We start from the raw sequence: 144,179 nt of genomic DNA on the forward strand, positions 1-144,179 counted from the left end.
ACAAATACAATCACCACTGCTATTGATTCTAGAGTGTGCAAAATCTAGTACCATTGCCAAGGATAAAAAGAGGAGATGCAGAAATGCATCTGCGTTGAAGTTGGTTGCTGTTTTCAAAAGGCACATATGGTGATGTTTCATTTAAATTCTTTCAGATACATGCATGTTTTTATACTGTTTGGCCCCATTACTCAAAGAAATAGAAATATTAAATTAGGTTTCAACTGAAGATCATGAATACTTTGGGTTTGTTCTGTTCCTTGATATCTGGATTTTCCAGCTCTATTAAAGTGTTCTTGTCATCCTTAATTGCTGGCGGCTCATTAGAAGTCTGGAACGTTTGTGGCAGACTCTTCAAACTGACATCCATATCTTTGAAAGCATGGAGTAAAAAGACTCCTAAAATAATGGTAAGAAATCCACATACCGTCCCGATAATGTCTTTTACAGACATGGTGACCCACTCTTTAAAGAGGATAACTGAAGTTGTGATGACAACAGTGGTGAAAAGCACATAGTAAATGGGAAACACCATAGAGGTATTGAAGATGTCCAAAGCTTTATTGAGGTAGTTGATCTGAGTAGCAATAGAAGCCACTAATGTGAAGACAAGAATCCAGGTCAATGGGTTTTGTAGAACAGGCAGGTGAGTGAAAAAACTCTTGATGGCAATGCCCAGCCCTTTAACAGAAGAGACGGAGAAAGCCCCAATCACAGAACAAATGGAGAGGTAGATGAGAATATTGGTCTGGCCATAACGTGGTGCTAGGAAACAAATCAGAACTAAGCTGATAACCAAGAGGATGCTGGCATAAACAAGAAAACCTGGAAGAAATAAAAAAACAAAAAGGTGACAAATCATGACATTTTAATACAAGACAGAACGTAATGCTTAGCACAAGCATTGGCCAGTACAATAAATGGATGGATAAAGCAACAGAGCACTGCACTGTTTTTAGGAATTTAAATAAATCAAACCAGTTTATTGTAAGGAATAGGCATCCTACTACACATGCAAGAACAAGATTTAAGTCTACAGAAAAACAAAGTTTTTAAAGACACAAGCCTATGGCCCTAGAAAATGTGAGGAGAGGAGAAACCTAGGAGACACATGTGAATATCTATCCTGTCTTGCTGGCTGCAGACTACTGGAGTTGGGGGATTACTGAAATATTCCAATTATTGAATTTAGGGCTACTTTGCAACTGATCATCCAGCTCTAAGAATAAGATTCAGTGAAAGGCAGGCATAAATGCTCTGTGTACCTATTTTCTCTGAAAGAGAAGCTGTTTCCCTGTATCTCATCTCAAAGACCAATATTTTAAATTGAAATTTACATCAATTCAAAATGAAATGTAAAAACAAATTGACAACAGGACATGGGAGTTTTATGAAAGTTTTTCTCCCTGGGAAAGAGAAGCAAGACAATTGGCACCGCCCATGGGATGCCACCAAATCCAAATGTGTACAAAATCATGGAAGATTCACCCTTGTGCAAGACACTTTTACAACCATCACATTACTGCCCCTGGGAAACTGGTTCAGATATGATAACATTCCAACTAAACACAACACCTTCATTCCTTTGCTACCTTATTTCATAAGCTTACCTGGTTCCTTCAGTTTTGAAAGCAATTCTCCCAAAGTGGTGATTTCCTCTTCTTCTGGAGCATGTATCACAAGAATGGTACTACCCACAATGCTCAGCATGCAGCCAAGTTTGCCTAGCAAGTTCAGCCGTTCTCCAAGCAAATAAGAGGACAAAATGGCACTGGGCACAACAGACAAATACAGAAACACAGCCTTTATTCTACCTTCCTTTACACTTGTAAATTACTGATAACAAACGTAAGTCCTTACAAATCTATATTCTATTAATGGACGTAGATTAGAGTCACTGAAACACAAAAGTAATATGCAAGATCAATTTGGAGAGGGGGAAAAAGAAGCAGGACTTAAGTACATATCTGGCTATTGGTATATTAGCACAAGATTAGAAATCTCTTTTCTACTGGCAAGATCACATTATTAACACCTAGACCTAGAATAAATGTAGGAGAAAAGAGCAAAATAAAAGGAAGTCACCTTATAAGCACACTAAGTGCCCCGAGTGGTGTAACAATTGTTGCAGCTGCAAAGGCATATGCGGCAAAGTTGGCGGCCTCTCCTCCACCCACTGAGCAAATAGCCACCAGGGGAAAAAAAAAAAGAACAGGTGAATTACAATGATTACTACCGGGATTTAGGTTCTCACTGGCCAGCAACTCTACTCAGTTCCATACAATTGTCTTATTAAGAAAACATGAAAGCTTATGAACCCCAAGGAAAACGTTATCTGTCCAGGTAATCCTCGACTAATGGCCATTCGTTCGGAGATTGTTCAAAGTTACAATAGTGCTGAATGAAGGAACTTATGACCTGTGCCTAAAGTTATGGCCGTTGCAGCATCCTTCATTGTCATGTGATCAAAATTCAGGCACTGGCAGCCCACCTGCACTTATGACCACAGGGTACCATAACTCCCTCCCACCTATCTCTTCCCTTCCTCCCATACCATCTATGTCCTTTTGGTCCCCTGCTGCTCTCCCCATCTGTCTTCTTGCTCTCACTGCTGACAAGGAATGCCCGGCCTGGCTGCCTTGTGCTGTGGAAAAGGAAGAAAAGCCTAAAGCAGCCCCTGAGCCGTTGCAGCACACTAAAAAGCAAAGAGCTCCTGGGTGGGGCTGAGGCTGGCTTTGCACTGTGAAAAAAAGGGGGGGGGGAAGAGCCTAAATCAACTTAAAACAACCTGTGATACCTTGTCAATAGTGGAAGCAAGAAGATCAATTGGGGTTGTAAAGATCTTGGAGTGCAGGGTTGCAAGGTCAACTGGTACTGGGCTGGGATAGTCTTTCCAGGGCATGGCAAGCAGAGTTGTGCAGTTCTGGGGCTGTTTGCCAACCCACAAGGCAGGATGCAGGGCAGCCAAAATGGCGGTGTGTGTGTGTGTGTGTGGAGGGGAGGGAAATAGGTGGTTGGAGGAGTTGGAGGCAGTCCTTATTGATGTTTGTGGCTGGATAACCAAGCTTGAAATGGGCTGCTGGGGCTAATGACTGATAAAATTTGCTTAAATACGGCAACTGGGATTGCTAAACAATGTGGTCATGTGACATCTCCATTATATATCATTTAGCAATTGAAATTCCGGTCCCAGTTGTGGTCGTAAATCAAGGATTATCTGCACAACAGTCTTTGTAAGACACTTAGGTTCCAGCAAAATGTCCCCGAAATTTTCCAATAGTTCAGAATCCAAATGCAGTTTGTCAATATCTCTTTGTAAATAAGAAAAGGAATCCAAATTATTGAGCATATGATGTTATATTCAAATTGCAATGCAATAATCAATGACTTAAGACAGTAGCTTCTAGAGAACCAGTGTAGCAAAACTAGAAAAAAATATTGTGTAGTATGTTCAAAATATATTTTGGTATATACGTATTTTGGGGACTGAAGTTGCCTGCAAATATTTCCTGCATTCCAGTCCACCAAAGCTCACACCACTATAAATTTGTCAGTTGCTGAAGGTGCTACAAGGCACACTGCTGGCTCTGGCCAGCAAATGTCTCTTCTGAAAACCGAATCATTTAAATTCCTGAACATTCCTATGTTATGGTGATAAGATCTGAAAAAATGATTTCCACAGGCTTCAGCATAACCTGTCAGTGTAAAAAGGTCTTTAAGCACAAAAAGATCTTTAAGGTATTCAAGCATAAACTTCAAGTACAAAAAGGCCAAAAAAAAAAAAAAAGTAGAAACAACTTCTGTAACTGAAGCAGGCAAAATAATCTTTACGGCCCAGGGAAAAACAGAGTCCTCACAATTAAGTCCTCAGTAATCATCAAGGTTAAATATTTGATCAGATAAAAACCCAAGCCTGGCTAAATATAATCGTACTTACTGGTTAGTAAACCAGCCCACCACAGCCAGTCTCTTAGATAGCCATGACCTCCATCTCCTGGGGAAATAAAAAGGACATATTTAGAGGAGCATTTGTAAAAACCTTCCATATAAAATAAAATCAATTCTAAATATAACACTACAGTACTTAAACATAAAAGAGAGAAAGAAACAACAGCTTGGATTGAAAAAAACAACAACTGGCCTACAAGTCATAACATACATATGTTCAAAGACTTTTAAATACCTTTCAAGAAAGAAAAGTAAATAATACCTGAACTGGCAGGCCCTTAAAATCCCTCCCCACACACACACCTCTTGCGTGCATGGACTGAACTCCCCTGGCTTAACATTTCTGAAATTAGCTGCCATAACCTTATGCTCTGACTTGAACATTTTATCATAAGCCATAGTGTACATTGTTATAGACTTGTTTTTCAACATTTTCTCCAGAAATATATTATGCTAGAAAAAATATTGTTATTCTACGAAGCAGGACTGGATTATTAATCCACTTGGACTTGTGCTGTGAATACTGATTAGTAGCATCTCTCTAAAGTTTCAGGTTGTGTATTTAAAATGGCAAACATAGGATGAATTCAGCGGGACATCTGAAGAGGTCTTCAGAGGCCAGAAGGTATTAATTACTTCTTCAACCTGGAACCTGACTGCTGTGTTTTCTAACAAACATTATTCCCAGTCAACATACCTTTGATTATACTGAATTTTTATGAAAGTTGAAGTCCAATACAACAACGCTTAAGGAAAGATGGCTTAAATGCCACTAGAGTTCTTTTCCAGAAAACATATTTTTCTGTCCCCTCTTGTAAGTCAAAAAATCCATACCAGCCCTGGTGCCTCCTTTCTCCACCAGTCGACGCAGTCCTTTCTTCTTGAGGATGACACTGGTGCCAATGAGAAAGCTTGAAAAGATGGCCAAGCCCAAGCCAATGTAAAAGCCATATTTGTCTTCAACTTGTACCATCCAGTTGGAGCTTAAATTAAGATTTGTATGGGGTGAAACTGGAGAACTGACATTCTTAATGATTTGACAAACAGCATGATGATTCAGGCAAGCCAGAGTGATCAGAGAGCCTAATCAAGACAATGAAATGTGGGGGAGAAGAGAAGATTAGAAATTAAGACATTAATAACTACCAACCCACATGTCTTTAATTTTGCATGCAACCTTACTGCTAAGAATCTTTCTTTCTTCATCTGGATTCTTGCCCCACGAGTGGCATTTAATTACTTCTTAGAAAAACTATGAAATTAAAAATATAAATTCTAAATTTATAGGAGAAGAATTGAGAAACAATGGCCTTAAAACACAACCTTATAATAACCAACAATCTGGAGATACTGTATTCTTCTTGGACTACAAATATTTTCAAGGTATATTTCAGACTTGAAATTCAGCTTAGATGAGATCATGTATTTGGAAACCTACTGCTTCTTTAATTACATATTTCTAAGACTATGACATTATTGCTGTAAACCATTGTCCTTCCAATGCATGTTCTCAAATTTGCTCTGCAATAAATTAGCATTTGTAAATAGCATTTGACAATTTCCACTCTTTAAAAGGATCCCTGATTGTAAGATTATCTACAGGAACCTTCAATTCATACACATCAATTTAGTACATATTCAATTAACTGTTCCAGTGTTTCCCAAGGAAAAGCTTGTCTCCGTTTTATTAGGTGGAAATAATGAGAAGATAATATTTTTTCACAAGTTCTGAGATGTCTCTCTATTGCAGGGGTGTCAAACTAGATTTCATTGAGGGCCGCATCAGTGTTATGTTTGACCTTGAGGGGGCATGGCTAGTATGGAGAGGGCATGGCCCTCTGTCAACAAAAACGGAACTCAGGGTGACTGTTTGTGGCCTTCCGGGGCCCTGTTTTCAGCTGGGATGGCCTCTTGCAGCCCTCTGCCAGTGAAAACAGACCTCGGGGGGCTGTGCATGCCCCCAAGCTCCATTTTTGCTGGCAGAGACATCACAGGCCAGTCCTTTGCTGTTTCCAGGGTGGTATCATGGGCCAGATCGAAGCACCCCGAGGGCTGGATCCGGCCCACGGCCTTGAGTTTGACACCCCTGCTCTATTGTCTATGCTAAGTTGGAGTGGTGTAGTTATCAGAAAATACAGGAGGTGGGGTTTCAGGGTTTTCCACAGATCCTAATCAGCTGCTCTGTATGAAAAATGAAAAAAAAAAAGTTTAAAGTAGAGTATTCAATGTAGATGTGGACTTGTGGAAATTTAATTGGGGAAGCAATGAAGCATTACCTAGCAGCGGTGCAAGTAATGTTTATGCATGTTGAGTATAACTATTTTAAATAATTAATTTTATTACATTTATTCTTATGTTTCAAGAGCTAAATATTTCTTCTCAACTATCCCATCTTCAAAGCAGCCTGAGAAACAGCAACTTCTCTGAAATCAGCTACAGATGAATTTATATAGAGAGAATGAAGGTGGATTTTCTAAACTTTCTCAGAGTACAATATGTTTTGAGTCTTTCCCTTTTCTCTTCAGGTCTGAATGTGAGTCACCTGTAAGTATGAATGTGTATAATCTAGAACAACAAAATATCTAGATTTCCTTCTTCTTTATTATTCATGTTGTAATTCTGGCACTCAATCAAAACTTCAGCTGGAGTTTTAGCCAGAATAAAGAACAATTAATTGAAAAAGATGAAACTGCTAAGGATTGTCAAATAACAAAATGTGTCTGTTATAAGAAAAGGATGAGAATCCCTACAGATGATCATTAAGGGAATATTTCGAAAGAACAAAGTCTTTGCAAAATAAATTTAACAAATTCCATTTTAAGGAAAGTGAATATTTAATAATTAATATATCTCGTTCTATAACATCCTATTTCAACCAGCTTGCTGCTGACATTTTCTAATAATCATACACGTTTACTTTGTAGAAAGTGAGACCTTGTTACATTCACATCTTTCCTATAAAGATTCCTTTAGTGCCAAAGACAACACCACTTTCTGAGAGACTGATCCACCAATGGCTTAATGATCCCAGGCCTAGTTCAACTGTCTAGAACTTTGTATAAAGAGGCATAAATATAACTAGAAAATTAACAAATACAGATAAGGGCTATTGAGAAATAAAGAATTTACTTTTGCTAATACCAAAATACTGTTCAATAGTTGCCAGATTTCAAACAAATCATGTCTACCATAAGCATCAAAGGTTTTTTGTGAATGTTCATGTTTAATAAATTTATTATAACTTCAGATATAGATAACTGGTATTTGTAATTTTGTTAAAAAATTAACCTTTTTTATTTCAAACATGGCACTTAATCCACTAAACTCTAGATTAAGTTGCACAAACTTCCAAATGATTTGGAATAAGCAGTTCAGAAAAATTGGGGGAAAAAAAGAAAAGAAATTAAGCTGATTCATTAAGGAAGACAAAACTTTAATGCTGTTCTTTAAAGCAGCCATTTTCCTACCAAAGCATTTCTTCTACATGAATGTCAAAGCTTGCCCAGCCCTATTCTGTAGTTCCTATCTCACACAGTTGGGGAATAGATACATATTTTAAAGGCAGAAACCTGTCCACAATTTTGAAATGCCTCATTCTTCATACATACCCTAGTAATTGCCTAGGCCATTGATGGCTAACCTTTTTGCCATCGCGTGCCAGGAGAGGGGGGGGGGGGGTGTTATCTATCATTGCCAAAACTATGGATCCATGTCTAACTTAAGACAGCTGCTAATGAACTATCAGAAACAAAGACTGAGGCAGATTGTTTTTTAGAATTGTCACATATTAGGACTGTCTCCCCCCTCTCCAACAATTTGCCTTCATTTGTACAACAAAATTGCATAATGTTAATTAATGTTCTTAATGAGGAAGTGAAATATAGTGGGTGAACAAAATCTGGGAAGGTTAATAGTTTCACCAAAGCTTTCCAAGGGCATCTTCAGGGGCAAATGATTTTTTTTCAATCCAGATATGTAATGAGTGGATTTTTTCCTCAGACAATATAGCTTTTTCTGTCTCCTTGCTCATCACAGCCCTCTTCCCACCATTCAAGGTATTTGAGATCATCTTTAAAGCCCTTTCAGACATGTGTCCAGGTTACCATGGGTCCAGGTTACCCTGTCTTTTCCCAGTTACAGTGGCCCATTCCACCCAATCAGGCAGGGCTGCTAAAGAACTTTGATTGACAGGGTCCAGGAAGCGGTCCTTCTCTGTCATTGCCCCAATCCATTCTGCCCCTTGAGGTGAGGCTGACCCCTACCTTTCTGGTATTCCAGATCGGCATTAAAATCTGGGTCTTCCAATTGGCATGGGGGCCAAAAAGTAATATGCAACTCTGGGGTTAGTTCGTGGCTCAAGGGCATTCCCTCCATCTTTTTAAGTCTGTCATTTAACTGCCTTTTTAACTTTGTTAATTTTATTTTTTGTATGGATTTTATGGATTTTTAAAAAATCTGTAAATCAGCCACAGTCACTTCATTAGTGAGATGGGCGGTGTATAAATTTGGTTAATAAATATATAAATTCCTGAATGTCATGGACATTTTGGAATTGCATATTCAGATATTGTAGTGGAACAGGACATCAAGAGAAATTGACAGGGCTCCTTTGAACAAGTCAGGAAGTGTCTTTTTGTTTGAACCAGACAACCCTGGATCAAAACCACCTTCTTAAAAATAAATAATCTCATTTGTTCTTTCATTTGTTCTTTTGGGTTTTTTTTTTGTTCCTTGTTTGAGTATTAATAATGAAGTAGTATATTGAATGGATATGTTCACAAATCAGAAACTGAAGAATAGAATTGAAAGAATCATTACAGAAAAAAATATATTAGCAGCTCTATATTTATGAATTTGCTAAAACTGCTTAAATACAAAAGGAGAGATAATGACCAAATATACTGAGGGAACAGGAAACTCAAATCTGTCTTTTGTCAAATTAAGCAGAAAAAAAGAAAATTGCTGCTAAATTATATCTACAGCAATGCAAATATAGCATGGTGGTGTTTAGACCCTGGCACTTTGCCTAATACAGGACAGTCTTTGTGAGCCTGAAAACAAAAAGAGAATTCTTATTAGTTCTGAAGCCACAATGCCCTAATGTCAAGCAATAGCTAGCCCTTTCCTTCTTCTGCGATAGTTACCCTCAAAAGCAAATAATCAGAAAGAAAGAGGCTGAAAATGGAGAGTTGTTAACTCATACATTTTATTAAGACAGCTTCTGCTGCACTTTTTGGTAGGAAATTAAGTTCAAAGCCCTCTGAATAGATAGGAATTGAATATTAGGCCTAGTCCATGTACACAGCAGAAAGAAGTGGTGATAAAGCGGAAAGCATATTAAAGAAGCAGAATTTCCTTTCAAACTTTTAAAAAATAATGTCTTATGGAGATTTTCAGTGATCCAGGTCATGATTGTCCCAAAGGAAGAATAAATTGTTTTGAACACTCCTCTGTTAGAATCAGGAAAAGACAACTTTTCAAATCAGGAAACTGAGTCCCTTTGTCTCAGATCTAAGGCTTGTTTTGTAGAGGCAATCAGGTGTCCCAATTTATTATGTGATATTTTAGCAATTCATATACACCTGTTTGTTTACTTAGGCAACTTGCCTTTCTTCTAAATTTCTGCAGACTATGCTCGAGAATCTCATAATTAACCCACACAAACCTGTCAACCATGGGAAATTTTAACGAGACACATGTAATAAGTCATGCTCCCCAATAAAATCAACTATGTATAGTACTGGGAACGACTAGCAATGTCTACTGAGTCTGACAAGTGGATTTAGTTTATGGAAACAAGGCTCAACTTTGCTCCTGCAAGAATAAATTAAATCTACATTGGTAATTTAACAACAGATGGCAAAGATTTATGTGTGAGCAGCAGGATAATGCCTCTTAATATGCAAATTGGAGAACATTATTGCTCTGAAGAAGTGATTACACATCAATCTGTAGAATTAGGAGGTTGCTTTCCTGGATCAGGCTTCTAATAACTCTTTCAGGATCCACTGCCTGAAGAATCTTCTTCCAGAACAAACAGATCCAATCGTTTGCTTAGCAAAATATAGAACAAACTCTATAAAAGAAGCTGAAAAGCTGAGCAGGATTGTGGCAGGATGTTAGGCAATCACACCTCTGCTCCTTTCACCTCCATTTCTAATAAGGTCTGGTTTCACAAACTTTGTAGGCTTAGGACAAACAGGAGTGGCTTGATGGAGCTGATTTGTTCCTTATATACTCAAGAACTTTGCTTCCTCCATTTGGTCTTCCCCCAGTTGTATCACAGGAAGATGACCCACATTCCACTAGTTTTGTCTTAAGAGTTACTCATGAATGCCAAAGAGAATGTTTTCAAAAGCAGTTTGGAGGCAACCCTCCTCCCATGAACCATACCACAATCTTGGGTCTTGTGTGGTTTCACCATGCATTAAATAAAAACACCCGGCTGAATTCTTAGTCCCAAATCAGTAAGTATCCCAGTGCAAACTGTTTTACAGCGGAACGCAAAATTAATTAGGAAATCGGTTAAGTTCATTAAAAAAGTCACTTTGCCCTCAGCTAATCCGCCTCCCTTTTGATCCAGCAATTATATCACTCTTGGCAGATTAATTTTAAGAAGTATAAACCTCAGCTCCCAGAATTATGCTCAGGAAGGTGAAGTTCACACCTCTTAAAAGGCACTAAGGTTGAGAAATACTGAATTATACAGTATGCTTCATTCTTGTTAATTTTTGTAGGAGGAAAGGGAAGAGGAGGAGGAAGAGTTGAGTGGAAACTTCTGAAAGCCAAGAAAAGGGGTAGGTTCCGACCTCTTTCTACAGAAGAGCTGTGCCAAAGAGGAGGCAAAGAGAGCCAAGTTGGAGGTGCGGGGGAGAGCTGGGGTGGAGATCTTATGAATTTTCTGATCAATTTTTAAAGAAATCAGTCTTGTCTTCTTGCATTTCTCCCAGGGTCGACAGGTGAAGTCAGGTTCGTCGCGAAGGAGGGCGGGGGATGACGAAGGTTTCTCCCTTAATCGTTCCTTAGAAGTCAACGAATTTGGAGGGGAGGAAAAAGGTTTTCCGTGAACCTGAGAAATGCAAGTGGGTAGGAAAGGGAGCCTCCTCAAAAGCCAACCTGGGGACAAAAAACGAGCGCGCTCACTCACCGCCGGCACAGCTCCTGTTCACCCACAGCGGCTCCGGGAGCTCCATGCGCGCTTCGGGTGAGAAAAATCAGCACATTCCTAGAAGGCAGCCGCGAAGGAGACGCGGCAGGGGGAAATCTGAAGACTGGGCGAGATGCGCGCCTGGTGCCCCCGCTGGTTCGCTCGGCTTCGCTCTTTCTCTGTGGGCTCCCTTCGGCCGTCAGCTTCGGAAGGAAGAACGGCCTTCCCTTCCCTCCCCTCCCTTCTCCTCGCCCCGCCTCGCCTAACCTGCGCGGAGCTTGAAAATTGCCCCCTGGCGAAAGTGGGATCGCACCTGCTCCAGACGGGGACGCCGCGCCGCGCCACTCCTTCCTCCTCCTTTTTGCGTGGTGCCTCCTCGCGCGTCACAAACCTGGATCTACGAGGTCGACGGACTGTGGAGAGGACCACGGCACGCACGAGCTCTTGCAGGCACTCTGTGTGTGCCTGGCTTTCTGCACGGGGCTAGAGTCCCGTGCGCCTTCGTAGTTAGAAATTTCTTAGGCATAAATTCGGACCCCTAAGTCTATTTTCAAAGGTGGAAAGGCCATCCGTTTTTCCACTCTGATTTAAACTATTTTTCCCTCTCTTTTTTTGTTTTGGCACAGTATGATTGACTGAATGTGAGCGTACCCCACACTTATCACTGATGGGGTTACATAGTCAGGTAATAAAACATCTGCAAGGAAACAGCCAAGCTCAGAGAACACCAAGGACTCCACAGTTCAACCCTGAGATCCATATCTCATTTTCTTTTGAATTCAGTATAATCTTGTTCTAAGTCTTACAGATTCTAACAGATTAAGAGTTGGAAGGGATCTTGTAGGTTATCTAGTCCAGCCCACCCACCCACCCCTGGCCAAGCAGGAGATCCTACACCATTTCTGACAGATGGCAGTCCGTCTCTTGAAAGCTTCCAGTGATGAAGCTCCCACAACTTCTGAAAGCAAGCTGATTCAGTGATTCAGATCCTTATAGTCTCCAGGTACTGGAGAGGGATATCAGCAGTATCATCAGTCTTACCTGCATGCAGTAGCAATGCATAACTAGGGTATCAATTAGCATATTGATAATACCAAACCCCAAACAGCAAGGTGACATCTCCAGTGGCCTTATATGGATTGTTAAATGGGGGAGAGAGAGGACTGTCTTGTGTGGCATTGCACAAGGGAATAGCCAGTGGGCCTACCTGCCATCCTTACCCAATACCGACTGAGACTGACCACTGAGGGAAGAGCAGTAGAACTAGGGGTGAAATGCTTCCGGTTCTGACTGGATCACCCGATCCGGTAGCGATGGAGGCGAGTGGTTCAGAGAAGCGGTAGCAAAAATCCCTGCCCTCCCCATGCCCAGCTGAGCCGCACAATCACCAGAGGCTTTTTTTTATTTTTGAAAGCATATTTTTTACAACCTCTTCGGCCGAAAAAATGCTTTTAAAAGTAAAAAAAAAAAAAAGCCTCTGATGATCGCGCAGCTCAGCTGGGATCGTCAAAGGCTTTTAAAAGAAAAAAAGCCTCTGCTGATCAGAAAAACTCAGCTTGGATCATCAGAGGCATTTAAAAGAAAAAAAACCTTTTCTTTTCTTTTCTTTTAAACCACCAAAGAGGTTGTAGAAAAAATGGTTTTAAAAGTAAAAAAACAAAAACAAAAAATTGGCCATGCCCACCCAGTCACATTACCCTCCCCACTAAGCCATCCCCACAGAATAGGTAGTAACAAAACAAAAGCTGCTAAGATGTCTAAAATGATTGGAATGAGCTTATTTCCTCCAGTTAGTTCCTGCCCAAGGTTATCTATTCATCCAGTCAGAATATCTAACTTGTCAGAATGTCTAAACCTAGACACTCATCTGCTTCTTCAATGCAGTTTTGCAGTTGAGCGTTCACCATTGTCTCTCCCACAAAAGAGAAGGTTGGAAACTGGCGATAATTGTTTAACGCTTCTGGATTCAGGAAAGACTTCCAAGAAATGGAACACCACAATTTCCTTAAAGACCGCTGGCAGGTTCCTCATGAACTGAGGTGTAGCAATCTATCAGCATTTTGTGGTAGGCCAATCAAGAAACAGACACCTCAGAAATTTCAGGAGTGCTGTTTATTGTTGAATGGTAGAGTAAGAAAATCCTGAAAACTCTTCTTCTTTCTCAAGTTTCTTTTAATTCTTTCTCAAAGTCTTCCTTAAATGGCACATTCCTTCCTTTCCCATTTTCAACGACAGCTCTGCGTTTCTTCATACAAGCTACCAAAAATAGGAAACTCCAACTGCCATAAATATGTGTCAGTTGCCAACTGTCTGAATTTTGATCACATGACCATTGGGATGCTGCAACAGTTGTAAGCATGAAAAATGATCATAATTTATTTTTTTCAGTAGCATTGTAACATTGAACACTCACTAAATGAACTATTGTAAATCGAGGAAAGCCTGTACTTGTCCACCATTAGATTGTGAATGGACAAGGTCTTATTGCAGCCAGACCTGGCACTTTAGATGGTTTTGTGATTATGCCAATTTATTTCTGTGGATGAGTGTTTCTTTTAACTATGGATCTTGCTGCTGTTTAGCATTCTTAATAGAAAGCTGGCATATAAAGACAACAGACAAGATATATGAATAAACACAATTTTCAACTAGACATTTTGATAAATGTCAGTATGTCATAATACAGTGAGCACTGTGGTATCACCTGATTGTCAGTATAGGGAAAAAGGTAGAAAATGATGTTTTTCATCCAAGTGCAAACAACCGGGGGGGGGGGGGGAGGGGAAGGTTCTTGTTAAAAAGGCCAATAAGATACATGAGAAAGGTATGCTTATATATATATGATTACAAAATAATTTTATTTAAAAAAATAATTTTATTTATTTAGAATCATAGGGCTGAAAGGCACCTTGGAGGTTTTCTAATCCAACTCCCTGCTGAAGGCAGGAAGGATTTAATTAATTTTTATCCTACCCTTATTATTTTTATAAATCATTCAAGGCAGCAGGTATATTTAATATTCATTTCCCCTCCTATTTTCCGCACAATAATCCTGTGAGGTGGTTTGGGCTGAGAGAGAGTGACTGGCTCAAAATTACCCAGACTGGCTTTCATGATTAAGGCACGACTAGAACTCACACTCTTCTGGTTTTTGGCCTGGTGCCTGAACTATTTAACATTAATTTTAATAATCCAGGCACAGGTCCCTGGTGAGAAGAAAGTTCTAAATCTAAATGTTTATTGCATATCAGGCATCATACACCAGGACAGAGAGTTCCAATAAATTACAGTGTTTTCCTAACATTGCTTGTTAGGCCTGGGCACTGACTGAACTAAGATATTGTGGCAAGGAGCAATAATTTATCATTCTGAGAATGGTGACTAGACTAGTCAAGCTTTTTTGCTTCAGGCTCTCCTCAGTCATTATTATGGCTTGCCAGCAGACATAACAGCAATCTGGCATGTTAGTTGAATGCTGAAATTTGCTAGCTTTAATTCTCCCTCAATGTCTCCAACAAACCTTTTTACAATTCATATTTAAACATTTACATTTCACTGACACCGCCAGAATAGTTTTATGCCAAATATGTAGGGGAAAATGATTTGATTACTCCCAAAAGTTGTCTTTATAAATGTCTTTACGTAGAGTGTTTACATGAAGTCCAATGTATGCCTCCTTTCCAGATTTAAGATTATCTAACAGTCTTATCTGCTGCTTAATTTAGGTAACATCTGTTTCTTTAGGCAGGTCTGTCATGAAGGCATCCCTGGGATTTACAGTCCTATTGGTTGCTTCTAGCACAGGGGTATCAAACTGGATTTCTTTGAGGGTAGGATCAGCATTGTAGTTGTCCTCCGCGGGCCGGCCAGTGGGAAGGTAGGGAAAATGGGATGGCCGCCTCCTGCAGTACCCTGCTGGCCAAAATGGGACACAGGGGGGCCATGGGAGGCCCCCATGCCCCGTTTCGGCTGCCAGAGGCACTGCTGGCCGGCCCTTTGCTATTTCCAGGCCGGCCCCTCTGGCTAGATTTAAGCACCCCATGGGCTGAATCTGGCCCGTGGGCCTTGAGTTTGACATTCCTGTTCTAGCACAATAGACTCAGAGTGGAAAGACATGGGAGGTTACAACAAAAGATAATATCTTTTGAATTCTTCTTATTTTTTTGTGACTCAGGCAAGGCAGTTGTATGATAAAAGCCTTATGGGAAAGCACAAGATGAATCATATGTAAACTCCAGAGTTAATGGTCGGAAGTTCAACCTATGTTCTAATTTAAAAGTACATTTCCAACAAAATATTGTTTGGGAATATGGTGAGTTTATCTCACTGGTGATATTAAAGACTATTATGACTGAAGAATTATTAAAAGTAAAGATGTTATTTTAAAAGTAAAGATAATCTCTACCTTCTACCACAGGCTTTCTACTTGAAGCCTCGTATCCGATTACCATGCCTGAGCCTGCATAGGATTTCTATGACCAGCCAAGGTTGGCTCGATGCTGCTTCCTGCTGTTGTCTTTTGCTGGAAACAGGTGATAAGAATGTAGGGTGGCATTTCTGGCCTCAGCTCATTAAAATATCTGTGGAATTAAACAATTAATTAAAACAAAGCCATGATAAGAGAAGGTTCTTTCTTTCCTTGTGATGAAGTCTTAAATTGAAAGTACAGCTGTACACCATAAATATCACTGAGCCCAAATAAAACAGAGTCTTTAAGAGATGAATCCATTAAAAGGTCCCGTCGTCCCCTTGAAATTGGCCCAGTGAAACTTCTGTAAAGAATATTGTTTTTTTAACAATGTAGCCATGCTTGAAATACTGGTTTGCAGGCTGGATGATGTGAATCTGAGGTAACTAAGAATCTGGAGTGTAGGTTAATGCAATGCTTCCCACTATGTTACTTGGCTGAATAGGAAACATCAGGGATATTATCTGATCTAAAGAATTGCTTTTAATACTTAAAGAAGAGTGTCTCGTTTTTATAATATAAAACAAATTATTATTTGTTATAATAATTTTTATTACAGTTTAAAAATACAAAAATAAAAATAACTAATACAAAGTAAGAAAAATATAAAAATTAAAAAGGGGAGAGAAAAAAAATTAAAGAAAAAAAGATATATTAAAAAATGACTCCCCTTGCATCAAGTACAATTTCAGTACTTCTCTGACATTTCAACAAAAGATCTCTTCTTCCCATATCTCATTTGTAATCTATAAACAAATTATGACTCAGTCACTGTCCTAATCAGCAAAAGTCTGCTGTTAGAAACTACAACAATACCACACACACACAAAACATAATGAAATAAATCAGTTTTATATTCTTTCCCCAAAAATCTCTTCTTCCCATCTCTTATCTCTAGACAAATTTTTGAATTCTTGTCATTTGGACCTACTAAAGAAAAATGGATTAAGAGCTACCAGAAACAACATGTACCATATTTTTTGGTCTATAAGATGTACTCCTCCCTCAAAAGTGGGTGGAAATGTCTGTCCGTCTTATAGAGTGAATGTTGCTGAAGCCCCGTCCACCCATCAGCCCCCACCCTTTGGCCTCTGCCTCTCAGCAATTTGCCTCCTTGCCACTAACAGCAAACAGCCTGGTCAGCTTCAGCACAGCCCGATTTAGCACAACCAGCTGATTGGCGGTTAGATCGGCCGATCACTGTTCCAGGCTGTGGGGATCGCCACCACTCATCGCCACCTCGCATGCCCCATTTTTGGCCTCTACATGCCCTGTATTCAGCCTCCATGCATCCCGTTTTGGGCCCATTCCAGGTGGTGGAGATAGGCAGCGGCAGCGATCCCTGCTACCTGGAACGGGCTGAAAATGGGATGCACGGAGGCTGAAAACAGGGTGCATGGAGGCAGTGATAGGGCGGCGACTGCTGCGATGGGCGGTGGTGATCCCCGCAGCCTGGAACAGCTGATCAGCAGTATTTCGGGAAGCCAATCCAACCGCCAATTAGCTGCTCATGCTAAATACACAAATACACAAACAAGCCTGAAATTTAATTGATGTTAAAGAAATAGATATAATTAATTTGAGTCAGATACTCAAAGTGATATTGTGTAAAATTAAACAATGTGTGTAACTTTCTAAATACATAACCAATTCCAAGAAATAGATTGGCCATTTGCTAAAACCTAAGAATGGAAATGACTTAGTGCATATGTGAAAACAGGAAGAAAATCATTTCAAAAGATTACATTGGACTAAAAAGCAAAAGGTGTAATTCATCAGTCAGGCGTTCAATGTGGTGTTGTGTAATAGCATAGGCACTGTAGGAGAGCTGTGCAACCTGAAAACCACATTATTTATAGGTAGCACCTTTTCCAACTAATTCTGTTAAAAGGCATGAGTTTTCATGATCTGCAGTTCATTTCATCAGACTCACTACCAGACACCTTCCGATTTTTGACATACTAGTTTCATTTTTACTTCATGGAAAACCAATTCCTGACTTTTGTGTTCTGCATCTTGACCCTTTTTATTACATATTAGAACTTCTTGTTTCTGTGTCCAGCACCTCTGCCCAAGTCTGTCCACCTCAGAGTAGATTTCAATTCAGCATTGTTCAATGAGGAGGAAAAGAAAATACACGTAGTCACGCTAACTCATTTAGGATCTTTTGAAATGGACCCGTTTTAAAATTCCCTTTGAAGATATCCAATGGAATTTAAATAAAAAACACTGTCTTTAACTTCTTGAAAGGATGTAAGAGACATTTACATAAAGTAATATAAACACGAGGTCAGATTGCACCACTGTTTTGAAATTAGCATATTAAGGCAGAATAAGTAGCTGCTAAAATTGTAATTCTATGTAATTAGGGTGGCTGGTTCACATGAGCCTAGTAAGGTGTCCCTTTTTAACCAGCTTTTATTTTTCCTAAAAGAACAGGTTCTTAGAATGCTTCAATTAAGCTGGCTTGGTTTCTCTCCCCCTCCTTCCTTCTGGAATTCAAGGCAATTAACAGTGTTTTTTTTAAAAAAAAAACCCTTGTGAAAAGAGATATTAGAGCAATGCCCATTTTTTTTTAAACAAAAAATCAGTTCCATTAAACATGCTGGTTGCACCACTTCTTGGAAAACTGGTCTAGCATGTGTCAAATACACTTTTGTGATTGCATAGACTAATTATGTGCAAGATGCAGTTTCTGCCTCTTAGTTTAAAGACAATGTAGACAGAGCTTGATGCTGGAGCAAAAAGGATACGTGTTTTTAGTATGTACATTTAATATACTAAATGTGCTGCAAATACATATATGTACTGGATACATGTATAGCTTTTATCCTCCCTCAATGTCTCATTACTTTTTACCCCTGACCATTCTAAGCATAATTACCTTTTCCAGTGAGTTTGATCACATGACTTGGCCTAAATAAGATAGAATTTTGTGATTTTGCCTTCCAGCAATGTGTTTGATTTTATACACACCAGTACTTGCTCGCTTGTCACTTTTTGCTGTCCAAGGAATTCACACAAGCCTTCTCTTCTAGCGCACCTTGAATGAATCAATTTTCTTTTTGTGTGGTTTCTTCATGGTCCAAATGGACAAATAAAGAATTAATAAAATGCCACTTTCAGTTTCTTGTTCTACCAGTCATACATCCACAGAACATATCACACAGCAGAAGAATTTTTCTTTGCCATCAGTAGCCCCATTATATGAGTGTTAAAGGAAGAAGTTGTACGCTTACTTCACTTACACTACAAAAGTGTATAATCTGAAGCCTGATGCTGAGAAAGGCCACCAAAAGCTTTCAAGACTGTCCTTAGAAATTTTCCAGCTGTCGTTAGTAAATTGCCTTAATATACACATTAATGCATGCGCTGAGAGTGATGCTAACATGCTAATAATAATCCAATGTAAATTAAATTCAAAAAATACCATTAAATTCTGCCACACTAATGATAAAAAACTGTTATTTCCCAAACAGTAAGCATCCTTCATCAGAGAAACAATTATCCAGGTTTTACTCTTCTGTCATGTAATCACCTAGGAAAAATGTTTGGATCGTGATTTTAAGCTTGCCTAAGAGGCACAGAGGTGTTTCCTATAAGATTAGGGAAAAGTGTTAATGGCCCTTCCCTACCATTGTTCCTATTTGTGTTTCCCTTCTTGCCATTCTGCAAGATCACAGGTTTATGAGTGGCAATTTAACATTGCAACTGGAGAACCCAGATTTATTTGTAACACCAGGTGATTCTGAAATGCCCAGTTCAAGGAAATTCATCTTGTATCCTAAATCACAGAGAAAATCAAGTGCCGGAGTCATTTCTTCATCCTCGTGTTCACACATTTATTATTTCAAATTTTCCCCTTAGATTCATCCCAAGTTTATTGTACACATTGTTTGAAACTGCAATACAGGTCATCATCATGTCATAGCACGCAAGGTATCTTATTATTAGAGAAGCATTGGAACAGCAACAAAACCTCTGTTGACCAATGATGAAAGAACAAAAAATATAAAACAATATATACCATTTTCTGCTGCTTAGCAAATATGATTCAAACACCATAGCTGATCACTGCTGTAAATATACTGCACCATAAATAAAAGTAAAATCATTGTACAAAAAAACTTAGACATTTTTCATACAAACAGGATACATTTGGAAGAATTACACAAAGATTTTCCTTATATTTTCCTTTTAAAAAAAGATTGTGTTTATGTTCTCAAATATCCAAATACTAATGAAATGCAGATTAATACAGAAAGGCAGGGGAATTACTATGGGCTCTGATATATCTGACAAGTGCTGCTGGGGAAAGGAATATAATTCAAGTGTATATTTCAGTTCAAATCATTTGTTTTTCATCTGAAATCATTAAAACCAAAATGAGAGCAATCTAACTGAGCTAGAGGGAATCAAAATGGTTTGAAGAGATCACTGTTTTGTACTTTTCTTAGTTTAAAGGACTCATAATGCATTTTTGTAAATTGCTAATTCCCATGAAGAATGATTACCAACCAAACTTTATATCATATGTGGTTGGATAGTTTAATGCACCAAAACTTGTTGTTATTGAAAATGAACCTTGAAAGTTGCAAATAACTGAAAAAGAGGTAGTTAGGGTTTCTCAATCCCAATTTTTCTATTATTTGCTTATTGAAAATCATATTTTCCTTTTCATTCATAAGAACAGGAAATACATGGTTTTGTACAATATTTAGGATTTCCCCACAAGTAGTATTGATTTCTTTTTCTGGGAGTGATTGAGAATTCTTTTGTAATAGTGATATAAAAGCAGAACCCAACAAACTTCTTTCACATGACTGAAAATGCTTATTAGAATTATTGTTCTCTACACACTTGTTCAGAAAACAAGATATAGAATGTTATACCAATCCTACAGCAGGTACTTTGGGAGGATATTTGTTTTGAAGATAACTGTAAAATTTAGAACTGCGGGATACAGTATCCAGCATCCAGCTCTGATGGGTAACTACATTTTTTTATTTACCATATTTAATGACTGCTGTAAGAAGAAGAAGAAGAAGAAAGAAAAGAACGAGGAGCAGAATACCTGCCTTTCTTGCCAAGTGAATTCAAAATCAATCACAAGAATATGTTCGTGTTTGGTTTAGTTTTTAAAGTTTGCTTTGTTTTTTAAAGTTAATCAAGGTTTACTACGGTAGAAACTGTGATGTTAAGGAGTTCTGGCAATATTGTATTTGCTTTCCATAAAAATCACAAAACACTCAAACTGTTCTGGCAGACATTTGAGATTGGAAAGAGCAGGACATTTCCCTCCTCTGAACTCTTTTGTTCACCATTGCTGTCTGTGTACAGTCTTAATTCTATGAGCTTTTCATATTTCCATCAGTACAAGAGACCCCTATTTAACCACCACAAACCCACTGAATGTTAAGAATGAGCCCAGTCCCAGCATCACCCCTGAGATATTACACTAAATCAGACATTTGCATACGCAATGTACTTTTTGTTCTGAAAATGTTTTCACATAAAGAACTGAACAGATGTTGCCTTCTATTCAACATGGAATCTGGTCTTGCAAGGTTTGAGCTCATGTGAAAAGCAAACAATGTACGATTAGGTGAATATTTCCTTAGTACAGATAAGAAAACTGTATATTTGAATATCTGCTTTGATGCTCTTGGATAGAGGGGTTAGTGTTGCTGATATCATGGTTTTGTTGCATGAAAAAAAGCTGAAATATCTTACCACTTGAATAGCTTCCTCAGTTCTTATACATAGGAAACAAATATGATATGTGAAACAATATTCCATCAACTTCTCTATAAAGAGATGTAAATCTTCAGTGGAAAGAAGGCATTTAAGAAAGGCCACATACTTAATACTAATAATGTTATGCTGCTGCTATTGCTTAGGACATAATGTTCTTACAAGATTGAAAACAGAGAACATTAAGCTAGCCTTTTTTTGTATTTTTATCAGTATTAGTAGATCCTGGTTTAATATCACCTGGCACATTGTGAAGAACAGTAATTAAATATGCATTTATGATAAAGAAGAAAAAGCACAGGTGAAAATTTCTAAGATCTAAACGATGGAAAACAAAATCTTAGCTAGATTGCCCCTCTTTGGCATCTTCCCATCAGAGCTGGGCCCCAAATTCTGGAGGACAGCAAATTTGGCAAAACTAGTCTTGAACAAGATAAGGTCAAAAGCCAGCTATTATGGAAGAATCTGGAACTGTTGGAAAACCTCCAACATTGAAAGAGCCTGACTATATTTTGTAGGCTAAAGAGCAGGGAAACACCTCTACCACCATCTCCACCCTAAGAATTTCACAGATCATTGCCTTAAAATGGCACCAGCAACAAATTACCAAGATGTTCTAATGATTGAGCCTCCATAGATGAATAGAAGACAACTACTGTCTTGCATACTATCATTCATTTACATAAAGGAACTTTTTAATGCACTATACTCTTGCAGTTCTGAACAAACAAGGAAAACTGTCTAAATCTTTAATATTTTGAATTAATTTTGAAACTGTAAGCAACAATAGAGCAATGTATATTTTTTTTATAGGAAATTAATCTGAACTGTTAGAGGATTTCATTCTAAAATTCATCTTTTTACCCTGGAGAATTACAGAGGAACTTGCTTGATGAATTCTATCAAGTCCCTTAGAGCAGGGCTGTCAAACTCACGGCCAGCGGACCGGATGCATCACACACTGGCCACACATACACTCGGTTTAGCGAAGGGGAAAAAAGTCATGATACGTCACGTGATGCCGCCATGATGCCACGAGTTTGACTTGACCCTGCCTTAGAGTATACCAAAAGAACTCAGAAGTGAATTATTCTCTTAAGGTCTTAAAAGATCCTCCCTTTTCCTTTTATTTCCTGTTACATGCTCCAGCTTTGGTAATTAAACTAGTTCTGCTTGGGTAATTAGACTTGCTAAACTGGGTAGCTTTTATCCTCAAAATCTTTTTTACTGTCATATTTGGACTCCCGAAGATCTTCTCATCTGATAAGAGTTGTGACTGACTTAATAGTTCTGTTTCTCTTTCATCATTCTTGCCCGATCTTGTCTCTTTAAGGCGTACCTTCTCCTATAGTACAGATCTGTTATGGAAAGTGTTTGACTTAATTTCTCCTGACTGTGTGTAGTGCCCTCTCATTCAAATTACATGGATTTATTTCCTGGATGAAGAAAGTAAGAGATCTATTATGAAGAATAGCACATATGTGTTCTCAAATTATCTCTCCTCTTCATTCTATAAGCTTTTTCATTTTTAAATCAGCTATGGGAAATCCATATGTATACATATTAAAGGAAGACAAGCTGTTGCTTAGAACAAAGATTTTGTTGCATGTATTCCTAAGAACATTTCCTTTTGATTACTAAATATGGATCTATAGTTTTGAATTATCATAGATTTCCATTTTCAGGAATACAGAAATGTAACAACCTCATTCTTTTACTAAAAGCATTCCAAAGAGAAAAAAATGTTGAGCTCAAAAGATGAACCCCGTTTCCAATCAACCTTCAAAGAAGACGTGGCCTGCTAACTTCACTAAGGGCTGAGGCCATTACAATGTGTATCACATATAGACAATGACTGTCTGTAATTCTAACAGTAAGAAACAAATATTAGCTCAGATGTATTCATGTCAAGAAAGAGATTGAAAAGAAAGCATTACTTTGTTTTCCCTTCTCCATAGCATTGTCAGTCAACGCAAAAACTGAGAAAATTTGTTTGTTAAAATTCCACTGTAAACTAATTCCAAATTTGGCTTAGCAAAGTAATTCTAGAAGGCGAGATAACAATTATAGCAAAAACCTGTTAATTTCAAGTAAACAATTATATGCTATTCTAAAACAATAGGATGCTTTTTCTGTATCACCTACAGGGGGAGAAACCTCATTATTTCAAAATGTTTAAGCACTTATATCACAAAACCAAGTTATCAAGGAAAACTATTCAGTGTGCACCAAGTGGAAGACTTGCAACATTTTGAAATGTGGGCTTCTTTAACTGGAATCTCAAAAACAATGACCATTTAAAGACTGCAGATTTTTGTGCTTGATCAGATGATTATGGGTTGTCATGAAAATAAAGGAAACCCCAGGAGGAAAAAAAAAAAAAAACACTTTCTGCTTCTTCTCACCACAGTTTCAACACTATAGTTAAAGCCAGCCAGAAAGATATAGAAGAACATGCATTCAAATGAGTCTTCTAGGAAATGCATCTTTGTGTACTGGATCCATCCATGTCTGTTTTGTTGCGGGACCTGTGTTTGCAGCTGTTTGGCTTCCAACAGCTGAAGTCCAACCTTTCTTGCCAATATCCAATGGAAAGACACAAATCTTCACACTGTATTTCCAAGGCTGAAAATTTAACATGTTGTGGCCAAGGACTGATGGATGGGGGGCTGGAAGCAGCGCACATGCTCAACTGTTGAACTGTCTGTTTCCACCGATTTCATGTATTTGTTCAGGATGGCAAAAATCTCATTGTTCAGAATTTGGTACTTCCTGATCCTGTCAGCCATTTTCTTAAGTGGCTGGAGATTAAAACAAAAACAGGGAATAAGGAAACATCAACACCATCTCTATTATTTTTATAGCCATCCTGTTGTCAAAAAAGTCAGCAAGACTACTGGATAAACATCTAGAATAGTTCTCTCCTATCTCTAAATGGAAAAAAAAAATGTTTCCAACTCCCCTATTTCTTACGCATCATAAATATAACATTTCTTTACATGCTTCCACAAAGGTGCTGGAAAATAACTCATTTGCCTTACATTTTTATTAAATTTATGGAGAAGTGTCTCTGTATTTGTTAAATTATAGACTTCTTTAAGTCCATCTTTTCCTCTTTTTCTTTCCCTCACTACCAGAGAGCCAAAAGTACACAACTGTTTGCTAATAAAGGTCAGAGGACCCTGAATTTATTATATGTATATACAAAGCACTCACAATAGACCTCACCCTGTTCAGTTGGGAAGAGTTATTTACTGTTCTCCCACATAAAAATGCAAAATCCCCGAAATACAGGTTGTGCTAATCTGATAGATAATTGTCTGCTCTCTTTAGAATAAAAAAGACAATTTCAGAAGAAATTCCATGGCTTTGTGGTAAAGCACATGTTTTGCATGAAGAATGTCAAAGGTTCAGAAATTTGGATCATCATGGCCGGAAAGTCATCTCATTGAAACAGATTCAGTGCAATGCAAAAGGTTTGAAGTTTGACATAAAACCATTTTCAAGTTTCCACCTGGGATATGTAAAAAATCTGTTTAAACTCTGGGGAACCACCAATGTTCAATGTATAGAATGTACAGTCAGCTAGTAGAACAAACCCTACACATGGCCAACAGGTCCGTGTGTTCCCTCTCAAACTTACCACATTCTTTATGATTTCATCCTTCCCATCCTGTCTTTGCACTTTTAACAGATGATAGCAGAAGTCAAAAAGGTCAAAACGACGCTGTTGCCCCAGAAGAACTATGACTGAGCAACCAGCCCAGTTTAAGCCATCTCCAAAGCACTGTCTAGAATAAAAAGGAATGGGGAAGACATTATTTGGAAATGACAGAAATATTTAGATATCTTCTCACTTGATTCTATGAAGAAATAATATATTCTGAGAAGTTCATACAAAAAAAAGACAGCCCTGTGGCCTTTATTCAGGACTAGCCTCAAGGATATGGAATCCAGTCACTAGTAAAGTATCCATACGATTTACATGTCATAAAATCTCAGCTCTTTGCAAAATGGATATAGCTTCAACGCAGGCTACTCACTCAGCAGTGAATTCATTTGTTCCAACTGGAATGCAGTACACAAATTGCATGGCACTCCAGAGCCGGTGAAATTCAACACATTCATCAACATGCATGACGCCGTTTGTTGGGGGAGGCCCACGCCAGATGGGATCTTGGAGGTAGCTACGAATGCGGGTCAGGATAACTTCAAACATGGACAGCCCACAGCACAATCTCTCCTTGGTCAGCAAGTCTCCTTCACGGGCTATGGCTATTTGCTGATGAGGAAAAAAAGCTCTATTATGAGATATTAATTTCTCCAAGAATTTCTAGATTGATCTCCCCACCCGGCCCTCCAGGAAAGTTTGGAACCTGTTAAAATGTTAAAGAAAGGACTTAGCCTGCTTAGATTTAATTAAAATCTAGTAAAGTTTTGCCTGAGAACACTGAGCTGCTTTGTTGTTTAGTTTAAGGAAGTTGCTTTCTAATATACCTTTGTATATTTTATCTAAATATTTATTACTTTACTGGTATTCTTTCAATGAAATGACATTTTGGAAAGAACCAAAATTTGCTTCTGTATTAGGATTTTTTTAAAAAAATTATTTTCTGCACAATGTATTTTTCCTGCAAACTGCATTTCTGACAGTGAAATATATGTCTTCAATAATGTTTTCTTACTGTAGTGAATATTTAACTCTATGAAGTGTAATTTGCATAAAACCATGTATTTTATATGTGCATTTATTAATTATGTTAACAGTACCTGCTTATTCTACATTATTAATTCAGCTCTGCATGCCTTTGTGAATTTGCATTTCCTGTTTTAGATGATCTTACATACCCGATTACATGCTTAAATTTAATATTGATAATCTGTAATGCAAAATTCATGAGAAACTTAAAATGTGACAGATAATAAAGAGAGCCTAGGGGGAAAAAACGTCACTCTTCTGTTAATTTTCCATTGTATATTTTAGTTATGATTGCAAGAAAATAAGAATTTTTGAAGTAAGAAAAACATTTTTCTCTGCTTTGAAAATTGAAAAGTCAATTTTATAGGAAAATATTTCTTCTTCCACCCAATTTTGTAGAACTCAGAAGCAATAGTAAAATATAGTCAAAAAATAATTTTTTACAGTATCAATAATTTAATATTTTTGGAACTCTAAAAAGCATGAATCATTTGCATGCAGAAATGAATGAGGGATATATACATATACTATTGTCTAGAGAACTGCATTTGTCAATTTTCTACACTTTCATTTGAAAGACAGCAACACAATGAAAATACAGATATGCAGCATAGAAATGGGCGGCAGGATGGCAGAATGAAATGGATTAGCACAGTGAATAACTAAAGGTATTTCAGCCATCACATAGCTATGCCATTTCAGTCCTTTAATAATGCAGTAGCAACCACAAGAGAGAACAGCTGGATGGACTTTATCTATTTGCTTCACAAAAATGCTAAGGCACCTTCATTAGTACATGCTGAGTTACCTTAGTACATGTTGAGTTGTTTATCTTTTAGGTTCAATAAACTGCTATTAAGGTAGGAGTTACCCATTACTTCTAGTTGAACTCTAAAGTGGAACATCTAGCATGCATATTGATAATAATGAACCAATCCATTTTTAAACCATTAGGCACTGAAAGCTAAAAGATGATATAGAAAACTATGACTATACTTTACCAAGGAGTAAATATTTGCAAATCAGTCCATATTATATTTAAACATTGGGAATCCCTGAAAATAATTTTCAGTCTATACATCTGCTACTTCTATGCAAGTTGAAGATTCTTATATTGAAAACTTACACTGATTTCCTCTCAGGTAATTTCTCACTAAACTCAGTGGGAATTATAGGATTGGGAATCAAATATGGGTTTGGGAACAGAATGCAACAGTTGCATTCTTACTGATTTATTCAAATCAGATTTTGAGTAAGAGATCATTTCTAGATATGACATTTTTTAACATACAAGTCTTTAAAATTAACAAAAGTGGAATGTCCTTTGAATATTGACACATTAGTGGCTGGAACTTACTTTATTTTTTTTGTAAATAAATGTCAGCGGGGGCAATTGGAAAAAAAAATAACAAGATTTCCTGGAGTAATCTGATGTTTAATGGCTGGACTACTAAAATATACAGAACTCTACCTGGGTATGGTTTTGAAGACAACTCTTCAAAAGACAACCGAGAAGCCACAGTAGGTCCAAAACACAGATCCCTAGTGGCCAACAGGCATAAGCACAGTTAGCAGTGCCACACCAATATTTACGTCACTGCATTGGTTATCAACAGCTTTCCAAGTCCAATTCAAAGTGCTGGAGATTACATATAAAACCCTACAAGGCTCATTTTATAGGATCATCTTTTCTGAATATACTGTTCCTGTCCACTTTTATTCAGGCGGGAACTTTAGAATATCTGCCTTATATAAAGTGAGTGAGATGGTGGCCCAGAGGTGATCTTCTCAGTTGTACCTCCACATGAAGGACCCATTTGTCCCCCTTATATTTATGAGGTCTCCAAACAGAAACCAACCAAAGTATGCTGTTCTGTTGTGCACCTGGCTGCTAATAGTGGACATAAGCCCTGTTCTTGATAGGATTATTGTTGCTGTTGCTATTGTGGTTGCTGTTATATTAACCTTTATGGAATATTTTACTTGTGGCATGATTGCTCATACTGAGGTTGGTTTTATCATATTGCATTAGGTGCTATAAACTGTCTTAGAGTCTTCACAGTGGACACCACAGTATATAAATTGTTGTATACATAAATGAACAAATAAGATAACATAAATGACAAAAAAGACTTAAAAGGGAATACAATATTTCAAGGCAAAGCAAGAGAATGAAGTTCTTATCCTTTTAGGAATCTTATTTAAGAAGAGTTTCTTAAAGTTTCTAAATAGATTTGTCTAATTTTTTATACAGATGTTGATTTTTTTCTTTAACATCTTCTTTGTGCCACACAATGAATATACTTATACATTAAAAAAAGGCTACACTGAAAGTTAAGTATATCCTTAATTGACATAAGTATTTCAGTCTCTTCGGCTCCAAGTCTTCTCTAATAATTTTAATGCGGACTATCATCAATTAATATCAATAGCAACACAATCAAAGAGTGATTAGCAAAATCTAAGTTCCTATTTGTTTCATGTAGCAAATCTGAGATTGGAGTTCTACTGTTATCATCTAAAGTATAGAGTCACTTTCGATGGTGAGATAGATGGTATATAAAACAAACAAACAAACAAGAGTCACAGGGACATCCTGAAGGGAAAAAAAAATTAACTTTAGAGAAAATGCAAAGAGATGCAAATCTATATTTGAGACCTTTCCTGAAATTAACAATACAATTAAGGAAAAATATATCTTTTATTGTTTTCTTGAGACAAATCCTTCAGAACTACATTGTTTCACACCTATTCCTCTGGTGTTTTCCATAATAATTATAAAAAATGCTGAGCTACACATGGGTCTCAATTTTGTATATAGTATGTTTGAATATTAAGGAATGCCTATCTGTGCTTCAGAGAAAGGGTATGATGTGGTACAATTCAAATGGAGATATTAATTCAGGAGCTGGGCTGTGAAAAACTCAGTGGGATCCCACAGAAATATGGATAGCTTCTCCATAGACATTAGTATCTGTGGGGTTAGTATTAGTATTACTCAGAAGCAAACAATCCAAGAGCAAGAAGGCCCAAGCCTTTGCTGTGTTAGGAACAATCATCTGAGATCACTGAGAACACATCTCGCTCTGTACTGGTTTATATTTAACGTCTCAGAATGTTCTTACTATGTATACTAAGATGGAAACAATTCAGGTTAATAATGGTAAATGATTTGGGAGTATCTGATTGTATATTAAAATATTGATTAGTGAATAGGACTGCCTGCATGCACTTTCAAGTCAGTTTCTGACTCCTGTTTACTGCCTGGACAAGTTCCTGAACTTTTAGTAACCTTGATTTATTTGAAAAATTAGAAAGGTGTATTAGGAAATCAGCAAACATTAAATTCCAAGATTCAATCAATAGAATATATAATTTGACTTGACTTTCCAAATAGGACAGCTGATTCAGTTTGAATAATTGTATTAGAAGCATCCAAACAGATTTAACTTCAACTGTGAGCATTTGTGTTTTTATGGCATTAATCAATCTGAACTGATTCAGTTTAATTTAAATCATCAGGAGCAATCTGTACATCCATACGATGTATAAGAAGACTGAACAAATTATATATTTAAGGTGTAGTATAAAATCTAAGATGATAATTGGATGAGGAATATTTCTAATTGGAATCTACTATAAGAACTGCTAACAATTGTTAGCAGTTCATGCCGCTCCAGACTAGCTATGAGGATTTAAAGAAGGTTCAAGGCTGAGCAAGCTAGCTTCCTTCATACAGGACTGCTAGTGAAGTTTTAATTTTTTGAAGAAAAAAAATCTAATTTTGGATTTCCCACCATGTCATATCTAGGTTGGCTCTAAATTAAATGTTTTATTAAATGTTCTCGTGTGCCACAGACCGCAGCTGATACAGGCTTACAAATCTCTCACTGCAATCAACAGGAGCAATGGATGTCATTTTATCTGGAACTGCTGTTATAGGACAACTGATCAACTAAGACTTGGGTATATGGATGTCAGACAAAGAGCAAAGCATTACATACAGAGAAGCCCCCAAGCATAGAAACAGCACCTTCCGGACTGGTCTCCACCATCTGTGTATAGACAGCAACTACCAGCATGATATCTTGGGATTCTGAGAGTTACTGCCTTCACACATTGGAAACGTTGGAAAAGGCAAACACGGGTGAATATTTGTCACAAACTTCCTTGTATTGCTTCATTAGTCCTCCACAAGGATCAGTTCAAAATGGGCCCAAGAAATGAATTTATATTTAAATGTTGTGATCCAGAACAAATGTTAGAATACTTGGAGCCATAAGACAGATATGTAGCCTGTGCTATACAGGCATTCTGTCTTTTTTTAATTAAGTGTGAGCATCTCAGTGGTTTTTGAAGTCATAATAATAAAAAGGAAAAAAGAAACCTAGTATATCTGATAGCTTCAAGGCCCAGCCCTCTATTAAAAAGAACCACAAGCAAAGAGCAGATATGTAGCAAAAAAGGGCTTTGCCAAGCACAAAGATTAAGTAACTCATGCAAGTGAGCCAAGCCACAGAATATAAAAGCATAAAGAAAACCCAACATTTCTGGAATTGCAACCAGTCCAGACTGGCCATTATAAATATGTATTCAAAAATGTAGCATGTCTGTCTATGCCTGTGTAATGTATGCTTGAAAGGGAGACAAGTAATCAAATGTCAAAATATGTGTTATCATCAGAGAGATAGGATTGATTTCAGGTTCTTGTGAAGGGTACACTAAGAAAGTGAATCAAGAAAATGTCTTGATATAGGATCATATCCCCCTCTTTACCTTTTCCTCCTCCTGATAGTTGGGATAAGGGTTTAACTCCAAACAGGATTCAATGGCTATGTTTTGGGGCACATATGGACCAATGACAGTGGTGTAAAAGTTTAATCAAACACCATTCCTAAACAATCTAATAAAAATTGTAGAACGTTTAAAGTCACATTTGTAATGACAGTCTACAAGTGGTAAAATGTGAATCCTCATGCCTCTCTTTGGTGCAAAAAGGAAGAAGAGCAGGGGATGAGAAGGCAAATTGAAGAATCTACTTGGGTTTACGTAATACCAAATCTTCTGAAATGCTATGTTCACCCATCTCAGGGCTGAAGTTTGGAAGGGAGAACCAACTATGCTTGGACAAGGCACAGTCGTGGAACACATGGTTATCTCCATCTCTTTATTACAGAGACTTTCTATTGCCAATAGTGAAGCCTGGGTCAAGAATAGGCAACAGTCTTTGGTTCAAAAGGGTGGGGTAGAAAAATCTAGAATTTATACTCAACGGTAAGATAAATGCATATGAACCCTGTGATCTGCAGTAAGCAAATCGGCTGGTTATACATGATTTCTCTTTGATTGACTGATTATGTGCCATCAAGTCATTTTCGACTCCTAGTGATTCCATGGATTTTTTTTTTCTACATGACAATTTCTCCACCATCTGTAATAAAGCACATTATCACGTTCTGTGAAACTTTTGCTCTATGGGCTGTTACTAAAATAGAGTTGCTCTTAGAAGTCAAATATTTCCAAATAAATAAATAAATAAATCCCCATGTGCTTGGTTGCCATTTTATATTTTGTATTTATAAATTGTATTGCTTATTGTTTTTATTTGATTTATTATTTTTAATGCTGTCACACTGGATGAGTGGGATGGCATTATATATCTAATAAATAAACAAATAAATGTGGCCAAGGCAATGTTAACCACAAACCAAGTCAAAGCATGAAATAGTTCTAGAAACTCAAATGTACTCCATCGGGAGTATTTATTTTTAATTATTTTAAGCACTCAGGGAATTATTTCATAGTCATTAAGATGACAGTGATGTGCTGTTGTTATCTCTTAGACTACTGTAATTCACACGTGGCTGCCCTTAAAGTGAACCAGAATTGCAGCTGGCACAGAATACAGCCACCTTCTTGTGTGATGCTAGCTGGTTCCTTACTTTATGGAGTACTAATAGTTGAAATGTCTTTGAATATTAGTAGCTCGGATTGGTAGTTATGTTGTTGGTTTGAGCACCAAGTTTGGCAATTTGGTTGTAAACATTTCGTCCCCATTCGAATGGGGACGAAACATTTGCAACCAAATTGCCAAGCTCGGAGCTCATACCAACAAGTTCTAATAGTTGCCAGTGGGTTTCTGGTCTTAATTCAGTGTGATGGTCATTACCTATAAAACCCTACACATAACCTGAGCTTTGTTATCTTTGGGACACTCTTCTCCAAGCAGAATCTGCGTGCCTTACATAGTGCAGCCAGGAAAAGATGCTGCGGGTATCCATTCCCAGAGAGACTGAGGCTAGCAATGCTCCAAAAATGCCACTGTCAGTCTCAGGCCTCAGTTTGGACAAGCATGTCCCCAGAACTTAGGTTAGCTCCTGTTCTTTTATCCTTTAAGACAGTAGTTCGCAACCTGTGTCTGCGGACCTATGGTAGGGCCAGGATGTCGTCACAGGGGGCCTGCGAAGCCTTGAAGAAATGTTATGATTTAAACATTGAGTTAAGACTTGGGGGTCCTTGGACACAAAAGGTATCTAAAGGGGGTTTGTGGTAAAGAAAAGGTTGAGAACCACTGTTTTAACAAGCAGTCAAAAAATCTTCGTACAGAGGGCATTCAGTGAAGAAATTTTAAAACAAGGACATCATCAGATACAGTAGCTTTCACTTGTCGACTTCTTGTTCAGTGGTTATGAAAGCACTGAAAAAAAGATTTACGATCAGTTTTTGAACTTGCAGCTGTCACAGCATTCCTATGTAAAGTAAAACACCAAGTGCCAATTTTTGTTTTGGGCATTTGGCAATTGGCACACATTTATGATGACTGCAGTATCCCACTGTGAAGTGATTGCCATTTGCAACTTTCACAGCAGGTTTCTGACAAACTCAATGGGGAAACTGACAGTCAATCGTGATCATATATGATACTGCACATAACCACCACACAGCATTAACTTCAGAGCTGCAGCCAGAACTGATGTTGTAAGGTAGCAAGGTCATGTGGTGTTTTACTTTACAACCATGTCACTTAGTGACGGAGTTGCTAGTCTCAATTGTGACCTGTAACTTACGACTGCCTGTATTGAGTTTATCACTGGACACTTCAATGTGTGAATATTGTTAGATGTCTAGAATGAGTGGGCAGTTTATACAAATTTGCAAACAGGTACATAATTAGATTGCACAATTAATGTGTTATCTGCAAGCTGCATATTATAACAGAGTGTCAGTGAAGATATGGAAAACTTGCCAGAGAAGTACTGTAATGGATAGCCTGGTCTTATTCTTTCCCATGACAGAACCAAGAGAAAAAAATTGGAGCCAGGGATGTAGGATACAGTAGGAGTCCATGGCTATTTTGAAACTTCAGGGTCCACTTAGAAGAGACAAGAGAATGCCTTGCCTGATAATCATGTGAACAACAATAACAACAACAACAAAAAATCAAATAATTCAGATTCAGGACAATAATGACAAACTGATTGTCTCTGAAGCAGAGGGTGATTATGGGGGAGACACAACTTCATAAGAACTATACTGAATTTCACCAATTTTGCTCAGTCACAAGTAATGTTTCTATCAATATTCTGGGATATACAATTGAAATCCAGGCAACAAAAATAGAAAGGCTTCTTGAGATCCAGGATGTTTGAGGGATGAGGGATGGGGGAGGAAGAATCAGGGCTGGGTGACGTGTTGTGTCACCCAGTCAATATGGGTTTCAATGTCATCCTTACCTGAGGAGTTCCCAGCCTCTCTATTAAGGGAACCAGGTGAAGTGGGGCATATTTGGCTTCGAGACGCTTCATGCGTACCTCCAAGCGTTCTCCTTCTGTTAAGCGAGCAGCAAACAGTGAAATGAGAAAGCAAAAAGAAAAAAAAACTAGCATTTCAGAGTCATCTCCCAACCATTATCCAACTCTGGGACAAGTATGACATAAAACCGTGGAAATGAATTGTGAAGAAGGGTCTCTACTTACAACTGTGACACCAAATACACTTGTAAGAGGATTTTGTTTTTAACGCAAACATCTTGCTTTGCTTACAGGGTGCCCTTTCTTGTGGATTGGCCAATAGGGTCCCTAGTCAAATGAAGGCAATGAATAGCTAACTACATCTAAGATTCTTTGAAAGCTGAAATTTCTGTAACTTCGTAGCTACTACATAGCTAGGGAATAATGACTGATTTCTGTGCATCTCTTCACTCCTTACCTTTGATGTAGACCCTGGGCAAAATATTTTGGAAGGGAGCAGCATGCAGCAAATCACACACTTCTTCCTGGGACTGAGGCAGGAGGAAGAAAAATAAAAGGTGTTAAAAACTACCTAAGAACTGACTGTTTAGCTGTCAACCAAACCGGGAAGGGCATAGTGATCCATTTGCTTTCAGAAGGCTATTCAATTCTAGCTCAAAATCCAGGACAACGGACACATAACGTGTGTCAAAAATAAGTTTATAATAAATATAATCTTGTTTTTTTTTTGTAAAATTCAGGACTTCTGCTTTGTTTACGTCTTCTGATTCAGCAGTAGGATTTCTTAACCCCTGCTGCAAAATGGTGTGCTTTCCATAAGACTGTAATAAGGACTGCTGTTAATTAGCCACGCTCCTCCTCCTTTGGGTGATCTGAAGTTGTTAGGCACTGCCAAGGATTGTGAGGGTCTGTGTTGATGTATCTTGAATGGTTACATTATTCCACATAGGTGTATCCACATGTAGGCTGCTAACAGACATACTTAATTGATTTCTCCACTCACAATTGCTTTTTCTAAAATCAGCCTTAAGAATTCTCTGAATGATTTATTTAAATATGAACTATAAAGGCACCCTGAAAATTTCATTCAGTTTCAATGACAAAGCATGTAGTGCATCTTGCACTAACAGGAAAAAAAAAAAAACCACTCCAGAATGTACCAGACTTTCAGGTTTTCTACCAGGCTGTGACTTTAATTGTGATACTGGTACTGAGTATCCCCATTACAAAAACTTACAGTGTGTAAGTTACAGTGCATTATGTGTGACAGACACTACTTGCATTTAAGCCAGTAAATTCAAACAATAAGCCGGAGCCGAGGTTTATGAGAAAATGTGTTTACATTATATTGTAACCTCTTTTGACAAGGCTTTATCTTGAAAAGCACTATGACAATATTATAAATTAAATTAATATAGTGCGGTTGTTAATTTGCCTTTTAAAGAAAAAAAAATGAAAACCTGGTCATTTTTGGCTATGTTAATTATAGGTGTGCATCAACAAAGACTCAACATTTGGTAAACTGAAAAAGAAACCCAAGATGGAAAGTAGCAAGGGCATAGCTAAAGCTAACTTTTTCACAGAGCCTTCCTTGACCACTGATGGCAGTGGAACAATGATCAATCCGATAGACGTACAGTCCAAGTTTGGAGGTTGGAAAGGCTGATCTAACACCTAGACACAGAGTAGTCAACTGCCTTGGAATAGTGTTGCAAGTCACTTTGTAACGTCTAATAGAAATGTTAGCAGCCTATGGGCCCCGTGAAGCTGCAGCTTGAACTCCAGTAGTGTGTTTCTAAAATTCAATAGCAAATCTCCAAATTATATGGGGTGGTGGTGGTCTTCACAAGTAAGTAATAATATAGTATAGTATAATCTATAATATAATCTATAATACAATATAATTATATTATTGTTATGTATAGATATATAATTACTTACTTGTGAACACATAAATACACACACACATACCAAGTCTCAGTATCTGTTTTATTGAAGAAAAAGCCCAAAAATATTTTAAAAGGGGTCTGAGAATTCTGGTACTGCCCACTCTGATGTCCTCATAAAATGACTCCTTGGCATCATTTATCAGAGGCTGACTTCCCGAGTGTCTTCTTTTTTTAACCAACTTCATTTGGAATCAATTAGTAGTAAATAAGAAATCCAAACTACAGGAAGCAGAAGATGAACCGGACTGGGGGCTAAAGTTGACCCAACACAAGATCTTCTATGTTGGGCATTTTAGTTGTTACTGTGTTTTTCACCTGAAAGCAGTATGAGAGCCATATGACATTTGGTTCAAGACTGTGCTTACAGGAAAGGAAGACTTATCTGATACCTAGTGAGGAAAAAAAATAGGATGGCACAGAGGAAGTCTGCTCATACAGATGTAGGCGAGGAACTGCTCTTACTTTCAAAATCATGGGAGATCTTGATTGGCCTTCAGGCTCTAAGTATACAGTGAACAATACAGCTGTTCTATCCATCTATATACGTTCAAACCTAAGTTTCATGGAATTCGAAGAGGCTTCAGCTTTTTGCTGTGATATTTCCTGTGAATTTTAATTCGCTGCATGTTTCTTGGTATGGATGGACCACTCTAAAAAGAGACTCTGTGATGTATGTTGCCTACTTTCCTGGGAATATAGCCCACTGATCTCAGGTCAAACTTATTTCCAAGTAGCCATACTTAGAACTGAGCTGGAAGAGGCTGAGAGAGGAACCACAAAATGAGAAGAAATTTAAAAACACATACAGAGATCGAGAATTAATCTAAACTGCAGACACACAAAGAGGCAAGACCTCGGAAGCAGGAATGTTGGCGGAGACTTGAGTAATGATTGCAGCAAATTCTGCATGACTCTACATGGCGGTATAGCAACAAAGTAAGCCATGATAGCTGCATGCAAGGAGGCAAGACACTGCAAAAGGAGGTGGTTTTTTGATACACCCTTGTGTGAAGATGCATTTGGAACGTTGTTGATCAATTCTCTAATTCCCAGCCACACTTTATATGGACCAAAACATGAGCACTGGTCCCTTATCCAAGCCTCAGTGATTTACAGAATGTAATAATTTTATGTGCATTTTTGTAGGGGAGTCTAAAGGAGTTGTTACTTATGGTAATATCTTATGGTAAGCAATATATCATATAATTAGATATCACTGTTTCCTATTTTATAAAAAAGGCCATAGAGGGACTTGGGATGTCGGATTTTATTCTTTGGAAAGCCAACATAGAGGGGAGGTTTTAGCTGCTGGATGCAGAACCCCAGCTAATCTTTTTATGTGAGAAAAAACTCTGCACACTGTAGAAGTTTTATATAATCAGGCCCTGTCTTCTCCTACAGTCTTGGGACCATCAGTCAAATACAGTCACTTATACCCAGATTTGCTCCATCCTCTAAAGGAGAGGGGGCAGATTACCATTTTAATGCCAGAAGACAGTTTTCTTCATGCTTAGGAGGCAAGGAAAGGTGCACAGTTTTTTAAAAAAACTTTAAAACAACTTTAGAAACATCCTAAACTCCTACTTCACGATACGTTGGTACATTTATAGATTATTTTTCTCTCAGAAAAGAACAGCAGAAAAGTAAACCTATATCAAAATATTCTCTTTAAGTCATCAGCAAGAGACAGGTCTCAATCAAGAAACATTCATAAATAATACAATGTACTCAGTAAAATATATTCTGCATGCACTATGCTTATTTTTGTGATCATAAAAAGCTGAGGGAAATTAGGTACTTTAGTTATGGGTACAATAAATAAGGTTTTTTTCTTCCAGGGGGATTTTTCTTGGCATATGATTCAGAATGCTTACCTCCATTCCACCTTTGGCAATCTGCAAATTATTGGCACTACAGCATTGTCACAATAAACAACGTGCTATTATTAAGCAATTAAAAAAACAAACATGTCCAATAAAAGGGAGAACCTATTGTGAGCTTTCAAGAATAGTTTAAATACTATGCAAATTAGAAGGATTGTCCCAGTAACAAGGGGAATAGGCATAACTTCTTGAAACCATGACATCTTTAAAATTGGTAAATATGTTTTTCCTCTTAATGGAAGAGAAACATCAGAGTTATAAACTGGTACGGGGTAGGCAATCTGTGGCAATCCAGAACTTGCTGAACTACAACTCAGAACATCCCTAAGCTATATAGCAAATCATGACAGATGCCAGGAATTGTAATTCAGCAACCGGAGTAGTATGGTTTGTCTATTCCTTAATTGGTTATTAAGGTTTATTCTGACAGAATATATATCAGTTTTTTTCATTTGGAGCTGGATGCTATCCCAGGTATGTAGGAAGCAATATTGGATGCTAACTTGATGAGTCAAGTTGTCTTTACAGATATTAAGAACAATTTTATGCAAAATTAACCACATGCACTGCAACTGCTGCCACACCTGAAGTGGGATTGATAGCCAAGGACTATCAATCATTTCAAAATTGAAGCACATAAGAAGCACATATATCATGTTACCAAGGTGCATGTGTCATTTTGATACTATTGTGGTTTGTTAGAGATGCAGCTGATCACAATCTGCAATGAAGCCTGAAGACAGCTGCATTTTTTTAAAATAAAAAAAATGGAAAAGCATAAATAAAATCAGGTCATTGGTATTGTGCTTAGGCACTTACTGGTGCATTTGCTGGTATATGGACAAGTACTTCATTCTGCCAGGCTTTTGGCAAGCCACTGAAGAGTACTGTGACAAGTAATAGCAAGCTGTAGCATCCTTTTCAATCCTGACTGTGTGGGCTTTAGCTCACTGAATATCTCAGCAGCATGGCCATTGCTACTGTAAATTCGCTGTGCAGGACTGGGAATGTAGGAGTTCCTGAACTAAGAAGTTCTATAGACCACAGCTAAGTTGACATCTAATTGAACACAGATAGCTCATTTGTTTGTTCCTTTGTTTCATGTATAATGACTTAAGCCCAATTATTTCCCCAAATAATTCATTTTAACTCACCAGGGCCTGCTCTATGAGAAGGCAGAAAAGAATGGCATTACCCACTTCCCTCAGACTTTGGAATACATCAGTCTTTAGTTCTGCATATTCAATTATGTCCTTCAGCTGGTGATGGAAAAACTCCAGGATTCCTGAGGAAAAGCAAGATATAAATAAAAGACCCAAAGGTGCTTTTTCAAAAGGCATCTGGACTTTCCTAGTTTGTCCTTGAAAATGTTTCACTTCTCATCCAAGAAGCTTATTCAGTTCTGACCGAATGGTGACGAATGAAAGGATTTATATTCTTTGCAGTCATCTGGTTGTTAGCACTCTGAAGGTTGGTCGTTAGCTCTCTGAGAACCATGGAGGCCACTTGGGGTTTTATCTAGGCCATTGGTAGGGTGCTCCTGGTTCGGTCTGGTTCTATAGAACCGGTACTAAAACCGGTGGGAGGCTCCGCCCACCCGCCACGATGTCATCATGGGTGATCTTGTGCATGCGCAGAAGCTTCTGAGCATGCGCAGAAGCATATGTTCCCACTGCGAACCAGTAGTAAAGGTAAGTGGAACCCACCCCTGATTTAGGCCCACCTCATAGGATCTGCCAGGTGTAAGTTCCTAGCAGAAGGATCTGAATCATGACCTCTCTGAAGCATATAAAATGCAGTGTGCAGATATAACTGGGAAGAGCTGGTGCCTCAAGATTTTGTTAATGGATAATAAAATTAAAACAATGTGGGTAAGCAGCAGAAACTCTTCACTAAGAAACCAAGGCACAGGTACAGGATGGGGATTCTTAGCTTGGTGACAGAACTGTAAAAAAGATCTTGTAATAGCAGCTGATTGCAAACAGTGTGGTGTGGCTGCAAAAAAAGACAAAGGCAATTTTTAGACTGCATCAAAAGAAAAAAAATATGTTCCAAATCATGGGAAGTAACTGTTCCACTTTCTTCTGCTTTGTTCAGATTCAATTTTAAATACATTTTAAACGTATCCCATTCTAAGAATAATATTTTAAGGATTCAAAATACCTGGAATGGGTTTACAGTAGGACAAAGAAGACAATCAGGGGATTGGAAATTAAGTTTTATGAGAACAAATTGTAGGACCTGTGAAAATTTAGCTTTGCCAAAGGATTGGAGTGGATGGACTATTACATCACCCTTCAAATACTTGAAAGGATGACATGTTGCGGAAGTTCAAAAGTTTCATTCTGGTGTGCAGGAAGAATAGTGGTTTACTTTTTTTTTTTTTTTTAATTTGATTTATATGCCTCCCTTCTCCGGAGACTCAGGGCGGCTTACAATGTGCTCAGCAATAGCCTTCATACTTTTGTATATTTATACAAAGTCAGCTTATTGCCCCCACAACTGGGTCCTCAATTTACCTACCTTAGAAAGGATGGAAGGCTGAGTCAACCTTGAGCCTGGCGAGATTCGAACTTGCAGTAATTGCAGGCAGCTGGTCTTAATAACCAGCTTAATAACAGGGTGCCTTAGACCACTGTACTACCAAGGCTCTCAAAACATACTTTACTTTACTCAAAACATACTCTAACATTTAATGTTAGGAAAAATTATTCCCAATAGGAAGTTTGTCAGTGGAACTAACAGCCCAGGTAAGTTATTGGCATATCTGGGATGCCTTAATTTGGATTCTTGCACGGGGCTCAACTCTTTGTTTCTACAGTGATTCTTATACAGTAATTAGGTTGTTTCTAGAACTCTCAATTAGTTGCTAAATTAAACCTCTGTAATCTTAATCCTTAGTATATAATTTTATTGTGTCTAAAGCACAAATTGAGATCAGAAAAAATTGCTGCACACATGCAGATAAAATGAAATGGATAGTACAATGAAAAATTTAAAATAGTATAATTCAAAATAAGTCATGCTCATGATTTTGGGCAAAGGACAGGATCACCCAAATGTGATAAATAAGAATTAACAGAATAACAGCGTTGGAAGGGACCTTGGAGGTATTTTAGTCCAACCCCTTGCTCAAGCAGGAAACCCTATACGATTTCACACAAATGGTTGTCCAATCTCTTCTTAAAAATCTCCAGTGTTGGAGCACCTAGAACTTCTGGAAGCAAGCCAGTCCAATGATTAATTGTTCTCACTGTTAGGAAATTTCTCCTTAGTATTATGCAGATTTACTAATCCCACAGTACTAACCTGGAGATCCATACTCATGCCTTGGCAGGCGGCAGATCTTCGGCATCACCTCTATCAAGGTCTTCACATACTGAAGGATGGTTCCTTGCAGCTATCAGAAGCAATTGGGGATGAAGGTCAGCTCTGGGAAGTAGACTCAACATTCAAAGCATCTGCTGTTTTACAAAGTGGCCTGCAGCTGCAAATCTTGGCTCCCTTCAGCCAATTTATGCAGTTGCAAGTAATCTTGATCCTATCTCACTCAGTTCAGACAAGAAGGAAGCTTTAAATATAATGGTTTATTAAACAGAAGTAAACAAATGTAACAATGCCAGAAACGTCTTCTGAGCTCAATAGTTTGTAGGAAGAAGCTGAGGCTTCAGAAGTTCCAAAACCCAAAGGGAAACATTTGCTAAATAAAAACAGATTATTGAAACTGGCAACTGGATGTGCAAATTTCTGGGTCTTTTGAAACTCCTCATAGTGTTTTTGAGCTGGGATCCAAACAAGTACTTTTAAATCACTTTTAAGTTGGCTACAATACTTAAATATATCCAAATAGCTGTTTAAAAATACTTTTCTTTGAAAACACAAGAATAAGAAAAATAAGAAAACAATTTTAAAAATTTACACTAATAGTAACCCTACTTTAAAAAACCCAAGCAGACTTTTTATATTTTTATATTTCAGTGCAAAAAAAAGTATTTTTTTTTCTTTTTTCCTTTTGCTACCAAGAAATCTCTATATCTTATGTTGACCTGATAATTTTGGTATATGGATTTCTGAACACAGGTTTATCATACCATGAGAGCTCTATTTCTGCCAGAATAATTACAGATTTATAGCAGAATTACTGGCAGATGTGAAAAGCTTCCTCAAATCCTGTGCAGAAACCACGTCTGGAAAATTAATTAAAATCTGCCTTTCAATCTTGGAGCTATATTGAATCAACGAATCAACTTCTATTTATACAACATGAATTTTCCTTCCTCTCTTCCCCAGATCCACTTCCGATCCTTCTCAAATCTTTGTCAGAACATCAGTTAAATTTCTAGAGCAGATTTTGGGGAACTACAAGGAACTTTAGGAGGAAGAAGAGAAGAAGAAAGAAGAGGACTAAAACCGGTGGGTTTATTTATCCCCATTACCAGGCTTTTGACAATCTTCAGCAATTCTTCCATCACAACAGCAATCCCTTGGTATCCAAGGAGTCGGCAGATTGTCTTGAAATGGGGAGGTCCCACAAAGTTTCGGTAAGAGCTATAAATGTGGCTGTATGCAATGTTGAGTGGCTGAGAATAAGAGGAGCAAAACATTTATTTAATAGGACAAGTCACATATTATGGTTAGAGCAAGGACAATATGTTGATAACCACCAGACAATGATTGATATTTTATTGTTTCTCCCCTTTTAATATCCAAACAATTTGGCTCAGATTCTTTTTCTCTTTTAGCCATGGCATTTCAAACAGCTACTAAACAACAATGCATTGATTCATAAGATTTCTTTAAAGATAATCTAAAGCCATGGAAAGATAATTTAGCAATGTAGGGTAGTAGCTGTAGTACTAGCCCTGCAGTCTGGGCAGGGGTGGGATTCTACCAGTTCGGACCGGTTCGGATTAACCGGTAGCTCCGACGATCAGCTGGGCCCACTCGCCAGCCTGCCCCTGCACTTTACCTATCTTTATTTCCTTTGTTTGAAGCCCAGCTGATCGGCACGGCAGAGCGGATTGCCGCGCCTCAGCTGTTTTACTCACCGGGGCTGCAATAGAAGGTAAGTTTTAGAGCTGAATTGAAACGCACTGTGCAAAGCATGCGTGAAGCGAACTGGTTGTTACACCAGTTGAATCTCACCACTGAGTCTGAGCTTTGTTGATACTGCTATATTTTCTGATGCCAAAAGAACAGTTTAGAGCAGGGGTCTCCAACCTTGGCAACTTTAAGACTTGTGGAATTCAACTCCCAAAGTTGAATTCTGGGAGTTGAAGTCCACAAGTCTTAAAGTTGCCAAGGTTGGAGACCCCTGGTTTAGAGTCCATTTTAGAAAGTTGCTGTCTCCAACAGTGAGAGCTGTTCCTAAAAACAGTATGAAAGTTTTTGATGCATAATGTACAATGTCCTCAACTTGCAACCACGATCGAGTCCAAAATTTCCATTGCAAAGCAATGTTAGCTTAAGTGGGTTTTGCCCCATTTTACAAACTTTTTTTTGCCACAGTTGTTAAGTGAATTACCGCTAAATTGTTAAGTTAATAACAGGGTTGTTATGTGAATCTGGCTTTCCCATTAACTTTGCTCGTCAGGTCACAAAAGATGAGTGCATGACCCCTGGGAAACTGCAACTGTCATTCATGCATGCCAGTTGCCAAGCATCCGAATTTTGATCACGTGACCATGGGGATGCTGAAATAGTCATAAGTGTGAAAACTGGTCGTAAGTCATTTTTTCAGTGCTGTTGTAACTTTGAAAGGTTGCTAAATGGATAGTTATATGTTGAGAACTACTTGTATATAACATTGTGGGCTTAAGTATAGTGTGAATCACTGATAGTATGGGGAGGGGGGGGGCGCAACTGACCTCTTAAAACTCCAGAAATGCTCTGATACATAAATAGTGAGTTACAGACATGAACTAGCTTCCTTGTTCACAGTTATTATTTGATACACAATGCTGCACTGTTTCAGATGGTGTAACATGGAAAATGTAAACTCCTTTATTCTGAAGTGATCAAAAAATAGGACTGCATACTATTGATTGTTCCTGCCAAGTATTCTGTAAAATTAAGAGCACAGGAATTTTCAAAAGCCCTCTCAGCTGTATGGAGATCTAAAAACAACAAGCACATTGTTTGACTCACCTTTGAGCCATAAAGATAATATGGCTGAACATTGGCGGGTTTATCTCTCTGGGGTTCTTGGGTGAACGGAATTGCTGTCCGTACAAACCTAATAATTGTAAAATGACACAAAAAAAGGTGTATGTGAGGAGGAGGAGGGCTGCATCAGTCATCCTAAGCCACTTATGACACAAAATAGCCATGTTTCAATTAAACATTGCTTCCTAATTTAACACTGCTTATTTAGATGTATCTTCAAATAATACATCTAACACTTTTGCATCCATGCTAGCAATTACATGAAATTCATTATATAATGCAACCTGGTTTGGACTATAGAATAGAAAGGAGCTACAGAATCCAAACACCTACTCGGTGCTATAATTAAAAATTAAATTATCCTAGACAAATTGTTGTGGAGCTTCTACTTGAAGATATACGGTGAAGACCACTGTCTCCCTTGGCAATTAGTTGCACTGTGAAACCAGTCTTCTTGTTAAGAAATATATTCTAGCATTTGGGAAGAGCAGTGAATGCAGAGCTGCAAAACTATTGTTTTTATTTATCCTAGCAGCTTAGTGATTTATTTCTAGTCTTCAGAGAGGGAACCAAAACATATTATTTTGATATTTTATTTGTACCTGTTAGTAGACCCATTGTAGCAGTAATTAGGTAGAAAGTCAAAGTTTAGCTCCCAGAAGACATGCAACGTGATGCGCCCATAAGGAGCTGAAACATTATGATTGGCCTCGCGGAACATGGCATCAAAACTGTCCAAGGTCATGTGGTTGCACAAGAGTCTATGTGTCAAACGATTGATCTCCAAAAGCCATTCAAGTTCCTGCATCAGAAAAGAAAAGAAAAGAAAAGAAAAGAAAAGAAAAGAAAAGAAAAGAAAAGAAAAGAAAAGAAAAGAAAAGAAATTCTGCTTTCTCAGGATAAAAACTGAAATTCCTCATACATCAATGTTTATTTGTCCCATGTTATTAGATGAAATCAAATATTAACAAATGCATTCCATCTACAGGTAGTCTCTAACTTATGACTATAATTGAGCCCAACATTTCTGTTGCTAAATGAAACAATTGTTAAATGAATTTTGTCCCATTTTACAACCTTTCTTGCCACAGTTGTTAAGTGAATCGCTGCAGTTGTTAAGTTAGTAACAAGGTTGTTAAGTGACTTCACTGACTTTGCTTGTCACAAAGTCATAAGCAAAATCACAAAAGGTGATCATATGACCCCAGGACACTGCAACTGTCATAAATATGAATCAGTTGTCAAGTGTCTGAATCACATGACCATGGTGCTGCTTCAACAGATAGTAAGTGTGATAAATGGTCATAAGTCACTTTTTTCAGAGCTATTGTAACTTCACAGTCACTAAATGAATTGTTGTAAGTTGAGAGCTACTTGTATAAAGTGCATTTGTGATTCAGAATCAAGTCCAATTTTTGCATCTTCACAGCCCAAATTGTTTGGAACATCCTGCCAATTTCTGGGGAACTTGACTCTTACACATATTTAGGAAATAGGGAAAATCTTGATAGTTGCAAAGAAATATTGATAATTCTTCCTTGCCTATAAATAAAATCATTAAATGCAGACAGTTGTCAAAAGTTATGTACAGGATTGACATCACCTCAACATACCTGTGAGCAAAATAGAACTTACTATAAAAGCAGATGTATTTTTTATTTTATTATCACACTGGAAATAACACACTATAAAGATTGATAGAAATAAACAGAATGTATTGATGGATGCAATTGTACTAGACACGCAGTACTGTGTAGCAGGGGTGAAATCTACTTACCTTCCTTACTGATTTGGAAGTGCACCCGCCGTGCGCACGTGCTCTCTTCGCTTGCTTGTGTGTCACATGCACTATATATATTCCTTGTTTTGGAGCAATACTTACCACTATGGATGTCAGATCTTCACTTTCAAAGCGGCTAATAGCCTGATCTAGTGATTTGTACATCGCAGCTGAGATACGCTGGGTGATAAGTCTGTTCAAGTCAATTGACCTGCCTAGCAGCTGCAAAAGACACAAGTGTAAAACCAAGAAATTGGTGATTAAAAACAGGACCAAAATCAAGTACAGAGCCAGAACAGTAGAGTGCTTAAGGTTTTGGACTGGCACGAGATGTCAAACCTCAGGATGCTGAGCAAGACAAAGGGGACAAAAACTATCAGCTTCCAATAAGGCATCTTTAATGTTCACCTGGGGCAACCAAATCTTGAAAAATTGGAGGAATTCCCCACATTCATTTATAGTGAGTTAATTACAGCAATATCTCTTTGAAAGCTTTTTCCCCAGATTTCTTCTCACCTGGGCTACATTACTTTTTATAAGATAAACTGCCAACGGAGTTAGCCATTAGCTATTTCCTCCCTTATATTGAGAGTACTTTTTATATTTTCCAAAAATATGTCTTATATAGAATGCCTTCTACCATACAGAGATTCATAGGTGAAGCCCTTACACATGTACCTTTTGCTAGTATGGTTACCTGGAAAACATAAATACTTGCAAACAATTATTCTAAGCCATGGAAATGTATGGCTTAGAATGCTAGCTTGCCCAGACTTTGGCACAAGAAATTAATGTGTGAATTTGTCCTAAAGAGCAGTCCATAAAGAACACCAAAGAATTTGCTAAAAGGAAATTGTACCTGGACATGTCTTTGTTTGAGCAAAGTTTCATAGCGATTGGATGGTGGGTAAGGGATAATCACTCCATAATTTTTACATTCAGCCCGGAAGCGCTTATCCAGTAAAACACTGTGAATGAAAAATACTCATAAGAATCTTTACTTGATTTTCTCTTCACTACCACAATTCATTTATTCTCAAGACATCAGTGAAAAGAAGAGCTATATAATAAGATCTAGTGCAGAGGTCAGCAACCTGTGGCTCCGGAGCCGCATGTGGCTCTTTGGGCCTTCTGCTGTGGCTCCATGTCAGGTGATCCCATCACTGGCTGGCCCTTCGCCCTGCCCTCCCAGTCTCCTCGCCTGGCTTGAGAAGGTAAAGGCGACGGCGTGGGATGGAGAAACAACCAGGGCAGAGAGAGAGAGATACAGAGAGAGGGGGAGAGAGAGAGAGAGACATAGAGAGATACAGAGAGAGAGGGAGGGAAGGGAGAGAGAGATATGTCAAAAGGATTTTGTGGTTCCCAGTGTTTTTTAACACCTTTAGAGCGCTCCATGGCTTAGGACCTGGTTATTTATGGGACCGCCTGCTACCACCAATAGCCTCCCACTGGTTGGTACGCTCTCATAGAGAGGGGCTCCTCCGGGTGCCATCGGCCAAACAATGTTGACTGGCGGCCCCCAGGGGGAGAGCCTTCTCTGTGGGGGCACCTACTATCTGGAATGAGCTCCCCCCGGAGATAAGGAGGATCCCGGATGTGTGCACCTTCCGTTGTGCTCTCAAGACTTTTTTATTCCATCAAGCTGGCCTGGCCTAAATCTTTCCCCTTTAAAATGTAAATTTTAATTTGTTTTTAAAATTATTGGGTATTTTAAATTTGTCTCGGCCAAATTGTTTAATTCAGTTTTATTCTGTTTTTAAATTTTGTATTTATGTGTTTTATTCTGTGGCTGTTCACCGCCCTGAGTCCTTTGGGAGTAGGGCGGTATATAAATCCAATAAATGAAAATGAAATGAAATGAAATGAACTGAACTGGTCCTCTGTCCTAATGACCAGCTGGGTAGGCGTGGTTTGGGGTCATGTAACTGGTGGAAGTGAGTGACATCGAGTTGGCCACGCCACCCAGGTTTTGTGGCTCCCGGTGTTTTCCTTTCTGTGGGAAATGGGTCCAAATGGCTCTTTGAGTATTTAAGATTGCTGATCTTAAGTGCTTGCATTAAGGGATAATGGAGGGGAAAAAAAGACAGAAGACAGCTCAAGGTAGAAACTGACACAGAAGCAATTCTTGCTTTCTTTCCACAAATTTTAAATGCTTTTCTGAATAGAGTTACAAGACCCCATGTCTTTTCTTCTTCATATTGTTCAGTGTTAGTATGAAAATATGGTTAGTCAGGAATATTATTACTACTGTCATCATCATCATTATAGAAATCTGCAAACTTAAATTTTTCGGTTGTGGAAAAAATGTTTCCAATATCTAAAATTTGTTAAGCTACCTTGGGAAGGTTTTGTCTCATTAACAGAAATCCAAACCAATAATTTATTAAGACAACGTGAACTGCCAAATTAATTATGTGAACCATCTGTGGAAAGATGAAATATTCTAGAAGCAGCTACTATTTTGATAATAAAGGAAATTGGATTCTCTGATGTAAAATAGATTTTAGATAATATTATTCAACCAGTTGATTTTTAATTGCTGAAGAAGCATTGGTCATTCAGCAAGAAGCAATACTATGCAAAGATTTGCTATGAATTACTGCTATCATGTTTTGAATATGAACAATCTTTTTCCATCAATGTCCAGTAATGTCTACTTCTTGTAATGTCATCACACAAACCATATATTTTTCAGCTCGGGAACTAATTTATCCATACAGAAGAACATTAATAGCTGGTGCAACACTCCCCAAACCAATAGAGGCTTCATACCTGCCAGCCATTGCTTTATAGTAAGCAAAGATTTGATCTGCCAGTTTATACACAAACTGATCAAAACACAAGTTCACCTGGTAGAAAAAGAACAAAAAATGGGCTTTATAATAACAGGCTTTATAAAAGTTGAAGTGATCTATGTAAAATAAGTCAAATGTTTGATGTTAATAATTAACAAAAATAATGCAGAGAGAACTCACTTCTGCTTCAATTTCATCATAGAGAAACTGCTTTTTAAACTTGGTCAAAGCATAATAGGCGCTATCGTTGTAGAGATCCAGTGGGTAGAGCACATATCTGAAATTAATGAAATAGGTCAGCCAGCACAGACATGTTTGTACAAACATTTGTCTCAACTGTGGTAGAAATTTTAAAATGCAATTTAATTTAAAACTACTGGTTTCAGGAAAGCCTGCATAAAATTTGATACAATATTAAAGCAAGCTTTCTTAATTTTGTGCATTACAAATCAATATTTGCTTACAATCTCTTTGGCTCTATAACAAAATGTCTTCATGCATAGAATTGTATTTCATAAGCCTGCTACAATGGAATCCAGCCAATCGCACACGGTGGTGAACTTTCCTGAATTCATTCATTTGCAACATATCTATTGGCATCTATCAACCAATTGCCCATCTACTAGCCTGCTCATAAATTATTTCCTATCATCAATTTTCCCTTACATCCTTAAAAATCGAAAGGAAAAAAAATCGCTTTATACAAATCACTTCATAATTCCTTTATACTGTATGAAACTAACTGTCGTTTAAGAACACTTCAGCCCTTCACTCCTCTTTGTGAGGATACCACTAGACAACATACAATAAATTAAAGTAAATTATCCTTCCAAAGAGATTGGCAGATGCAATAGAAATAGGGAGACTGAATACTGCTCCCTGTCACGAGGCACAAAGCTGAATTTGAATTAAATTGAATTCCTTCAAGAATTATCACAAAGTCACCCACAAATACATTTCATATCATCCTGGAGTTCTTACTCCATCATGGAGGGTTCTTTGGTATCCAGGATGTGATCAGTTAGAATCCAGGGCATTGACATCTCAATGGGGAACTGAATTCGGCGACCCATGGTCAACTCCAGAAAAAATTCCCGGAACCAAAGTTGGGACAAATCACAGCACTGTTGGAGGGCTTCTGAAAACATAAAATATTTCCCCAATATAAAGTGTAACTGAAAACATGTAATATTTCCCCAAAATAAAATCCAAGACAGGTTTAATGCATGTAACATAAAAAGATATTGCAGTGTGTGTGAATACAGCAAGTCCATGTTACAAAATATTATATGGAGATAATGTAACAGCATATTTGAACTGATAAAATTGTATATATAAATATATAAAATTATACTGTTTTCTTACAAGAATAAGATAGCAATTTATTTTTAAAAAACCTAAACAATTGGGCTAACAATTTCTTTCAAAGTCCACACCCAGTTCTAATAGTTCTTTAATACAAATTACAATGCACTGAAAATTCATTGTTCCAGAGCTGGTTACTCTTGACAAGCTAATTCTTGATAAACTAATTCTGTCTAGGTTATTTATTTCAGAGTTGATGTTGCTACTTGCCACTTATATTGAGGAGATGTGTAAAGAAGAACGACTGTTTATGGAATTCTTCAATGGCCAGAACTATTGGTCCATCCAGGCTACTTCTAAGAGTCTTCTTTGAACCACTCTTGTCTGCAATGAGGGATTCTAACATGGTTCTCACCATATAAAGCTGAAAAAAACATGTTGATGATTGTTATTACAGTAATCCTTTGATAAATAATAATAATCATGTATAAATAATAGTGCGGGTAATCTTCAACTTAATACCAGTTGTTTAGCAACTATTTTGGGTTATGATGGTTATAAGGGCCTTGGGAAGGTGCTGTCATAAAATGGCACACTGCTTCCCTGTTGGTCACATGACCCCATTCTGGGTGCTTGACAACCAGCTTATATTTATGACTGGTTGCAGCATCCTGAAATCATGTCATCATGATTTGGTACTTTTTTGGGCAGATTTTGATGTTTTACATTGGTTTCTGGCAAAAAATGTACATTTGGGAGAAAGGGTTAGCCCTTACAACCATGTGATTTGATTAGAGACCCCATAAAAATGGTTGTAAAATCAGGTCTAGTCAAATGGCTGCCTTTGCTGACAACTGTCACGATTTATGACTGAAATTCCAGTCCCAATTGTGCTTGTAAGTTGAGAACATATTCATATTCAGTGGAAACTGAGAAGAGAGGTGGTATCAGTCCATATCAACTATTCCACAGCTGAGGGTGTCCTATTGAGTAGGCCTGCTCAAAGGAACTTGGAAGATGGAACTCACTTGGAGATCGGAATCTCAACTTAATTTCCCTCCTTGATCTCAGTGGAAAAACAGATTCATTTTGGAGCAGAGAAGGTTTGCTACTACTATTAGAGTTATAACGATCTCTTTCAAAGGAGGAAATAAGTCTCTGATATGTAGAAGTGGATAAATAATAGAATACAGGTGTCAACTCGCAAAGCATTCCTGACCTGCTCTTGAGTTGCCATAGGCAGGGGGATGGGGAACTGAGTCTCGCAGCTGCAGCAAGGAAATTGCACTTCAGTCAAAACAAAAGCACATTCCAGCCATCTCCACATCAAGGCCATCTCCACAGAGACCCACAGTGGCTGGAGGGAGGGACGTCTACAACCCAAGAAATTGCTTCGTTGGAGAATGTGATTGATGACACACATTGGGGGAGGGGGGAACAGGGTCAGAGCCGGGGCGTGAATCAAGTGAGGTCAGAGTTGGCTTCACTTGGTCCGTGCCGACATGAAGCTCCTAATAAATAACTGGATTTCTTTTGAAGCTTGGCTCGAGGCTCATGGTTTAATTAGGGCATTGGTCCGAACCCTGACAACAGTAATATTTAAATTATGACTGTAATGGAGACTGCCTGGTATGATCATAAGATTTGGTGGATCATGTGAACAACTCATTTTACGATGTTTTTTGCAGCAGATGTTAGGTGACCACCATAGCAATAGCAATAGCAATAGCACTTAGACTTATATATCACTTCACAGTGTTTTACAGCCCTCTCTTAAGCGGCTTACAGAATCAGTATATTGATTTCAACAATCAGGGTCCTCATTTTACTGACTTCAGAAGGATAAAAGGCTGAGTCTTTATTTACTTTATCAGTATGAAACTGAACAGTATAATAAAAAAACTATTCTAAAGATCTGGTTGATAAATTAACCTGTATCTTCTTAATAAAGGAACAGATACCTGTGTGCTTGAAGGTCCAACAGCTCGTCGTGGGACTTTGATATCAAAACCACCTTTGGGATCTTTCTCTCCTCTCAGACAGGGATCATTTGGAGGCTCACGTCCTCCTTCCCAATCACAGATTGTCTTTCTAATTGCCTGAAGAACACTGGGAAGATGAAGAGTGGATCTATCACTGAACTGAATTGTTGTGTTTACAGTGAAGTCTAAATAATCAATTTAAATATGAAGTAGAAATATAATTATGTAAGTACTGCATGAAGCTTTAGGGATATTATACAAATCTGATATTTAATGATAGTAGCATCAGCATTAATTAATCCTTAAAACTCTACTACTTTGGTATGTAAAAAGAGTTAAGTATCCCATACCACATTAAAAAGCTAATTTCAGTTGCTAATCCATTCAGGCAATGAGCAGCAGATGAATGAAGACTATCTTCAGTTACACCCACACATACATATGCATCATATACACACCCACACAGACAAAGAGATTGTGTGTTGGTGGAAGCGGTGGTGGCAGGGAGAATAGGAGAAACAAAATGTTCTGATAGTCTATTAAATGACAGCCAATAGAAACTAGAGAAAAGTAAAAACCACAACCCCAAAGCTTCATGGTTATAAGAGACATGAGTATAATCCATGTCCTATCAAGATCTTCTCTATGGAAGCAATTACTAGCCAAATATTAAGCATATGTGGATACTGTCTGGAATGCCGATTTTCTAAATACAAATTCTTGGGGACAGTGAGTATTTGAAAATGCCTTGTTTGACCACTATTGTTCCATCTAACCTGGCACTGTTTATTCTTCTTCCAGTTTTCTACAATTGCAGCCTAAGTATTTCCCAAGCTTTCGACTTTTTAATTGGCAATATTATAGATTTAGCCTGGCATGTTCTGTGAGCCACGCATGGAATCAATCCTGCACTTAGAAACATACATGCTAATTTAATGAGTGAAGGCAGGCAGGAAAAAAAAATGAAATAGAGTCCATGTATTAAACTTCTAGCAAGCGATTAAGTTACCTGATGAGGACATTTTTCTTCTTCCTGACCGCTTGCCTCAGCGGCTCTCTTAGGGTCACCTGAGCAAAGTCCTGTAGAGCAGCATAGATCGTGTTCCTGATAGCCTGGTTAAAGACACTCTCCATGCGACCCATGAGCACTTGCAGGCCCTTGATCATAGCAATAACCTGCGTAGAATAAAAATAGTCAATGTGGCTCTTTTAACTATACCAGGCCCATTCACATGCACTCTCAGCAGAGCACTCTTCTAGTGCTATCCTGGAAGCCCTGGAGTTGAGTGGTTTTTCTCTGCATACAAGAATACAAGAACAAGTGGAGAAAAAGGGACAGTTGTAAATTGAAGACAGCAATGTCTGGATCCTCCATTTCATTCCATTTCAATACAAGACTCCTTCAGTCATCAATTCAAAGAAAGTATGTACCCTGGGCAAAAATGAAGGATATAGCCACCTACCTCCACAAAAGCAAACTTTTCCTCACTGGTATAATTGTATCTTGTAGCTCTCTCATACTCTTCAGCAGTGCCTGGACAATCTTTGTTACAGAACTTATCAGTGGGATGGACTAGCTTCCAAGAATACTTTGAGGGGGGAAAAAACCACAGAAAATTCAGTTGGAAAAATCCAACATTGATTTCTCGAAAAATACTAAATTCAGTCTATAACGTCATTTCTCCAGTATATATAGTTTCCTGATTGCTTATTTGTATCCCATGACTATCATTAAGTGTTTTTACCTTATGATCTTGATGAACGTATCTTATCTTTTATGTACACTGAGAGCATATGCACCAAGACAAATTCCTTGTGTGTCCAATCACACTTCTATTCTATTCTATTCTATCACAGTTTCACACAACACACTCAGCAGAACCAAACAAATCATACTATTGCCAAGAATGTGATATAAACACAACTGTTTTGGTTTTAAAGCATAATCTACATTAAGAGTACAAAAATGTCTTGGAAGCTGGAGTCAACGTACATTTTTCATTTTTTTTTCATTTTTTTTTAAAAGTCAGGTTTTGTAAACAGTACACAAGCATGCACATCTTATTTTAAGTTCAATTTTTGCAAGCTTTAGAGGGAAAGTAAATTAACCCCTCTGGTTTATGCTGAAGGCAGCTTTACCTTAAAAATCAACATATAAATGTATCAGAAAAAAAAATTACTTACCACTTCCATCACATGTGCACTCCACTTGGACAAAAGTTGAAGTCCCCGTAAAGCCAGGTCAAAAAGCTCCCTATATTCCTCATCTGACTTCTGACTGTCCAATCCTGAGCCTGTTACAACCTGGAAAAGGAGTAGACATCTGTCTCACTCAGTAATCTTTTCCTTTAGTTGCTTCACGTTGCTATTTTCATTAACTGAGCAAGACATTGCAAGCTTTCATCAACAAGAGTTAATTGATGGACAAGGAATGAGGTGAAGAACTGAGAATTTAATTTATTGATTTATTTACTCAATTTCTATAACCGCGAATCTCAATCAATGACTCTGGATGGATTACAAATCCAGAAAGTTGCTGGAAAGTTGCCGAGATAAAATGCACAGATGACTGACATCAAAATGACATGATTCCTCCAATCAGTTTCATATTCTAGTCCTTCACCTACGTATTCCAAATAATGTAGCTCAAATATAACACTCAATTATAAAAACTCATCCAGTTTCCTACACGTTCAAATAAAACTAGGAAGGTCTTCAGAGAAAAATGCAGAAGTACCAACACCTGAATTTCTTAATTATTGCAACTTTCACTGAATTCTTTTGGAAACATTTTGACTAACAGTAAATATCTAGCTCCTATAAAAGAGAAATTCAAGGATAACTTCTCCTTTGGGTTGATATATGCAAATATATTGTGCAGCATAGTGCCCTCTATTGTTCAGGCAATCATCTGCCCACTGACTAATTGTGAATGTTTTTTAAAGTTTGAAATGGGAAAGGCCGTAGATATCCAAGCTACACAGATGGTAGGTTTAAACAATGCTGAACAGTATGACATCTGACAGCACTAAAAGCAATTTGGAATTCGAGAGGCCTAGGAACACCTAGGGATGTTTAATTGTTTTCAGAAGGAGGTTCATATTTATTTTTCAATTGTATAATAGGTCCACAATTAAAATAAGTAGATGGAATCTGGACAAAGACTAAAATTGATTTGATTTAACCAATACTTAAGTTTAAGAGCCTTGGTGGCGCAGCGGACTAAAGTGCTGCTAAAGTAGCACTTAGCTGCCAGCTGCCTGCAATTACTGCAAGTTCAAATCTCACCAGGCTCAAGGTTGACTCAGCCTTCCATCCTTCCGAGGTAGGTAAAATGAGGACCCGGATTGTGGGGGCAATAAATTGACTTTGTATAAAAAGAACACCGCTTGGGGGTGGGGGTGGGGCGGGGCAAAAGCCCTACTAAGCAGGTATATACAAAAAAGTATGAAGGCTATTGCTTAATGCATTGTAAGCCGCTCTGAGTCTCCTGAGAAGGGCGGCATATAAATCGAACCAATAAATAAACAATAAATAAATAAATTGAAAAAAAATCAATTAAACAGAATTACAAAGATTATTTTTTAATATTTTTCCCTACTGTCTAAATTTAAAAACATACAATTGAAAGGCAACCTTTGATAAAAATTTGCAGGCTGCATATAGGGCATCCCATGACTGCCAATGGCCCTGGGATATTGCATTATATACTTTTCTATGCAAAACAGTAAATAAGAATTGGACTGCAGACTATATCTATGATACAGAAGAACAGAGAGTGTTACATACTTTTGAATGAGGAAAATCTTTCTACTCTGAATATCTGGAGAGCTGCTGTTGGTTGGAATAGACAGAATTGGACATTCATCATCTAAATCTCCAAGAGGCAAGCTATTTGCATTCCAACACCAGGGGTGGGTTCTACTTACCTTTACTACTGGTCCACATCGCGCCTGCGCAGAAGCTTCTGCACATGTGCAGATCACCTATGATGATGTCCGGGTCAGTGGGCGGAGCCTCCCACCGGTTTTAGTACCGGTTCTTGCGAACCGGTCCGAACCGGGAGCAACCCACCACTGTCCAACACCATAACCAAACTACAGAATCAAAGTAATAATGAATTGCCCATAGAACACACTCAACATTTATTCTTTCACACATGGATTGTGCAACATATGCCTCCATGGAAGCTTACCTCACTGTTGCTGTAGCGAGCAAGTTCAGAGATAAACCGGATATGATCGTCTCGGATCTGTACCATCTGTTCACAGATGTTATACTGTGGACTGATGCTGCTCTGAGTGCATGTCCATCTGGGCAGAAAACCAATGTCTTTAAGTTAACACTCATTTCTGACTCTGCGGTTATTACTCAAGATAACTTTGGTCCACTGGTCCACTAATATTTCACTTGGTCCAATGTCTTTTGATATGGTGCATCACTCAGTAACCGACAACTGAAAATTAGAGTTGTTGGAGTAGATATGTTTTTTAATTTCATAATTTATCCTACACTTGATATGTTTATTTTACGTATTTTATGTTTGTGGTAAAGGTCCGGTAGCAAATCCATAGATGACAAGCAGAATTATTCACTTAATGTGCACAACAGAATTTGAGGACTGGTCTTTAAGAAACTATATACACTGTAAACATAACTATATGAGGAAAAGATGTCTAGAATCAAAACTTGGGGTCAATTTAACCTACATTTATAATGTTCTAGGTCTATGCCAATATAGAACAACATCAGCAAAAAAAGTTAAAAATTGAATTAGGAAATAAATAAGGGAAAAAATGATTTGATACATCTGGCAACCCTAATAATAATAGCAAACCATAGTTTAGAATCGTTTCCTTTTCCTGGCTGCCAGAGCAAGATCTATAGCTATGATTCATCTATTCAGATAACACACAGAATCATAGTAAGTAGCAAATGCTTTATAAAGTTCTCAAATTATAATTTCTAAATCTTAATTAGAGATTCACAATTTCTCCATTTAAGATGACATCAATAATGACCCATCTTTAACCTGATTTTCCATGAAGTTTGAACTTAGCCATTCATTCCTTCTTCTTTTACATGACTATGAATTATTCTTAAATGTAGCAAATGAACCTGACTTCTACTTAAATGTCAGTAAAGAGTATTTATACAGGCTGTCTGGAGTGCCAACTTTGCTATTCAAAATTTGCTGTTTATTTTGAAAGAGTGGGATATTTTAAAATCTCATTTCTGGGACTAGATATCCTTGGTAATATTGAAGTAGATGCAATTCTCTTAATGATGTTGACAGTGATGATTAGGTCCTATTATATTTCCAAATGTTCAGAAATCCAATGCTTTGCTCTTACCCTTCCAGTGTACTGTTCCCCAAAGAAATCATCAACAGGTTATCAGTGGTGATCAGATATTTGGCTGCACTAGCCCAACCTGCCATATATAATCTATTCCATTACACAAAATTAAAAGGCCATACAAGAAAAAAAAATCCACAGTTAATTTACATCTCACCACAAGGATGGAAATGAATTAGGGAGACGAAAAAGAAAAGAAGGGCATGAATGTGCAGGAACATAAAAACCCCACAATTGTTGTGCAGCCAAGTTAGTGTTCATAATCTCTTCTCCAAGGAAGGAGAAAGATGCTCAGGAGGCGATACTGCTCTGCTTAGAAACTGAATAAGAAAATAATTGTTAGTAAGTAAAGATGAGTGGAAGAAATAGTTCACAGTTTGATTATTGGGATGGGGTAGGATAGATTAGAAATGGGATTTAAAACACACATTGTTAAATACTTCCATGGACCGGGCTGAGTTTAAAATCCAACTTATTTTGGCAATAGAAGGTTAGAATGATGAGTGAGAAACAACATACACATTTATGCTGGTATGGAAGCCATTAGTCAGATACCATAAAACGAAATAAATATGCACCCAATGAACACCATGAATTCCAGTAATGAAATCCAATTGTAACATGATTTCTTTTTTTGCAGTGATTAATTAGTGATTGTCTCTTATTAGCAATAATTCTGTGACTGCCGGCCTAAATTTGGTCTAAATTTGAGAAACTGAAACTGTTTATTTGATTCGAATCTTGGTAGTTATCCCAGAATAAAGTACACCAAGTTGTGTAGTGAAATGGAGACTGAAACGGCCAACTGAGAGGCATGCATCACATCAAATTTTGTGATCTTCGTATGGTTGAACCACTTTGGATTTACATCTTGCAATAAATTGAACGGCAACACTTACCCTTCATGCCTAGAAATAGCTACAGGGGAGGCTGCCTAAAATACAGCGGGGCAGCATTGCCTTCTAGGATTCCATATCAAGACAGGTGGTCATACTTCAACCCTTAATTGTGATTTCATTTACCAGGGTCCTTATAAGGGAGATGGGCAGCATCAAAAGTAATAAATAAATAAATAAACAAACAAACAAACCTATCCTCTCTAAGCTACCACTGAAAAGGCTCCCCATGATCCACATTCATCCCTATGAACAATTCCATTGAAAACAATTCCAGTTGGGAGTAACTAGAGTTTATGCTACATTTCTTTTGTTGTCCTGCCTAAAACCCAATCTGAGAATCCTTCTGGACAGATAGAGTGCTGTGTTCATGCTCTGGAGGATTTTCTATCCAATTGAAAAATGTGGATAAAAATTACCCAGAGCAGGCACACTCGGTCACATTCACGTTCACAAGATGAGCATTCATACCTACATTCGCAGCTGCCAAGCATGCAAACAAATAACAGTCAACATACAAGTACAGACACTGATTTAATATATTCAAATATATTCCCGATGTATATCATCACATTAACACTCATATCCATTTTTCTTCCATGTAAGTGTTCTTCACATGTACATACTTGCACAAATCCAATCATTCCTTTCCATCTTCATCAATACCTCTCAGTCAGTACTTTCCTATACACACAAATGTACAGATATTGGCCACCATATACATATAAACTCTCAGTGCAAATTATTGATCTGCACTCAGTTCTAGAAATCACTTCTCTGTATTCCCAAAGACACATCTTTATGGCTATAATTTATGAACAATTTAGCTAGTTAGAGACATTTAGCCAGCCTGACTGGTGAACATTCAGAAAGTCTGAGAAAGTTTGTGGAAGGTAATCTATATCCTTGCTTGATTAAACAGATATCTAATACCATGTTTCCCTGAAAATATGACCTACCCTGAAAGTAAGTCCTAGCTTGATTTTTACATGTGTCCCCAATATAAGCCCTACCCCCAACATAAGACCTAATTAAGACCCCGCCCACTCCAGGGTGCATGGGTAAAAATTAAGCTAGGGTGGGGTGTATGGAGCTGCCCTACTACTTACCTTCGGACAGTTGCAACCAGACCTTGCACACCCCGACACCTGCCTTGCCGGCCCATTTCTTCTGCAGCCAGCAAAGCTGGCAAGGCTTTCCTGAAGGCCTCTGCAGCTGATAACAGAGCTCTGGATCGATCCAGAACTCTGTTATTGGCTGCAGAGGCCTTCTGGAAAACCTTGCCGGCCGAAGAAGAAATTCCTGAAGGCCTCTGACTGTGAAAAGGAGGCCAGATTGATGCGTGCAAGTGAGGTGAGTCAGTGGACAACTCCCCCCACCCCCCAAAAAAAATTAAGACCTGGTGCCTTTTTTGGTAGCAAAAAATTTATAAGACAGGGTTTTATTTTTGGGAAAACATGGGTATCAGGGCATTCCCTCACTAGCCAAGGGACTGGATGAGATTTGAAACTGAAATTGAGATGGAAATAGCAAGGAAGAAGTAAGAAAGTTTAAGGTTAGGAGCAAATTCTGCCTGACTCAGAAAAAAACTCTAGGAATGCAAGAATTTTGAATTGTAGCCAGAGTTCACTGAGCTTGAAAAGTGCTGGTATAAGACAGAAGTATAAATCTTATTTTTGATATAAATCTTCAATAGTTGCATCCCTGGATTTGTCATCAGAAGGTAATAACTCTGTACAGCCAAACAGAGAAAAGTCCCAAAAGATCTGGACTGTCATTTCAAGGGTAAGATAATAATCTGATTTAATTGCATCTTCATAGCAATTCTAGAGTTATTCTTGAATTGCTCCTTTAGTAGGTCAAAAAAATAAAAATAAAATAGGGGCTTTTAGGCACTCAATCAGTTCAAGATCACAGCCTGAGATGTTGGGATGTGTAAGAACCAGAAAATACCAGGGAAGAGAGATTAAAGTTGAAGAATATTTCATTCCAAAGATGGCAGTACTTGAGGAATCAACATTTAAAAAACTGCACTCTCTGCATGAGTTATCTTTCCATTTCGCCAATAAAGCTCAGGGTTGACATGAGAGGTCCTTGGTGCTCTCTGAGCTTGCTTGTTTTCTGGCAGACGTTTCATTACCCATACTACACAACAACATCAGGCTAGTAAGGAGTGCAGTTTGCTGTCAGTTAACATGGTAGCTTGCCTGCCAGTGTTGCTGGGGGTGGTTTTAGAGATTCTTTGGTTGATCTGTTTACTGTTGGCTTCTTTGGCTGTTGGCTGATGATGTTACCTATGAATGAAACATCTGCAAGAAAACAAGCAAGCTCAGAGAGCACCAAGGACCCCCCTTTCCATTTCATTTTTAGGGCTTACTGGGAGATCTGGCTAGGGAACCAAGGAAGAATTTCAGGGAGGTAAGGTACATTTAACCATAGAAATTGGTACAATCAGTGTCTTTCAAGATACAGTAAAGAGAAAGTAAGAAATCATATTGTGACCTACATCCTTAGCAAAGCACTTGTCCTTATGTTCAGTCACTCAATCACTTGGACACAGGCTCACAGGCAGTCACTCAGTGAGCTTACACACGAGTGGAAGAGTAGACTAAGACACACCAAAGCCAAGAGACATTATGGCAGGCACTCACTTGGATTTGTTCTCCTCATAGTGAGCACTGGTCTTAATGTATCTGGCCAGCTCTATCTGCATATCGCCGAATAAAGGAACCACCTGCAGCTGCTGGAAGAAAAAACAAGAAATGGTTTAAAGAAGGTAAAGAGGCTTCTTTTGGTATGAGTGTGACACATGGAGTAAAGGGGCATTTAACCACCAGAGGGGGCTAAAAGTCTGAAGGAGTATTCCTGACAATATTGGGAGGAGCAAAATAGTTTGTGAATTTTCATGGTGAAGCTGAGAAATATGAGTTATTACGATGATTCAGATCAGGTCAGCACAATTTTTAGCTAGCAATTTATCATCATTTTGCATGGGCATCAGCCCTGTTTAAAACTACCTCTGCAAGATTTCTGAATGCCAGGTCTATTCGAAAACCACACCTTTTCTTACAATATAGTACATTGGAACACTCCTGGATCATTAAGTGTTGGGGGGGATATATTGAAAAAGAAATACTAATTGATGATCTTGAGGTGGTTAATCTTCCCAATGGGATCTATTAGAAAGTAGCAGCCATGTCCCACGGGTTCTAGTGTGAGGAATACAGATAGTCCTCGACTTACGACTACAATTGAGCCCAGCATTTCTGTTGCTAAGCGAAACGTTTGCTAAGTGAATTTTTGCTCCATTTTATGACCTTTCTTGACACAGTTATTAAGTGAATCACTGCAGTTGTTAAGCTAGTAACATGATTGTTTAAGTGAATCTGGCTTTCTCATTGACTTTGTTTGTCGGAAGGTTGCAAAGGGCAATCACATGACCCTGGGACACTGCAACCGTCATAAATATGAGTCAGTTGTCAAACATCTGAATTTTGATCACATGACCATGAGAATGCTGCAATGGTTGTGTCAAAAATGGTCATAAGTCACTTTTTTCAGTGTCGTTGTGACTTCGAGCGGTCACTAAATGAATTGTTGTAAGTTGAAGATTACCTGTAGTACTATCATGTGAAAACAAAACAGTGGCTCTAAATTGTCTGGCCAAGTACACAAGAGGGTAGAACTTCTATCGCTTTAATAATTGCCTAAAAGAGGAATGTCAGCAGAATTAATAAAAGTGCATGAGCATTAAGTTCTCTTGCACCTGGTCACCCTAATACGATCGCCTTAACCCAGGAAATATATCTTCACTTTTTGCTTCCTGTTTTGCTTCCTGCTACCATATCAAGCCATCAATCTCAACACAAGTAGAAGCTTAGTATACAGACAGGAAGATGGGATTTCTGCTCTCATGACAAATCTTGAATCACATATTTCGTTTATTAAATATGAAGCCAAGTCTTCTCAATTGCCTCAGATTATTATTGAGTCTCAGAGAACTAAAAATGAAAATAGCTTTGGCTAACGAGAAAGGAAATTTAGAGTTGGTAAGTTTTCAGTATATGATTATACTTTATGCTTCGCATGAAGCAATTACCTGAATTTATTAATAATCTTGGATTACCATTTGTAGGTTGCAAAAATCTGAATCTTTGCTGCCATCTAATGAACATCTAGATTTTGCAACCCAAATATGGTAGCCTTAAATAGTCATGTTTGAAAAACCTAACCGTAAAGATTATTTCTTAAAAATAACTTGAAATTATATGCCCATTTTTATTGACAAAAGCAATAGAATAACAATTTTATACAACAGCAGTTTTTTTTTCCTAAAAGGAAACTATAGTCTTCCAGTAGTGCTCCTGGATTAAACATGGTCAGATTTTGTTCAACAAAGTGACTTCTCCCAAAGGTGCTTTTTCCAAAAGGCAACTGGACTTTGTTTTCCCTTTAAGGCATCTCGCTTCTCATCTCAGAAGCTTCTTCAGTTCTTTTTCATTTTAGAACTGAAGAAGCTTCTGGGATGAGAAGTGAAATGTCTTTAAGGGGCAAAAAAAGGAAGTCCAGTTGTCTTTTCGAAAAAGCCTGTTTTGGACAACCATGATTTGGATGACTGAGAATCTCCTTAGAAAAAGTGACTTCTCATTTCCATCCTTCTCCAAAGAATGTTTTTGATTACAGTGATTTGTTTGAATTATTCACTCTACCCAAATAGAACTACATCGTCAAACTATAAACTACATCATCAAAGTTGAATCAACCAATTAGCAGCCAGTTACTAACACAATAGGTTTAAAGAGGCAGAGCTAGGATTGCTTTCACTGTGATTTTTTTTTTTGTAAAGTAAAATTTTTCACTTGCAGGTAGTTCTCATTTAATAGCTCCTTGTTCAGCAACCATTCAAAGCTATGACAGAGCTGAGAGGGGGCATATAACTAGACCTCATAGACTCTGTGATCACATAAGTGATTACGATTTGGATACTTGGAAACCAACTTGCAATTATGACATTGCAGCATTCTACGGTTGTATGTTCATTTTGCAACCTTCATTGTCAGCTTCAGACAAGCAATGTCAATGGGGAAGTTGGCAGGAGGTTACAAAGGGCGACCACATGACCATGGGCCATTGCAACCATGTGGGATTAGCCTAACAATGGCAGCTGGGACTGCCAGAATTGCTCTTGTAAATTGGCATGGAGATTGTGCTTTATGATCACATTGTTTAACAATCCCAGTTACTGTGAGTTCTACTCTGAAGACTATAGAAGTCTAGTTCAGATATTTAATAAAGTTTTAGATTAGATCAGGAGTGTCAAACTCAATTTCATTGAGAGCCACATCAAGGTTGTGTTTGACCTCAGGGGGCCAGGGTGGGCATGGCCAGCTTGACATTAATCGTGTTAGGGGCGCCTGTGGTGGCCCGAGTGTTCTGCCAGTGAAAACGGGCTCCTGAGCTCCATTTTCAGCTGGGACAGCCTCCTGCAACCCTCTGCCAGCAAAATTGGAGTGTGAGGTTCTCCCAAGCTCCGTTTTCATTGGCAGAGGGTTGCAGGAGGCTGCCCCAGCTGAAAACGGAGATTGAGAGCCCGTTTTCACTGACAGAGGCATCACAGGGCGGTCCTGCGCTGTTTCCAGGGCAGCCCTGCAGGCCAGATCTAAGCACCCTAGGGGCCGAATCCGGCCCGTGGGCCTTGAGTTTGACACCCCTGGATTAGATCTATACTGTACTTGGCATAGATTTAACACTATTTTAAAACAGGTACAAGAATCCAGTGGACTTTCATGTGATAATGAGGACTCTAAACTTTGGGGTACTTCTCAGTTTTGAAATTCTTGCACTCCAAATATTAAGCTTATGGAAGAAATTCCCATGCAAGAAATTACTTTAATATCTGCATGCAAGAGGAAGAATGAAACATGTAAATCAGTTAACGTGTAGCTCACATTTAGAGGCATATGTGTGAATTGTGGAATTCTTTCTAGAACTAGGCAGTAGCTTCAAGGAATGATGAAGTTGAACAAATATACAAATATCTTAATTTAAAATCTGCTCTTTTAATTAATCAAGAACCTTAGCAGTCGCGAACTTGCTGGTGTGCTGAGACTAGACCGATAATGGATGATATATTCACCATATTCATGTTTCCTTCATTTGCTTAAATGAAACACATATTGTTATTTTTGAACAGCAGTAGGTAGAATGTTAGTAATTAGTAATTAGAGGTGATGTACTGTAGCCACCATGTAGTTTTTGAGTTACACTTAACAATGGAAAGTACTCATTTTAATGAACTTGCAAGAATAAGCATTTAACAAACTGAACTGCTATAAAATAAGCCACTGGAGAGGGCACCTGAAGGTTTACAGCAATAATCTGTTGCCCTGATAATAGGAACTATGTTTGGCGGCTCATATACAATGGTTACTATTTTGAAACTTTCAAAACTTCTGCAAACAATTGTAGATAATTGTGAACTTTAATTCTCAATTCACCTTTCACTTCTCCACAATTTTTTAGCAGGAGAAATGCTACATCTTCTGTTTAAAATGCATCACGGCATGAAAAAGTACCATAATAAAAGACAATAATGTCTTTTGAAAGAAGCAGGCTAAATGGCCAGACATTTTTTCACGCTGATACAGGAGGTACACGAGTGATACCCAGTTCTACAGTTGAATAGCCATATTGTTTAAGATGGGTTGAAATTTCTATCACATGCAGGTCCTACTCTTCTAAAGCAGTCCACATATGGGAACCATTTTTGACAAAAACTCATAGCAAATTCTAGGTTGGACATTTTTGAGATCAGCAGATACTATTTACACAAATTTATCTGTTATCTAAAACTGCTGCAGCTGTTGCTTGAGCTGGTTGTTAACAGCTAAATCAAGCAAGAGTGAAACAATCAGAACACTTTTTATGCAGTTTAGTTTTTAAATGACTTTGTTAAATAAACTAAAAATGATAATAAAGTTTCCCTCCAGTTGAGTTTAACTTTCGATGGCCTCACTGGTGATTTCTTTGGCATCTGTTCGGAGCTATATTCTTCGGGAAGACTTTTTTTTTAAAAAAAGACTTCTCAATCTAGTCTCTTCTATAGTCTTGGCATTTTTGGATAGCTTCCACTGTTACACTTTAGAACAGAAAGGATAGTATGACCTCCCAGCAGGTCCAGCCCTTCTCAACTTTCAGAGATCAGCCAAAGCCAGTTTTACCATGTTTTTAAAAGTTTGGTACCAGCCTGAGAATAGCGCACAATTGAGGTTTTTTTTTTTTTTTTTTTTTTAAAGAGAGGACAGAGAGGGATATATCAGAAGAAAGAACCAACCAAATTATGTGTTTTACAGCCAGCCATTACAGTGAATTCCATAAGAACTTATTTTCTTCTCTCCTTTATCCACACCTAATTTTACTCAGAAAGTACCTGAATGGAAGTCACAGCTTCCATTTATTGAGGTATGCGTCTCCATAAATATGCATGCCCTATATGTTTTTGTTTTAGTTCCCACCTCTGTTATAATTTTGCGTGTTTTCTTTTCTTTTCTCCCCTGTATTTAATTTAAAAAATGAAAATGAAAAACGAAAGTATCTGAATGGAAAAGCTTGTGCACAGTAACTCACATTCTATTAAGGAATTCACCATTATCTAAAAGATGATCAACCTATTGTCCTAATATATGTAGCTATGTCCATTGCAGGAACAAAGTTTTCCCCGAAGAAGGCAAGGTAAACAGAAGAATTCCTGTCTATGATGCATGCTCTGCTGTTGATTGTCAGGGTTTATTATGCAGAGGTGAAATCTGGTAGATATGGAATTAATCTGTAGGAATCTGATTTTAATCAGGACATTTTTTTGCAGAAATATTAGCATGCTGTTAAAACACACAGAATAAAACCCCCTAGTTGCTTATTTTCAATTTTGCAGCGGTAAAATATTCAGATTTTTGTGATTCAATCGCACCTTAGGTTCCAGCATGTCAAATCCTCCTGTGTTTGCTTTATCTCTAGACAGTACCAATACAGGTAATCTCAGGTCCCTCTGGAAATAATCATGAACCAGAGCCAAGCCAGACACTGACCTTGAAGAATTTATCAATTTTGCTGAGGTTGATTCTCTTCTTGGCATCTAATTTATAAATATTACTGACATTTCCATCCATCAGGTACAGACCAAAACCCATCACCTAAAAGAAAAATACGAGCAACATCTGAATGTTCATCACAGTCATTTAACAGTTACTGTTTGAAAGAAGGAAAAGGACATATTCCATGTACAAATTTTCAATTAAAAAAAAAAACCCACATATATCTCATAATATCTGAGACTACATTTACTCTGTGACTAACCATAACATACTTTTGATTTCCGAAATTATAGGAAACTACCTTAAATTGCTTCAAAGTATTTGCTCAGTTGACTCAATATTTTCCACTCACACTGGCAGCTGTTTTCTGAATGTAAATGTCAGCCCTGACACGCGGCCGCGTGTCGGGGCTGCCATTCCGGTGGGTGCGGAGGTTCTGGTGAAGTGGTGGCTCCCATGGCACCCTTGCTCCTCAGCTTACCTCCTGGCCACCAAGCAACGTGAAGATCCCTCCTTGGCTGCCTCATCATCTCCTGGCCTGGCAGCAAGTTTTCTGAATGGACTGGACAGAGAGAGCAGCTGGGAGCTGAGCAGCTGTTGGGGGAGGCTGAGAGGCTGAAGGTCAGAGAGGTTTGGAAACGGCTGTAATGATGGCTAATCTGGAAGAGTAGCCAGCGAGCCAGGAGCATGCGGGAGTAATGCCTAATTGCACTATCTAAGGGAACTATGATTAATGAGTGGGGAGGAGCCGGATCACCTGGGTGATAAAGTTTTATAAGCTGATGGGGAGTACAAAGCATTAGCTCCAACAAAATCTTCCTGTATTGATTTATGGATGTTAGTTCATGCTGGTAAAGGATTCAACCATCATTTGTCTGTGTGGAGTTTTCTTTATACACCGGAACCTGACAGTAAAGTTATTTTACCCTGGCTTGCTTTTACATCTTCCATTTGCACTGCAACACTTTTTAGAAAGTACACGCACACAAAAGTCTGGGGCCTTTCTGTGACCCACAAGCTTCCATCCCTTAGATAAATAAAGGTTTTTCCAACTTGACTCTGAAAAAGATTTGCAGGATTTTTTGAATGTATTTTTGAAAATAGTTTTAAATCTTTCTTTTAATAATCCAATAATTATCTTTTCATAGAGAAGTTAAAAATTAAATCTGTATACAATCTAAAAGGAGAAAAATGCCCCCCCCCCCCAAAAAAAAACCCCACACCAAGACATGCATCATGAAAATAGGCATCACAAAGCACTTGAGAAAAACTGAAAGATGGTTAAAATACATTTGCAGAGAATTGAAAGAAATTACCTTCAAGAGCATATGCTTCTCGCTGGGTGTCAAATACATCTTGTTTTCATAGTAATCCACACAGATGTTGACAATATCAGCCAACAATTCTTCATAACCAGGGATCACTTCCAGCTGCTGATGCAGGCACTTAAAAAAATTCCCACAAGACCCTCACTAATTTTCAATGAGAACGAAATAAAAGGTCGTAAAGTTTAATTTAGCATCTTCCTTGCAGTGTAAAGGCAACGAATTAATTTAAGCATGTATTGCTTACATCAAGCACTGCATTTGCTCTATATAGTTGTATGCAGTGCTGGGCAGTATAAGAACGGTTAAACATCTCTTTTCCTATAGCTACTGCATCCTACCATCTGCCTATTCTCGATGTATTTCTGCTACCACCATTCTTTTTCAAAAGGCAATAGTTTTGACTTCTGCACTAGCCAATTCTACATTTAGTAGCTTGCAAAAGATAGTTGTTTACAAAGGCTGCAAAAGCAATAATTTAAGTGTTTGTGTAAAAAATGGAGTGGAGTTCTTGGTGTTCTGTTTCCCCACTCCAAACATGTCTTCAGCAAAAAAAAACAACCCACCTGGTGCAAGGTAAGTTGCTATACATAAAGAGGCAGCACACCCTACTCTCAATCACACTGATGATGTTACCTAGTTGGATAATGAAATGTCTGTAAGCAAACAACCAAGCTCAGAAAGCACCAAGAACGGCATAGTTCAACCCTGAGCTATATATATTTTCTTTTGTTGAAATGTCATAGGGACAAGAGATTTAGTAGTGGATTACGCCAAATGATTATTAGCAGGGTATATTCCTGACACTGTGCATTTCTTGCTCTGTGTGTGTATATGTGTATTTCTATATATTTGTATGTGTGTATGAATGCATCTGTTGTATAGAATAAAAAACACAGTATTTGGTTGCTATGGAAATGTGGTTAAAAAGCCTTGCATGGCATTTGCTATTTCATAGCACAGTGTTTGCTATTTCATGGAGTTGATGTATAAGTGCCATCTATATTGATTTCATAATGCCCACTGCTTCATAAATAGTCCAAGCTGACTAATATCCTATATAACAACTTGCATTTAATAAGTCCCAAAGTCCCAAATACAAATAAGGCCTAACAGTGATAAATATATTTCTTATGATGTACTGTATTCTCCAAACTCAAGTCCAAAGCATACATGTCAGGTCAAAGTAAACTTATTTAAATATCATAATATTTGTAAAAAGATAAGAGAGAACTTTCTACCTGAGTGATTCTATTATGGTTTGCTAGGAACATCGAGAGGTTCTGTGATTCCTGAATAGACTGAGGATCAGCCATTTTTCTTAAAAACTGGGCTGCTCTAAAAAATAAGAGGAAATTCAGTTTTGTTGATAAGTTGGAACACCATACCAGCACATTGCTGAGTAACACAGACGTATAAAAGGGGCTACAAAAGGAATACAAGAATGGCATTTCATTGTCTTTATTCCACTATAAATATATTTTGACACAAAACAGGATTTAGAAGCCTCTAATCCAGGGGTGAAATGCTCCTAGTTCGGACTGGATCAGGCGATCCAGTAGTGATGGCGGCGGGTAGTTTGGAGAACCGATAGCAAAAATCCCTGGTCCCCCCGTCCATGCCCACCCAATCGCCCGGTCCCCACTTGCCTACTTGCCAGCTTGCTGCTTCTTTCAGGCTCGCTCGCTTTTCCTGTCTTGCTTTGGCTGCTGCAATCCATTGCATCAGCTAGCAACTCAATCTGCCTGCCTGCAATCAATCCAATCGGTGAGCAACTCAATCTGCTTGACTGCCTGCCTTGTGCCTTCAATTTGGTAAGTAACTGGGGGTTTTTTGGATGGGGGATGGGGAGCTTTAAAAAAAAGTTAATTGGGGTTTTTTTAAGGAGTTTTATTATTTTTTTTAGACATAGCAACTTAAAGTTAAGGAAGTTTTAAATTTAGCTGCTTTTATCTAAAAATATAAATAAAATAAAATAATGAAATAAAATATTTGTGCAGCTTTCTGAGATTTGGTTCTGTAGTGTTTCACTCTAACTACACAAACACACAAAATCTCACAAAGCTGTATGTGCATTTTGTGTGGAAAAAGTGTGAAAGTTGGTTTTTGAGCTTTTTGTGGCTGTGTGAGGTTCTTGCTTGTTGCAGGGGCCATTTTGGGTGAAGTGCAGCTGCTTTTACATTGTGTGTGAATCTGTTGTGTTGTGTTGTGTGTGTGCAAAGTGTGAAAGTTGGTTTTTGAGCTTTTTGTGGCTGTGTGAGGTTCCTGCTTGTTGCAGGGGCCAATTTGGGTCAAATGCAGCTGCTTCTACGTTGTGTGTCAGTTGTGTTGTGTTGTGTGTGTGTGTGTGTAAAGTGTGAAAGTTGGTTTTTGAGCTTTTTGTGGCTGTGTGAGGTTCCTGCTTGTTGCAGGGGCCATTTTGGGTCAAGTGCAGCTGCTTTTACATTGTGTGTGAGTCTGTTGTGTTGTGTTGTGTTGTTTGTGTGTAAAGTGTAAAAGTTGGTTTTTGGTACCTCTTATTGTTTTGTGTACTTTGTTTATTATTTTTATTATTTATTATATTGGCCATGCCCACCCGGACACCTGACCACCAAGCCATGCCCACCAATTAAGCCACGCCCACAGAACTGGTAGGGAAAATTTTTAGATTTCACCCGTGCTCTATTCTATGACTAAGTACTATTAACTTTGGAAAAAACAGTGGCCTATTTCCAAAGATCCCAGCAATAAACCCTATTAAAATACATACGTATTAATCTCACCTTTTGTAAGCAGAATGGTCATTTTTGACACTGCACTTCATGTTCTTCAGTTCATCCAAGACTGCAAACATATTGATAAACTTTCCCAATGTCAGTAGATAGGCTTCTGAAACAAAGTCTTTCCTTCTCTCTGCATGGCACAAACGCTTGACCTCACTACAGAATCGTTCAATGGCCTTTCTCTAAGAAATAGTAAGACAGCAATAATTTAAAGAAGGATTAAAAGGGAAGGAACTGCCAGTAATGGGTGAGAAATGAGGCTTTATTAAGTACATGAGATTCCACCACCTCAGGTCTAAGCTTGAACATGTCTCATTTCCACCTCCTAAAGGGTTAAAGGATGTTGTCGTTTAGTCATCCAGTTGATCTGTTGTCCTCAACATACCTAGCATTCTAAGAAATTAAAAATGGAAATTGGCCCAAACTGTGACATCCAGAAAATACTCCCAACAAGCTGAGGAAATACTACGAAGCATCCTAGTGCTTGGAGAATGGAAAAAGATGGGATTCTTTTGGCTATGCTAAATGTATCATTGTGAAGTATTTATTTTTGTACACCAGCTCTTATGCCTTGTTTTCCTTGTGGATATGTGTGTGGTGGCTTGACTTATATATATTTTTTTCTGGTTTTGCTTTCGGCATGATGCATATCTTGTTTTCTTTGTTTCTATTTTTTTAAGAAAGTATATGCTGGAGATATTTTCTTTAGCATCCACCAGTAGCCCACATCCCACTATGGGGATAAATTTTGAGAGCTCTGGCCTTGATTCTGATTTTTTTCATTTGGTAGTTGGATTATTTGCCTTTTCTTGAAAGCCTCACCAAATTACCTGTTTGGAAACTGACATTTTGTTATTTACTATTCCTCTAAAGAATTTAACTAAGCAAATATTTTCTTCAGTTCGCACTAGATCGTGAAATGGCACATTGTCAAACTTTTAAGGAGACCCATCAACCCAAAAGCTTTGGGGACACCTACAGTTTCTCCTGTGAGAAAAGAATAGCTGAATGGTGCCTTTTTGCCTGGCACTCATACACATAATTTCATTTGTTGAAAATTGTATTACACGGGGCGCTGGAAAAAATGGGATTCAATTGACAAGGGAATTTCAAGCTAGAAACTGGAATCTTCTGTTTAATTTTTTTAAAATCTGTCTAATTTTAGATATGATAATAGATAAACAGACTTAAGTTAGAAAGGAAAATGAACTTGTATCTGAGCAGGATGGTGCTTCACGTGACACGATTAAGCAAAAAGTGACCACCACACTACAATATTTTTATTCGATGGTAACCCCTAATTGTGTGTTTATGCACTTTGAGAAGCCCACAACTATGATACTCTTAAAATATAAAGTATTTAAAGTATTTCTCCTGTTACTTTTAGTTTAGTCTGTTTCTATCATATTATCTTCCAACTTAAAAGGCTTTCATTATCCGGGGTCATGTCCTTGGGTTTGCTTATTTGGACTATGATTTGTGGTGCAGTTAAACATCTTTCAAAACCGATCACAATGAACCTCACATTAGATTAGAGAATGGTTTTCCCACATCTGTGTAACTAGTCTTTTTAGGCAAGCAGAAAGAAAGGTCAGCCAATATTGACAAGAACTTGAGTACTGTCTGTGTGGCATCCAATAACATTCATTTGTTGACAAAATGGCAAACAGACTGAATGCTGGCTTTTCCCGACACTATCAAATCTGCCTCTGGAGAGTATTGTGTCTTTCAAAACAATTTGGGAAGTGGACAGGTATATATGGATGGGAATGGATACAGTCAACAGAAATTTGTTCATATAATTTTAGATATTGCCCTCTTTTACTAATTAAAGCAAAATAAGATACCACGTGGGGAAAAAAAAATATTAAGCACTTAGCAAAATCATCATGCCTTGGGTAAGTTTACTGCAAAAATTGTATTTTATTTATTTATTTTATTTATTAAATTTATCAGTTTTCCATCTTACCACAGGGTAGCTCTGGACCAAGAAACAACAGAAGACCTACCTTTATTTGCTCAGTATCTGTACAGACAGGGTTTTCCACAATAATAAGTGAAGAGGACTCAAGCATAGGAATTTGGAACACCTACCTGAAAGTACATGAACTTCATGAGTTTTGTCACTTCTGGCTCTAAGACTTCCACTGTCTTCTCATAAATCTCTACTCGGTTTGGCTGCTCATTACACTTTACCTGAAAGTTAATGTGACAATTTGATATTAGTAGTGCTCATGGACATGATGAAGAAGATCCATTGGACACAGAGGGAGATCATTTCTAAAAGGATAGTTTGACAGTCTTATGTAGCAAAAACAAAAGATCTTGGAGTGCTTTTGAGATAAAACCAATTTAGAATGTGAGGGGCTTTCATAGACAAATCATAATCAGCTGTCAGATAAAAGGCTTCTAAATGAGAAAAATGCAAAGATTATCAGAAAGCAATTAGTACTAGGAATGATATTCCATCATTTACATGATCACACTTTTCTACAATTTGTTCTCTAGATCAGAATGAACCAATGTTGCTGATGTTTACTTCATTTATTACATTAATTTATACATTTTTCTTGCTAAAGAATAGCATTCATAAGCTTTTCAGAAGCCAAATACTTTTATGCCTTTTACATTTAGCTTGCTGAAAACCCAATTTTTCATTCCAGCTTCCTTGATAGGAATGTTCTGGGGAAAGCATAATAATGTGTTTTACTTACTATAATTGTATTTGTTAATTTTATTACATATTTTATTAGCTATGCATACTATTCTAGATACATCTAACATTATAACGCAACGTAAAATAGATTATTATGATTGGTTGCGCAGTCAGACTGGATTTGGCATTTTGGTCCACCTATCAAGTGTCAAGTCAATTAACTCCATGATGAAAGCTTCCTAATTGAAAATTATGGGGTGTAAACTACCCAATGGTCCAATATGAGTTTGTCGTATTTTTTTTTTTTCATTTTCCCAGTCTAGGGTTGACTGGCCCAAATTCACCCAACCAGAATCTGTGCTTAGGAGTAGACTAGAACCTGTGTCTTTACATTCTATTCCAGACTACACTGGCTATCCATAATAGGTTAAATAAGAAATAAAATCATCTGAGTGAATATTCATTTATTAATGATTTGTTCCTTTGGAAATACTGGTCACAGTATCATCATCAGTGGGTCATTATTCTATAACTTATTAGAGAAAAATAACTTCTGAATTATTCTGAGAAAAATAAAAGCTTATGGCATTCCTAGAGTATCTTTCAATTTCTTCTTGACAGAAACTTCTCTCTGATTGAAGTGGATTACAATTGAACTTGACATCTTACCTGGGGAATAGCTCTGGAGCAGCTCCTCCAAGTATAAAGCATTACTGCATATTCGTGCCCTTCCTCCAACATCTCATTCTGAAACACATTGGGACAATGTAACAGCACTAGTTGTCACATAATAGTCTATTCTGCATCCCCTCAGTCAGCTCTGGATCACCTGATACCTACCATGCTAGAATGCACTGTTGCTTGCTCAATGTATCTAGCAATACCAGTTACAAAAGCATTTCTGTCTTCAAAATTTGTATCAAAGTTGGCCTGAAAACAGATAAAGAAATAGTTAGATATTCTTTTTATTTAGATTTTCATTTGTTTTCAGAGAGTTTCCACTGTCCTATTGTAGAAATTACATTATCAATGTGCAACCAGTTAAAATGGAAAATACAAAACTTTACAGAAATAATGCATAAAAATTAAAAGCAGCTATAAAACAGTTGTCAGATAACAGAATGTAGTTACCTATCTATTGTTTCAAGAAGTTTAATTGAAAAAGCCCTGATAAGCCATCATTACAACCATATATCTACATATGACAGGAGCCGGAAATACCTCACAGGAGCAGCTGAAGGCAACTCCTGAAGAGGCAGGAAATGCATCTCAGACTAATCCTGCCAACACAGCAGACATAAGCACTGTAACATCTTCCCTTTTCATATTAACACAACTAACACCTATTAAGACATTATAAAACCTTATAAGCATTGTAAAACATTGTAAAAGTTCTGATGAAAACAACTGTAACATCTATCTCAATATTAAAAAAGCTGTTAGTGAACAGTACTACTGTGTCAATAAGATAAAGTCAGAACAAAACCAAGAAAAAATGGAAATAAATATTAGTTTTCTAGTGATTTAGCTGCTTGGCTAAGATCAAGTGTATATTGCATTATATAATGATAACTGCACATATCACTTGATCACTTGGGCATATACATAACTACAAAATCCCTTTTGTAATCTATGTGCAGAACCCAGAGGGGAAAGTTTTAAAAAAAACATTCAGTTTTATAATATATTTATTGATATTTACCTTATTAAAAATTAAATTCATTGGTAAAAATGAAATTGATACTAGAGCTTCTCACAACTGTTTGATGGGATCCTAAGATCACACTTTAAGAAGCACTGCTATGGATTATATGAACATATATATTTGCTGAACTTGAAGAAGCAATAGAACTGTTCTATAATAAACAATGGCTTGTATTTATCGTAACAGCAAAAACATATTTTGATATTAGGAGCATAACAGTAAGTTTAGTCAAGCTTGTACCTCTTAAAAGTCTGCATAACAACTAATGTTAAATGCTTTGTCAAAAGAAGCCAGTTCATATAATTTCCACTAATCTTTCTCCACCAGATTCATACAAGACAGCTTCGTAGTAAATTAAATTAAAAGAAAACCAAAAATTTCCAAACTCCTGAAGGAGGGAAAATATGAGTACAAAGAGAATGTTAACTTGTTTCTATGCCACTAAATCAGAATACAGCTTTATAGCCAAACTATCCTATGGTTAACATTCTTATCTTGTTTCTTTAAGTCTTTTTTTGCTTGTCCTCTTCCACATTATTCTATCTGCCTCTTGGAACTCTCCAATATTTTCTCCTTTGACAAACTTTCTTCTTCTCTTCAAAGCATGACAGACTTCAAGGTCTGATTCTAAGGAAATATTGCTTACCTGGTACATAATGGATGATGGAGGTGGCTCAATGCATGGCTGCTGATCTGGTAATGGCAGCTCCTCCAGGAGGTCCACATTGGACAGAGCATCTTCCAGGGTTACATGAGTTGTCATGGTTCCCAGCTTTTAGACTCACCACTAAAACAACAATAACAAGTGCTTACGTTATAGAACTGAAATAGAAATACTACAACTATAGAAGGAAATCAGGCAACAGCAAAACATGACTGTTTCTGATGAGTTCTAGTGCAAAATGGACAGCTGGGTGACTTTAGGATAACAAAAGCCTTCAGTGTGAAAGTGTCTATGGATATTCTCTTTCATCCAGGTCATGGTTGTCCCAAAGGTGCAAAGTAGTGGTGAAATGCTACCGGTTCGCACCTGTTCGGGTGAGCTGGTAGGGATAAAAGCTACCAGTTTGGGTGAATCAGTAGTAAAAAAAAGCTACCGGTTCATCCGAACCAGTATTTCTGACGGTCAGCTTGCCGCATGATTTATATTTGCTAGAAAGCAGGAAATCCTGATTTCTAGCGAATCTAAATCGCGCGGCACAGCTGTTTCCCCCCTTGCTGTTCTACTTACCTTGTTAAGCTTCCTTTTTCTGCCCGAAGCATGTGTTTGGTGTGCATTGCGCATGCACGTGCACAGCATGCTTTTGGCATGCACTGTGCATGTGCGCGCACAGTGCGCGTTTGGCACGCACACACGGGCAGTGAACCGGTGGCAATCCACGGAAGATTTCACCACTGGTGCAACTGGCCTATCTGTTTTTTCTTTGAAGGAAGGCAGTAGCCTTAACATTGAAGTTTACAGTAAACCCACACACACAGATCACTATTTAGATTTTGATTCCAACCACCCACTGGAGCACAAAATGGGAGTCATCAGAACCCTACACCACCCTACAGTATACCACCGAGCTAAAGGCCTGACTACCAGCAAAGATCGGAAAGAAAAAGAACCAAAACACATCAAGGAAGCCCTCAGAACATATGGCTATCTCAAGTGGGCCTTCATCAAATCTCAAAAAGGACCCTACAGAAGCTCCTCCACAACAGACAATAGAGAGAACAATAAATGAAGCAATGTCATTCCATACGTTGCAGGAATATCAGAAAAGCTCAGGAGGATCTTCAGCCGACACAACATACCTGTACAGTTCAAACCCAAGAATACACTACGGCAGAAGTTTGTCCACCCAAGGATAAAACACTCAGACACAAACTGAGCAACATGATATATGCAGTAAATGCAGTGAGCCGTGTTCATTGGGGAAACAAAACAACCACTTCATAAATGCATTGGCACAATATAAGAGAACAAACCCATCAGGACAAGATTCAGCAGTCCATCTGTATTTAAAAGACAAAGACCACTCTTTTGAAGACAGCAAAGTCCACATTTTGGACAGAAAGGACTGCTGCTTGGAAAGAGGGGTCAAAGAGGCCATCTATGTCAAAACTGAATAGCCCGCTCTCAACAGAGAGGGTGGGATACAACATCGTCTATCTTCACTCTACAACACAGTTCTTTCAACAGTTCCAAGAAAGCGTCACATCCATTTGCACTATTCAGGTGACCCTGATGACACAGATAAATTTCCAGGTGGCTTCAATGACTTTCTAAAAGAATGCAAATGACTAGCTGTCTGCAAGGAGTACAAATCCTTCTATTCCCCACCATCCAGTCAGAGCTGAAGAAGCTTCTTGGATGAGAAATGAAACATCTTCAAAGAAAAACCAGAAAGTCCAGTTGCCTCTTGCTAAAGCACTTTTGGGACTTTAGTGTGAAACTGATTAAAAGCTGGTCAGTTTCAATAAGCAGAGAAGGGGAGCCCAGGGTTCTAATCAACTAATTAAGGTCATATAGCTGATATTATTAACTTGTCCTTAGCACTTAGGGAAGTGCTAAGAAAAGCAGCTCAGGAAGAGAGCGCTTGTTTGAGCAATTTCTCCACCTTGCAACATGGGCAAAAAGGAGGGGAAAAGAACACATGACTGTAGGAGAGAACTTTATCTGCACAAGATGGCAACAACTACTGATCTTCTCAGCATTCTCAGTCATGTGTTCACTTAGTGACCATTTTTTAATGACCCTGTCATTGGAACAGAAAGTGGTCACCAAATGAAGAGAGGGTATAACTAAACTACTAATAAAAGTGTGCCAATCCAAAGATATATATCAAATGATTTCTCTCCTGTGACTGATTTGGTTTTTTCCCTCTCCTTCATGCAGAGGAGAGAGATTGGAGAGGAAGGGATTACAAGAGAATAAGCAAACATACAATATGAAATACATCTAGCTGTTTGCATAGTATGCTTCTGATGGCTGGTGTTGCTGCATTACTTTTGTTGTGTAGTGCCCACAGTGCCTACTTACTCTCTTGTAATCTTTTCCTCTCCAATGAATGTAAATACAATCATTAATTTCCTTCTTCTAATTATCCCTTTCACCACATTCCAAAAGGAAAGGAAGTGATTAGGAGGCAAACAAAAGTGAAAGGTATGAATTTTATTAGTTTTGTCAGTTTCAAACCAACATCCTAGTGCCAGGGTGAGCATTTCAAAGGGTGAGGAAGTGAGGAAAGGGAAAGTACAGTTACAGTCACATGATTTCCCACTTATGCCTGCTTCACTTAACAGAAATGTTGGTTGCAATTTTGGCCACTAAGCAAGGACTACTGATATTGTTTACACATTTTGTATTGGAAGGAATTGATTTACAAATAACATTAGTAAACATTTTTCCACTGCAAGGTGGATTTTCATATCATTCTCACCACTTTTGACTATTTCAAAATTCACATCAGAAAAATAAATAAGCATAAACTTTGTAGAGTGATAATCTGCAAATCTCAACCTTGAAGCAATAGGTACAAACTCTGCAAATGAAACAAGTAGGTATCAATTACTTAAAAAATTCAGGTAAAATGGGCATTATTGTCTTTTAAATTAAGTCCATATTGCCTGGAAGATCTTATAATGTTTTCATAATAGCATGAGAAGATCTTCATGCTTCTGCAGAGTTTTTTATATTTAATCAGATAACATATTGTTGTTTTTAAGAGCAATTTCACACCATGAAATCTTGTTAACAGTATGTAAAATATATTCAAAAACATTAATGGCAAGCAAGGGACTACAAAGTGTGCATATATAACCGATTACAATCGCATATCAAGATGCATCTATTCTTCAGCATCTATCGGTGGTTAGTGGCACTTGAAAATTGGATGGATTCTCAAAAGCCCTTTTCCAGAAAAGAGGACAGATGGACTCAAGAATCAGATGAGGTAATTCTCCAAAGGTTTCTATGACAAGTGTGATAAACAGCCATCAGAGCAAAGCAGCTGCTCACCTAGGTTTCATGAAAATAATACCATAGAATAAGAGAGTTTTAGGAAAATTACCTATGAGGCCCTCCTATTTTGTCTGAAACAACTTAAATCTGATTGCTCCTGCACATTGATAGAAATTAAAATGTTGAATTTCACTGCCAAGGTAGCAACCCTAAGTATAAGATGTCAATTACCTTGAAGAATTATTGGCGTTATAATAATATTGCCTCAGAGGCATTTGTTGTTTTCACAGCAATCATGTCTCTTTTATAACAGTGTAAGTTTGGAGGGGGTTGTACCAGGGGTGGTATTGACTTATCTTCACTATCGGTTCACAAATGTGAGTGCACTGTGCTCACGAACAACACCTCTGCGCATGCGGGGGACCTTCTGCGCATGCGCAGAGTGTCAAAAACGGGATGTGATGACATCCGGGCAGGTGGGCAGAGCCTCCAGCAGCCGCCTTTACCGATTTGCCCAAACCAGATAAAACCAGCTGAATACCACCACTGGGTTCTACTTGCAGATGTGCAAATAAATTTGGAAACTAATTTCACAGAAAAGCAGTCTCTTTCAACTGGTGTGTGACGCAGTGTACAAGCACTAGTATTGAACTGCACCTTAGACATTATAGTAAGCGGTTCAAAGAGCTTAACAGGTAGAGAAGATCTGTTTCATCAAAAGAAAAATTGAACAGGTTGGAATTATCTCCACCCATACATCTGCACAATGTATGGAAGATATGGAAACTAACAGAGGTGTTTCCAAAAGATGGATGGGCATATAAAAAAGTCTAATGGTGGCTCCTGATCCTTTTCATATGTGTTACATGTAAAATATTGTCCTCAAATATTATTGTTTGCAAAAGCATTGCTAAAATAGGAGTTGGAAAGGAGTCTTTCTCTTTCAAACTGCACAAAAATTTTTCATAGATTCTTTGGGGATTCACAAAAATGAAGCTTCTCTTCTTTATTAGCATCTTTATAGTTTAACAATTTTAAAGACATACAAAAATGTATTGGTGGGACTTTACAAGCTTATCTTCTGCATCAGGGGAAGTTTCCCTACTACGTTATTCCCACAAAGAAGCTGTGTTAAAGGGACAGTGACAGGAACATGAGACACACACTCACACTTGGCAATCCAACAACTCTAATAAAGAAACAATTAATGTATCTTAATCCACAACAGTTTCTACTGGTTATACTGGTAATTTTAGCTTTGTGTTCCCAATTCTTGATTTCTAAAAAAGCAAATGAGTTGCTGTAGCAGATCTACCCAGCCTTCTCATGTGAATGAAGAACATCTGCCAGTTAATGTTAGAGTCATTATCACAAGCAATCCGAGCCAAAGAAAGTTGCCCTTTTGCAAAGCTACAGCAATGGGTTCATGGGGTCATTGATCAAAGGTCAGCATGAAATATTAGCCAACAGAAACCATCTGCGCCTCCTTGTAGGCCTAAACCAGGCAGGGTTGATTGACGTGAGAACTCAAAAGTGAACAAAACAGGATGGTGGGGGAAGGGGTGTTGAGGAAAGGCAAATAAGCTGTTAGGTCTGTGGTTCATGCATAAGTGCAACACTTCCTGCATCGTCATGCTCAAGAGACAGCAGTTGCAACTCCAGATTCCCAAGTGTAACAGCGGGATGCTAGATGTAGATTATTCATTACCAATGAACTTGAAAGAGGGACTTTTGAAAAATAGGCTGTTTTACTTTTTGTACAGGAAATACAAAAACACAGAAAGCACTATCACTGTACAATCTGCAGTGATTTATGGCTTCATTACAAAACAAATCCATGGGAATTCACCTCCCCTCTTTTCATAGAAATAAATATATAAGTATTTCCAGCCATTACAAAACAAATGAAATCGGTAATATGCTTGGAACTCTGGAATGAATGAGCTAGTTAATTAGTTTGGAGTTCTTTCTTTCCGAAATATAGAGTTATTACTTTCCGGAGAGGAGCAGAAAAGTAGCTCTTTCATGTGCTTCTGGTATCAATCTAAGGCAGCAGCAATTCCGGTGGAAAAAAATATCCTGAATTGGCTTGATGACATCTGAAAGAACTATATGAATCTGGAAAAACTGCATGCTTGCACCTGTATTGATTTTGGTTGAAAATACTCAATTGCATGGAATGCATAATTTGATTGTGCTGTCATTCAAATGCTGAATCTGATATTGATTCTGGTTTCTTCAGATTATTTGAATTTATTTATACATTTTTGTTAATTGCAGCACTGAAACAAGGGACATAAAAATCAAAAAGAGTCTGGTAGCACCTTTTCTAACTAACAAATGTTACTAAAATCTATAAGCTTTCGTGGCGACTTCCAGGGGAGGTATGGGGAATTGAAGACAGCTCTGGAAAAGGGCAACCAATGGCCATGGCAAAGAAGGAGTAACTGGTGAGTAGATAGATCATAGGAATGTCTCTGAATAAAGATGGAAGATTACCCCATTTAGCTGTTCCTTAGGAGTCTGTAGGACATTGGTTTTCTGCAGGTTTGAGCACAGAGAGACAATGGGATTCGCCATCTTGCTCACATTCACAGTGGAAACTTAAAGGACACAAAATTTGCAAACTGCACTTTGCAAATCACTCTTGGAAATTGCTCATTAACTACTTCTAAGCTAGAAATCTTCAAAAGGATAAGTTTGAAAACATCTGATGTGTCTGCTTTTAATCGTGGATGAAAGAATACTTTAATTATAAGCATATATATATATAATTATAAGCATATATATATATATATTTGTTTTCTCAGGTTTTCGCGGGTGTTTGTATGTAGGTCTTTGGTTATTCGGGTCTTCTCCCACGTAAAATTGGAAGTGTCTTGGCGACGTTTCGACGAAGTCTCATTCGTCATCTTCAGGCTGGTGTTCTCGGCTTCGTGCTTCCAGGAGCAATGTGAGATCTCAGCTGTCTCTTCCTTTTAACTGCTAGTTGGGGTGTGAGCTGATTGGGTGGGGACTTGGCTGTGTTCTGATTGGGTGGAGGTGTGTTCTGATTGGTTAGGGGCTTGGCTGTGCTCTGATTGGATGGGGGGTTGGTTGTGCTCTGATTGGCTGGGGGTGTGTTCTGTTTGGGTGGGGGCTTGGTTGTGCTCAGCTTAGTCTGAGTTGCAGGGGGATTTGAGCTGGTGAGCTGCGTTGTTGTTGTTTGGCTTCGTGTTTGTGGCCGTGCGAGCTCTTCATGGTGGGTGTCAGTCTGCTTCATGTATGGATTGGAGGGGTTTAAAGTGGCTAATGATGCAGCTGCGGTCTGGCTTCTGGTCCTTGGTCGTGGCTCATTATCAGTGTGGGTTTGAGTCTGCTTTCTGCATGGATGTGTGGTGGTGACATCCTGTGTGGCTCTCGTGAGTGTGGGTCTGGTGTCATTCGTCGTGTTAGGGACTCGTTTGTCAATAAGGGCAGGTTTCCAAATGGCTGGTAGGCGGGAGGTATCGTCTCGTTTGTTCATGCTGTGTGGGCGTTTTTCTATCTCGATGGCTTCTCTGATTATTCTGTTGTTAAAGTGTTCAGTTTTGGCGATAGTTCTGGTGAACTATCTTACTGTCTCCATTTATCTGTACTTACTTCCTTTGTTTATGTTTGTGTTTATACCTATACCTGTTATCTTATACATATTTGATAAAATAAATAAATAAATAAATAAAATAAATAAATATGAAATAAATAAAATAAATATGAAATAAACAGCAAAAAGTAAATACGATTTTGATCTTAGAAATTTATATACCAACTAAGAGTACAAATAAAATTGGAATAGTGAATCTTTTACAGAAAGATTTTTGAATTAATTATAAACACAAATCTATAGGAAATAGATTTTATTTTGGTTTTCACAAGACATAACATAGATACAGAATCTCATTATTCCAAAAACTGGACATTGGAGCGGACAAACTTTAGGGAGATGAAAGATATACAGATTAATAAGATGGTTATGATTTTTGAAGAATGGAATCAGAAAATGGTAGCCACAATCATAATGTCAGTAATGATATCTGCTTCCATGATTATACTATGTCCAAAAGATGTTATTGAAAAAAGATCATATGTAGAACAAATTTTATCTGACAAGACAGAGATGGATTGAAAGTGGATTTGCAAGTGACAGGCCAAGACAATAGTTAGAAAAAGATGTTTCATTTGATGTAAAAAAAAAAAAACAAAAAAAAAACCCTGGCTGAGATTTTAAAATTTAGAAAAGAAATAAAATGATAAACCAAGAGAACAACCTGGATATTTTTTGCAACTAGATTTACAAAAAAGTATTGCAAAAGCTTTGAAGAACTCTGTGCAATGAAATAAAGAAGAAATAAAGATAAATCAAATCCTACGACAATATTCGAATGAACTAAAGATTAAAACTGTTAGAATTAAATAGAAGGAATATAAAATTGGTTTATTTGATCAAGGTTAAAACAATATATGTTGTTACTTCTGGTTATCCTTTCTTAACTTTCTGTTGACACCAGGACTGAAACATTATGTTTTATGGATTTGTTTATAGATAAGAAATGGGATATGGAATGATGAAATAAATGTTTGTAACTTTAGAGAAAATGAAGAGTTACTAAATTTGTTATACCTGTGATGAAAATTGAGATTCACTTCTTTATATATTCCTTTTTTTATCATATTCTTACTTCTTTCTCTTTCTTCTCTTTTTTCTTTCATTGTTTACTCCTCTCTTTTTTTTCTAAATTTAGTTTTTATTAGATTTTACAATTATACCCAAAATTCTCACTTCATCAGATGTACAGAGCAGTCAGACTAATAGGAAAATGTACATTTATATGTTTATTCATTTATAGTTTACATGTCTACTCATTAAATTGAGCAGATAGGTAATACAGCTAAACTGAAAATACACATGTAGAAATAGACAGTGGGATGAAAATCATGAAGTGACAGAGGAAGCTAAGATGAAAGACTGAATAACAATTGCCTCACAGCTGGCAGCATAAGGAAGCAATGGATTTTTTTAAAAATGCAGTCTGTGGCTGGCAAGCAGCAAGAAAGATGAGTAAGAATAGTGTATTGTGGGATCTTTGGTTTATTTCATGGCATCTGTCATTGGAGAGCTGGTTGGAAGAATTTCAACAATGAGAGAGTAGACTTGGTGAGATGGTAGAAGACTGAATGGGCACAGGCAACCACAACAGACTTGGCAAATTGCTGGAGATATACTTGCTGTTCAAGTCATCAGGAAGGTCTGATGAGCAGTGGCATCAGTAGGAAGCTGTCAGAGGTAGAGGGACCAGGATTTGAAAGAGCACCGGGAAGGTGCACCAGGTGAGTTCTGTAGCCTAGGGAGGTTACTTAGGTGTTGGACAGATGAGAATCTACTCACTGCCAAGGGAAGTTCATTTGTTGGTTTATTGATGAGGAGAGTCAACAATGGCCAGGACATACCTTAGACCATTGATGGCAAACCTTTTAGAGACCGAGTGCAACCCCAAACCCACTTATTTATCACAAAGTGCCAACACGGCAATTTAACCTTGTTTTAATTTAGAAAAAACAACTCATATGTGATTAACGTCTTTTATCTGAAAAAGCCCACAATAACAGAGCTTTCAATGAATCAAACAACTTTTTATTGAAAGGTAAAAGTTTGCATCTGGCATGCTTTTGATTAATGGGACTTTTGCTGTTGTATGCACACCAGTGGTGGGTTTCACTTACTTATGGTACTAGTTTGGAACTGCAAGCACACACGCGCTTGCTTTGGTTGCATGTGGTGCTTCTGTGTGTGTGCAGAACCTTCTGGGCACGCGGAGAGCGTCAGTGATGACGTCCGGGTAGGTTGGTGGAGACTGCTGCTGCCACTACCAGTTTGCCTGAACTGGAGTGAAGCAATAGAAACCCACCACTGATGCACACTGATAATTTTTCTAATCTTGGTCATACTTTGTAAGTTTGAGAGCAACACATGCAGCACTCAGGTCATCTGTTAGTCCAGGGGTGTCAAACTCAATTTCAATAAGACCATATCAGGATTGTGGTTGACTTCGGGGGCTGGGGTGGGCATGGCCGGAGTGGGCGTGGTGGAATGGCCAGTTCCCACTGCTGCTGTGCTTGCTCTCCTTGGCAAGGTTGCTCATGGTGTGCGCGGGAGGGCAAAGTATGTGATTCAGAGGGAGGCCCACCCCCTCTCCTTATGAGAAGACCTGGCTTTGTAACCAAAGCACCCGCAGTGATAGGATGGGAGATCACCAGGAGAGGTCAGGAGGAGGGGACAAGGGAAAGGCAAAAGGCAGCAGGGCTGCTGGTGGTCAAGTGCTAAGGCAGGATTTACCTCAGACCAACACAATGCTTTGGAAAAGTAGCATGTGGATAGGACTTGCTTCACAAAGGTGTGGCTGGCTGAGGACAGGGATGTAACCATGCAAACCACTGTTGGGTTGCCCCCAGTTCGGATCGATTCGCAAGAACAGGTAGTAAAACTGGCAGGAGGCTCCGCCCACCGACCCGGTTGTCATCAGGAAACTTCTGAGCATGTGCAGAAGTGCACGCATGTGCAAAGCAAGCACACATGCGTGGTCCCGTTGCAAACCTGTAGTAAAGGTAAGTAGAACCCACCTCTGATGCAAACCCAAAACTTTTTCCAAAAGTCATATAGACAAATTAATTTTTCTGATCTAGAGAACAATCCTTCCCAGTCCAAACATCTTTCATGGACATAAGCACTATATTGCTACCATCATCTAGGAGTTTTATTTTGATAAAAATTGTTTCCTCTCTATCTTTTGTTGCTACTACCTTTTTTATTATACAGGAGGGCAAGGAATGGGGAAACAAAAATATGGGAAAACATAAGGAAAGGGGAACTACTATGTATTAACCAAACAAGCCACAATTATGACATCATAAAATGTCAGAAGATATCATAAAATCAATTTTCTACTGATTTGAATAATAATATAGAAATATGAGATGCAATCAATTAGAAAAAGAGCAAGGCACTACAAGAATTTAAACTGAACATGTAGGTTATCTTAAATATGTTCAATTAAAAATAAATCACACTGTGTCACATAGGGTTTATTCCCAGATAAGCAGCATACAAGTGTCACCCAGATGTTTAAAACGGGAACTAGTCTTGAATCTAATCTAGCAAATGAAAAATTCTTTTTCAAGAAGTATGATGGTTAAATACTTCTGAAACTAATCTAACTTTCTCAGTCTCTACAAACTCAATTTTATCTTTGGAATTTGTTCTTTCCCTTATGATGTCTGATTTGCTAAAAGAAAGAAACAAAACAAATATGGATGTTACTTAGAATTTTGTTAAAGTTCCATGTAATTAAGAGAAAGAGACTTTATCAAATTCAATTTTTACAATTAATTTCTCAGTTGTTTAAATATTCCAAGTTAATTATATAAATGGAAGAGGTAATCAGCTATTCTAAGATAGCAACCTGACCTCTTGTGTTCTCCCTTCTGTAGCTAAGACTTCCCAATCTTGCATGATCTCATGGATTCATCAGTTTCTGGGGCATCAGCGGCCAATGGGGGTGGGGCAGAGATAAGATGACAATTGCAGCAGCATGATCAAAATCCATCCCTTTTCATACCTGTGTGGTATTGATGAGCCTAACAAGAAGGATTTGGTACATTCATAACTGCCCCACCAACTTCCCTTTTAAAAATTTTTTAACTATGCATGCCTGTGCTTTATTGTTTGATATGGCCTAGAGGTCTAGAGAAGTTGCTGTCCCTTGATCTACTTGAAAGAATCATGTTCCTTCCCCAAACAAACTCAGGAGAGTTTACATGCAATTTCCTTCCTTTGACTGTAATTTTGTGCATACTTGTTTCAGATTAGAATTTACTTTATTTATAGTCTTTTTATTTTATTTTATTGTTCTAAATTGAGCATACCAAATCCATTTAAAATTTAACTTTTCATAAACTCTGGAGGCTATGTGGCTTTCATTCTTATTGAATTAACTATTACTGAATAGATGGTTATTGTGGCTTTGTCACCCACCTTTGAAGTGGAACTGAGTATGTTTAATTTGAATTGTGTGCTTCTACTAAATAAATGCATTTATCATTTCTTTATCACTTAAATCACGTAATGCTACTTCTTGGGTCCCAATACCTCTCAGACACAGTCCAAAAACTCTATTCCTATTTCCTTAATTATTTTCAAGAAAAATATTTGGCTTTTATCAAATTCCAGGGAGAAAATATTTTTCTATATTTGAAGAAATAATATTTGAGATATGAGGCAATTTCTTGCTGGCTTTTTTCAACCAAAATTAGTGGAGAAGCCGACAGAAAGTTGCAAGTCCCAGGACTGGAGGCAGGTTGGTGGCTGCTGCCAGACAGGAGAGGGTGTAAATGTGAGAGGCATTATGTGGGCCAGGGAAGGTGTGCAGGGTACACAGGTAGCTAGCACAGTGGAGCTGAGGGACAGTGTGCTGTTGGGGGAAACCTACCCCCGGTAATTTGCAAATTTCTCTACTGGCTTCCCCTTTGACTTTCTGGATGTTTGTAAATCCACTTTCTATAACTATTATGTGTGAAGTAGTCATTATGGCTTGTTTACTGTCAATTTTTTTCCCCAATAGTCCTCTTTTCTCAAAGATGCAAAAAGAACATTTAATTATATTACAATACCTAGGCTTTTTCTCTCTTCCCCTCTAGCTTTAAAAATAGCTCTGTTATCACTATCAAGTCTTTATTTGTACTTTTTCAGCATAAACAAAACAAAATTTAAAAATTATGAAAAGATTCATATATTTGAATGCAGACTGTTTAGTCTTGATCATGAAAGCAAAACAAAATCAAATTGTGATAAATAATCCTGGTCTGTTTGATTCAGAAAAGCAAGCTCTTTTCCTCAAGCCCGTTCCAAAGAAGGCAGGGAACAAATCTAAGGTTAAACCAATTTAATACAATTTGCAAACCAACCACAGTTTAATACAATTTGCAAACCAAATCAATAATTCATCTTTCTCTGATGCTTCTCCTCCATCGAATGTTAGCTATACTATATCTTTTGGCAGAGCCCTGTCCTTTTATATTCTGCAAGCACAGTAATGAAGTACATATGACAACAATCCAGTCTGGCACAATGAATATCCTTACAGTGTATTCAATGAAAAATTATCTTAAATTACTATTGGCCTCTTTCTGTGTCCTATCAAGATAACTTTGATTTCTATAGAGTTAGGATCTTCATGTGGCAAGTTTCCAACATATGAATTTACCTCCTGTGAAAACAACTTGAGAAAAAGTGACTGTACCCCAAAACGTTCCGTATGGGTGAGTATGTGTAATAAACATATATGGTAACATAGTATTTTTCATGCTATGGTCTATACATGATTCTGATTCCCACTGAAAGGCACACTGGAGGGTTTTCAACTTTTAGAAGTGACTCTTGACCTAATATGAACCCCATCTTTTTATGAATGTTTTCTCACAATGAACAACTACAGTCTACACTGTAGACTGTGTAAAGTCTACAGATGAAGCTGAGTTCATTATAGTATAAAAATGTATTTGGAGCCTTACTGCTTGCTTTTTATTATTGTTAAGTTGCCTTGGATGTCATCTTGGTCCCAAAATAGGGCAAAACCATAATAAAATCAAAGAGACAGAAAGTTATTTAGAAGAAAATCTTCCTGAATTCAATAAGTACCATGTAAATATGAATAGGTCTGAGCCTCAAATGGCAAAGAAAAGCATTCAGGGCAAATAACAGATTCCAGGAAAGCAAAATGGGTTTGAAGAAAAAGGTGCTTACACAGTATAGACCCAAACGCACACACTGAAAAGTAAGTATAATTGTGCTAATCTGGAAGAATATCATCGGTTGTTTGGGTAAAACTATTTTCTTGGCCACTGGGTTGGAGAATTTATTTTACTATGAGAGCCGGTTTTAGCTGAAGCTTTATTCCAATGCAGATTAAAGTCAGCTGATTTCTTGCATTATATCAGCCAAAAAAATTTTTTATCCACAAAGGTCCAATGTTTCTCCTAACAAAATAGCCTAGGAATAACATCAGATCTCTGCATGCCTCTCTTTCCATTTCCTGTAGTTAAGTCAATCTCATTACTTGAGATTTTTGTGATGGGAAATCCCTGACCACCCTAGTGACAGCAACAGATTGCTCAGGGGCCCTTCTATTTCACTAACAGTAATCTCATTTTTACCTGCAAACTCCAAAAACTGGGTTGCTTAACTTTCACAGGGGCTATCTTTAAAACAGCCTAATGAAACTACACTAGGCCATTCCTTTCTATATGTCTGGTTCCCTTTTTATTTCAGAGAACTCAGCTGTGATTGACAGTACAATTCATTGCAAACCTTATCTAGCTGTTGTTTGGCACAAGGAAATAGCTGATTTCCAACCCACTCATGCTTTATAAGCACAGAAGTTTGCCTCATACATTTGATGCTACATAGTATTATTTGAGGTATCCCCAAGGATAGCATTTAAATAACACATAAAAATAATAATTTGATGTAGCCAATTTCAGATTCCAATTCTGAAATTCTAGTCCAAATTCCCCATTGGCCTAACCTTTTGTTTAAAGACTCCATTAAGAACAAGATGGTAGAGAAACTGTTCGAATAAGCATGACTTAGATAACTATGTTTATTTTTCATATTTAACCACCCAAGCATCTTTTTGTATTTTTCAAGTTGGAAAATACACCTGCTGCGATTCCATTTCCTTTGAGCATTTTCTATTCCTCACCCCTCCCCACATGTTTGCTCCTATGCATCACACCTTTTTATTTTGAAAGAAAGAAAGACTAAAGTACCAATTACCTCTCTAATTGCGGGCGGTTTAATTTAACCCCCCAAAGCCATCCCTTAATTCAATCTGAGGTGTGTTTGTCTTAACAAAAAAATCCAATTAGCCTTTCATGGTATGGAAAACCCAGCCTCGGATCACATTTTTTTTTTCCACGCAAGACATCAATAAAAAAGGCTGATCACATGGCAGTTGCTTGATGCACTCTTATAAACAAGGAGGCCTCTCGATGCATAAGCATAGGTATCTCTAAGCATTCTGGGATATCGCTCGTAAAAATCCTTCTTCCCGAGGGGGCTAACAGGGCCCGCTCTCCCGGCAGAATGACAGCCGCACCTGCTGGTGCCCCCTCCTTTCTCCTCCAACCCCCCCCCCCACCCCCAGCCCGGGGTCTCTTAAGAGCCTGTTGCAGAAAGGCTTGAATCGGGGCAGGCTCTGCCACTCGGGCTGAGGCGCCCTGCAGCAGCCAAGCTGTCACCGCCAGCTCTTGGAGGCAGCCGCCTCCACCTCCCTCGCATCCGTCAACCCACCCAAGGCCGCCCAAGCCTAGCGATCGGAAGGGTTGTGTGGAGGAGGCCAGAGGCGGATGAATGAAGGGTGATGGGCGGCGAAGGAGCCGAGGGAGAGTCCCGGTTCCAGCGCCCGCTTCCTCAAAACTACACCTGCGGCTTTGGCTCTCGCTTTAGCGTCTCTTCCTCCCCCACCACCCTTCATGCATCTGCCCCCGCTTCCAGCCCGGTGGCCGCAGGTCTGCCGTCTTTCATTAACCCGAAGAGCAGCCCCCGCTCGCTCGCCCGCCGCCGCCGGAGCAGCAATCTCGGGCCCCCCAGCCTCGTGCTCGATGATGGCTCTCCAAGCCCACGGCGAGAAGAATCCGCGAGGTTCCCGGGAATGCAAACAGCGAGGAGTCCCGTTGCTTACCTGGCGGGAGAGGAAGGATGCTTTACCCGGCCTCTGCGGCTGGGCTCAACGGTGGCTACAGCGGAGGAAGGAGGCAGGGATGCTACAGCGTCGACGCCGCCGCCACCGACGCCGCTGCCACCACTCGGCAGTCTCCACCTCCGCCGCCACAGCCGCCGCCTCCTCCCCCTCCCTCTATTGCTGCTGCCGCTTGGATCTCTCTCTCTCTCTCTCTCTCCCACACACGCAGAACAGGAGCCGACCGGGCTGTAGCCGGTGCAGACTTCCTGAGCTCTTCCTTTAAAACGTCTTCCACCCGCCGCGAGAAAGAAACATGCCTCTCCCTTGCCTAGTGTGCCCGCCCGTCCGCCGGCTGCTTACCCCTCAAGAAACCACACTCTTATCCCGATGACAGTTTGCACCTGTTAATCAGACAAAGATTCATTCATACTTAAAAAAAAAAAAAATCACACTCACACACACGCACACCATTATCTAATTCTAATAGAAAATCTTAGGGTTTCCCCATCCTCAGTTTAAAAAGACTAAAAGAACAAGAGTTGCATTTGTCATTCCCGAACCGAGCAAACTTGTATTTTACATGTGGAAGATGAACTGACTGCCGTCTTTAAAACTAAGGCAAGTTCTTTTTCCCCCTCGTTCCTTAAATATCTTCTCTTCCTGTAACTAAGCCTGTTACAATAAATATTTTGGAAGGAAATTGAACCTGGAGTTCCTTCTGAAAAAAAGTTGAAGCTACAGTGTCTCTATGGCTACTGGAGGGGTGGGGGGGAACCCTGGTTCTCCAATCTGATGCCCTCCATAGATGGACTTTTCCATTCCCTGCCATAAACTTCTGCCATGTTGGAAGGGGTTTATGGGAACTGAATTTCAACATGAAAGACATACATTTGGGTAAGTTGGACTACTTCAGTGGGTTGTACACATAATTTTCTCAGTACATGACTGGAATTGCAACTGAATATGAGTGATGTAACACAGATGAATCAGGAACATTTTATTTAACAGTGCACTTTACATACATAACTTGAACGTCACGTCATTTATTTTAAAATTTCCTACTTTAGAATTATTCATTAAGAGAATTAAAAGAAACATTATACAGATGACTTTTAAGTGCACATCTACACTGTCACATTTTATAAATATGTATAAAACCATTATTTATTTTCCGGCGTAAAAACATATACTGAATACTGAAAATGGATAACACTTTTAAAGTATAAGCATAATATAAAACATACAGCAATTATCTACAAAATCCTTCAATAGCAATCCCTTTCAAACAGAATTCAATCATTTTAAACCATCCCTAAAATATTTAGGATAAAGAAATGTACATCCCCTCCAAAATGGTTAATAAACAAAGAATTTTAGTAAACCTGCTTTGGCACAGTTTTATATCAATTCGATGCCACTAAGGAGAAATCCTTTATTAATAAATATAATATTTTATGAAGCTGTGATACTACTACAAATATACCTGCAAGGAACTAATTCATAATTTAAAATTAGGAAAAATAATGCATGGTGTAATTGATGTGTGTGTGTGTGTGTGTGTGTGTGTGTGTGTGTGTGTGTGTGTAAATTACACCATGCATTATTCAAAATCCCAAAATATATAGAAGATGTACCAGAATTCCTTTATATATTCGTGGCAACTTTTGATGAAACTGACAAAAAACATATAATGAACTTTAGCTTAAGAAAACTAAATTTGGGTTCAGAAAAAAACACAACATATCTGTGGGAGTTTTCAACTTTTTTTTTTTTTTGCATAAAAATAATTACACCAATCAAACAACGGTGATTAGCCCTAGAAAAAAAAGATCATTTTGGGGTAAAATCTTTAATTGTTGATTGAAAGTTGGAACTATTAGTCATTTATTTACAATCTTCCACCTTTTCTTTCTAGGCAAAAAGCTCAATGTCTGTCTTTCAAAATTTCCAAATTAATAAAAAGCTTCAACTGGTCTCAGATAATGTATTCAGCTGTACTTCAGTTCAGGTATCTCCTGAATCTGTCCATAACAGAGTAATTAGTGAATGAGGGATCCAATGTATCTGATGCAAGGCCTTATTTCACTGCAGCCCGTGTTAGGCTCTAACAGATCTCTTCAGCTTATTATTGCTATTGTTATCATTATCATCTCTATCATCATAATTCCATTAAATGGAAACAGGCATGGGAACAGCACACCAGACTGCTTTTCTGTATCTTGTACTATCCACTTTCTTGGTTCTCAATTCTTTCAGAAGGCCAAGAGTCTTCTTAGTATCTCAATGGCAGTTGGGTTGCTCCTTCAAGATGTAGATGATGAATATATTTGCCCAATGATTACAAAAATGTATATTTTTGTATCTTCTCAAAACCACTAATACTTAATGATCAGAATCAGAAATTTCATTGAGGTTGTGGAGCAGGTGAGAAAAAGGCGGTCTGTCGTTTTGCTTCTGAAGAAAAAAAAAAAGAAAGAGAATTAAGTGCTAACGTGAGTGCACTAGAATGGCAATAATGAAAAAAAAAGGTCTATAACAAAATAGCATTTTAAATGAGCACTGCATATTGATGAATTCAAGGGACTATAATAGTAGCAAATGTATTGATGATTTCCCCCCTCCTGGAGGTGAAGCCATTTATAACTGATAGGAAAAATCAGAAGGGAAATTCATAACAGCATTCTGCTACTAGATGAATGGTTCAACTTTACAAGAAAGATATTTAGCCCTATTCTTAAATAAGGATAATTTAAAATCCAAATATAAAATGAGCCATTCTAAATAATGGTGTTTTTTTTTTTTAAATCCTACATTCCATGTTAAAGATGAACATTTGCATCTTTTTGGCATTTCCCCATTGATAGAAACTCTTGTCAAGTGCTCACTCATAATTTAATAGACACTAAGTCATAGCAATAGCATTTAGCACTTAGCACTTAGACTTATATATAGCTTCACAAGGCTTTACAGCCCTCTCTAAGCGGTTTACAGAGTCAGCCTATCACCCCCAACAATCTGAGTCCTCATTTTACTGACCTCGGAAGGATGGAAGGCTGAGTCAACCTTGAGCCGGTGAGAATCAAACTGCTGAACTGCTGTCAGCAGAAGTAGCCTGCAGTACTGCATTCTAACCACTGCGCCACCATACCTCTTAGTAACATTACAGACAGTCCCTATCCCATGTAAGAGTACGTGTAGTTCAGTAATTACATATTTTTCAATAATAAAACTTCCAGATAATAACTTAGTTATATCCTTAAAAAACTCTTGGTAATATCAGCTAATGTTCTTAAATAGAGATATACTGCCTGTGCAAAGGTCCACCTGGAACTGTGATTTGACAATTGACAATTGGTTTTATTGAAGGTATCATTGAAAATCTTCAAGGATAGAGCATCTTCTGGAATCTTGGTGGATATCCTATGTTGTTATAATCCCACTCCATTTTAACATTATATTTGCTCTCTTTCAAGATCCAGTAAAAAATTGCAAACAAAATGTTATAGATTTTTAAAACTTCTATTATATTTGACTAGTTAAAAACTTAATATATAAGTTGTTTTTCTTAGAAGTTTAAAATACATTTTAAGCTTCAAGTTAATTTATTTTTTCCTACATTGTCTAGTGATGTATAAAACTTTTTGAAAACCGGTTTTATAGATGGCAGCTCATACCCAATTTCAAGTGTTAAATTCCCTGGGTTCATGAGAAACAATTAGAGAAATACCAAGGCTATAGGCTAGATAGAAAATCAAAAAATGCCATTTTTTAAGAAACATTTTCTTTACTGTTGTCAAAAAAACCCTGTACAGTCAGGTCCATGAAGTCACCAAGAGTTGGGTGTGACTCAATGGAGAATATATTACTTCATTCTTACATCTTTCTTGCATGAAATAGGATGCACTAACCTCATTCCAACAATGTTGCATAAGTTTATAAATGGTATTGGAAGCAATTCTGGGTTTATACAAACGGAAGCCAGCACTGACTTCTTGTACCACCTCAGCATTTGTCCGATTCTCATAAGGAATTTTGCCTTCAGTGAATACCTCCCACATCAATACTCCTGAAATAAGGGAGGATACATAATTTATTAAGAATAGCATAACAATGTCCATCACTCCATCTTTCTCAAATAATTTAATGTTCTGATCCATTGCTTAAAATAGACATTTTTTTTCAGTGAGATTCATAATGTAATCCTATATATGATTACAGAAAGTTTCATTAAGTTTAACTGTAAAGGAACTTTCTCCCAAATTAAGATGTAAGGTTGCATATTAGTTAGTCATCCTATTGAAATAATATTAGCAGGCTCCAGATTGTCAACAGATTGTGAGTTTGCTTTTGACTATATATTCATATGTTGTTTGTTCACTGTCACTTACTATTACTACACTCCCCCTCCTCCTTAATCCTGCTGTTCTGTGTATTGTGGTGGCAGCAGAAGCAGGGAGGTATTACTGGGTGAGATGAGTGAAGAATGCCAGAAATGTGTCAAGGGAATATAATCCTAATAGGGTCATCTAAGGCATGGCGATCATCCCAGCTGCCTTGCTAAAACAAGCAGGCCTCTATATTGGGCAGTGGTGATAGAGGAAGATGCTAGAAGCAGGCGATCACTTTAGTGACAACAGCAAAGGCATCATTTCATACTTGCAGGAAAAGGCAATTATCAAACTACTTGTGCATAAGGGTAGACATTAAATGTGAAAGACAATATAGTGCCGAATGATGGTCCTCCTCAGGTCACATGGCACTCAACACACTATTGAGGAAGAGCTGCGGATCTTTCAGGGTACTAATGATTAGATTAAAGCCTCAGGACATTTAATTGGTGATGTTCCATGGAAGAAAAGAAAATCTGAAGCTACAAAGGTAGAATTTGGGAGCATAAAATGTAAGAAGCATAAACATGGGAAAGCACCACACAGTGGAGAACGAAATGAATAACTTATACATTGACATTTTAAGTATCAGCAAATCAACACTTTCAATCAAAAGCCTCTACTACAGCTAGTCCTCATTTAGCAACTGACTTCTTTAGCAACTTTTTCAAATTACCACAGTGATGAAAAATTAACTTTGTACAGCCCTTGCATTGACAATCTTTACAGGTAATGTTCAAGTTCCAAGTTAAGCTAAAATGGAAGCAGAAAACCAACCAGTTTCCATCATATGATCTTGACCATATACCCATCATTTTCAAGAACATTAGGAATCACTTTGAAGTCCTGAATCTCACCAATAAGGAACCTTAGGAATTGTGGAATGAATTTGAAGACATTGTTAAGGATGAATGTGAAAAGAAATGCCAAAGACCAAGTAACAAAAAGAAGGAAAGAAGAAAGGAAAAGAAAAGAAATGAATCAAACCAGTTGTCAGAATAAACAATGGAAATTGCCAAGAAGAGAACAAAAAGTGTCAGAAAACTTTTAGAAGAGACAAGAAGCAACATTGCAACAATATCTATAAAAGCACTATGGAAACAGACATCAATAAACAAGGAAAGCTTCCAAAAACCTCTGAATTCAAGAATTTTCAACTTGAAATGGTGTGATAAAAGACACCAATGGACAAACAGTAACTGATTCCAAAAAGGTCAAACAAAAATAGAAGGAGTATACTGAAGTTTTGTACAATAGAGATATCAATATCCAAGATACTGAAGAAGATATTCCATACTTCCACGATTGTCCCATATTAGAAGATGAAGTTAAATCAGCACTCTCCTCATTATCAATTTGGAAGGCTATCGGAATTGATGGAATATTTATAGAATTGTGGCAAACAACTGAAAGAGATGTGGTAAAGGTTCTAGCCAAACTACACCATCAAATCTGGAAAACAACATAGAGGCCAACAGATTGGAAGAGGTCAGTCTTTAGATCAATAACAAAGAAATGTGCAAAGTATTATAAGTACTCCTTAACTTCCCATCCTAACAAAACAATGCTTACATGGAAGAAGAGATGCCACATGCTCAAGTTGGCTTTAGAAGAAGCTGAAGAATGTAAGACATTACTGGATAATTGAGAAAGCCAAAGAATATCAACAAGAATTTGTGGAATTATAGAAAGGCCTTTCATTGTTTTGATCATGCCAAAGTGCTGAATGTACTTAAAAACACTGAAAGATCCCATTGACCTCATGCAAAAACAACACAAAGATTAGGAAGCCACACTAGCTTCAGATTGGCAAAAGAGAGAGACAAGGATGAGTACTCGCCCCTTATTTATACAACCTATATGCTGAATATGTATTGAAGGAGACTAGATTGGAAGAAGCTGAACATTTAGTATTTAGTATTTATTAATTTGTCAAACATGTACAAGATAGCAGGTATAAATATAAACATGGATATGAATGAAAGAAATGAATACAAAGAAATTGGGACTGGAAATGCAAATGATCTGAAAGTTCCAATAATGAATTAAAGGAGAATGGAAAAGGGATTAAGGTTAAATATACAGATGACAACAGGGGCAATTAATAAGAAAGCTTCTGAAATGGTGGGATAGCTTATGCCTCAGAAAAGAACACTTAGTAGAATAGAAATGAAGGCCTGGAAATGATATTCAGATGCTATTCTAGACATTCAAGTATTCATAGAATATTTTTAGGTATTCTATACTACAAACATCAGAATTGTGCAGGAAATATTTGTCTCTGTGACATTATATGAATGTGAAAATTGAACGTTGAAAATGCAAGACAGAAAGATTCCTGATCTTAAACTTTGGTGTTGGAAAATATTTTTGAGAACACCACAGATAGTCAAGAAAACAAACAAATGAATCATTGAACAGATCAATTCCACAGTCCTCACTCAGGGCACAAATGAACATGCTCAAATTGTCATATCTTTAATCATATTGTGAAAAGATCTAGCTCTTCGGAGCAATCTATAATCCTGGGTGAATTGGAAGAAAAAGAGAGAAAAGGATAACCAAGGTGGATGGACTCAATTACAGTGGCAATGGATGCACCAATGGAAGACCTGAAGGATTAAGTTGGGAACAGGTCATCCTGGAAAAAATAAATCACTATTATTGCCACTGCTACCATAATTTTAGGAAAATAAAATAAAGAACAGCATCAATTCATTTGGACAATCTCCTATGTCCTTTTCTTAATTTGAATCAACATTTGTCAATGTGAATCAACCTGCTAAATGACTGGCTTCAAAAGAGCTTGTCCAAAGGAGGAAAGGTGAAAGAACTAGAAGCAAAAAGAATCTGACCTGTCTTTGAAATGTAAAATGATGTTCTTCTGATTGACTTGAAATAACAAACCTGATTATCTTGGGATCCTTGGAAACTTACCACAGTTGACTTGATTTTTATTCAGTCAGCATGGACAATTTTTTAAAAACAAAAATCTTAATTGCAATAGAAAGTTCTTTGGATATTTCTTGGAAAAACAATCCCTGCATACCTGACTGCTGACTACGATAAGATCCTGCCAAATCCTGCCACCCATGCTAAACCGCACTAGGTTCTAACCAAATGAAAGTTTTTGTCATTCAGATATTGTAAATATATTTATATATTCTATCCAAGATTCCCTTTTAACCGAATAAATTAACATTTTAATTGCTTCTTAGCTGTTCATTCATAGATATGTATTAATTTTCATTTCTGGATTATATTATTGATTGGCTGATTTAATAACCCAGTAAAAAATATGAAATAGACTCAGAAGGGTGAAGCAGAAAAGCTCCCTTTATGCAACTCATATGATGTGGAGTGACAATGAACTACGGAAGGATCTCATGTTTTGTGAAATTTTTGTTGCTCTATGTCAGGGCTGTCAAATTCCCAGCCCACAGGCCAGATGTGTTACATGCTGGTCATGCCCATGCCCAGTTTAGCGAAGGGGAAAAAATATGTGATGCCACCATGGTGACACCCCTGCTCTATATCTTCTATAAAATTCTAAAGATAAATATGGCTTTAAATACTTTACACTTTAAAAATGATATTGAAATATTTTTAGAGATCATCTAAGACAAAAACATGGTCGAATTTCTTGACCTGTTAAGATAACAATGAACAGCTTTTTAACCATAAGAACTTGAAGCAATTATGTGACTGGGATGTTTGTTCTTCAAGACTCTTACCAAATGACCATACATCCGACTTAGTGCTATAGCGGTTATAGGAAAAGACCTCTGGTGCTGACCACCTGATGGGGAATTTAGTACCCGTGGAGGGGGTATATTGATCATCAAGAACATACCTAAAAGAGATAGATTTGTTTAAAGTATTTAAACAGTGATTCTAATGCTCATGCATGAAAAACAAAAGATTAAAATCTCAGAATGTTACTGAATCATTAATCTGAAACTATGAGTTATAATGATATAGGACAGTGATGGCTAACCTTTTTGCCATTGCATGCCAGGAGCGGAGGTGGGTGGGGTTTTCACGTGTATACCCACACCCATAATTCTATGTGCCCTGCCCCCACGCATGCGCGAACCCCCCATGCAACCCCCGCTCCTGGCACGCGATGGCACGGTAGGCCCAATTTTTGCTCTCTGCAGCCTCCAGAACCTTTCTCTGGATTGGAAGTTGGCAAATGGGCCATTTTCGGCCTCCAGGGTGGGTGGGTGGGGAAGGCCGTTTTTACCCTCCCCAGACTCTTACAAAGGCTCTGGAGGCTGGGGAGAGAGAAAATGGACCTCCCCCCTAGGTTCTCTGGAGGCAGGAAACAGCCTGTTTTCCTACTTCTGGGGGGCCCAGAAGGCCCAAAAATCAGCTGGCCGGCATGTGCATGCACGCTGTAGCTGAGCTCGTGTGCCCACCAATATGGCTATGCATGCCACCTGTGGCACATGTGCCACAGATTCGCCATCACGGATATAGGAGATTCCACCTTTTTATATACCTGATCCACCAGCAGTAATAGAACAGGGATATTTATACCCCAATTTGAAGTTACACAGATTGATTTTCATTCCATGTTATCAAACACTAAGCATTCTCTAGACATGCTTCTCTTTAACTGTCAGTACTATGGAAGCTATTGAAATAAAACAGACGGCTTGTTGTTATGCTGCAACCAATGCTATCATTGATTTTATGAGTACTGCTATTCTTTCACATCCTCCTCTTTAGAAAACAGTAATGTCTGTGGAAAGAAACTGACTTCAGTTGACCAATAAAATATAATTGGAATATGTCTGGCTGGCAAGTGATAGAAAGGTGTCTGCAAAGTAGGAAATGATCTTAGAAATCTATGCATGATAGGATGTTGGGTGTTTCTGTGAGTGGAACATTTATTAGGTGAACTCCAATAACATGTCTTCAGAACTTCTATTAGCATAATTATGAGAAGATAATTTTGCTTTCTTAATACAGTCCTTTGGGTACCTTCAAAATCTGATCTGCAAGTTTTAAGGGAAAAGAAATTGCAGAACAGAATTGAGGAACTAATGTCCCACTGTCCCAAAGATGCTTTTTCAAGAGACAACTGGACTTTGTGGTTTTTTCTTTGAAGACGTTTCGCTTCTCATCCAAGAAGAGCTGAAGAAGCTTCTTAGATGAGAAGCGAAACGTCTTCAAAGAAAAACCAGAAAGTCCAGTTGCCTCTTGAGAAAGCACCTTTGGGATAACCCCGACCTGGATGACTGAGAATCTCTATAGACATTTAATGTCTTACTGAGCAAGCAGAGTTGCTATACAATATAGCCGTGATGGCGAACCTATGGCATGCATGCCATAGGTGGCATGCAGAGCCCTGTCTGTGGGCATGCCAGTCGTTGCCCCAACCCAGCTCCACCACACATGCACACGCGCCTCCCACCAACCAGCTGGTTTTCGGGTCTCTGCCATGCATGTGCAGGGAACAGGGCCTTCTCCGATCTCCGCAGGTTCCCTTCCCAGCACACCCTAGCTTTCTCCTCCATTTCTGCTGCCCCCACCAATCTGGAAACGAAAATGGGTTGCAGGGACACCGCACGAGGGCCCCCTGCGTCCTGTTTTGAGCCTGGAAAGCCATCTGCACCAACCTGGGAAGCCAAAATGGGGTGCAGGGGGTGCATGCGTGGGGCGCACGTATGGGGGGCAGTCACATTGCATTTTGGGGATTGGGGCACATGCACATGCATTTGCGCATGCACGCTTGCACATTGGGCACTCAGCACCAAAAAGATTAACCATCACTGCAATATAGCATTCCAAGTATGAGCTGTAGCTGCCTCCTTCAATGTAGTAGTGCCTATAGATGGGTTTGGCTTTGAATGTTGGGAGTTACAATCCTAACCTATCTGAAGAATCCCTGGTTGGAAAAGGCTGTACTATGAACCTTACCATCTTCATTCATACTAGTTACAGATTTGCAGAGATGAACAGTGGGAAAATTCAAATGGTAAACTAATACAAAAATGCATTGAGATCCTTTTAGCTGGCTATGAAGGGAGGAGTAGGTTACAGAAATTGCTGTGGAAACAGAGCAGAGGTGAGCTTTAGAAACTTTTGCCAATATAATAAAGTTGAATTGGGTTAGGTTGGATATAATTAAAAAAACTGTAGTGGATTTCCACTTATCAACTATAGGGCTAATAATGAATAAATCTATATTACCGTGACATTCCAAAATCTGACACTTTGACAACTTGAAATTCTCCCACCAAACAGTTCCGAGCAGCCTGCGGGAAAGAAAATACAAGATATATTTGTAGAGATAATATGAGCCACATTGTACAATACCTACATTTATTGATGACAGAAAACCCTTTATGATCTTCTGGTGAACAGGAAAAAAAATGAACTTCACCAGAGACCAGGATATGAATGACCATGAACAGGGCATGCTGATCCAGGAGTGGGTATAATTGGTACACAAGATGAAGCTGTGCAAAGGCCCCCTAATTCCTGGTTGTCATCTGCTTTTTGAGCAGCAGCCATACGTCTAGAAGATTCTGTAAATGGAGCTCTGGCTTTGTTTGAGACTATGCTATCCCATATGGAATGAAAGATGGAAAGTCTCTGGATTCAGGAAGTCCCATAATCCACCAGCACCAGCAATTTTATGAAGGTGGACTTTGAACCTGTTTTTTTTTTGTCTATCCAGTCCTTTATAATCTTCTCTATCTAGGCCCTGTAGACAGAACCTTGGTGTGATATCATGACATATATTATCATACCCAATAACAAAAATAAATTAGCAAACCCATGAAGACATTAAATTTACTTTTCATAGAAAACTACTGGGCACTACAAAACAAAACAAAATCAATAAAAATGTTAACACTCTCACATAGAAAGAATAATCAGAAATATTGCACAATCCCCACAGTTGTACAATCCCCACTGTTGGTCTAAATGCTGAAAGCCTTCTTACATTAAAATTTAAAGATAATATATGGCAGTAATTTCATTTTTATGCTGACTTTTTATGTTATAGATTTCTTTGCAGGGAAACCAGATGTGATCCAGACATACCAGATCTCTATGAATGACAGATGCCTCCTCAAGATAAGCCATTCCCTCACACACATCTTGACACATTCCAAGAAGGTCTTCCTTTGATAAGCTTCCACGTTGCTTCTTCAGGTAATCAGATAAACTTCCAAACTCCATGAACTCAAATACTAGACATATAGGAGAATTTTGCATGCATATCCCATGTAACTGGACCAATTTGGGATGAGATAGTTTCCTGATGATGCAAAAAGATGAATCATGAATTTTCAACAGAAAATGAGGAAGAATACCATAAAAGAAGAAAGCTAGATATATGATGAATATAAGAAAGAAAGAAAAAGGGAAAAGTGTAATTATTGTAAATACCACACTACACATACCACACATACAATTATTGTAAATACCATACTACATTTTCCTCATTCACTATGGATAATTCTTGAAATGGAAATCAATTGTGAAGTTACTCTTTTCACACATATACAAAATCTCACTTAACACTTTTTATTTTCTGAAAAATAAGAATCTTGTTAAATATGTGTGCATAGAATCACCGGGAATAAAGTTCACCTCAAAGAAAAATAATTTTCTTAAAACTTAATTGAAAACAGTATTAGAGATTGCATTTTGTAGAACTTGTAACAATACAGCAATATAGCGTCTTCAATCAAGAACCCAATTGTTTAATGCCTGATTGTGCCAATCATGTTTAGGATACAGTCATGTTTGTGAGACCTAGCAAAACAGTGTAAGTAAGATTTTTTTTTAAATCACAAAGCAGTCATATTTTAAGTTTCTTTGTGACTGCCAATGATAGAAACTCTTTATTACTTCAAAAATAGTACATAGCAAAAATTCTGAAGATATCTAAAAGGAACCCTCAGAGAAACCAAAAACTGACTACCATTATTTAATGCACATTGCTTTAGAAGCTTTATGCCATTAGACTTGCCTAATGGTAAAAATGCCTGTTGTCAGCTTGAGACTAAGAAGCACTACACATTTGCTAATATTCATACACACATAGACATGTAATTGTAGACAACATTCATTTGATAATTCTAATAATTCAGGTAAATATTTATAGAAGAGATGTGTTGATCACATCGTATCTTTTAATTTCATCCAACATTCAGTGTTGCTTTGAAGAAACAAATTGGAAGAAGATTCTAAGTTTAATTATAAAAATAATTTTAAAATTTTGTGGTCCAGCTTATCAAAATTATTAAGAATAAATAATAATGTGAGCCACATCAAATGATTTAAACTCATGTTGCTGCATTATTCATTGTATAAATAAAATGGGAGTTTAGTAAGTGTTTATACTGCTTACATCATGACTTGGGCCTCTTCAATAAAGTCTTCTTCTGACATTGTTCCTGTGCGAATTGTCTTTATGGCCACTTTCATCCGATCAAGCCAGTTGCCAAGATGAACCACACCAAACTCGCCAACACCAATCTCCTGTTCAAATGTTAGTTCTTGCGGATTAATAATCCATTTGCCTAGGAAAAAGCAAAAGAAAAACAACCTAATAGTTGCTTTTGTTCAATAAATAATAATTGTTATATAATCAATAGTAGCAGTGTTTGTGTATGTGAAAAGAACTTGATTAGGAACCCTTCATTTAATCATTACCTCCTCTAATACTCTGCACCCTTACTTCCATTCAAATAAATTTTGTGATTGCCTTATTTACTCTTATTTAAATTTTAAAGAAAGAGTGAGTTTCACTTTCATTTTGTCTCAAAACCAAAAAATTACAAGGTAAAATTACCTTTAGCAAAATATCTAGTTTACTTACCATAACTTAATCCAGCTGTAACAGGAGCTTTTGCTCTCCAGGAGGAGACGGCATACCTCAACCGAGTAACAAGACCTGTGTTTTGAAGAAATGTACAAATACATTTTAAAAAAAGACTCAAAAGTAAGAGTATGCAGGGGGATTTTTGTAACCCAAGATTGAAATGAAGGGTCTTTGGTGCTCTCTAGTGATATACTAGCATTGATATTGTTACCTGATTTGGGTAATGAAACATCTGCAAGAAAACAACCAAGCCCAGAAAGCAAGGACTCCTCATTAAGTGCTTTTGGCAGTTTAGGGAAAAAAAATTATGGGCCATAAAAATAGAATTATGGAGATGTACTATAAGAATGTACCTTAGAATCAAATGTAGAAATAATGAAGTTACCAATGTGACACTTCAATAAAGAATACCAAAACAATTTTCCTATTTTTTGAAATTTTTCAGGAAGGTCTGTGATAGAGCATAGGCACTTTGACCATGTACCTGAATATGCTAAGCATTTTATATTAAATTTCTCCCAGAATATCTAGAAAAGCAAAGAATTGTCATTTATTTATATAGTTTCTCTTCAATATAATTCAAAGTTATACTTAACAGGGGTACATATAAAGAGAAGGCAAATACAGTTTTCCTGTAAGAGATCCACTAAGAGTATTCAGGAAACTTTCAGCATTTTATGATACTAAGTAAATTGACATTCATTTATCACAAGAGCTTTGATAATAAGGAATTATTTAAAACAGATGTGAAGATAATTTTTCCTTCTATTTTTAGAATCTTAGAATTAAGTTATCTGCATCTTCTTACCTTTTCTTGCCTGAACTTACCTCCTGCATTATACTGATGATAATTGATCAATTCCGGGATACAATCAAAAACATGTTTCTCTGCCAAGTAATACCTCTTGGGCTTGTCACTGGTCTCCTTGATGTGATAGTGCTTTATAACAGGGCTATTGTCATTGCTAAAAAGATAGCAAATATGCCTCTTTAAAATAATGTAAAGGCAGCTAAATATGTCCAAGTAAGGCAAAATGACCAATGATTCATGAAGCGTCAATCCAATTCGGGTTTGAACCATAGAATAAATATTATGAACCACTTTATTAGAGTCTGCTACCTATATAGTTCCACAGTATTTTTTTTTTTACTGTGGAACTATATATATATTTTCTTCTTAAATGTTTCTGAAAAGCCACACTTTACATCTTTAGGAAAATGAAAAAAAATACAGAAAATAAAAACTGTAATTCTTTATTTGGGCTGAAACTATTAAGATTAGACTTTGGAAAGATTAACGAACAGTCACTGAAATAAATACATCAATGATATAATATTCTATTATTTTATTAAAAAAATGAAGACCATTTCTATAAATAGTTGGAAGAGATAAGCAACATATAATTGTGTTTTCTGGGATTATTATTTAAAGAACCAATATTTCTGAAAACTACTTTTTAGAGAAATATGTAAATTGTTTATTGAGTGGTGTGGTGGCCTAGTGGTGTGGTGGCCACTTGGAAGGTTCAGAGTTCAATTCTAGGTAGCAGCAGATGTTTCTTTCCTAAGGTGCAAAGAAAAAATATCCATGTAGGCATCAGGAAGGGCATTTGGCCAGTAAATGCTCATGTTCATCCAGTCACCCTAACTCTACCCCAAATTAAGGGATTATAGGGTCGTAAAAAGGAATTGTTTATGTTAAGTTATTTATTGTTGCAGCAACACCAAAATTATGCCTTCTGTTAATGTTTAGAAATTAATATTGAAAAGAAGTGTATGTTTATCTGAGGGATAACCTCCTATATTCATCCATCATTTAATCAGATTAAATAGTGTCAACTCTTTCTGGGTGCCATCGCTAAAGGATTGTCACCTGATGAAGCCTTGTAAGGGGTCCATTGACACTCTTTGGCAGGTTTGGTTATCTTTATCCATTTGGGCTTTAGAAATATTGTGAAAAAAGCTACCTGTTCTATGTGTTACAATTACACAGAGTGTAATATTACAGAGAGTGCAGGATATTTGTATGTTTTGGTTTTTATTTTTTCGGTACTCTTTTAAATTCATTTGGGATTAGGGGGTCATTTTATATAAATTGACACTGTTAGCTGCTCAGATCCTTGGGGAATAAGCAGCAGACAAGCAGAGCAGAGTAAGTGAATAATTCAGAGGACATCAAGAATATCTATAGCCTAAAAATAGTGATAGTAATAGTATATTCCAATTGTAGACCTTTAGCACAACAATTATTAGAAAGTGTATTAATAACAAAGTCAGGATATTAAACATAATATCTACTTATACCTTATTTTGAAATATCAAATTATGTAAAAACAAGATGAAGAGAAATTACATTGTGAAGAGAAGGTTCTGCAAAAAATGTCATGAAAAATCCGTATATTACAATAAATTATTTTTATTTATTTCTAATGTCTGACAAAGTTTTATTGAATATTAATTTTTATTTAAATCATTTTTTTTAAAAAAAAATGCCAGCTTTCCTAAGATCTAGCTTACTTTAATGTTTTTGTGAAGACAGAGACTGTATAGGTGCCAGGCTGCCTTGAGTCTCTCACCATGAAGGCTCCTTCTTTATACTGCAGAAAGATGAAATACAATGAATTTACAAAGGAGTCTGTAAAACGACCAGTTTTAAAGTCTGAAATGTTACATAAGCATGCATGTATTCATTCATTCATTCATTCCAGTTGTGGGAACTTCTGGACAAGTCAATGCAATTCTTTTGGCAACATGTTTTTCAGTAGTAGTTTGTACAGAGAGGAACTTGCCCAAAGGTGGTATTTAGCCGGTTCAGACCGGTTCGCCTGAACCGGTAGCGGAGATCCACCCACTCACCCCAGTGCTATGCCGCCCAATTTAGCCACATTTTTGAGGCTGGCCACATGCGCGGAAGGCGCACGTGCGAGCAAAGCACATGCATGGAAAGCCGAGCACATGCTCGGAAGGCTAGGCACATGCACAGAAGGTGTGCACAAAGCAAAGTGAACTGGTGGTAACAATATCTGAACCCACCTCTGGACTTACCTAAAGTTACCCAACTGTCTTTGTGCCTAAGGCAGGATTAATATTTGGGTTTTCCTGCTGGTAACCCAGCACTTTAACTGGAGGACCAAATGTATCCATTGTTAATCATATAATAAAGGCATTTATACTTCAGGCTTGTAAATATACACATACATACACACACAATCTGCCTAAAGGAAAGTAAAACAAAGCAAAAGCACAAGAAAGCAAGAAAATGAGAAGATGTCTAACAAGGAACAGACCAAACACCCCAAAATTATGGAGAATGAACAGGGATGTAATATTGTCAAATTAATTTGAACAGTCAGGCTGTTTTGGCTTCCCAAAATATTCAAAAGCAGCTGAAAGCTGGAATTTGGCTTTTATTTTAGTTGCGCCAAAAGTAAACTAATTCCTTCTTGCTTGTTCTGTATTGGTATCTCATGTTTTCCAATAGCAGTCTTCGTCCAAAGACTCAGGCTGTGAATAGGTAGTGATTTTGCCTATATTTTATATGATCAGCAATCATATGAGGGAAACTGACAGACTAAGGAACAATGAGTTGGAATTATAGCTTACAACAACTGCCATAACTAGACAATTCAAATTAAAGGTTTTTAACCAATTCAATTCAAAACTACTACTTGATTTCCTTATTACATCACTGAATGTTAATTTCCTATATGCCCAAGTAAGTGAAGCAAGACATTGATTTAAGTACAGTAAAATGTGGGTACCATTTAAAGGGATTTATCTTACCTCTTCCCTGAGCATTGTTTCTGCTTTGTTTCGGCTGATATTCTTGTTGTACCAGCTGCAATGATTAAGTACAAAGCAAAACATGTTGCGTGTCAAGTGGAACCAATTCATAAACAGCATTAATGTTTGATATCATGGCAAATAAATAAGATATTTTTGTAGATACCGGTAGTCCTCAGGTTATGATGGTAATTGGAACCAGAATTTCCATTGCTAAGCAATGGGATCATAAAGCACAACCACACTGATTAACAGTATGAATGCCAGCAGTGCCCATTGTCATTGTTAACTGAATCCAACCAGTCACAATTCAAGGACCACACCAATTTAAGCCATTCCCGTCTTGGTTCCCCCCAGTCTCAAGCCTTGGCAAGGAGAGGAACTGCCTCCTCTTGAACTGTCCCCCCATCTCTGTCCTTCTGGCCACCCTGTACAGGAGCACTCCTTGGTAGTGATGGTAGTGGAAACTGGATTAGATACCTAGCAGTCTCAGTCAGCTACTCTTGCCACCAGGCCTCTAACTTCTGCCTCAGCACCGCCACCCCACCGCTGCTGCTGAGAAGCCCATGGCACAATCAGCTGCCCTAGTGCCACAGTGCAAAGTACCAGGTGCTCTGACCATCCTGCATTCCATAGACCCTGCTCTCGCTAGCTGACCTTCACCATCTCTTTCCTTCCACTGCTGACAAGGCATATGCTTGGCCTTATGTGAGGCAGCTGCTTGCTGTGCCAGGCCTTCTTCCTGAGGCTGCCTGTGCCTTTGAAATCCTTCTGAAGCATTGCATGATTTGGAGAAGTATGGGCACAGCCTTCTTGCAAGCTTTTGGAAGGCCTTGTCAACAGCAAGTATAAGAAGATGGCAAAGGTCAGCTAGTACTGACTAGGATCACATCTGGTAAAAGGAAAGGAAAACTGAAAATTTCCATTTCTTTCTTATGAAAAAAAAAAAGAATGTTAACCTAACTCAACATTGCTTGAGAATTATCAATTTATTTTTCTAATAAAATAATTGAACTGACATCTTAATGTTAAGATTTAAATATTACATAATTCAAAGTTTCAGTTATATCTTAGTCTCTTGAAGTATGAAGAAGCAGCAAATTCTTACTTATATATTTGAAGATTATCTGGTGAATTTGCTACTATGTAGCTGCTTGGCACATATCCTCCATGCCTGCAACAAATAAGTTGTTCAATTAAAAGATGAGAAACTTCAGCATATGACTTGATTAAAATTAAAATTGACTTGACTTGATTAAAATTGTCTGTTAGAGCAGAATATAGGGTACCAAAACTTCTGCTGATGGAATTGGCACCATTTCTTACTGAATACAGAAAGTAAAACTTTCAATTTTATTTCAAAGCATATCATTATTTATTATTTCACATATGTCATATCATACATGGGCTTGCAATATATACAGTATTAACATTTCATTTAGATTAGTAAAAGACAATAACATATAAATGTTAAAAAGATTTATGTCAGTGGTTCCCAACCTTTTTTTGGCTATGCCAAACCTAAGCATCTCTAAAATACTATTCAAAAAGTGAACTCCTACTCACGTGGAGTAGGAGCCTAAAAGGCCATTAACTTGGTTTAAACAAGGTTCCAAATTGCCCCCATTAAAAATCAAATTGCCGCCCTGTGGGGCATGGGCCTCACGTTCGGTACCACTGATCTATGTCCAAATACCAATGTCTATTCCATCTAACGAAAAATGTAACAAAACATATATAAGTGTCTCATTCATCATGGACTATACTTAAGATATAGTGCAGTAATCCAAAGCAAAATGAATAAGAAACATACAACATATGGGGAAAATGTCATATAGGAGGGAATTAGAACATACATTTTGTAAAAAAGAAAAGGTCTCTTTTTTCTAAAGACCTACCCATTTTTATCCTGAACCAACCACCAATTGACTTCGGAGTTATCAATAACATAATATTCCTCATTGCATCGTAATGTCAGTTCCTGAGGATTCTGAGCAATATAATCATAAATGGCAACTACTGAAGATTCCTTGGTATCTAGTGATAATTTCTGGTTTTTGTAAAAAAAAAAAGTAAGACATATTAAAAGCAGAAAATGACTGCAAAAAATATTTGATTACATATATAGTATGTCAGCGATGTTAAATCATATATTTCAAAAAAAGGAGATTTCTAGAATTATGTGATATACTGTGCCTGTATTAGAACTGCAGGGCATGCTAGCCTTTTTAAATTTATTATTTATTTATTTGTGGGCTGCCTTTATTATTTTTACAAATAATTTTGGTACCCAGATTTCATGGGTATGGCAGGACTTGAATTCACACTCTCCCATTTTCTATCCTGATGCCTTAACCTCTAGACCAAATTGGCTCAATATTATGCCTTTTGTCTATAAATAGATACTGAATGAATGAGACTTGCATTTTTTAACCAAATTGGGCTCTAGTTGCTGTATTCTTAGAAAGTAATAGTAGAAGGCATCATATGAGATCATTCAAAAGATGGATATTGAAATATGATCATCACAAATTGCAGAGCTATTACTAAAAATTTAACTAGAAATGTTACAAAAAAATTGGAATCATTAAGCCACATTTTAGATGAAAAATTTGATATAACATTTCAAAAACTGAACTTCAGGCTTCAAGCCATCAATGGCACAATATGATGGCTCCTCTATTAGTACTACCCATATCTTGATGCTCACCATGTTATTCTCCGGTGTAGGTGGTAGAGGTTTACTAGAGGCTAGGGAAAGAAAAACATATGAAATCAACATAACGTGTGCATACCAAACAGAAAAAAAATATTAAGAGTGTTATAAACCTGAGTGTCTTCAAGGACTACAGAGTAACTGTATATTTATTGTTTCCTATATTTTTAAATCATGGGCTGAAGTAGAACATCTCCAATGACCCAGGGAATTGGGAAGGTACTGACTGGATCAAGAATCATGACTAAAATCTATAAGCAAACAGGTCTCACTTTTTGTTAAGAAATAATTTTAGGAAATGAGCACTTGACTCCGTCTAAACTACTTCTGAAAGTTCTGCCAAATACACAATTAATCACAATTATAAGTATACTAAATTAAATAGAAAATAAAAACAATTTACAAATAGAAATACAATTCACAAAAATTGTAAATGTTTTCCCAATTTGTTTTTGAGAGCTATCTTTTTCTTTGGACCTAGTATTCTTTTTTCTTTATGATATATGGGAGTCAGCGGTGTTGTGATAAAGATTTCATATATATGCAGATCTGTCTTTTTGCAAAATACCTACAATACATATCTGTACAATGTGAAGGGAATACAGCTTTGCTAACTGGACAGCCATTTATTTGGAGTAGGAACCGGCAATGGTCACAATAGCAACCCACAATCTGGACATGAGTGATAAGAGGATAAGAGTATTGCCCTTAAACACAAAGGCCAGAGCAAAGGAAGTGAGGCTTGTGCACCAGAAAGAAAAACCACTCATAGATCCTAGTGAATCCAAAAGTGAAACATAGTGCTTAAAGTAGATAATCCGCAATTCATATTTTGCTTATTTAAGATATATAATTAATGTACAGTCCATATATTGCATGCCAGCTAACAATACCATCCACATACTGTATGTTCTAAAGAGTGACTGCATCACAACCACAGGGCAAGAAGTACAAGAAAACAATTCTAGGTGGATTTTCCAGGCATTTCACATTGCTTTGCACCATATTATGGAGATGTTAAGCATTTAGACATTTATTGGTTTTATAGATGAGCAACAATGAGTCTGGAAATCTTCAGTCCCAAAGGAAATGAATAGATCTACATTACAGATTCAAGCCATATGGTGAGCAGATCACTCTCCTGAGCCAAACCACAAAGCAGTCAAACCACTATATAAAAATAACAGAATTAAACATAAAGCTTTATTGAACTTCTCTCATACACATTTTACAGATGTCCTATAGCTTATATAACAGTACTTTAAATTATTCTTGAAGCCTTGATGGAAGAGAAGTTTTTGAATTTCCTACCAGTCTTGGCTGAACTATACTCCATGCAGCCTGTTGCCATCTTTTCTAGCTGAGCACAACATCTCCATCGTCCATCTATCCAGAAATTTGGGTGAAACTTTGACACCAAAGTGGTGTTGTTCCTAGTTTCTAAAATGGAGAAAATGTCAGATACTCCAAGCAGAGCAATCCTGATAATGGTAAACAGCTTTTACCATTTCCCCCCATCTGATACCCTGCAAGTGTATTGGGATTGCCATTTCCCAAATTCCTAGAGAGTCATTTTAATGATTACACTTGATGGGAAAGAATTGCTTCCATTACATCCTCTACCCCATAAAACAGAAGACAGCAGGTATTGATGAAATTCCAAAGCATACTGACCATGAGTCAGAAAAGCAAAAGTTACTTTTACTGTGATTAAAAAAAAGCAAAACACAAAACTTCTGAAGTTTGGAGAACAGATTTCACCATGATATTATGGTGAACACGCCATTGTACTTACTACAAATAATAGAAGAATAAGCTATCATTGTAATAAGGGCCAATCTTGTTTTATTTTAATGTGCTATTATGTAAAGAGTCATTGATGGAGCATATAATTTCATTGATACGTAGATAAACACATATCCCTTTCATCTTCAAACATTATTCCCAGCATATGGAGGTGAAATAAATCTTTCCCATTAACAGTTTGCCATCAACTTTTTTAAAAAAGAGATGTTAGAATAATTAAAGGCTGCAGCTGGAAACAGGAATATAAAAGTCACTTCAAAGCCACAAAAGCTTATGTCCAATATGTATTTCTTAGCCTTTAATTACCTTAGCCAGTATGTTACCTTGACATACTGAATTTCAAATGAGGTGTTGATCTGAGGAATTACAATGTGATGAGTTACAAATTACCTTCTTTCAGAACCATGACCCATTTCTGGCAGCTTGCTAAGTTGGGGGCAAAGATGTAGAGCATATAGTTGTCATGAAAAATCTGTGAGGGGAGGAAAAAGGATTTAGAGTCAATTCTAAACTGAACAGGATCAGCCCACTTTCTATGAATGGTTTCTAATGTGATGTTAGAGGGAAAAGTGAACTTGTAAATAAAGTAAATAATAAATATTCTAATTACATATATTTGCACACAATGGATAAAACATAATAAAAAGCACTGAAGATCCATTATTCCATTGTTAGTTCTTCTTAGCAAAATTTCAACAGATTTCCACAGACTGGAATATAATTTTTCTCTTTAAAAGAGAGTAAACCTAACTGAGGTTGTAAAATTCTTAATTCCCCAACAAATATTCACTTCTGTATTTGTTAAGAAACAGAAACTATAAAAAACTGTAAGAAACAGAAACCATAAGCTATCTATACCTTGGTCAATCATAAATTGTATCACTAGGATAAAAATTTTTTCTTGATTTTCTGAATGGCACTATATTTGCAGCACACTATGAATCGTTAATTTCACTGCCAAACAAGTAGCTAACATTTGGGCTGCAACTGAGGGGAAAAATGATTTCACATGCCATTTACGTTATTATGTATCTGGCTTGCTTTAGTACAACCCACTCAAAAGAAGCCCCATATTCCACAGAAGAAACAAAAAGTTTTCTCCCCAATTAATTACTTGTGTTTGGAGATGGGGTGGGGAGTTTCTAGAGTTTTCTTTCTATTAGAAAAATGCTATTGGAGTATTTTGCAGCAGGTGAAAATAATGTTAGCAAGAGGCTGAAATAGACAAAGGAAGAAACAGCAAGAATATGTGCATAAAATTAAATTTTATATACTGTTCTAAAATTTAATCAGAAAGATATTGTACAAAGCAGCTGGATTCTTTTTTAGAAATGCCAATTAGCATCAAAAATAGAAACAAGTCGGAAAATGCTATAAGCTGTTTCCCTCTCACCACCTAAGCAGTTTTTACCCCTTAAATCTTTTGGTCAATTAAAAAGAATTAAGCATGACTTGCAAGTTTGATGTACTGGTTATGTTTAGGATGATTGTAATGTTGTGACTTACCTGGAAAGGATATTTATAGTGACATGGAACTGGGACATCACTTTTTACAAGTTCTACACATTTAATCTTGGATAACTCAATTGAACCCTTTAGAATTGTTTTTTTCTAAGAGAAGAAAGAAAATATAAAATACAATTAGGGTCCAAGACATTGCTTACTTGACATTACACTACCAAGTCTTTACACATTTGTGTCTGGAAAGTATTTTAGCAAGGGAAGTGAAAATAATGAATGACATGTTATGATTTTCAGTATAAAACAAAGAGAGAGAGAGAGAGAGAGAGAGAGAGAGAGAGAGAGAGAGAGAGAGAGGAAAGAAATGTCTAGGGAAATGTCTAATTAAATTTCTGAACATGTAGCTGACTTATTTCCTGAGAAATAGTGGGATTTTTCTCTCTCTCTCTTTTTCCTTGGTAGACCTAGGAAGCATCAATGCATTGGCTTGTATATTTTGCTATAAAAGCTGCATTGAACAGGAAGCCAAAAAGCAACAACTATAATAACCCCGCTGTCCACTAATGCCTTGCTTTGAATGATTCACAGCCCTCTTTGAAAGTAACTGATTTCCTGCTTTGATTTTTCTACAACTGACATGTAACACTTTTTGTCATTCATTTCAGACAGAGGTTAAATGTGGAGTTTCTGGAATAATTCTTCTAATGTGACAAGCAACTGATCTTATGCCTTTTCTATCAGAAACAAATCTAAGTGGCTTGTAAAAATGATACACAATTAATTATGCAATTCATAAGAAATGGCATTATCATACAATCACAAGAAGAACATCAGAAGCATCTTTGATTGAAGAAAACTTTCACAAAATGGGAGCATAGATTTTGGCATAGTTGTCACTCACATATAATTAAGCCTTACATAGCCCACAGCTGTGTGATAGCTTATATTTTTCCAAGCTTGAGGATGACAATTTAGTCCAAATAGATTGCCAGTTACATTCTATTTATAGGTCATGGCATTCACAGTCACCATATGCGAATCTGCATAGCGTTTAGAAGGACTGATACAGTTTATCTGTCATCCATTATTTAAAAATGTGCCCAGAAGAATGCTAAACCACATATAAACCCACATATAAAAGGATCCTACAAAATGCCTGAACAGGGCATGGTGAAGTGCTGGTTAGACATTGCGCAGGCAGATGCCTTTGAGGAAATAGAGTATCAACTCTTCTGCAGGTCGCACCCCAATCTAAAATAGACATGGAGGGCATGACCCAACAATTGGCAGGATGGAAACATGCCAGCAGTAGTCAAATTTGACAAGTGGGTGCTGGGTCTGGTTATGCCATCACTAACATCATTAATGAGGCATCAGAGGCTGCTTATTCTTCCTCAACACAGGAGAGGAAAAACTTTAAAGCTCAAACAGGTGAAGAAGAGCTGAAGAGTATAAGACAAAAGATGCTTCATGAAGACACAGTCTCCAAACCCATGTCCTCTAAAGGCAGGGGATTGGATAGTATTGGTGCCTGCCACTCCAATATGTCACTGTGGTTATAATTACATTTGTTTTGTTCCTTTTGCCCCCTTGTAAAATGACTTGATGCAGTATATAGCTGAAGCTGTAATCATGAAAAAAGCCTCTCCCTGGTTTAGTTTCAGCAAATCCTTGATACGTATCAATAATAATTTGAAATGAAAACAAAGTTACAGTATACCCAGACCAAATCATGTGAATTAAAGAATGTTCTTAATTGCTAACATAAGAATTTCTAAATGTCTATCCATTTTTAAACATTCTTTGATGGTTCCCAATAGATCTGAAATAATATTCTGATGAATTAGTTTCATTTTTAAATCATAAATATAGTTCACTTTTTTAAACATCTGGACTCATTGATTCCTAAAATTGGACACACTAACTCTTCTTTCCATAGTTATATAACAAATAATTCCATTTACATTTTTTATATCTTTTAAAATTGAATTGTTGGCTTCCATTTAAAGCGCAGCATGTAAAGAAACCAAAATTGCAGGTATCTTAGAAGCGATTAGCACATACAGACCATATTGTTTAGTTGCTTATGTTGTCAACTGTATATGGAAAGTAAGTCAAACTTTAACTTTTAAAAGGCAATCTATCAAAACCTTTACAACAAACCATTAAAATAACAAGTGATTTAAAGAATTTCAATAAAACATGTTCCCTGGTATTTCCTAATGATCCAAGTAGTTATCTTGCTCAACACAGTTTAGCTTGAGTCCAGATAAGATTGACCAATGCTGCTGCCAGCTGAAATACAACAAAATACTTCATGCTGATTCAGGCTTCTCCACCATCTCCAACCATTTAAAAAAACAAAACTAAAATAGCCTGGATGCTTTTATTTATGCTTTGGGAACAACTAGATTAATTTCTTGCAATAAATTGTTAAAGCATTGTGCCTTCGAAGTTGCTTTTTGCAACTAATTCAACAAAAAGATTCTAACCTGGTCAAATGGTAAGTTGCCTATTATCAGACAGCTGTTGTGGTTTCATGTTTATTTATAGGAAAAACACAAATGGCTATTTTTAAACTCTCAGGCTATATGCAGCATATGACTTGGATCATCTCTTCATGGGAAACTACCTGCCTGTAAGATTTGGCATTGTAGTAAAGACCTTCTCAGTAATCCCTGCAAAAAAAATCTCTTTGGGAGGATCTGCCCGAAGCCTACACATTTTAAAAATCATTATGTTTTTTTCTTTTTTTTTTTTTGGTGTCCAAAACTTTAACAGATTTATACTATGCTTAAATAGAGACTTTGAGATTTTATTTGCTTTGTTTTTATGGACTATTATTATAATAGTTCACAATGCCATCTTGAATGTTAAAGACTAAACTAAACTAAACAAAGATAACCTATGAAAACTATCCAAATAATCCAACAATGATAATTTATTAAGGATTTTATCATCAGATGATAAAATACAAAATGCAAGGGATGAAGAAGAACCATGAGCATTTCAGGAGTGCTTTGCTATAGACCCCTTAACATCTCTAGTTTAACAACACAGAGATTGAATACAGTCAGCAATAAAAACTGCATTTACAGGTCCTATTAAACTATAATTGCCAATAGCCATTCTGAGGCAAAGAAATTAGAGCTGAATCTCCAGCCCTTCAAATTACAAAGACCAGCTGAATCTCAATCTTTACAATAATAAATCACAGTAGACCCAAGCTGTTGCTATTTCAATAAATGAATTTCTCCTGGGAAGATTTGTTGTTTAGATTTGCTTTACTACTTTATTAGCTTTACTGCTGGTTACTGAATGTGTGGCTATCTGTGTACAGAGATCTATTTCCCAAAATTAAAGCTGGATTGTGTGACATAAACATAGATACCTGAAAGCAGGCATAAGGGAAGATTACAAATGTTACCTATTATGATGCTGTGGCTAGCCTATGGACATTTAAGGAGATACCATTTGGCAATACAGAACAGAGCAAATTAAGTTGCATAAATCTTGATCTCAACACAGAAGAGTCAAATGATAGGAGCCTAGAAATATAATTTATATCACCAGGACATTTTGTAAAAAACTAAAGAAGAAAGCTCTTTAGAGAAGCAAGCAGTAGAAACAGCAAAAGAAAAATAGTTTTTAAATATCTCCTTCATACTTCACTTTTCTCTTTGCCAAACTTAATTCTTTATCATTGTAGAAAGGTATCTATTGCTTATGAGAAAGAAATAGAATTTAACTCTTTCCCTAGATAGAAATTGAGTTAATTTCTATCTTTGAATTGACAGTAAACTATACCAGTATAGCATTTGTAGTCCTCATGGCTGAATCCTATCCATAGAGGACATAAGGAATGGCTTTGAAGGATGGAGGAAAAGTTACTACCAAGGCAACAGTCAAATAAGCAGAGCTTGAGCCTGGGTCAAAAACATAACTTGAAAAAACTGCCTCAAACAAACTTCTCCTTAGTTCACACAAAGATAAAGGGAAGGACAGAGGAAGTACTTTTAGATTTTCAAGATTGTGTTACTATTTAAATAGAATACTATTTAAATACCTACATGATATTATTTATTTATTTATTTATTTATTTTATTGAATTTGTATACTGCCCTACTCCCGAAGGACTCAGGGTGGTGAACAGCCATAGAATAAAAACATATAAATACAAAATTTAAAATAGAATAAAATAGAATTAAATAATTGGGCTGAACAAATTTAAAACCCCAATAATTTAAAACCAAATTTAAAATTTCCATTTAAAAAGGGGAAAGACTTAGGTCAGGCCAGCTTGATGAAATAGGAAAGTCTTGAGCGCACGACGAAAGGTACGCAGATCCGGGATCCTCCGTATCTCCGGGGGGAGCTCATTCCAGATAGTAGGTGTCCCCACAGAGAAGGCTCTCCCCCTGGGAGCCGCCAGTTAACATTGTTTGGCTGACGGCACCCGGAGAAGCCCCTCTCTATGGGAGCGTACTGGTCGGTGGGAGGCTATTGGTGGTAGCAGATTCTTAGTCTACCTTATAGTGCTGACACTGCCTCAGCTGACTGTGTTTTGAATCACTGCACACACTTAGCTTCCCTCCAAAGTATAGGGTGACAATGCCTAACAGATTTTATATACTTTGGAAATAGTATAGGAGAGTCTCAGAATCAGAGGGAAAATACTCTGTGAGGGTCTGGATGGGAGTCAACAGGCTCAGACTTAACCCAGACAAGACCAAATGGCTGTGGGTATTGCCTCCTAAAGACTGTGTCGATTGTCCATCTCTGGTCCTGGGGGGGGGAGAAATTGTCCCCCTCAGAACAGACTCGCAAACTGGGTATCCTTCTAGACTCACAGCTAAGATTAAAGCAACACCTGACAGCTGTGGCTACGGGGACTTTTGCACAGGTTCACCTGGTGCACCAACTGCAGCCCTACTTAGATCAGGAGGCTCTCCTCACAGTTACTCATGCCCTTATCACCTCACAGTTGGATTATTGCAACATGCTCTACAAAGGGCTACCTTTGAAAAGTGTTCAGAGACTACAGTTGGTCCAGAATGCAGCCACGTGAGCTATTGTGGGTGCACCTAGATACACCCACATTACACAATTCTCTGCGAGCTGCACTGGCTCCCTATCGGTCTCCAGACACAATTCAAGGTGTTGGTTATTACCTTTAAAGACCTACATGGCTTAGGGCCAGGCTATCTTCGAGACCGCCTTCTACTGCATAGCTCCCAACGACCGGTAAGATCCCACAGAGTTGGTCTCCTCCAGGTCCCGTCAGCTAAACAATGTTGGCTGGCGGGCCCGTGGGGGAGGGCCTTCTCTGTGGCTGCCCCGGCTCTCTGGAACCAATTACTTCCTGAGGTCCGGACCGCCCCCACCCTATTGGCCTTCCAGAAAGCAGTGAAGACCTGGCTTTTCCGGCAGGCCTGGCACCGTTGATCTCGCTGCTGCAATCTTGTGAGACCCGGCCATGAATGGAGTGTATGGGTTTTTAATGTTTTTTTAAAAACAACTTTTATGGTATATTGTTTGCATTATTTTTTGTTGTAAGCCGCCCAGAGTCCCCAGGGAGTTGGGCGGCATAGAAATGTGACAAATAAATAAATAAATAAATAAATAAATAAATAAATAAATAAATAAATAAATAAATACTATTTCAGTAATGACTTGTGGTCTGGGGATGAGATGATGGCAAAATCATGGGAACATAACAAATATCGCCTGGATGTATTTCTACAGTGCTTATATGCACTGACTCTTAGTCAAACAAATGAGGAAGAGAAATTTCAATAATGTTAGATTTGACATACATTTTTAAGTTCAGACAAGCAGGCAATATTAGCAGGATCAAGGATGCAAGAAATTTTTCAGAAGCATTAATGGTATCCCATTACAGTTTAAAAGGTTTGCTTCTAGTGGGATTCCTACAGAATCTCATAGAGAGAGAACTATAAATATAGATTTACACAATAGGATTATGATGAGTCTGTCAGATTCTCCCAATGATCATTGCTAGAAACAAGAGAAGAGACCACTAATCAATGTGCTTAATTGCTTACGATACTAATTAAGCAGAGAGCAGGGAACAGAATGCATATAAAATGGTTGAGGGCTGCAAACTGCTGAGTGCCCATATATGCATTAGATTTTTACAATTAGCTCCCTAGTTTTTGTCAGTATGCTAAAAAAAAAAAAAAAAAAACCTGCTAGTCATCTGTTCTGAACGACAGCAAACTTAGCACTGCAAAACTGGAGCAATTGAACATCTCTCTGCAGATCCCAAAAGCATATTGATTCGTTCACCGTGGAACTTGTTAGTAATTGATAGGAAACTGAATGCGCTGGGTGAAGTTCAATCTGGCACTTTACGAGTTCCTTGCTTGCTGTACCTTGCTAGCTGCATGTTTTGTAGGTTGGACCTACTTCCGGGCTTCAGTGAATATATATAAATTTAATAAAACAAACAAACAAACAAACAAACAAACAAACAAACAAACAAACAAGAGAATATAACAATTAGTTTCTAGGCCCCAGAGTGAAATCCATAGAACTTCAGCAGGTAACCTAGTGCCCTTGAAATATTTTGGAGCTCAACTCCTGTCAACCTTATTTAAACAAGCCAACTGAGAAGGACTGTGAAAGTATTAATCCAGGATATCTTTATGGAACTGTTTCCCTTATCCATGTACTAGTGCAACAGATAATAATTATAAATCCAACTCTATAAAATGTCCAAAATCTAGTATTTATGGCTATCTGTTGTGCTTCAAGTAATGCATGACAGGAGAAGAACTGCAAAAAGATGTCTCAGTCTTTTGGTGGTTTTAATTCTGAAAAACCACAAGATACAATTCAGAGTAACAAAGACAAGACAATACATTAAAATACCTACTACACCTGCACTAACATGCAGTGCATGTGACAAAAGCTTGTATTATCTATATACATAAAATGCAAGAAAAGACATTGATAATTTCAGCAGATAACATGAGAAGCAAGTTGGCAGAATGGTTTAAAGCAGCAGACATATTAGCTAACTAAAATTAGATTTGAACTGTGTGGGGTATATCTTCTGTTATCCAACATAAAGTGGATAAAGCTCTTTTCAAGTGAAACACAGCTCCTGGGGAATTGATAATACACTTCTTTGCAATTTTACTGGCAGCAGTTTAGAAGGATTTGCTACCACTTTCTTCCTGGATTCCACCCCCCCCAACCTTTCAATCCAGCCCGAAGTTTTAATATTCCCTGGAATATGAAATAGCTAAGGAGACCTAATCCTGGTTCTTAGCCCAGAGATTACATCTGCCTTTAATTATTTTTTTTAAAGAAATGTCATGTTTGTTCACACATACTTAAAATTGTATCCAACAGAAGCAAAAATGGTCCCAAGTAACCTGCAAAAATAAAGAGTTCATTCAAAAGATGACACAATAAATAAATAAATAAATAAATAAATAAATAAATAAATAAATAAATAAATAAATAAAAGTCTTTGAATGTTAAAAGAGTAAAGACTCAGTAAAGACTGAACCTAACTCAATTGGGAAACTAAACAACAGGAAATATTGGAAGAAGCATGGATGGGTTCGTGGAAATATCAGCTGAAGTCTACCACCCAAATTGTGGTAGCATAAATACCAGCAGGCTTCACTGAAAGAATCTATTTAGTTACTCTGGGAATGGATTACTAGAGAGGCCTTTTTTGATTTATGTTATGGCAAAGGGATGCTTGCCTAAATCTAGGGTCAATGTTCCATTTCTTTTCTGTTCTGGATATGTTCAAATCAATAATGAAAACTCATTCTCATTCATCCATTCCATGGTAAATTGCACTGGGTTCAAAAAGATCTGATAGTTATATATACAATATGCAAAATGTACAAACAAGGCAATTTAAGTCCACCAATCCTACACATGTTCCTTTAGAATTAAGCTCATAAAATATGTAATATATTTTAAACAACTTTTACAGAAATATATATGATTTTTTTTTGCTCATTTGCTCATTTAGATATATTTTAACAGAAGAATCTATTTAAATCTAGAATTATATTAATGCCCCATACAAGTTATGTATCTATCATTTAGTTTAGTTCATTTAGGACTAGAATAGAAGATGGATTTTTTCTAATCAGATGTAAAAATCTAGTTTGAAGGCATTGTATAAAAATATAACTGAGGGAAAGACAGAAAAACAGCAGAATAAATGATCAAATTATTTTAGAAGGAATTTTTTCACAATTACTGTCTATCAACTAAGGTATATACTTCTGAACTAAGCCTGACAGGTAAGAAATAAGATTGGAAAGAAACATAACTGAAGGCTTATTGCTTTTATGGTTTACCACCCTTATATACGAATGTTATCTTGCTCATAGCTCTCTCACCTATATACCTATATCACCTATATATACAATTGGCTACGTTGCCTCTCTATTGTTATATATCCAGCATTCCTCAAGTTAGATGCTCTTAGAATGTAGACTTTTGACTCTCATTATTCCATACTAAGCATAATTATTATAATTTAGGAGTTAAAAGTTAAAGATAGTGATGCCTATGGAGATTCTCAATCATCCAGATCACGTTTGTCCCAAAAGTGCTTTTCAAAAGGCAGCTGAACTTTAATTTTTTTCCTTGAAAATGTTTCACTTCTTATCCAAGAAGCTTGTTCTGAAGGAAGTCCAGCTGTCATTTGAAAAGCACCTTTGGGATAAAGATGATGATCAAACACGTGATTCTGTGGCACCATAATTTTAATAACTATGATGACAGGTTTGGCAGGTGATCCTAGGGAAGCAACTTTTTCTCATGTATCAGGTGAGCTCATGTATCAGACTTTTGTGAATATCATGATACAATAACGTAAATAAAGGATATCAAATATTTTAAAATACATATTTAAATGCTAAATATACTATATTTGCAAGACAGAGTTTGTATGTCCATTTATACATATTGATAAAAATATTGAAAACACAGTTGGATCCGGAAAAAAATGAGGGAAGTTTAACAAGCTACAGATTTTCAGGAGAGAATTGTGGAACTTCTGAAAATCTGGTCAGCTGTGGTCCTTGTTTAAGGACTTTACTATAAGGAAAGAAGAAATGGTAGCACAAGACCTATATAGCACAATTGCCATATATAAAATTTAGTAGTGGAATTTTAAAATATATTTTAAAAATATTTTTTAAAATTAGAAGCTGAACATTCCCATAAGATGATTTCCTAATTCAGTCTGGATTCAATCAAATATCAAATTATCAAAATCTTCAAAGTAGGATTGAAGAGATCCTAAAATAGAAGTGCTTGCTTCTTATTGATCGTGGTTTCAGTACTGACACACTTGTTTGCTAGATAATCATGATGGGAAAAAAACAAGCAATAATTTAAGATTTTTTTTTTAAAAAAAATGATACATAAAAAAGTCAGCTATTCCTGGTGATCTGCATGTCTTCTTTAGAACAGTGAAAAATACCATCAGTGCTTCCTGGCTGGTGGAATAAATATATAAGAATTTTTGTCAACACAGATCCTTCCATATGAACTGGATTTAAAACTCACGGACATTACAATGGCTGGACATTGTAAATGTTGCTGTTCAACAAAAGTTACTGCTATCAAGAAGTCCACCGCTGAAGTTATATTTTTGCACATTTTTGCATGTGGTTATATATTCTATAAATGTAGAATATGTCTATAATTCAGAAGTCACTCAGAATTTTGGAACAGTTCAACACATACCTAGCTCCAAAGAAAGAGTACATTCTTTTTCTTAAAGAAGGAAAAGATAAAATGACTTTTATCATGGAAGAGTTATGTTATCAGAGACAGCTACCAGAGACAGCTAACTGAGCTACCATTTTCTAAAATTGCTAATATAGTTATAATCTCATTACAGGAAGCCTTACCATGACTTTTAAAATTGTAACTGTGATCCCTGGCACAGAAAGTTCTTTCTCCTCTTCGTTTAGCACGCAATTGCCATTAGCATTAATGAAAGGTTTGTATGTAATCAGGGGAAGAATTAGCCCCAGAAAAACTATCAACAATAAGCATCTGTGTCTTCCAAAATTCATTATACAGTGCACAATGAGGACCTATCTCATCATGAAGGAAAGCACTCATAATGGGTATATGTGTCCAAGCTTGATTCTCTGCATAAGTCCACCAGCATCTCATAACTGGCTTCCTTATTATAAGATGCAAATTACTATCGCAGACAAAACTTTTCCCCCCTCTGAAAATCTGACGTATGCATGCAAACTATGCATATGCCTGCAGTCTAATTGGTAAACAGTCTGGCCTTAGGCAAAATTCCAAAACGTGAATTCCAGAAGTACAAGTATTCCCAAACTTTTCAAGTTTGTTGATTTTTCAAATTAGGATGGTGCCTTTTTGCGAATGGCCCTCAAGGCAGATTTACCAAATAGAACCTAAAACCAGAAAACACAAAGACGGCACAGCAGACAAATTGAAACACGCTAAAACAAAGTCATGAGATCATCGATCATTTAACTAGTGCCCAAAGAAAACCAATTAATTTCACCGACAAAGGCCAACATAAATCAGGCTCTGCCAAAAAGGCTTAATAGCTTTTCTTGAAGGGAACTGCAGTTGTGTGGCACAACCAGAGAATACTTTTCACCAAAGGTAGCCTCAGGAGCCAAAAGTATGTTCAGAGATGGCGCACAAACAGGTATCAGAAGAGTCATAGGAGCATAAGAGATCCTTCAGTATCTGGCCTTGGTTACTCACTGAGGCACTTTACTCCTGTTTTAAGGAAAACAAAAATGCCAATCTGGGTTAACTTCAGCATTTAGAACCCTTGTTCCCAGGCCAAATGTTCAGGCATAGTGAGGACAATATAATATTCTGTGCCTATAAACTGCACTGTGTAAACCAATTAAGTATTTTTAGTTTATTTTGCACAATACAGGTAATCCTCTACGTAGACCACAATTGAGCCCAAAATTTATGTTTCTAAGTGAAAAATTTGTTAAGTTAGTTTTGCCACATTTACGACTTTTCTTGCCACATTTGTTAAGTGAATAACTGCAGTTGTTAAGTTAGTAACAGGGTTGTTAAGTGAATCTGGTTTCCCCATTGATTTTACTTGTCAGAAGGTCACAAAAGGGGATCACATGACTATGGGACACTGCAACCGTCATAAATATGAGTCAGTTGTCAAGCATCTGAATTTTGCTCATGTCGTAAGTGTGAAAAATGGTCACGAGTCAGTTTTTCAGTGTCGTAACTTTGAACGGTCACTAAATGAACTCTTTTGAGTCAAGGACTACGTGTAGTCTTTTTTTTCTTCCTAATCGTATATTAGTTACAAAAGTTTCTCTCCCTGATGCTTGGATTCTGAGAGTTGATAAGCACTGATTGTATTATCCTAAATACATTTTTGCAGGTATAAGATTCAAGCACTTTACTACGTAATTAAACCAATGCTGCAGTCCTGGTGGCAAGAACAAAAGATGTTCCATGACACATTTTGAATTTTACACTTTTGCAATGGGAGCAGTTTTGATTAATTAAGTCAGAAATTAGTGTAAGTCAGCCAATGAAATAACAGTGAGAATTTTTTTTAAATGCAGAAATTCCCTTGGGGATTTTTAAAAAATATTATCATCACTAAGGTCGGAATTTTAAATGGAAGATTAATATGGGGTGAAAAGGTCTCTATTTCCTCTTGAAAGGCTATTTTTCCATTCAAAAGAGTTTGCTTTCCAAATGGGTTAACCTCTCCTCCTATGAAGGAGAGAACTACCTATAAAAATGTTGCAGGCAGGAAAAAGTATATATGATCAGAGCACATCAGAGGAAGGGTATCAAAAAAGCCAAGATGGCAGTTGTGATCATGCAACACAAGCCCCCGACCCCACAAAGTCCTGACCAATTTTACTCATGCCATATGAAGTATTAGCATGCCATTACATTTTGACACATTTTGGCTACTAATACGCAAGTGTAACCAGAGGCCAGATTTGCCCCGGGGATGTTCACACTATTATATACAAGCTATGCAATCTAGGGAGTATCTTGCAAGTCAAAATACTGTAGCCCACATTCCATTGATAGGGAGGAAATGCAGTATAGTGACCCACAATCAGGTTGCAGGTAATATATATTGATAAGTAATTTTCTATGACCGTACTTTTCTCAGGCTGAGGGTCATACCTGGTCCATGAGTTGGCATGCCAAGTTGCAGTCCATAAAAAATGAGACCATGTTCCCCTCAAATGAATATTATTTAGTTAAATATATCAGGTTCTATTTTAGAAAAAAACTTTGCAGCATTCAATTTTACAACTTTTGGAGAAGATCTGCAGACTGGCTAGCAGTCCTACCTCCAAGGTTTTTGCATGATAAACCTGTAAGGTAGTTGGTGACGTGAGAGAGCGAGAGAATGAGAATGAGAGAGGGATTATCTGGCTCAAAGTCACCCAGATAATTTTTAGAACTACCAGTAGGAGTGAGCTTGAACCTGACCCATATCTTAGTCTAATTCCATCTTTGTTCAGTAGTACATTTGAACATTTTAGGGGCTTATATTATGCACCTACTTTAAATTATGCCATATTCACTTTTAAAGTGGGCCTGATTTATATATGTTATTCAGACTAATTATATATGCCTGGACTACATACAGAAATAGGTTAAAATAGAAATAAAAGTGAATTCTTACTTTATGGAAACATACCAATAAATATTGATATTTTTATCTGCATGCAAAACAGATATCAAATGCCAATGACTAAGAGATACAGTGTAGAAGATGCAGAATATTTACTTCTAACCACCTGCTATTTACTTTAACTTAAAATCAGCCATATGGGAGCCTACTGCAAACTGATTGAATGTATTGCATGAGGAGATACTGTTCAGAAAACATCCTTGACTGATCTTTGAGGCAAATAGTCTCAGGGTATGTGTGATGTTATTTTGGCTGGGAATTGGAGAGTGCTTTTTCCATTTTTGTTATTCAATAAAAAATAATAAAAATACAAAATACAAAGCTTCTGAACATTTATAGGGTACTTAGTGATGTCAATGGAGATTCTCAATCATTCAGGTCATGATTATCTCAAAGGTGCCTTTTCAAAAGGCAACTGGACTTTCTTGATTTTTTCACCTTTAGGGCACTTAGTGATACATTTTTTTGGGTGGCTTACAGTAAAACCAAAATAATATATAAATATCTACATAATACTTTTAAATCATTGGCAGAATAATTTACATTTGTTTTCTTTTTTAAAATGTTTAATAAGTCAGTTTTCAAACTTATTAGGAATGTAAAAATTAGCTTTCAATCAGCTAAGATGGTACAGGAGAAAGTACAGGAGAGATAGTTGAAAAAATAGTTATGGATGCTGTGGCTACAGTCCTATCTAATTCTTTCTGACATACTTTTAAAAGATGAAATGAGATCTCACCTGTACTGATCTCACCTTACATTATCAGAACATAATTTACACTTTTTTACCAGAGATGTTCATCTCAGAATATAATTAATATCATACTTTATTTTTCTGCTTTTCTGTTTTTCAAGATTTAACACTCTACATTAAATGTAGGAAAATATGTGGGAAATTGGCCCTTATCCTTGGTTTCATTCAATGGAAGGTTCACATGAATCATATCTTTTTTATTCAAGGCAGTAAAACAATAAATTAAAACAGAAATAACTCCAAGACCTATTTCAATATTTACTTCCTCACAAATAGAATTTCATGAGATTCAGACATAATCTTTCACCTGTAACCCTTTTTCTTCTCAGTAGAGTAGTTCTCTTGCTTATGTCTCTTAAAACAAAAGTGCTTATAAAGGAATAGCATGGACATGCAACATCTTGTTTTTTTTCTTCCATACAATTATGTCCAATTCTTGTAGACAACATGGATAAGTCTCTGCAGTTTTCTTGGTAAGATTTTTCAAAATTGGTTTGCCATTGCCTTTTTCCTAGGGCTGAGAAAAAGTGACTGGCTTGAGATCACATAGTTGGCTTTGTGCCCAAGGCACCACTAGAACCCACCTTCTCCCAGTTTCTAGTTTGATGCCTTAACCACTATACCAACTGACTGTCTTTTTACTGGTAATATCTGTCAAAAGCTACTCTTGGGTATGAACAAGGCTTTTATCATGCAGTTGGTTGTTCTGTTCAGAGAATTTTACAAGGAGATCAAACATGTTCATAATCTATTTGACAACCTTCTTTTTTTTAAATTAGTTACTTTTACTTGATTTTTTTTACTTTTAATTAGTTACTTGAACTCTTTTGACAGGTAAATCAAGGAGCATTCAGGGATAACTCCAGTATTCAGTCTCTTCCTTTTTGAATCTCTGTAACCTTAAGAAGTGATGAGACAAAACTACTGGTAATGTACTGTGTTTCCCTGAAAATAAGACCCTGTCTTATATTTTTTTGAACCCTGAAATAAGTGCTTGGCTTTATTGCCAAGCACTCAAAAGCCCGATTGGGCTTATTATCAGGGGACATCATATTTTGGGGGAAACAGGGTAAAAGAATCCCCACTTGAATTGACAGTTCCTATCTTTGGCACTAGATATTGCCCTTCACCTGTCTAGCTGGATAATAAAAAGGGAACTGTTCTTCCTATTCAGAATATCTCCCTTTCTATCATCCATTACCACTTCCTATTTGTGACATTAAAAACATATTGGGGAGCAAGAAGTGGAAGGAAGCTGATGATAGGACTTGAACCAACAATGAGTCAGAAAAAATACATTTGTCTTTCACCCTACTTTCATAGTGATTTAAAGGAAGACAGTCCAGTTTTTATGGAAAGACAAAGCAATACAATGGTAACAATTTTATCCTAACCATTTGTAAGAATTATCTGCAAAAAATGTATTTCAAGAATATCCAGGATCCTAAATTCAGAACTGTTTCAGAAATGAATAAATATACCGCACAATCATAAAGTGGCAAACAGTAAACTATAATTTTGAAATACTTATGATTTCAGCAGTGGCTTCCAAATTGGTTAGCTAAACTTGAAGTGTTTAGCTGATAATGGTTACCTGCCAAGCATTTGGAGAGTTGGTTGATGGACTTCCCTAAGCTGGGGATCTGAAGAATTAGTCTATATTTAATTTTGCTAGGTATTTAGAAAAATAACATTAGGCACTTTAACTTCCTTTGAGGATACAGTATTTAAATAATAGAAACAATAGTACTATCAGAACACTCCCTTTTCCTGAAGATACACAGGACAAATTTTTCTGACATGGTTGTATATGTGTGTACATATAAAACATTGGTTCTGTATGTTTCTGCAGTCTGGTTTTCAATAAGAAATATGGACCCTGATAAATTTTTCAGTTGTAGTCAAAAGACTGTCCTTGAGAACGATCAAGCTGATTATCAAATTCTTGAGATTCGGCATTCTTGTATATACAACAGTTTGTGTAAACTGAAGACATAGACACCATGGGTGAAAAACACAGAACTATCTGTATTAACATTGTGGCTAAATTAAAGCATTTCTCTGTAAAGGAATAAACAGCATTATGCCTTTATGATGATCCCCCTCAAATGCACAGGTTAAAGTGTTAAATCCACAAATTAATTATTTTTCATATCAGAAATTATTAGTCTGATGAAAGCTTTGTTCTGTCCAGGTTAGTCATGGGAAGTCACTAGCCTTGTTTACAAATATAGCCGTGATGCTACGGGGCACATACTATGAATTCATTATATAGATAATTTTAAACAGAGTAAAACTGAATCCTTGCTCTACAAAAATCAACAGTAAAAAAAAAAAAAATCCAGTGAAATATTCATTTTCTTAAGAACCTCTGTATATTTTGAGTGACAGAGCTAGGAAACTTCATGGAAAATAGCACACCTACCCCAGGCCGACGTTCAAAATATGCCAGTCTTGATTTTGTTAAGACGAAGAATCGAACTTTAAAGTTGGAAGGGGAGGTTCTTCTCTTTTGCTGAGATTTTTTGATCAGTTCTTCTTCCAGAAGAACACAGTTATTCATTGCCAGCATGTAATGATCCAAATTCCAGGATGAAAAGGGATCTGCTCTTAATACTCCACACATGAGACCGGGAAAATGAAATTAGAGACAAAGACTGAACTGTCTCAAACATGGATGCAAAAAACAATGTAGGTGCTTTATCTTTCCATCTGTCATCCAGGCAGTACTGTTCTATAGCTTCCTTTCTGATACAAAAGCCATAACCACATCCTTTCAAACACACTGCGCAATACATTATAATTTATGTTACACATGTAATTGAAAGATAACTCAAACGGAAGCTTGAATTACAACTGTTTGCTGTTAATCTAAAAAAATAAATGCTTTGGTGAAAACACTTGGAGCCAAATTTTCCTTATGAAAAAAAAAATCCACAAAAGTATTTATTTACTTTTGTTTACTTTCTACTATTCAGATTTAGGAAGGATTGAAATTAATATTTTTTAATCCTTGACATTTTTTAACTTGATTCCAAAGTTCAGATTTTTAAATTATTAATATACTTGGGATCTATTCATTTCAAGGAAGTCTTGAGTATGCTTAATTTATGTTGATATTTCTTCATGACATTGTAGAAAATATATGCAGTGATATTTTATTGACTTTATAAAATATCTCTGCATATATCTCTATAATATAGAGAAATAGATGACCTAAAATTTAAGCACTTATTTCTCAAATGCAAACAAAGCCACCAAAATAGATTAACCATTATTCATTGAGCAAAACAGATAATTGAATGAAATAATTTGGCAGAGATCATAATTTTTGACTGATTATAACTATATAAAATTATAACTGCTTACATTTTTAGGGTGTTTGAATGATTTTTCTATCTATGAAGTCATTCCCTTACTCATTTGTTATCTTTTCAATTTATTGTGTGCTCATTTAGTTGTTTTGTTGTGTTCGGTGGTTCAACCAAAAATATTATCATGTTGTCTGAGTTCAGTTTCAGCCAGTAGAATTTGTGGGTCCACAACTATTTTCAAATAGTTGTTTCATTGTTGTGACTTAAAGTTTAAGGAAAGCATGTAAGGTATGTGGAAGAATGTGGATTATCCCAATTGCTTGACAGGCTGATTAAATCAGCTAGCATGCAGACTGATAACATGCATAAATGGAGGTAGCCAGGTATCTCCTAGCAGGAGAGAGACAATAATCTTTCTATCAAAGAACCCTCCCTTGACCAAGGAGATCTGCACAATTAGAGGGCAGTCTTTAAATATTCTAGGAATTATTATATTCCTAGAAAATGTCATCAAGGTAATAGTTTTACAGATGTAGATTCATTTAAATGATATTGATTTGTTTAACTTATTTGAATCAGATTTCAAATGTTTGGTTGCTGAAGTTGCTAGGTGGTTTTGAGGGATTATATTTTCTAGAAACTGCATGGGGGAGACTGTCTTGGTCAAGCTTCCACTCAGCAGTTTTAGTATACTTGACTACTGTATTCTTCTGAACTGCCAGTCAGGATTGAGCTTTGGCTGTGCTGTTTTACAGGAATATAATACTTTATTTAGGGCTATGTGACATAGATGACACTGATGGACTATAATTGACTTATAGTCAATCGACCTGCAAGATTCCATATTGGGCTCATCGACATAACTATGTTGGCAAAAGTTGAAATGAGGTCAGTGTGTTGATGATATCCAGTTCAATTGCTCCTTACCATCCATCTCCAACAAAGTCCAGTATGTAATGAGATAGATGAGAATGACAGAATGAAAAATATTTTATGAAAGAAGGTTTATAGCCTGGAAGTTACCCTTTATATTCAATTGTCACTGGATTATTAGTAGGAAGTCACAGCTTCCTACTAATAATCCAGTGACAATTGAATATAAAGGGTAACTTCCAGGCTATAAACCTTCTTTCATAAAATATTTTTCAGCTGTGACAAGAAATGCCTTTACAGAATTATGCCTAGCCAATCATCACATATTTTTTTTGTCCCATATTTAAAGAAAATACTTCCGTGCTGTGTTCGGGGCATATTTGCTATGAGCTCTCTGTGGAAGCTACTGCTGCTACTGCCAAATGGAAGGCACATTAGTCAAGCTTATGCTATTAATTTCCATTGTTTATCTGTTTATATGAAACTTATGAATCCTGACACTATGTTCCTCAGTTGCTATTTACTGTACTCCCCCACCGGAGACCCTTGGATTCCCTCCCCAACCCTGCCTGTCCCATACAGGTACCACACGACATAGAGGTGGCCTCACCCACTCAGTCATATAACACCCTCCCCCCGCAGCCAGTTATTAGGGCAGAGAACCGGTTGTTAAAAAATTTGGAGCCCACCACTGCATAGCATATACTAAGTACTCCTAAGTATGAAGAATGTGCAAAAATTGTGTTATACTGTAGGCTTTCCCTTTCGATTTGCATTCAAAGATTGAATTTTTGAAAATATTTGCATTTAAAGGAGCATAGATTATATACAAGATTTTGTTACTGAAAAAAATCCATTTCATTTAAAACATTCACTTAAGAGTGAAATGTTAATTTGATTCAAAAAGAAACACTCAGGATGGGTTGTTGTTCCCTCTATAGAGTCTATATTGTTTTTCAAACCTAAATCATTCTCCAAACATGCTACTTGCCTTTCTTTCTCAAAGCAAAAGGCTGTTTTCTATAAAAGCATGGCAAAATGTAACTGTTAATCCCAAAAGTGTGTTTAGTGCTTTTTACAGATCATTGTATTTCATAAAAAAAGACAGTTCCTCTCAAGCCATGATTAGTGCTGCTCTCTGCTGCCTAAGTGTGGCATAACATATGTAATAAAGTGGACCGCAAAATAATACATTTTTGTTGTTTTCATTTAATCTATTAACAATGCATTTTTCACATGAAATTTAGGTGGCAGTAGTAATTCATTTGGAAAACTAGAGGTAGAGACATATTGGATAATATGTATTCCATGAAATTGATTATATTCTTTATGCTGTGTTACAAATAAAAATATTTTCTTTTCATATGTATTTATTTGGTATATTTATATTAAATCTATATATATTTGGCATATTGATATTTAAACACGTGACTCTGGACAGCAGTTAAAAACACAAAAAAATAACATAAGAAAAACAAAACTATCAGTGGGTGAGCGCCTTCAGTTTCCCTAGTCACTTTACAAGTTGCATATCTATGTTCCTGGATCCCTAGGCCAGATGGTAAGGCCATGTCATCAGGCTATTTTGGAAGGCCAACAAGATGGAGCCAATCTGATCTAATGGTGTTCCAAAGGATAGGGGTCACAGCAAAAGAGGATCTCTACCTGGGTCTCATCAGATGACATTTTTTCATTGGCAGGACTCATAATATATCCTTCCTGATGGATCTGATAGAGTGGGTAGATGTGTCTGGTTGTTCTGACCTAGGCTTCCTGAGTCAGTAAAACACACGAGTTGTCCCAAAAACCTCTTTAATTTCAATGGCTGTGAATTCTGTTCATTCACAGATGAGTCCCAAATAGTTGTAAAGAGTCCTTCAGGATAAGGCTGATAATCACCCACCTTTATCTCCTTTGACACGCTGCCAAAGACCACGGAGTCCAAAATCAAACAGAGCTTCAGACTTTAAACTGAACAGAATTAACAAGGTTGTTTCCTGCAAAGGCCAAATACCTTTGCTCCTCTTTTAAGTCTTATGGGAGGGGACAATCATCTCCAAGCCCTACTCCCAAGTCGTCTCTTTTGTTTTAACTGTTCTTGCCTTCTGGCAGCTTTGCACATGTGTGCACTGGGAACAGGCTCCCCGTTCCTCTGCCTCGCTGAGGTCTGACTCTGGAGGCTCCCAGATGGCCCTTTCTCTGCCTCCGAGGCAGAGCCTTCGTCCAAGCCTTCCTCAGACTCCAGGACTGCCCCATGTTCCTCCCCAATCTCCTCACTGTCCGACTCTGCTGCCAGCTCCACAGGCCGCCGGCGGACAACACTGGTGAGATACCTCAAATACCCATCTTCCAGATGTGAAGAAGTGAGGTTCTACAATGAGGAATACCCATCTGAACTTCAACTGCTTTCATGTTGATGTACAGTATGTCATAGAAGTGAGTACACCCTTTCACATTTTGTAAATATTTAAGTATCTCTTTTCATGTGACAACACTGAAGAAATGACACTTGGCTACAATGTAAAGTAATGAGTATACAGCTTGTATAACAGTGTAAATGTGCTGTCCCCTCAAAATAACACAACACACAGCCATTAATGTCTAAACGGGTGGCAACAAAAGTGAATACCTTCCCAAGACATTTTACTGAGCAGAATATAGTAAAATGCAATTCAATATTCCATGTACACAAATGGACCAAATTGGGCATTCAATTTTAATTCTGGTGAATGAACAAAATCACCCATTACACTTTCCAACATCAAGCTATCTTAATGAATAAATTCTGCCTTAACCCTAACCATTTGAGTTTGTTCAATGCTAATTCTCTTCTAGAATTTAGACAATAATCTATGGACAAAATTTGACTGATCATCTGGCTAATTCTGATCTATTTTTGCCAACTCCAGCTTTGCACAACTGGTTGTTTCAGGAAAGCATACCTGCAGAGGATTATTTTATTACATAAATTTATACATGTGATTCAAATTTGTTAGGTATAGCAATTAGTCTAGCAGAGAGGGAGATGGCAAGAACGTATCTTAAAATTCTTAAACACGAACACACTTTTCCCAGGGAAGATCTGATTTTGACAGAATTTGACTAACATTTGTGTGGCCGTTTAATCACCGCTACAATAAAACCCTAGATAGTTCCATCATGGTTCCTGTAAATCACGATAACATTTCAGGAAATATGCGCCACCCGAAAACAAACTCCCCCGCCCCCCGTCTGCTTAAAGGTCTCTTCTTAGCACGACTTCAAGAAGAAAATAAGATGCGAGGGGGGGGGGTTATTGCAGAAGACAAAACGCTCATTAAACAACTGCTGACTGGCAACGAAATCGGCACGCGCCAGTTCCCTCGCCCCGCCCCTTTTATCGGCCTGCGATTTGGTTCCAACGGCGTCTTTTTCGTTTTTTTCCGGTTTGGGGGAACTCGCGCCTCCGCGGAAGCCAATGAGGAGAGCGGCGCGCTACATGCATAAATTGCGCGCGCCGGAAGCGATTGTTTGCTGCCGAGGAGAAACGCAAGTGATCCTGATAACTGATACTGTGTCGCGGAGCTGCTGGAAGCCTGATCCCTTTTGGTGTGTCTGTGAGCTTAACATCAAGTAAGCCAAAGGTTTTCACTTCGGGATTCCCCTCCTCTGTAGTGTCAGAACTGCTCCCCGGTGCTTTTTGGGAGTCTGCATCCTGCGCTTTTCCTGTTTGTTTTGCCCGACGAGGACAGGTTAACGGACTAGGCACGACTTTAATTTCCTAGCACCAAAGATTAAAAGCGATCATCATCTACGTTCGCATTAACATCACGACCCCAAACCTGTTCCCTTGTCTTATATTTTGAATATGGGGCGGATAAATTTTGCTGCTGACACTCTTCCCCTTAAAATCGAGTGAATGTAGTTTTATATTTAGTGCCGAAAGAAAGAGAACAAGAAGCTAAGGAAAAAAGTGACGTGGACTTAGTATATATTGAAACGGCCTCTTTAGTGTGTGGGAGAGAAAATATAAAACATAACTAGGAATAGGCTTCATTAGACAATGTGTGGACGTTCCCAACTTCGCTATAAAGTTTTGTCAAAATTATGTCGGCTTTTATCTTTCATGTAATGTGATGTTTTTTTGTTACTGTAGAAGTGGATTTCTGCATAAGGCAAGGAGGTGAAGTAGATTTTGAATGTATCATCAAATCTGTATTTCTTAAAATATGTGTTATCGTTGGCAGTAGAACCAAAAATACAGTAGGATCACATTTATACATAATTGTAAAGTAGTGAGCAATAATATTAATAAGATATTAAAACAGTAAGGAAAACTGTTGTGTCGATCCTCTTGCATGTTCTTAGGCACATGTTTCAAGTGTGTATAGTGAATAATACAAATTTTTGTCAATTTAAAATCCTCTAAATATAAACAGGTGGCAGATAACTCCATAATTAGTGCTAGTAAATAGTATTCTTAACTATTTAGTGTGTTGGACAGAAACATTTTAACTTTATTGCAATGTATAAATGCTTATCTATCTTGTATGTGGTGTTTAAGTGCTAATTTTATTTTTATATTTGCAAATGTTATCTCTTTATTCTAGCAATTTGTTCTGCTGCAATGGGTGAACCACAGCAAGTGAGTGCCCTCCCTCCACCTCCAATGCAATATATTAAAGAATATACTGATGAAAATATTCGGAAAGGCATAGCTCCTAAGCCTCCACCGCCTATTAAAGATAGCTATATGATGTTTGGAAATCAGTTCCAGTGTGATGATCTAATTATTCGACCATTAGAAAGCCAGGGTATTGAACGATTGCATCCCATGCAGTTTGATCATAAAAAGGAATTAAGGAAGCTCAACATGTCTATACTGGTCAACTTCTTAGATCTCTTGGATATATTAATAAGAAGCCCAGGCAGCATAAAAAGAGAAGAGAAACTGGAAGATTTAAAACTGCTATTTGTTCATGTGCATCACCTTATAAATGAATATCGACCTCACCAAGCAAGAGAGACTTTGAGAGTCATGATGGAAGTGCAGAAACGTCAGCGTCTAGAAACTGCAGAGAGATTTCAGAAACACCTAGAACGAGTTGTAGAAATGATTCAGAATTGCTTGGCTTCTCTTCCAGAAGATTTACCTCATTCAGATGGAGGAATGAGAATAAAAGCTGAACCAATGGACACTGAAGACAGCATAAACTGTATTGGATCGAATGAACAGCAAAGAATAATCTCTAGCGTAAAAAAAGATCAGGTTTTGGATAAAGATGCTAACATGTGTAGCATTATTGATGAAATGACATGAAAAAGCTTTGGGTTTTGTGATTTTCAAGGAACATGCAACTGATGCTAAGGAATTAGAATATGACGTTTCTTTTCCTTTTGCTATGACAATTTAAACAGTAATGGAATACAATGTATAAATCAGTAAATATTGATAATTTATTTGTTTAGCTTTTGCATGTATATCTATGCTTGACTTTAAAGAGCGTCAATCTTACTGAGAGCTTTACCTATTATGCTAACTGTGCAATTCATCAGTATCCAAATTTTGCTGATGAGCATTTATTGAAACATGGGAGGTACTTTAAGGAATTTAAATATATGTGGTGATTCCTTGTTTAGGTTAAATTAAAAGACATATTATACCACAGCAACATTGTTATGTATACAAAGTGGAAGTAAAGACAGTAAATGTTTTTTTCTTGTTATGAATGTTTGTGAATTAAAGCAACTGTTTCTAAAGATAAGTAAACTTGGTGACTAACATTTATTAAAAAGAATGAAATTCTAAATTCTTTGAGATAACTTTATCTTTAAAATATTTAACAGAAGACTTGATCAAAATTAGCCTTGTATTTTATAGGATGAGCCATATTGCTTCCCTCTGATTTAAATATAAGTCAATTTTATTAAGATGTAAAACGGTGGTTCCTCAGATCGTGACTGCTTGTTAATGCTGACTGTGTTGAAATCTTTTGTCTATGTTTACTAAAGAATTGGAAGTGTGTAAATAGCATAGCCATAGTATGTATATATTCAACATTTACAGTGGGGCAAAAAAGTATTTAGTCAGCCACCAATTGTGCAAGTTCTCCCTCTTAAAAAGATGAGAGAGGTCTGTAATTGTCATCATAGGTAGACCTCAACTATGAGAGACAAAATGAGAAAACAAATCCAGACAATCACATTGTCTGATTTGAAAAGAATTTATTTGCAAATTATGGTGGAAAATAAGTATTTGGTCACCTACAAACAAGCAAGATTTCTGGCTCTCTCAGACCTGTAACTTCTTTAAGAGGCTCCTCTGTCCTCCACTCATTACCTGTATTAATGGCACCTGTTTGAACTTGTTATCAATATAAAAGCCACCTGTCCACAACCTCAAACAGTCACACTCCAAACTCCACTATGGTGAAGACCAAAGAGCTGTCAAAGGACACCAGAAACAAAATTGTAGACCTGCACCAGGCTGGGAAGACTGAATCTGCAATAGGCAAGCAGTTTGGTGTGAATAAATCAATTGTGGGAGCAATAATTAGAAAATGGAAGACATACAAGACCACTGATAATCTCCCTCGATCTGGGGCTCCACGCAAGATCTCACCCTGTGGCGTCAAAATGATCACAAGAACGGTGAGCAAAAATCCCAGAACCACACGGGGGGGACCTAGTGAGTGACCTGCAGAGAGCTGGGACCAACGTGACAAAGGCTACCATCAGTAACACACTACGCCGCCAGGGACTCAGATCCTGCAGTGCCAGACGTGTCCCCCTGCTTAAGCCAGTACATGTCCGGGCCCGTCTGAAGTTTGCTAGAGAGCATTTGGATGATCCAGAAGAGGATTGGGAGAATGTCATATGGTCAGATGAAACCAAAGTAGAACTGTTTGGTAGAAACACAACTCGTGTTTGGAGGAGAGAGAATGCTGAGTTGCATCCAAAGAACACCATACCTACTGTGAAGCATGGGGGTGGCAACATCATGCTTTGGGGCTGTTTCTCTGCAAAGAGACCAGGACGACTGATCCGTGTACAAGAAAGAATGAATGGGGCCATGTATCGTGAGATTTTGAGTGCAAACCTCCTTCCATCAGCAAGGGCATTGAAGATGAAACGTGGCTGGGTCTTTCAGCATGACAATGATCCCAAACACACTGCCCGGGCAACGAAGGAGTGGCTTCGTAAGAAGCATTTCAAGGTCCTGGAGTGGCCTAGCCAGTCTCCAGATCTCAACCCCATAGAAAACCTTTGGAGGGAGTTGAAAGTCCGTGTTGCCCAGCGACAGCCCCAAAACATCACTGCTCTAGAAAAGATCTGCATGGAGGAATGGGCCAACATACCAGCAACAGTGTGTGCCAACCTTGTGAAGACTTACAGAAAACATTTGACCTCTGTCATTGCCAACAAAGGATATATAACAAAGTATTGAGATGAACTTTTGATATTGACCAAATACTTATTTTCCACCATAATTTGCAAATAAATTCTTTCCAAATCAGACAATGTGATTGTCTGGATTTGTTTTCTCATTTTGTTTCTTATAGTTGAGGTCTACCTATGATGACAATTACAGACCTCTCTCATCTTTTTAAGTGGGAGAACTTGCACAATTGGTGACTGACTAAATACTTTTTTGCCCCACTGTATATCACATACCATGCACTTAAAACATTTCTTCCTAATTTCTAAATTTCTACACAATCAGGAAAAGTTTCTATACAAGACGATTATTTATGGGCCAAGAAAAAATACTTGCAAAAATGAATACTAACATATACATACCAAAGAACAAATTAAGTTGTGTATGTTACAAGATAATGAAATTATTTTTGATCTCTACAGATTGAATAATTAAATTTTCTCAAATTCCATTATTTTCTGGGGAAAATGTGAGGGTGGCAGATATTTTTCTGACTTCAATCTATATAGAATTTTTAATTTGCTAGTATGGTGTAACCAGAGGTTGGTTTTGTACTAATTAAAAGTATTAGGGAAAGTCAGTAATGTTTCGCTTCTATTTATCCTCACCACCATGATTGCATTTCTTTATACCATATATCATGCAATTCAGAAAGTCTTCCAATTCTCAAAAGCAGCTTTCCAGAATAATCCTAATTTTTGTGCTGTTTTTAGTGGTTTTTTTGTTTTTTCCCTATATGTTGGGTATATATATTTTTTATTTTATTGCGCTAATTTGAGTTATCTCAAAATTAGAAAGTACAGTTTGGCTAACAAAGAGAACAGTAATTAAAATTCACCTCAGGAATTCAATTATGTAACAAAATACTTATCCAAAAATTGTGCTTGGATATTTTATCCTAGTATTACTAATGATAATTGGTAGTAGTGATATTTTAGCTACCTACTATCTTTGCAATGTTGATTCATCTACACTTTATAATTTGCATAAGAAAAAATTACAGTCAAATTTATAAACAAAAGAGTCCAAGAAATATGAACGGTTTTGTCTTGTTCTATCTTCATTTGGCATTTCAGATTTAGTAAACATTAACATAATTGTACAGTGGGCACTAAACCACAACAGCTTTTTCTAATCTATTTATTTTTGTTTTTAATAATTCTACATTGCTGAGAATAGATGAAAGCCCATGTAAAGAGAAGCAGAAAAATAGCTCTGTTTTAAAATGAAATTAATAAATCGCTGTGGAATGAAGTTCTTTTTCTTGAAAACAGATGAAAATAATTTATGATGGGGAACAATGGGAGTTGATTTTTTTTCTCTTAATTATGTGCAACTTGTTTATGGAGATACCTGCAATAGTCTTAATATATAAATATAATGTAGCAGATCTTTTTGCCTCAGCAGGAAGAAGCACCAAGCTGACTTTGGCTGAGCTCAAAAGCTAAATTTGGATGTCTTCTCTCAGCAATTACATATAGATACTAAAAAACATCAGGTTTGGTACCTATAAAAGAGGAACAACCAAGCCAACCTCCCTTCCCTTCTAACTTCACTTCCTAATTAAAAAAGAATGGAATTGCTGCAAAATAAATGTTCCCAACCATTATAGACAGCTTAAAAGGATACCACAATTAATAGTATTGAACACTACTGAGGGGCTCTAAAAGGACCTAAAGTTGCTTTCCCTCATGGAAAGAATTTCCATCCCATGGCCAGGATTCCACCCCTAGAGCCTGGATATTGAACTCTCCTGGCCCCATTAGCAGGAGATTCCACCATCAGTGGCACTATGTAATCCAGGCACATCAGAATGGCTACTCCTATGCCTTTCCATATTGCACAAATCCCAAACGTGCATTTGCATTGAGACCCTCAAGAACAGTAAGATGGAAAGCATCCTGCAACATCAAGAGGACTCATTCAGAGGAACTGCCAATAAGGAATAATACTTTGAAAGCAAATGGCTTGAATCTCAGAGTGAAATATACATTAACTGAATAGTGGTGTGAATAGGTGAGAGTGCAAAATTGTGTCCTCAACTTGATATTGAGAACTGCGAAGTAAGTTACTTTGCTGCTATTATTGTTTCTCTGGTGACTATCCAGTAGACAGTTTTCTGGGTGATTAGAGGACTGTTGCAATCAGGCACAGTGATGGAGATCGGGGAATCTTCAGATGTCTACTGTGACAATGATGTAAGACCCAAAAGCAAAGTCAGGAGTTTTTATAAAGCTTGATGTTCATGCTGTATTGTATAAGTTAAGGAATGGCATTCAGAAAACCATGAGTGTGGATGTGTGGGACTGGTTTCAGCTGTTACAGTTTAATGATGGGCACAAGGTTTTAGAAAAAGTCTGGCTGACCACATGGATTCTTGACCGATCATGGCATGTGGAATCTAGCTAAAGGGAATTGATTAGGCAATTAGTACATCTTTGAGAAGGGACACAGTGGCTCAGTGGCTAAGACGCTGAGCTTGTTGATCAAAAGGTCAGCAGTTCAGCAGTTTGAATCCCTAGTGCCGCGTAATGGGGTGAGCTCCCGTTACTTGTCCTAGCTTATGCCAACCTAGCAGTTTGAAAGCACGTAAAAAAATGCAAGTAGAAAAATAGGGACCACTTTTTGTGGGAAAGCATTCCGTGTGCCTTTGGTGTTTAGTCATGCTGGCCACATGACCATGGAGATGTCTTCGGACAGCGCTAGCTCTTCGGCTTTGAAATGGAGATGAGCACCGCCCCCTAGAGTCGGGAATGACTAGCACATATGTGTGAGGGGAACCTTTACCTTTACCTTACTTACATCTTTGAGCCATGGACATAGTGGCCTTAATCTGGAAAACTCTCATCTACTCCTTAAAAAGAAAGCTATAATGAAACTGCTGGCTTCAGTGTACTCATTAAATACTTAGCTAATTCTTATTGAAGTTGATTTAAAATAAAGCTTTTTTCACAGTAGGAATGCTTCTTTAATCATGTTTGTATATCCAAATTCATCCTGGTTTCTGCCATAATGACATCAAACCTGTTTTCAGAGTTGCTTCTGCAGCATTTTTATTTTTCTATTGAGAAATATTAATTTATTCTTGTAATCGGACTACATTACACTTTGGAAGATTTGTGAGAATTTGGCCTTCGCTCTAATCAGGTCTATTTTTCAGATTAATTTCACTTCTGTGACATCTAAACAGTAATTACAAACTGCAATTATGCTCTGTCTTGTAAAGGTTTCATTTGCTTACCTATTAAAAAGTTTCTGTCTAAAATGCATTGGCTCAAAGATTGGCCCACTCATCAAAAGTTGTGCCATGGGAATAGAGAGTACATAAAATATACAATCAGAAGGGAATGAGTTTTTTAATTGGAGTCCTCTTAATGTCATTTTTCCATTCTCTAACCTTTTATAAGGTTCTGCAAACTGTCAGCTTAAATTTTGCACAGAAAGTTTGCTGAGAAAGTTAAGTGTACACTTGTGCAAAATTCTAAAATTAGAAATAATTTTCAGGTAGCTGGGGGAAAAAAAGCCCAGCCAACATATTGAATCCCTCAGACCAAAACTAATGAATTTTTAATTGATTAAAGTTTAGACTAATTGTGGAACTACATGAGTTTGGTAAAGCTTATTATTTACTTAATACAGATGCCTAGATGCCCTCAAAAAGTATTTCTGATGGTTTTGATAATTCTAGTCATATATCAGTGGAATAAACACACATATTCTGCTGTAATATAACACAATATTGCTCTGTGTTTTCTATTTATAAAATATCCTTTTACCAGAAACCAATATAGTGAGATTGTTTCCTCTCTTCCCCAAACTATGATCTTGGCATTTTTTCCTGAGCAGATGGGCACTTTTCCCAACAAAGTACAGGATTTTAACCCCATCACTTACCTCATTGTTTTATTTTTAAGAATGTTTCGGAGGCTGGTGTGAAGTATAAAACTTAGCTGGACACTTCACTGAATCATACTTTAGCAGGAATGAAGCTGATTATCCAGAACAGAATCCTTGGCATGAGAATCAATTTTCTTTGCTGATTTTTGCCTCTTTTTGCAGAATGATATAAAAAAGTTGCCTGACTGCATTTTCCAGTCCGTTTCTTTTACATCCCAGCGAATTAGGGTAAAGCTTCTAACACTTTTCCAGATTTAAAGCATGCATTTGTTTTTGTTAACTCTACACTCTCCCCCCCTCCATCCTTTCTATGGTCCAGATGATAGAAGAAAATTGAACCAGACCAGGTACAAAAAAGACAAGGCAACTGCTTAGTGGGGAGATAAGAATTTATTTGACAGCAAAACAGGCAATGTAGCCATGAATTAAAAAGACAGGTATAGTGATGTTTATAGGAAAGCCTGTTCTTTGTTCAGGAAGCACACAACCATGTTTGCCTCAGGGGGTACATACTACATAGGGTCCAATAGAGAGAAAATGCAGCTTTCTCACCCTGTGGACATGATAATCTTTACTCCTTTATGTGTTCAGGTATTAGTTTTTGAGTGATGGGTCTGATATCAGGAGAATCACATTGTGTGAATAAAGGATTTCCATGTCTTCAGCAATTTTTTTTTTATTATGGCTGAGTTGCTTCTTTTGTCAATTTTTTAAAGAGAAACATCCTTAAGTCAGTTTCTGCCTATGTGTCAATATAGGGGGAAAGACTTAAGCAGTCTTTGGCATTATTGTGTGTTGGTTCACTGACAGGTCAGGAGTGGTCAGGGTTTCACACAGATATCAGGAACCTTCTGCCTCTCATTCAACATGGAATGGAACCATACTATCGTCTTGGGTTCAGTTGGATGAAGTTAAAGTTGGTATGCAAGTGATAGAACAAAATGTTTTGTTAGAAAACAAAGGGCTGAAGTTGCTATCTAATCTAATCCTCCAGGACTTCCTCTGACAATCCAATTTTTGGATAGATGGTCCTACTTCCCAACAAAGTCCAGACCCATCCATGATTATGCAATTGGAGCTTTGTTTCTTTTTGCTGCATTGATCATGTAGTTGTGCCTGCCTTCCCCCCCTCCTCTGGATGACAATTGTTATTTTCTAAAATAGCAATGGAACCTGTCTATAGCTCAGAAGCATTCTTAGAAAGAAAGATATTACTAGAGGTGGTGCTGGGGGAAGGGGGACTATGGATAGGGATTTCCCTAGTCCAGGAATTGAGAAATCTACTTGCCCCGGAAGGATCTATACCCCCTTTCAAGAAGCAGATGCATACTGTGGCTGTTTTTAGAACTCTTGTTGAAGGCTTTTATGAAAAAAAAAAAATTAAAGCTCTGGTAGGAATGCCCTCTTGGCAGTACCACATTTGCCAAGAATTTGCTATGCAGCATCTAAAAATAAGGCATTTTTGATACAGGAGCCCCAACTGTGAAATTATCTTTTTGTTCAGTTTGGGGTCATGTACTTTGTAAGCCTTTCATGCCATCGGACAACGTATTTGCTTAATTAATTGTTTTAATTAAATAAGTAGTTTGAATTTATGCAGCTGTACCTTACACTGACTCTGAAATTAAGGAGGTATTTTACAGTTGTAATTTTTTTTATATATATCCCCAATTTGGAATTATTATGATTGTAAATGAAAAAAGGGAAAACAACATTTTGGAATAATAGAAGAACTAAAAAATAATAGTGGGATTTAAAAGCTAAAGCAAGCCCAGCATAAATCCAGTTATTTGAATTGGTTGTTCTATTCTATTCCATTCCATCCCATTCTGTCCTGCCCATCCAGTTTGAACATGCCCACAGTCATGCCCACACAACTGTTTCAGTCAAGGCTTCTTTCTAGACACTGCAACATTTATGACAGGAAGAGGAAGTTCTGGTCAAAGCTATATAAAGGGCACTGTGATTGATGACATGCAGCAGTCAGAAGTCAGAGAAGTTCAGAAACTTGTTTGGGAAACAAGCCTTCTATTAATCAGGTAGAAAGAAATCTTTTCTGTGGTACCATGTTTTCTTGCCTGCTTCTGA

General features: G+C 37.4%; 5 protein-coding genes across 11 annotated transcripts in view; 2 read left to right on the plus strand and 3 right to left on the minus strand.

Annotated features, from left to right (window-relative positions):
* Positions 1–220: 220 nt before the first annotated feature.
* Positions 221–11,141, minus strand: NIPAL4 (NIPA like domain containing 4). Its single transcript, XM_070933841.1, has 6 exons — positions 11,096–11,141; positions 4,783–5,031; positions 3,938–3,994; positions 2,086–2,176; positions 1,611–1,771; positions 221–825 (listed from the first exon to the last, which is right to left on the minus strand). Exons 1-6 carry the CDS (start codon positions 11,139–11,141, stop codon positions 221–223), a joined length of 1,209 nt encoding a protein of 402 aa, XP_070789942.1.
* A 12,677-nt stretch (positions 11,142–23,818) lies between these two features.
* On the minus strand, positions 23,819–75,180 carry CYFIP2 (cytoplasmic FMR1 interacting protein 2). 7 transcript variants are annotated; one of them, XM_070933842.1, is made up of 30 exons: positions 75,064–75,180; positions 73,553–73,642; positions 73,382–73,459; positions 72,151–72,252; positions 70,057–70,238; positions 68,536–68,632; positions 67,286–67,414; positions 65,964–66,068; positions 60,531–60,622; positions 55,822–55,939; positions 53,811–53,930; positions 53,090–53,215; positions 52,636–52,802; positions 51,606–51,753; positions 49,915–50,068; positions 49,321–49,477; positions 48,520–48,616; positions 48,317–48,393; positions 46,404–46,512; positions 45,647–45,766; positions 44,367–44,566; positions 43,747–43,834; positions 42,036–42,179; positions 40,909–40,999; positions 38,754–38,884; positions 34,225–34,297; positions 33,750–33,844; positions 25,361–25,599; positions 24,961–25,108; positions 23,819–24,118 (listed from the first exon to the last, which is right to left on the minus strand). In XM_070933842.1, exons 1-30 carry the CDS (start codon positions 75,178–75,180, stop codon positions 23,951–23,953), a joined length of 3,762 nt encoding a protein of 1,253 aa, XP_070789943.1. In that variant the 3' UTR covers positions 23,819–23,950. The 7 variants fall into 7 exon arrangements, with proteins under 7 accessions (XP_070789943.1, XP_070789944.1, XP_070789945.1 ...); XM_070933843.1 differs by lacking the exon at positions 73,553–73,642; XM_070933844.1 differs by lacking the exon at positions 73,382–73,459.
* A 17,321-nt stretch (positions 75,181–92,501) lies between these two features.
* ITK (IL2 inducible T cell kinase) lies at positions 92,502–129,216 on the minus strand. The gene is made up of 17 exons (XM_070933849.1): positions 129,016–129,216; positions 113,170–113,274; positions 112,054–112,135; positions 111,169–111,297; positions 109,852–109,892; positions 109,040–109,191; positions 108,250–108,315; positions 107,142–107,196; positions 105,876–105,955; positions 104,187–104,323; positions 103,356–103,430; positions 102,885–103,056; positions 101,570–101,786; positions 100,709–100,773; positions 98,242–98,360; positions 94,028–94,185; positions 92,502–92,573 (listed from the first exon to the last, which is right to left on the minus strand). The coding sequence occupies exons 1-17, from the start codon at positions 129,214–129,216 to the stop codon at positions 92,502–92,504; spliced, it is 1,926 nt and encodes a 641-aa protein (XP_070789950.1).
* Positions 129,217–134,303: 5,087 nt separating this feature from the next.
* MED7 (mediator complex subunit 7) lies at positions 134,304–136,513 on the plus strand. Its single transcript, XM_070933850.1, has 2 exons — positions 134,304–134,389; positions 135,367–136,513. Exon 2 carries the CDS (start codon positions 135,384–135,386, stop codon positions 136,074–136,076), a length of 693 nt encoding a protein of 230 aa, XP_070789951.1. The 5' UTR covers positions 134,304–134,389; positions 135,367–135,383; the 3' UTR covers positions 136,077–136,513.
* A 7,644-nt stretch (positions 136,514–144,157) lies between these two features.
* Positions 144,158–144,179, plus strand: part of LOC139309674 (hepatitis A virus cellular receptor 2-like) — a 14,575-nt gene continuing 14,553 nt past the window's right edge. The window contains exon 1 of the mRNA XM_070933851.1: positions 144,158–144,179. This exon is cut by the window's right edge and continues 27 nt beyond it. Within this exon, the coding sequence (XP_070789952.1) occupies positions 144,158–144,179 (22 nt within the window).

This window comes from Pituophis catenifer, unplaced genomic scaffold, assembly GCF_029215685.1.
Source record: "Pituophis catenifer annectens isolate HBS135680 unplaced genomic scaffold, rPitCat1.0.hap2 SCAF_2, whole genome shotgun sequence".
Taxonomy (NCBI): Eukaryota; Metazoa; Chordata; class Lepidosauria; order Squamata; family Colubridae; genus Pituophis; species Pituophis catenifer.

What these genes read in the sequence shown, in the direction of transcription:
- CYFIP2 (XM_070933842.1), bottom strand. Translation starts at nt 75,180, where the DNA reads ATGACAACTCATGTAACCCTGGAAGATGCTCTGTCCAATGTGGACCTC. An exon ending in AAATTGATAAATTCTTCAAG is followed by an intron (nt 60,623 to 65,963) that starts GTCAGTGTCTGG and finishes TTTTTCTTCCAG; the next exon opens with CAGCTGCAGGTGGTTCCTTT. An exon ending in AAGAAAAATGTCCTCATCAG is followed by an intron (nt 51,754 to 52,635) that starts GTAACTTAATCG and finishes TCATCTTCCCAG; the next exon opens with TGTTCTTCAGGCAATTAGAA.
- ITK (XM_070933849.1), bottom strand. Translation starts at nt 129,216, where the DNA reads ATGTGTGGAGTATTAAGAGCAGATCCCTTTTCATCCTGGAATTTGGAT. An exon ending in CTACACCGGAGAATAACATG is followed by an intron (nt 109,192 to 109,851) that starts GTGAGCATCAAG and finishes TACAAAAACCAG; the next exon opens with AAATTATCACTAGATACCAA. An exon ending in GATAATCTTCAAATATATAA is followed by an intron (nt 107,197 to 108,249) that starts GTAAGAATTTGC and finishes TAATCATTGCAG; the next exon opens with CTGGTACAACAAGAATATCA.
- MED7 (XM_070933850.1), top strand. Translation starts at nt 135,384, where the DNA reads ATGGGTGAACCACAGCAAGTGAGTGCCCTCCCTCCACCTCCAATGCAA.
- NIPAL4 (XM_070933841.1), bottom strand. Translation starts at nt 11,141, where the DNA reads ATGGAGCTCCCGGAGCCGCTGTGGGTGAACAGGAGCTGTGCCGGCG. An exon ending in GCACTTAGTGTGCTTATAAG is followed by an intron (nt 1,772 to 2,085) that starts GTGACTTCCTTT and finishes TGTTGTGCCCAG; the next exon opens with TGCCATTTTGTCCTCTTATT. An exon ending in TTCAAAACTGAAGGAACCAG is followed by an intron (nt 826 to 1,610) that starts GTAAGCTTATGA and finishes TATTTCTTCCAG; the next exon opens with GTTTTCTTGTTTATGCCAGC.